General features: G+C 43.2%; 1 long non-coding RNA gene and 1 pseudogene across 2 annotated transcripts; both read left to right on the top strand.

Annotated features, from left to right (window-relative positions):
- Positions 1–26,837: 26,837 nt before the first annotated feature.
- Positions 26,838–97,856, top strand: LOC121832273 (uncharacterized). 2 transcript variants are annotated; one of them, XR_013042362.1, is made up of 9 exons: positions 26,838–27,292; positions 32,103–32,241; positions 35,559–35,684; positions 53,854–54,071; positions 67,949–68,022; positions 81,946–89,852; positions 93,797–93,897; positions 95,034–95,219; positions 97,614–97,856. It is a non-coding gene; the product is annotated as an uncharacterized LOC121832273 (long non-coding RNA). The 2 variants fall into 2 exon arrangements; XR_013042363.1 differs by lacking the exons at positions 26,838–27,292; positions 32,103–32,241; positions 35,559–35,684 and adding exons at positions 41,072–41,216; positions 43,221–44,660.
- Positions 97,857–110,868: 13,012 nt separating this feature from the next.
- LOC102918276 (uncharacterized) lies at positions 110,869–113,681 on the top strand (annotated as a pseudogene).
- Positions 113,682–144,179: the final 30,498 nt, after the last annotated feature.

Here is a 144,179-nt window from a genome sequence, read left to right as displayed (position 1 = left end):
GATGATGTGACCAGCCTGAGGTTACCCACTAGCTGGCCATCTGAGAGCTCAGGGTCTATGCCATCTCAATCCATCCCGACCGCAGTGATTTAGGTCAAGGTTCTATTGCTGTGAGGAAACCATGACCAAGACAACTCTTGTACAAGGAAGCATTTCACTGGGGGCTTCCTTGATTACAGTCTTAGAAGGCTAGTCCATGATCATTATCGTGGGGAGCAGACAGGCACGGTGCTTGAGCAGTAGCTGAGAGCTTTGCATCTTGATATACAGGCAGCAGACAGAGAGACGGGAGTAAGGAGACTGGGCCCAGCATGGGCTTTTGAAACCTCAAAGCCTACTAGCAATGACACACCTCCTCCAACAAGGCCACACTTCCTAAAGCATCCCAGACAATTCTACTAACTGGGGACCAAGCATTTGAATATATGAGCCTAAGGAGGTCATTCTCATTCAAACCACTATACCCTAGAAGGAATGAGAACATTCTAAATGGACACTTGTGTTCCTAACTCTGGCTATCTGGTCTGTTGAAATATGGCACCCCAGGTAACTAAAAATTCTCCCCAGCAATATCTTGCTGGGAGAAGACAATGGTTAAAGCCTCTCCCAACCAGAGGAGCAACTTGTCTACCAGCAAGGGTCATATGGTGCTGAAAACTTGCCACACCACCTTACAATGGAGAGTGGAGCCATGGTAGTGATGGCCAATGAGTGGGAACTCACCTTGAACATAACTAAATCGTGCATATCTCTTGCCTTGTATTTAAATCTTATTTTTATGTCAGGAACCTGAGGGTGGACTTGGGGTTCCCTAGATCTCTTTGCCCCTCTTTTCAACATGGTCATATCAAATAAATCTCATTTTTCTGCCTTTCACTATTAAGTGCGTGTGTGTGTGTGTGTGTGTGTGTGTGTGTGTGTGTGTGTGTGTACATGCATGTGTGAGTGCTATGGCACATGTGTGGAGGCCAGAGGGCCATTCCTGAGTTGGTTCTTATCTTCCACCTTGCTGAGAGTCAGGGTCTCTTTTGTAGTTCCTTTTATACTGTGTACTCTAAGCTGCCTGGACTCTGAGCTTCTGGTAGATTCTCTTATTCACACCTTCCATCTCACTGTAGAATGCTGGGATTATAAATGCATGCTATCATTCGCTTTTTGTAAGTGTTAGGCGATGGAAGTCAGGTTGTCAAACTTTCATGGCAAGTACTTTTCCACACTGAGACATCTTCTGACAGCTAATTTGGTTCTTTGCATTGGCTTATGGAGGATGAGTTACTGACTCCAGTAGCAAAAGTTTGTTAGCAACTGGTGGCAGGTGACCAGTCCAGACTGGCTTTCTGTAGAAGGATTCTGGGGCCTATCGTGGTGGTGGGTCCAGGAAGGATATGGTGGGTCCAGGAATCTCTCAATGATTGGCACTTTTTATCTCATGAGTCACAGTCCAGGAGCATTGGAATTGGGGCCAGCCTGTGTTTCCTGCTTTCTGATGGTGTCACCTGCATTGGTCCCCTCTCCAGGCCAAGCACATCCTCTTCACCAACTGCTGTCTTTGAGAACTACACTTGCAACCAGCCATTAGGGTTTATAATAAGCAAACTTGATTTTTAAAAACACTTTTAAAAATTTATAAACTTAGAGGGGAGACTAGGTATGGTGGTATATGCCTTTAATCTCAGCGCTCGGGAGGCAGATACAGGCAGATCTGTGTGAGTTCAAGGCCAGACTGGTCTAAATAGTGAGTTTCAGGACAGCCAGGGCTATGTATAGAGACTGTGTCTCAAACAAAACAAAAACCAAAAGAAAAACTAAAGAAAACATCAACAAACAAACAAAAACAAAGCTTGGTGAGGAATTGTTCAGTACAAATTGTAGCAGCAAAGCTTTCTTGAAAGATGACATACTTAGGCCTCAACAAAACTTTGAGATTTGATTGTTTCAAGGAATAGTGATGGCATTTCAGAAAAAACTCTATGATGCCAGCTCAAGACGATCCCTCTCCCTAGCTTTGCAGTTTCCCAGCAAACATGTACTTGGCTTGCTATCCGACCCAAGCAGGGTGTATCTGCAGAACTTCAGAATCTCTGTGGACGGCAGTAAGGGACCAGAATCTGTCCTCGTACCAGACAGTGTTTTCTCTGAGCTTGTTAATGGCCCTGAAGCATGGTGGAGGCCAAAGGGGGAAAGACTTCTTTTCTCAGGCAGATGTTTACTGGTCACTGTGTGTGACCATCAACTGTGCCATATTTAAAGGTGAAGATCAATGTGCATATGAAAGAGAGAGATAGAGACAGAGAGAGTACACACCTTAAATGCCTAAGAACTAACTTTCCTTGAATTTTCTCATTTAAAAAAATGGACTGGTCCCATATAAACACAGCAGCTTTGCCTGGAATTTTGATTTTAGTTAAGTCTCAATCAGGGAGCTACAGATATTCAAGGGATCAAGACAGGCAATCTAAGTTTATGATAATTGTTTAGCTCATTTTTAGCAGGGCTTACTTGCCTTCTGGTGCACTCTCTTGTTATTGCCTCTTCTCTTAGTGATTTTGATATTCTTCACTATAGCTAAAGCCTTGGTTCTTTTAATGTAGCCCATTTTAATCTTTAAAGTGCCATGTAGGCAAGAATTAATCTCTGGTGGAATTTTTCCATTTGGCTGATGGAAGAGATAGCAGAGGAGATATAGAGCACCTGAAATGCTATGAAGTAGCCAGAAAAAGAACCATTGCCATGAATCCCTGTATCTAAAGCTGTTGTATTCTAACATGGTCCTTTGGAATCACTGGGAAAGACTGAGAAAGACCTGGGATTTGGTGGGAGGCTCCAGTCCTAGAAATCCTGAACAGTACTCATATTTCTAATTGTTCCTGTAATATAGATCCTCTTGAACCAAGTTTCTGTGTGTTTATATGGTGATGGAGAAAGGGGATGAGAAATAAATAAGGGATAGAGTTAGAATAGTGTATTCTCACTTGATTCAATTAAAACTAATGAGACTGTAAGAACACCACTGACAACATCTGGCATGAAATAAAGAATGCTGGGAAATCACTTTGCCCCTTGGAGAGTGATAACCCCCATGGATACCAACAGAAACAAGATAGAACTGTGTACTGAGCTACTGCTATGATGCCAGGAGCTGAGGTAGGCATCTTCATAACAGTCACAAAATTTTCCCAGAGTCCAGCAACATAAAAATGAGATTAGAAGGGCCTGCAGGAGTTCCCCACTGTCCCATAAGAGACAGCTTGCTATAAGAGGTCCTGGTTTGCTGTGATGTCATATGACCTCATCATGTTTAAGAAAGGACAATTCAATGAATCCAAGTAGAAAATAGGGAATTGTTAAAATTTGGATCTTGGGACCAGCGAAATGACTCAGTGGGTCAAGGCACTTGCCACCAGGCCTGAAGACTTGAATTTGATCCCCAGGACCCACATGGTGGAAAGAGAGAACTGATTCCTGCAAATTGTCCTTTTGACTTCTGTGAATGACTCCCAAAATAAATAAATAAAATTATACACACACAGACACACACACAGACACACAGACACACAGACACACAGACACACACACACACACACAGACACACACACACACACACACACACACACACACACACACATTTTAATGCAGATCTTTGCAGGAATGCTACGTGGAGTAAAGACAGGATTTCTTAATTTTGATTCCACATCAGCATCTCCAGGGGGGAGTTTAAAAATGCCTTGATGCTTCAGTTCATCCCCAGACACAGTTAAGCAGAGAGAAAAGCCACCAGTCCAGCCTTTCTCAATATCTCCCAGTTATCCCAAAGGGCTAGAGTAGAATATAACGGCTCTAGATGCAGGAATTCATGCCAATGAACTTTTTTTTTTTTTTTTTTTTTGGAAGTGATCTCATACACCCAGCTTCCCATCTCCCCCATCTCTTCTGTTTTCACTCTTGCTAGCAAAGGGGAGGAGAGCCATAATGGGGCTCCCTTATCATTTACAACAGGGTGATTGCTACTGGGGTGGGGGAAAGGGACCATTAATAACAACAGGCATAAGCAGCAAACATTGGCAACAGGTTTGTTTCTGACAAAGACTTAGCGGTGCATGATCATGACATGCCAAAACATTAGGCAGGAGACTCCTCACACATGACTGGCTCAGATCACTTTGCCAGCAGATATCAGCAGGCTCTTGGGAGTAGCTCCTACAGAAAGCCGCTTCCCAAACAGAGCCTTGTGCTCTACTTTGGGGGGGAGAAACAAAAGTGATGTGCAATGTCAAAACATTCCCATGTTCTGAATGACCCAATGCCATATGGGATTCTATGAGCTAGAAAATAGTTGATTAAAATTTCAGTCACTTCAAAAAGCTTATCTCCAAATCTGGCATCCTTAAGCCGTGGCTGCTTCTAGAGTTGGACTATATCCTCATGAAAAATGACAAGGTCTTGCTCCGAGTCGGGGCCTCTGCTTTGGGATTTGATCTCACTCTCTCTGGAACATGAAGAAATGTGGAGCATCATAGAATTATAAGCAAATATCCAGACCATGTTATGTTTAAAATACAAATGCATTTTTCCATAGTAAAGTGAGACAACGGAGACTGGGTAATATTTTGTGCATCATTTCCAGGATTTCCCCATGATATATGTGCAAAGAGTCAGTCTTTTCTGGATGTTCTTAACTGAGTGAGAGAATTAGCAAGCATGAAAAGGCAAATTGAGATTTGATTGTCAACAAGCTGACTCCACAGTAGGAATGAATGCTTTCAATAATTTTTTAATGTGAAATAGATGCACATAACAGAAAAAAATCAAAATAAATAAAAGACTTGGCTCAATGGTCTGTCATAAAGAATATTTGCAGATCTACCTCTAGGGAAAGATAGGAAATGTTATCAACTTTTTGTGTGAGTCAGGTTTCTGCGGCTGTGAAAAAATACCTGAAAAAGTCACCTAGGAGGGGAGAGGTTTACTTGGGCCCATGGATTTACCATGGTCACTTGGTTCTGTTGCTTCTGGGCCTGCACCATGGTGGGAGGGTGGGGGGCGAAGTAAAGTGGTTTCCCTCATGCATAGGAGACAGAAGGGAGGAGCAGGAAGGGATGAGGGACAGAATGCACCCTTCGAAGGCACATCCCCAATGTCCCACTGCCTCCAGCCAGGCCCCATTCCCTAAAGAACTCAACAGTACCAGTAACTGGGGACCAGCCCTTCAGCACACAGCCTCGGAGGGACATTCCACTTCCAAAATGTAACATAGTCTTAGGGAAAGAAAACTCAGATTGAAAGAGGCTAGAAAGGCTGCCCTCTTGAAATTCTGCCTATCCACTAAGAAAAACATTTAAAACAAGTTCTGGCAGATTCCCAAGAAGAAGAACGGGAAATGCTGAGGGTGAAAGAGGCTTTTCTTAGCTGTCTTAGATGTTCCTGGCTGTCTGAACACATTTTTGTGTCCTCCTCCTCCTTCCTGTTCTCTGACTGGAGAACCCGGCCCTTTGCATCTTCAGGCGGAACTTGATACTGAGCATCCAACCAGACACTTGGATCATCATACAACCTAAAAACAAACTGAGGCCCCAGGAACCTTCTCTCTGTGTCATACTCCATTCTTACAAGACTGTTAGCTATGGCAGCGAAAGGAACTCCAGTTCTTCCCGGCTTCCCTCACAGGACATTTCAGGGACCTACTTCATATTCAGTGACAATCATCCGCACACCTCTTGCCTCTCCCAGGCTCTGCATCCAATCTCTGGGCCTGAGCTGTATAAAAAAGAGAGGGCCACCTGCCCAGGGAGGGCACTGCCCACCGTGGACTGGGCCCTTCCACATCAATCATCAATTAAGAAAACGTCTCACAGGCTTCCCTAGAGGCCGATCTCATGGGGATGTTTCCCCAACTGAGGCTCTCTCTTCTCAGATGATCTCACCTTGTGTCAAGCTGACACAAAACCAACCAGCATGCATGCATTCACACATATTTAATAAATTATTATATGTGTATATAATTTTTTTCTTTCTTTCTTTTCTTTTCTTTTTTTTTTTTTTAGCAAAATCACCAGTTGTATTGTTACAACCAAGATTCTTACATGATCTGTATTCTATTAACAACAGCAATTCAAAAGATTACAAAATAATATGTATGGTATTCAAGAAAGCAAATTGAACATATTTTTCAGCAAACAAGTAACTGGAAATAAAACAAAACATTGAAAAAAACTTTTTGTTTTGTTTTGTTTTTGAGACAGGATGTTATATAGCACAGGCTGACTTTCAAATTCTAATCCCCCTGCCTCCATGTCCTGAGAGCTGGCATTGCAGGCCTCCATCACTGCTCAGTGTTGGTGATTGAGTCCGGGCCTATGTGCACACAAGACAAACACTCAAACAATTAAGCTATGTCCCCAGCCCTTCAAAATTAAAAATTTTGATAAATATGAAAATTATACTCAATGTATCTTTAAAAATTCCCCTCTAAAATAATTAAATTTATATAACACGGTTAAAATACAGACAATATTGAATACCAACATTTCAAAGCAAAGTTACTTAGACAAACATCTTTTGAAATAAAACTTTGCATTTATTTATTTGTTTGTTTGTTTATTTGTGTAATGTATACATGTGTGTGCTATTGAACAACTGTGGAGGAGGTCAGAGGACAACATACAGAAGGAGAGTCTCTCTTTCTACCATGTAGGTTCCAGGGATCAAGCTAGGGGGTCAGGTTTGGTACTGTGTGCCCATCCTACCGAGCTACACGAACATTCCATTTTGATTAACTTTTCTAAGCACTCATTTGTTAAGCAGTTTTATTAAAATTAAACTGTATAAATATCTTTACTCCTTGGATATTGTATTTAGATCCTCAAATGCAAGAGCAAGGTTAATTGTTTAATATTGCAAAATTTTCCTCAGGTCCCACTAATTCATGAGACCCCTGGAACCATGAGTAGAAATACAAAAAGAAACAGGAAAATGGGTTTTCAAAATAGTTTTCACTGTCCAGGAAAATACTTTTTCTTGTTATGCCGGAATCACTTCTTTTATGCAGAGAGAAGGCTTTACTGGGTGTTAAGTGATAGTCAATATCGGCTGTGATTTTGGAACCTAGCCTCTGTGCTCACACCTGCCGGCACTCCAAAGCAGTCTCTCCTGCAGAAGCCACACTAACACAACAGCACTAACCACTCACCTTCATAGCTGATGCCCAACTGAGGCCTTAGGGAGGTAAAGGCAGGAGGATCGGGAGGTCAAGTCCAACCTTGACTCTACTACCAACTGGAAGTCAGCCTAGACTACATGAGATCCTGTCTCTAAAAACAAAATCAAACAAAAAAGCAAGCATAGGATAAAAAAAGGTGGAAATGTAGGGTTTTTTTTTAGGGCCTAAGGGGTGGATGTAGTGATGGGTTGCATTCTGAAATAACCCTAACCCTAACCCTAACATTGGACCTAGAGAGACACTCCAGTTTTTCACGAAATGCAACTGTTTTGAATTTTTGTGACATCTGAGGTCTCAAGCCTTCTTGCCAGTTTTTTTTTTTTTAAAAAAAAACACATTTTCCCCATTTATATATTCATTTATATTACCATGGACTCTGTTCTGATACAATCCTTCCTCTGCATTCTTCACATTTGACCTTTAGTCTTGGTTCTTATTTTGTACTTGACGTTGAGATAGTCCTAACTGTCTATGGGTATTTCACCTGTCATCCCATCTAAATTGCTTGAAGATGACTTTTTCCAATATTGTGTCCTACTGGGCTGCTTCTTGGCTTCTGAGTCTGCAGTGGTGATCTGCTGCTCTTTTCAGTTGTTTTCAGGAGAATGGGCCCAAGGCCCTCCACTCACTGACTGAACACTTCGTTGACTTACTCTCCTTTCCTGTTAAGGTGTTCCCTTTGCTGGATGGATCAGCTCTCTTTGGACCTCTCCAAACTCACAGCTCTCATTCTTCACTAAGTAACTTCAATCAAATATGCACCAACAGCTCTATGCACCTACTATTACCTAATGTAATTGCAAGCATCTGTGGACTTGCAAGCTCACTTTCTACTGGGTGTTTTGTGGATCTTCTTCTATCTTAGTTATATTTTATCTTCTTGTATAAAGATAACCTAATTTTATTTCTCAAAATGACATTAAAATGGTATTTTAATTACACACCTCTATCAAAAGTTACAAGTGTATAAAGTAAAATGTGAAATTCCCTGTATCATTTCAACCCTCATACCTGACCAAAAATTTGGTTAACTGGATTTGGCCCTTGCTTTCTATGTACACATGTTTGCAAAGGCTTTTGTAAACAGTTTTGTTTCTTCTTCTGAGGCAGGGTCTTCCTATGTAGCCTAGGCTGGTCTGAAACTCAGTGTGTAGCTCAGGTTGGCCTCAAACTTGAGATCCTCCTGCCTCTGCCTCCCAAATTCTAGAATTACAGCCTATGTGTCACCACATGTGGCTTAAAGCATTCTTTTTCCAATACTGGGCATTGTACAAGGCCTTGTACATGCTTGGTAAGTGCTTTACCAGTGAGCTCTATCCTGAACCTTAGTACTTTTCTGAACACACAAAAGAGTGACCTTTCTCAATGTCCTCTTTTATGGTTTTGCTTTGCTTGCGTTCCAATGTACTATGGGTACTGTTCCACATCAGCACATCAGAATACTTCACTCTTTAAATGCTGAATATAGAAATAAGCAAGATGTGAATACAACCAACAATTAAAGTAACACAAAATACTAAAACGCCAAATGCAACGAGCGTTTTGTGTATGCAACTGCTCAGCTGGAAACAGCATTATAACAGTCAGTTTGGGTTGTCAACATGACTGGACTGAGAGATGCCTAGAAATTAGCAAAGCACACTGTGTCTGTGAGGGTGTTTCCAGAGATCCCTGGTGGCTGGGTCAGCTAACTGAGTGGGGAATGCATGCTTTGACATTGCCATTTCTGCCATCTGTGGTCAAGGCAGAGGAAAGTGCAGAGGAAGGGGACGTTTGAGAGCAGGCACGCTCCACTTTTCTTGAGCACATGCCTTTTTCTCTTTTCTTCTGCCCTTGCCTGGGAACATAGATTCTAGGTTTCTTCAGCCTTTGAATGCAGACCTGCGGTGATGGCTCTCTAGAGAAGCTGCCTCATTACCTCATCTTGACCTCAGCAGCGCTTGGCTCTAGCTCTCCAGCCTGCAGTTGGCCAGGGTGGACAGCTCAGCATCTTGTCATCCAAGCAGATCTCACCAATCCCCTCACAGACGTGTTTGTTCTGTGGCCCTAGAGAGCCCTGAAACAATAAAGCTCCAAAGAGTTATGATAATGGTTGAAAAGTTACGAAGCTTGAAGTGCTCTGAAGTATATCTAAGAGATCTATAACAGCAGCAATAAGAATTGTTATTATATATGTGGTGGTATTGTGTTCCCCAAAATATTGTGCACCCTAATAAACTTATCTGGGGTCAGAGACAGAACAGCCACAATATTAAACATAAAAAGTTAGGCAGTGGTAGCACACGCCTTTAATCCTAGCATTCCAGAGGCAGAAACCCATCTGTTCAAGGATACGGCCAAGCATGGTGACTCACGCCTTTAATCCCAGAAAGTGAGCCTTTAATCCCAGGGAGTGGTGGTAGAAAGCAGAAAGGTATATAAGGCGTGAGAACCAGAAACTAGAAGCATTTGGCTGGTTAAGCTTTCGGGTTTCTAGCAGCAGTTCAGCTGAGATCCATTTGGATGAGGACTCAGAGGTTTCCAGTCTGAGGAAACAGGACCAGCTGAGGAACTGGCGAGGTGAGGTGGCTGTGTCTTGTTCTACTTCTCTGACCTTCCAGCATAACTTCCCCAATAACTGGCCACAGGTTTGATTTTTATTAATAAGACTCTTTAAGATTCCTGCTACAAATTTATATCATAATTGCTAATTTATCCATCTGCTCTCCTACTGATACTTATGTTTTTTTCTACATTTTTACTTTCTCTAAATAATATTATGATGAGGGTCCTGACATAGCCTGTATCTTTACTTACTAGATGATGCCTGCCACTGATGTATCTCTCCAACAACAGTGTAAGAGGATCTACATGACAATTTTAAAAGTGCCTTTGATTATGTAAGGCATATGTACAGAGAATTTGAAAAATGTCGGAAACTACCAAAATGTTTAACTTTGTCCTAACTTCACCATAATTCAGAAACAGAGCAATTGCTAATAATTCAATATATTGAATTAGGGATAATTTTACTGAAAACATTTATGTTCTCTTTTTTCCATGTGCTATTACAAGCAAAAACTTACCTGTGACATTAAATACATAATCACACGAACATTATCTCTTCCCTAAAGTTTCCAGTTATTGACCATTTATGCCATTTCCACTTCTTTTTTTTTAACCAGATATATACATCCTCAGTTAGCTTTTTTAGAGGATGTGATTTATTTTTATTTATGTGTATGTGTGTACAGGTGCCTGTGCAAGCCACAGGAGGGTGCCTGCATGTATGTCTGTGCACTACATGTGTGCAGGGGCAGAGGCCAGAAGAGGGCATAGGATCCCCTAGAACTGGAGTTACAGACAGCTGTGAGCCATCATGTGGGTGCTGGGAATGGAGCCTGGATCCTCTGGAAGAGCAGGAAGAGCTCTCGACTGCTGAGCCATCTCTCCAGTCCTACAGTTAGCTTTTGAATATAAGTTTTTGTCCAAATTTCTGTCTCACTTAAAACAGGAAAAACATAAGCTTCTGGTTGTCCTGGAGCTGTCAGAGACAGTTGTCAGCAATGTCATTGACACCCAGGTCAGGAGCAGTGCCCAGAGGTCAGCCTTCATCTTCATTTTCATTTCATCTCCAGCACAGAGCTCAGTCACCATTGTAGGACTCAATAATGTTTACACTGGAGCCTTGCTCTGTGTACCCAGCTGGTCAAATACTACCATTTCACACTTTTTACAGGTTTTTCCTTCCAAATTCTTTATGACAACTCTTGAACTTCATGTGCGTGTGTATGGGAGCATGAGTGTATATATGGGAGTGTGTGTGTGAATGTATGAGTGTGTGTATGTTTGTGAGTGTGAACATATGCATGTAGATGTGTGTGAGTGAATGTATATGAGTATGTATGAGTGTGTGTATATGTGTTGAGTGTGTGAGTTTGTATATATGAGTATGTGTATGTGAGTATGTATTTATGTGTGCATGAGAGAGTGTGCATAAATATGTGTGTGTGAATGTGTATGTGCATGAGTGTGTATCTACATGAGTGCTTGTGTGAGTATGTGTTTGTGTGTCTGAGAAAGAGAAAGAGAGCTCAGTGAACCATGTAAGACTGAAATGGCCATGAATCTGAATTCTGGTTTTTGTTTAGGCAGATGCTGTGTGGTTTGGGTAAGTGATGCATCCCCTCTGTGTCTCAGGATCCTAACCAAAAAACCAGAGGTGTGTATAACAGACCTCCTCGCAATGTGGTGTTTAGTAGTGACACACAGAATGAAATCACTATAAAATAATTCAGGCAATAGAAAATTCATCTGCAAGCATGCCTGGGATGACCATGTGTGGCTAGTTTAAAGAAGACTTGATTAAAGAAGAAATCTCCTTTGTTAATCACGCTGAAGTTAGCTTTCCTCCTACTCTGAGGGAGACGACAGCACTGATTTTATTCTGTAATGCAACCTCAGAATAAAAGGCAGTGATTGTGTGTGTGTGTGTGTGTGTGTGTGTGTGTGTGTGTGTGTGTGTGTGTAAAGGTGGGTGTGAGAGGCAACGACTAAGGAGCCAGAAGTACCTTCTACCTAAGGCCTGTCAATAGATTTGGTCAAGAATTCACATCAAGGAAGTCAGGCACAAAATACCACCATTTCTTTAGCCACAGGCAGAGAGTTTATGTCAGTTTCTTTTTCCTGCTTTCATCCATATGCAAGCAAGTGATAACATGTACTAAGTTAAATAATGCATGGTACTCCAACTATTCTTACTTTCTATCCTTTGGTTATTGTAATTACATGTAATTTTGTGATGGATTTTCTATTTTTTAAGAAATCGCACTTTTGTACTTGATCCAGCTAACAGGATTTTCTTACATTACTTCATAAAGAGACCATCTTTTAAACTTCTAATGTTATTTCCTATTCATTAGTACATTTGCCTGTGGGGTATGTTCATAAATGGGTTAAAGTTACAAAGTTATGCTTATAAAAGCTCATGGTAATTGGAGTATCAGGAGGATTTATTAATTTTGAAATCTTAAAAGAGCAAAAGCTAAAATGAGATTGGATTAAGTATATTCTTGCATGCAGTTATTCTAAACACCCTTAAGGACCAAAGACTAACTTACAGAGGACATTATGCAAATGTGGATATATCTCTAAGTGCCTTGTAGGCTTGCTGATGTAATATTTTACATGGTTAGTTAAGTACATCAAGAAAAAAGGTTGACCTTGATAGGGTATAAAGGTGCTTATTTCAAAACAACTGCTTTATTTTCCAGGCCACTGCCGTCCAATCAAGAAGGCAAATGGAATCAAGAAGCCCTCTCATTAGCATCGTAGACAGCCGAGCATCTGCAGCTCCGCGGGAAACCAAGCGTATTCTTTATAACACACCCGTGTCTCCCATTATTGTATTCGTCGTCTAAATATCACATGTGCATGGGTGATCCTCAGAGACCACACGGTTGCAATATGCAGAAATACTTCCTAGGCATGAATGATCCCAAGAATTCTCTGGGCAAGTTTTTTTGTTTTAAATACAGGTCACCGGGTCCCTTGGGGATTTATCTCAGCAGATTTTTTTTTTTTAATGATGGGCTTAAGAATTACAAGTTTAAAAACACGTATTTTAAAATTATGTCTATGTGTGTGTAGGGGGGCGTGTACAGAGGTGTGCAGGTGTCCTCAGAGGCCAGAAGTCTTGGACCTCCCTAGAGCAGTCTCTACAGTAGATGACTGAGTAGTCACCGTGGGTGCGGGGAAACGAACTCCGGTCCTCGGCGAGGCAGTGCATACCCTACCCTTGAGCCGTCTCACCAACCCACAGAACCATGAGTTTTTCCAAGTGTCTTCCTTATGTGCATCCTTGGATCTTTTCAGGACTCACAGAGGCTCCATTAACTGTGATCGACAGACTTCTGCCGTCTGTTGCATCTTTCCCGACAGCTCCGTGTTCGCCTGGCCAGGATGAGGAATAGACAGGGTGTCCTGGGATTTGCCGTTTCTCTGTTAAGACGCGTGAAGTAAAAGGGATGTTAGGACTCCCATTCTAGCAACTCAGAGCAGGCGGGCCCATCTGGTGCTCTTTGGCTCACTTGTTCTGCTTTTTTGTTTTTGAATTAATTTTTGTATGTGTCTTGTTAGCGTTTTTTTGTTTTTTGTTTTTTTTTTTTTAAAAACAGGAACTCAGTATGTAGCTCTGGCTCTCCCAGAACTCACTATGTAGATCAGGCTGTGTTCAAGCTCTATAAGAGATCTGCTTGCCTCTAAGGCATATGCCACCACGCCAGGCCCTAATTATTATTTTTTTAGTTAGCGTACAAAGTGATGGGTTTAAATACAACATGCTCACACGCACATCCTGTCACGTTTCCCTTCTTCGTCCCTCTCCGTCTGGCTGTCCCCCCTCCTTCCAAATAACCCGACCCCTCTGCTTTCACGTCACAGAAATCCATCACTGCCTCTTTTTCTCCCCCTCCCCTTCCTTAGGTTGTTTCCTCCTCAGAGACTGGAGAGACGGCCCCGTGGCTCAGAGCACTTGCTGTTCTTCCAAAGGACCCAGGTTTGTTTCCCAGCACCCACGTGGTAACTCACAACTGTCTGTGACTCCAGTGCCAAGGGATCCGGCATCCTTTTCTGACCTCTCCAGACAACAAGCACATACACTATGCACATATACTCATGCAGGTAAAACACACATAAAATAAAGTTTAAAAAAGAGTTCTTTTCTCTCATGGCTCCCCTTCTACATTCATGCATCTCACACACACACACACACACACACACACACACACACACACACACACACACACTTAAATCTAGAGTCTACATATGAAAAAAAAACCACACAGTGTTTATATAGCACTTAAAAAAATCCAATCATCTGCTAACAAATATCTGGACTAGTTTTTGTTCCTGGCTCTTGGAAACAGTGAAGTAGTAAAGATGAATGCACAGGTTTCTCTGTGACATGCTGACTGGGGGCAGTATATCTGGGTCATATGAAAGATCTATTCTTAGTTTTTTAGAAGTCCCCACATGGCCTTCCAGAGTGGCTGTAGCACTTTACCCTTCTACCGCTGCTCCCCTTTGCCCACATCATTACCTCCTTGCCAACGCCTGCTGCCTGGCCTCACTGCCATCCCCATCCAGAGACTGAATCAGGGCCTGTGCATTCACTCGACCATCAGTGGAGCCCCAGTCCTGCTGCCCCTGGTTTTCCTGATCAATGTCATTCTGACTCGGGGAGACAGATCTCAAGTTGGTTGTAATCTGCATTCCTCTATTTGCTAAGGGTGTTGAACATATTTTCAAATGTTTACATCATACTAAGTTTGTTGGCTCATTTATTAACTGGATGATTTGGGGGGTTTTGGTGTTTAATTTTTGCAGTTCTTTATTTATCCTATATATTAATCCCTTGTCTGACGTATAGTTGTCAAAAATTTGTCCTGATTCTGTTTGCTTATTCCTACATATTTTATAGTTTTGGAATTATTGTCCCTAAATAGTTTATATTTTTGGAATTATATATTAGGAAGCATGGATTTTCCTGATTTTTTTCCCTCAGGATGTTCGTTATTGGTATATAGAAAGGGTACTGATTTCTTTCATATATTGGTTTTATATCCTGCTACTTTCATTATCAGGTCTAAGGGCTTTCTGATGGAGTCTTTGGAGGTTTTTGAGTGTAGGATCATGTCATCTTTCAATAAAGATACTTTGACTTGCTTTTTCCATGTTTATGTCCCTCTTATTCAGTTCTCCTTATATACTGCTTCAACTAAGACTTTGAGCGTTATGTTGAGTAAGAGCGCTGAAAGTGGGTGCCCTTGTTCTTGGTTTTCCCCCATTAGCATAATTCTGGCTATAGGTTTGTCATATGTAGTCTTTATTTTGTTGAGGTATGTGCCTTCTATTCCTAGGTTCTTCAAGGCTTTCGTTCTGAAGAGATATTGAGCTTTGTCAGAAGTTTCTTCTATATCTACTGAGATGATCACGTGGGTTCTGTCTTTCAGTCTACTGAGTTGCACGTGTTAAACCAACCCATATACTTGAAATGAAATGAAACCAACTTTGTCTTGGTATACGACCTTAATGCATTCATGAATTTTATTTAATAGGGTTTTTTTGTTGTGTTTGTGTATGTCTGTGTGCATATGTGTGTTTGTGCATGCGTGCGTGCATGCACATGTGTGTGTATGCACAAAGGTGTACCACAACATGTGTGTGAAGGCCAGAGGACCACTTACAGGAGTTGGTTCTCTCCTTCCGCCATGTGGGTTCTAAAGACCAAACTCACGTCATCTGTCTTGGTAGCAAACACGTATTTGTTTATTTGTTATTTATTATTCATTTATCTGTTTGTGTGTCACAGCACAAACTTGGAAGTCATAGGACAGCTTGTAGGAGTCAATTTTCTCCTTCTATCAAGCAGATCAGTGGGATTTAATTTACCTGATAATGTATGTCACTGACCCCCATCTCTGATTTTTAAAGAATTTATTTTAGAGGCCTTGAGAGATGGTTCAGTAATTAAGAGCAGCTGCTGCTCTTGCAGAGGACCCAAGTTTGGGTCCCAGCACCCACATGGCAGCCCACAACTATCTATGGCTCCAGTTCCAGAGGATCCAAAATCTTCTTCTGGCTTCTGTAGGCAGCAGGCATGCACATGTTGCACAGACATACATGCAGGCAAAACACGCATACACATTAAATAAAAATAAATACATGCTTTAAAAAAGAATTAATCTTTGTTTTCATTATATGTATACTTTGGGTGAATATGTGCACATGTGAATGCAAATGCCCATGGAGTGTAGCAGAGGGTTTCAGATCTCCTGCAGCTGGAGTTACAGGGAGTTGTGAGCCGCCTGAGGTGAGGCAAGGAACTGAACTCAGATCCTCTGCAAAAGCCGTGTATGCTTATAATGCTGAGCCATCTCTGCAGCCCCTGATGGTTTTTAATGTGAGCACTTACAACTATTATCTTTCCCATAGAACTGTTGCCTTTGCATCCCGAAAGTTCTAGCAAGCAGTGCTTTCATTTTCTTCTAGAAATTTTTGAATATTCTTAATATAATATTCTTATGTAATATTTTGAATATCCTGATTTATTTAATGGTCTGCTAGTCATTCAGGAGTATATTGCTCAATCTCCCAGTATTTATGCTGTTATTCTTGTTATTTATTTCTAGTTTTATTACACTATGGTCTGACAATAAACTAAAAAGGCATTTTTGTGTTTTTGTATTTGTTAAGGTTTTGTGGCCTAGAATGTGGTCTAGTTTAGAAGGGTAAAAGCCCTGCATCTATTACATAGGATGTTCTGTAGATACCAGCCAGGTCCATTTGACCTACAGTGTAGTTGGACTTTGAGGTCCCTTGGTCAGTTTTTAGTTTGGATGACCTGTCCGAAGATTGAGTGTCTTCTTATTGAGCAGCTTACTCCCGAGGGCTCAATCCCCAACACCTGTCAAGGAGGAGAAAACCAACCGTTGTAACAGCAGCAGCAGCAAGCCACACGAGATACAGAAGATACATAAACTCAAGCAACGCCCACCAACGGATCAGCAACGGTCATCACGGAAAATGACAGAATGTTCTGTGGAGTTAAAAACTGTTCAGACTGAGTGTGGAGACTGAGAAAGGAGAAATAGAGAGGAGAAGCAAGGATGGATGAAAGTGAAGAGGCATGGAGGAGGGTGCTGTGGAAGAGAAGAGAAAAGAAAAAAGATCCCCTGATAATTAGAAAGTTTAAAAGAAAAATTAGACAAAGGTAAGGGGAATGAAAATAAAGATGGGAGTTTCTAAAATAAAATTCAGATGCAGTCAAATACCACATGAGTTATAACAGAGACAATCTCAGAGGATGCCAGTGCCTGCTGGGTCTGCAGTCTGTGGGTTGTGTTCAGTTGGTCTCTTGGTTCAGTTTACTAGTGGAGCAAAACCAATAGAATGGATGCATACTAAGGGGGATTTATTAGATTGGTTTCCATAATATGAATGGGTCGTCCAGTGGTGACAGGCTTCACACCGGAGAGTCTGAGAACCAGGTCACTGGTCAACTCCCGAGGCTGAACTCACTAGACCCAGTCTGGCACTTAAGGCCTAGAGAAGTCCTGGGAAGCCACTGGTCTTGGGTCCACATGGGGAGGCTGGAGAAGCTGGGCGTGGTCATCAGTGAAGAATGGTGGTGGTGGCAGCAGTAGCAGCAGTGGTATCAACTCACAGATGCACTCACTGGCAAGAGGTGAAGGCAAGCAGGTAAAAAGAAAAGCAGTAGCTTTTCTTTCAGACCTTCTTATATCTGGGGCCCCAGAAAGCACTATTCATTCCAGAAGATGATGTTTCCCCCTCAGTTCATCCCTCCAGGAAATATCTTTTCAGATCCATCCAGAGGCGTGTCTCTTAGCTGATTCCAACCAAAATCAACCATCAGAAGTCCACCCTTCACATCCCCTTCTGTCATGCTTGATTTCTAAATAAAAATCCTAAAGAGGCCACAATCCTACCTAAAATGAAGTTATCACCCCATGAACAACACAAACACACTGTTGTTCCCCACAAAGAGGTGGCAAAGTCCCTTGCAGATTGCTTAGTCTTGTAGTGTCCCATGACTTAACTGTGACAATATAGATTTACAATACTTAACTACTGGTATTACCTCAACTGATGTTACATTATATGGTAAAGACATAGAGGAAAGAAAAAGATGAATATCTGTTTAATGTGTGTGTATATATGCACAAATGTATTCTTAACAAAATAGGACAGAAACACTCAGGGCAATTATAATCTTCATTTCTGTAAACAGTAACATCGCTTAGCTGGTATTTATAATTGCTTTTTTCTACTACCCATTCTGCATTTTCTCCACTCTCAGCAAGCATCTCAGCAGGTCTTGGTAATTTAACTGGAGGGATAACTAACATCTTCATCCCTAAAGGGTCTGGGCCCTTTGTCATCCTTTGTAGAGAAGCAGTCCCATCTCCCCATCCCCATCTGGGTAGTGGGGATCAATTGTCCCTCCTAACCCTATAACTCCTTTCTTAGCTTGTTGACTTGGGGTGTCAGGAGACTGAAGTGGTCAGGCAGAAGTCTCCACTTTCAGTTCAATGTAATACTTATTGTGGCCCCTGGAAGAAACACCTACTTTACCTTCTGAAACCAAAACTTCTAGGCTAACAGAGCATAAGGTTATGGGATCAGGAAGTAAAAGTTTTGCTAAAGGGTCGATATGGATGATAGTGAGTTGTACCATTCTCATTTCAACCCCATGAATTCTGGACCCATGTATTCTAACAACAGGACAGACAGAACCATATATGCTCATTCAGAGAATATTCAGAATACCTCTATCCCAGCCCTCCAATCTAGTGCCACGGTGTTGGCTCTATAACTGGATCTTAAAAGGTCATTCCGTCTGTAGGATACCACCCCAAAGGCACCTGATCTCATCTGAGTGCTGTAGGAGAGAGAGAGAGAGAGAGAGAGAGAGAGAGAGAGAGAGAGAGAGAGAGAGAGAGAGAGAAGAAGGAAGAGAAAGGTCATTCCAGCGTGCTAGCAAGGTAGCTGCTTCAGGAAGGTGAAGGATGTGGTGAGACTAGTGAATTCCATGATCACAAGACCACGGCCGCCCTTCTTCGGGTATTAAGCGAGTTCCTTGGTCAGAAGCAATGCTGTGTGGAATCATGTGGCAGTGGATAAGGCACTCTGTAAGTCCATGAGTGATAGTTTTTGGGAAAGACTACCTGTCCACAGAACCATCCTACCTACTTGATTATTGTATTGCGTTGTAACCTGCTGAGGTTATTCTTTGACCAGCACGAAACACAAATATCTTCGTTTTCTTTGCCCGTTTGCAGGGATCTATCCACACACTTCTTCCTTGAGTATCTTTCTCCTCAATTTCCCAATCATGTTCCTTCAAAGTCCTTGACCTTCCAGCTAAACCATGGCCCACATCTGTAACACACATCTGGCCATTTCTCCTTCCAAGCAAAAGGCATGACCATATGTCCTGCCTGAAGTTCTGCCCACTGGGAAGAGTTCCTTTTAGAGTTGTCCCAGAAAGGGTTGTAACACTGCAGCTGTCCACTTCTGGCCAGTGCCTGCATGGCAAGTGAGGACTAATCTGTAAGCCAGGTCCTCATCTTTTCTTACTTCGGGAATGGCGGATAAGTGGCTGCAGAGGTTGATCCTCCTGCTGACCTCAGACTCTGGGCCATCTGACTCCGGTATTCACCTCAGCTGGTGAGATCTCCTGAACACCAATAGTGCTTAGGCCCAGCCTCCAGGGGCCTGGACTTCTCAGCCTGTACACATGGGGCCTTCCTGCACTATACAACTACCTCCTGGGACGGACGGTCTAGGAGGCAGCCTGTTGCCCTGGGCTGTGGTAGGTTAAGTTCAAGTTTCCTAACTTGTGGTCACTTCCTGTTCTCAGGGCCTCAGGTTAGCTCAGTTTTAAATGATAGACTCTCTCACCCAACCATTGCCCTCTGGGTCATACAGAGTAACAAACTGAGATTCCTCCCTATCACTGACCCGTGTGCCTCACCTCAAAATCCTGGTTTTGAGGTTTGTAAGAGCTGTGGACTTGTCCAGAGGGGAAGACTGCCACTGTATTGTTTTTTTTAAAAAACCAGGGCCATCTGGTTTACCTTTTGGGTGGCTTCTGCTTCAGGCACCAGTTCCACCATTGGGAGCCCTGTGGATGAAGCTGCTGTTCATCTAGGCTTCTTTTTGGTGACTTGCCAATCTTTTTCCGGCACTGGCTAGCTCTTCTGTCCCAGCCTTTTTCTCTTTGGAATGGGATGTTTTCTTTCTCCTTTTGATTCTTCTCCATAGCCAGGTGGCTTGGAAGCAGTTTCTCATCTTAGCTTACCCGTTATCAAGTAGCTTCTACTATACAAGTGTTTATATGGTTGACTCAAAGTAAGGGAGGGAGAGACCAGGAATGCTCCAGAGACAATGAGACATTCGTTACCATATCTCACCTCAAGGCATCCATTAATTGATCATGAATGACAAATTGATCACCAATTTATATAACTATTTACTTAAAAAAATCTACTCAACAAATATTTTACTGAACATTTACAGGGAACAGAGCTCTGTGTTTCCCCAGAGCAAGGTGATTCCCTGACTCTCTCTCTGCTAATTCCTGAGCACTGGGTCAGGAGAAAGTAGAACATAAGTCTAATAAGACATAAATCATGTTTTTAAATAAACTTTTCTGAATAGGGAGGATCAGGAAGAGGGTGCACATTATTTGGGGCCATTGCCTTCTTCCCTGTCCTAATAGGAGGTGTTGGTATTCTCTTCTGATCACTTTTAAGTACCACTAAAGCCCCAGCAGCTCTGAAATGGGGATGTTCGGTAGGTGGGGAAATGATTAGGAGAAGCAAAGTGTAATTTCCTCCACTATAACTCTCCACCAGCTGCACAGACTCTGCAGTTAAGTAAACACCTTTAAAGACAAAGATTTTGCATTTTCATTTAAACACTGCTGATAATGGCTGCTCACTTTCATTCTTTTGGAGGCTGCCCAAACAGCCAGTGATTTGCATTTTCTCAAATAATCTCAGCAGTGTGCATGCTTCTGAAGCACAGAGAGATGAAACCTCGCATTCTCCAAGTGCTGAGTAAAATCACACAAATATATACATATATATATATACACATCCAAGTAGCATCGTGGATGATTTGCAAATACAGCTAATATTTATTTTTAACGCTGTGTGTATGCATGTAAACATGCATATATGTATGCATTTGTGACCGTGGGTGCACATCTATCTGTCTGCCTGTGGAGACCAGAGGCCTTCATATCACCTTTGAGACAGGGTCTCTCACTGGTGCTCACCAATTTGCTAGACTGTCAGTGAGCTCTGAGGAACCAGCTGTCTCCATACCTTGTGCTAGGGTTACAGAGATGTGCAACAAAGCCTGGCTTTTTTACATAGATACTGGGGATCCCAACTCAGTTTGCACGGCAGAATTTTACTGACTGAAGCCGACTCCTCACCCCCTATTTTTGTTTATTAATGTATGTAGCAAACTTTCCAAATATTTGAATGTCACACTTTCAGGAAATATGACGTCATCACTGCCTTCTCAACTGAAGAGACCTTGAGTCGCTTCGATTCTTCATGATATGAACTTTAAATAGTACCTTTTTTTTTTTTTTTTTTGAGGCAGGATCTTATGTTGCCCAGGTTGGCCTCAAACTCACTATATAGCCAAAGGTGACCCTTTACGTCTGATCTTTCTGTTTCCCCCATGTTGGATTTGGATTCCTAAGAGTATCTAAAGAGACTGGTAGAGATATTTAGTTGCTAAAGAAAGATCCAACATGATGGAGATGTAAGAGAGAGATGGATTGTGAGTAATTATATGGATAATCTTCTCATCCCAACATGAGTGATGACCCTATGGATTCTAGTTATCCTCTGACAAGTCATTTAACATCTCTATACTCCATCTTCCCCCATTTAAAAATGAGGATGTGGCAGAGGGTGAAGCTCAGTGGTAGAGTGCTTGCCCAGCATGGGCAATCCCCCAGCATTGTGAAAACATAAATAAAATGGAGTGGTGTAGTATTTACTTCAAATTCACAGAGTGTCTGTGAACAGAATGTTGTGTATAGCCCTTAGAACAGAGGAGAGTACATTTAAAGGGTCCAGAAAGAGTTAGCATTCATTACAGTCAGAGAGCCTAGCTCCATAATCATGTTCAAGAACCCTCTCAAAGCCTCGCTAACGGCTTTGAGAAGCACATGGCTCCAGCCAACACTTTTCCTGAGCTTTTCCCTGCTGCGGACTTTTGGCACACCAGTGACCTCCCACAGATATTCTCTACAGCCCCCAGGAGCAAGCCCCCCAGCTCTGAACTTGCTGTATGGTGGACCTCAAGGTTTAGATGATGAGTTCTTTTTTCCTCTCTCAGTAAGTTATCTTCCTGGGTTTCCATGCAAACTGCCACCCTGTGGAGCTGTCTGCTCCTCTACCCTTCCTGTCTATGCCTTTCCTGCGTAGTTCCTCATTCCTGAGAGCCTCCATGGATGAGGTACTGGAGATACAGGGGAGCCTCATTCTATTAAAACTGACTAAACTGGTTTAATATGACTGAGGAAAAACAAGAGCAAGCCACCAGGTGAAATCTCCAGGGTGACCCTAATCCTGAAGCATCTGGAAGGACTGTTGGCTCCCAAGTCGCTCATAGTATCAGATTGTTTCTGTGTTCATGGCCTCCGAATTTCAAGTTGAATTTTAAAGGTACCTGCAAAGATCTCATTGGGAGTGTTAAGGGGAGCTCACCAGAGAGACCAATTGGACATAGTTTACAGTCAATTGAAGGTCTTTATTCCAACTCACTGGGATTTGGACCTACGTGTAACCCAGAGCATTTAAAGGGGCTTTTAAGGACAAAACCCACATCTTGTATCTCACTCAGCAGCTGCAGAGGGAGGTTTGCACAAGCAAGCAGTTTAGCAGAAGCTAACGTAAGTTAGCTGGGACATCTTGACTTCGGGTTCCTAGAATAGAGTTGAGTGATTTTCCACAGGATTCTCCATCAAGGAGATCAAATTCTAGTTAAACCTGAAATGGTCTCAGCAAGAATACAAGGAGGAGGAACCTTTGCATTGTCTTGCCCCCCATCACAGGAAGAGTCCTTTACTCAGTTCACAGCACATCCTGGTTCATGGGTTTTACACCTTGGCCTACATTTTTACTATGCCAGTAAGTTCTACTTATTTGTTTTTATTTTTTAATATTTTAGAGTTGCTATGTTTTAGTTTTAATTTTCATTTGTAGAAAAATAAACAAAACACATTTACCACTTTAACTACTTTTAAGTGTGGAGTTCTGTGGTATTAAGCACATCCATTTACTATGCAGCATTCCTTATTGGAGGATTCCACAGCATTTATGTAGTGGTTTGAATGTAATTGGCCCCCATAAGCTCATAGAGAGTAGCACTATTAAGGCATGTGGCTTTATAGGAGTAGGTATGGCCTTGTTGGAAGAAGTGAGTCACTGTGCAGTTGGGCTTTGAGGTCTCATATATACTCAAGACACCACCCAGTGTCTCAGTTCACTTTGTGTTGCCTGCAAGATGTAGGACTCTTAGCTCCAGCATCGTGTCTGCCTGCACACGGCCATGTCCCACTATAATAATAACGGGACTAACCTCTGAACTGTAAGCCACCCCATTAAATGTTTTCCTTTATAAGAGTTTCTGTGGTCATGGTATCTCTTCCCAGCAATAGGAACCCTAAGACATGTATTTAAATGCCATACTCACCTGTCCATTCACAGAAGTGTGCTTGGATGTCTCCTCTCCTTGGCTATTGCAAATAATGTTGCTAAAAACATGAACATAGAATTAATTATCTGAGACCCCGCTCTGTAGTTCTTTGGGTGTACATGCTTAGAAATGGAGTGAAAGGATCCTACATCAACTCTGTTGGTGGTGTTTTTCTGAGAAATTGTATGTCGGGAAGTTTTATGTCAGTGGCCCATGAAGAGTGATGAGATCATTGACTAAATCCCATACAAACCAGCATGAGCCTTCCAAGGCTTTCAGTGGCAGGCAGATTCAATGTACTATGAAGAAAAATTAAAAGTTTAAAAGTCAATTCAGGGGACTAGAAAGGTGGCTCTGTGGTTAGGAAAACCTCCTGCTCTTCCAGAGGACTCGGGTTCTGTTCCAAACACCTATAGTAAGTGACTCACAACTGCCTATAATTCTAGTTCGAAGGTGTGCCATACATTCTGGCTTCTGGGCGCACCCATGATTCACACACATTCACACAGGCACAAAGGCATACACAATAAAAATTTAAAAACAGTTCAGGAAAATTAGAGGGGCAGAGCTACACAATGGAGGATAAACAGCTCAACGTCAGAGTCACAGTCGGTGGCAGGATCCAGATTCTGGGTCCTGGAGAGTGGCTCTCCACCAACAGTAGAAAGCAATCCATATTCTTGTTTGTCATGGTAATTCCCTAGAAGGAAGTCAGGGCCAGATGTTCAAAGGAGCCAGGAATGGTATTTCTGGTATATGCCTTGATGGATGCTGACCCCTCCTGATATAAAAGGGGGTCTCTCCTGTGAGTACAGAATGCTAAAAATTCAATGTTATTGTGCAATTCAAATTGACATAATTTTGTGTTTCAACAAACATTAGGAACTGAAAATATGAAAATTAGTAACACATAATAACTATTTTCAAACCACTCACAGTCGAGCAAAGGAGAAACTGATGTGAACAAAGGACAGTGCCAGACACAGAAGGCTAAGTGCTTGGATTAGATTGCTGTGGACTGATGCTCGTGGTCCCCGCAGACTGGTATGCCGCCCCTAATCTGTGTGGCAGTGGCGCTAGGAGGCAGGATTTGGGAGGTGGCGCTCTAGTGACGAGATTCACATCCTTAAAGATAAAACATGCAAAACCTGGATTCCCACCCTCCATCCCCTGTGAGGATCCATGAGAAGATGGCCATCACAAACGAGAAGATGAGAAAGTGGGCACTCACCAGACGCAGGCTCTTTGACCCTGGACTCACCCACCTCCTTCCAAACATTAAGAAATAAACATCGGTTGTTTCAGCTGCATAGTCCATTTGGGTTTTGACAGTAGTCTGAGATGGTGAGGATAAGTACAGCCATACACAAGGCAACATGGTAGGCAGGGGAAGAGGTCACCAAAAGGGGAAGAGGTCACCAAGTCTGCTGTGCAGCCATGGGGTTGGCACATGGGCAGAAATGGCTGAGCAAAGTGCTGAAGGTTTTCACAGAGAACTAAAGATCTTCTGGTCCCCAGAGCATGGGACCCAGAGGAAGGAGATCAGCCTGTCTCAAGGTCTAGTTTCTGGTCGTTCTGGTAAAGCATTCAAATACAGTCTGACTGGCTTCTATGGCCCTGGTTGTGTGTTTTCTTGTACAACATCCTTAAAAGCACAAATGATATGATCCGGTTTAATCCCAGCACTCGGGAGGCAGAGGCAGGCAGATCTCTGAGTTCAAGGCTAGACTGGTCTACTGAGCAAGTTCCAGGACAGCCAGGGCTACACAGAAAACAAACAAACAAACAAACAAACAAACAAACAAACAAACAAGCAAGCACAGATCACGCGTTGCCTATTACACAGTTCCTAGAACACCCCAGCATACAGTTCATATTTAATTGAAGGACACCTGAGTTAATTTCTCAATGTTAGTATGTTGTTTTTTTTAAGTAAACCAGATGCTGAATATCCCTGACTGTGCTCTGGAGAAACATATTCATTGTTCAAATTTAATTTCTGCTCAAAATGATTTTCAGTAGAGGTTTGAGCTGGGTATACTAATGCATACCTGTAATCACAGTGGTCAGAGGCAGGAGGATTGCTGCAAGGTCAAGGACAGTCCAGCTTACACACACACACACACACACACACACACACACACACACACACACACACACGTATATATAAATGTATGTGTGCACATATGTGTATGGGGAGTTGGCTCAGTGGGTAAGAACATTTACTATGCAACATGAGGACCTGAGTTTGAATCCCAAGCACCTCCACAGAAAAGCCAGGCATAGTTGCTTATGCCTGTGGTCCTGATGTTGAAGGTAGGGGTGGAGATAGACAGATCTTGTTGGCCAATGAGTCTATCCAAAACAACAAGCTTCAGGTTCAGTGAGAAACCTTGAGGAAGAGTCCCAGCACCCCTTCTGGCCTCTGTAAGAATGCACATCTTCATACACCTGTGCATGTATATACATATACCATGCCTACCCATAACACACACACACACACACACACACACACACACACACACAAATACACCCACATACACATCAGACATAGCAGCTCTCAGATATTTACACTCTCACAGTTCAGGTGAGAGTTATACTCATTTATATTATATGCATATACAGCTGGTGTGAGTCAGATTTGTCTGCTCTTTGCAGTAGAGCTGGTTGAAGGTAATCTTGTTAATGAAAACGAAGAGTAAAAAAGATTAAATCTGTAAACACCACGGGACTCGTCCTGAGTCATAGCTAAACTTCACAGCCCGGCCTTCAAATTTGCCTATAGCAGACTCTCCTGTTCTAGGGCTCCGCAGCATGATGTTGGGTAGAGTCAGGGAGAGGGACTGATGTTTATACTTTGGTTGCAATCAACAGAAGTTCAACATGAATTACCTTAAACAAAGATGCAAATTCATTAGGTCACATTACCTAGAAATCAGGCCCTGCTGGGTCCAGGATCTCAAAAATCAGGCCAGTTTTCTCTGCCTTGCATGTTTGCCTCTTTCTTCTTCTTTGTGTATTGGTTCCCATGCTCTCTTACTGCAGAAATTCTTACTCTGTGGGAGGAAAGGAGTCTACCAACACCCTCAGTTCCACAATTTTGCATTTCCTGATCCAAACGGAAGAGAGGGGAGACCTCTTTTAGTCTTTGTGTAGCTTGAGTTCCTAGGGTGAGACTTCAACTGATCCAACTTGTGCTACCTGCTTCTCTCTCGGACCTGTTCATCTGGTTGTGGCACAGGAGAGCATAATTGGCTAAATCTGAGTCACATGTCAGCCTTGCAGCAAAAGAGGAGTGTTGGAAATCCACTAAAAGCCACACCGAATAACGAACAAAGGAGACAGAAAGGCCTTCCCAGGAGAAGAGAAGGCAACAGGGTGAGCAGGTTGAAATAGCGATTCCAGCAGCTGCTCAGGACATGCCTTGGCACACAGCTGGAGCCGGAGGCTAGGCTGAGTTGCCAGGCGTCACTAAAGGACGCTGGTTTAGGTATATCTCTGACTCAGAGACCCATGGCACACCTGGTGCTGGGCATCTGGTGGCACCGATTGCCTTCCTTCCTAACCCGGAACAACTCTGTTGACAGCTCCTGGTCACCTCCCAGGCCCCTCCTTCATACCTGCTGATGAATGTGGCTGTATGGGATACCGTCCTGCCCACACCTCAGTCCCTGAGTCTCCTGTCGTTGGGAGCAGAGGCAGCCCTAAGTGAATGTGTGCTGTGGACGCAGGCATGACCATGTCAAGGACCCTGGCCTCAGGCCGATGGGAGTGGCAAAGCCTTCCCTGGTGAGTCTCAAAGGGAAAGGGTAGAGTCTTCCTTGTGGGTCCGAGTGTGGATATTGACAGTGAGTACAGAAAATGTCCACTATAGTGTCACCCCTCACCCTGGATATTTACAGTCTGAACACTGCTCCCCTACAGAGAAAGCTCCCACTGAGGCTAGCTAAACCCGTGTCCTTGATCCAGCTGTGTACCGTAAACCCTGCCTCCTTGTTTATCTGTACATAATAACCCCAGCTCCCTGGTTCGGCTGTAATGCAATAACCCCGCCTCCCTGTTCAACTGTAAATAACAAATGCACTACGCTTCGGGGGTTCTGACGTGTCTCCTGCAAAGAGCCAGCTCCACACCCAACCCCAGCTTTGCTTCTGTCTGTCTGTCTGTCTGTCTGTCTGTCTTTTCTTTTTCTGTTCTCTCGTCACTCCAGTCAGGTCTGTCCCCAGAGCCACGTAAGGATGTGGCAGCTTGCTGTCCCTTTTTTAAATTCCCCTGAGAATAAATCCTTATTTAATTTGACCTTCCAGACCCTCAAGCCTCCAACTCCAGAGGACCTCATTGAACTCCTCGCCCACTCCAGCCCCCTCCCAGGCCTGGCCCCTTGAGCTTTTAGTTTGCACACATCAAGCTCCTTGCCAACCTCCTGTCGTCGTCAACCTAACTCAGATGTCACTTTAGGAGAGGGGCCCACATAAAGGAGCTTCCTGCCCTCTGTCACTTCCATAATTTCCCCCTTAACAGCACCTACCACACTCTGAAATGGCCTCTCTGTGTTTTCTTCTCTAATGTCAGCTTCTTTCCCAAAAGAATGAATGTGGGGACCATGTTGACTTTATCTAGGGCTTCAGAGGTCGTGTCAACTGGTGAGCTCTCAAGATGGAGAGAGAGGTGAATACTATAGCCCTGCTGCCTTCTCTGTGAGACCAGGTCTCCCTTGAGCAGAACTGGTGTCTGCCTCCACTGGGCAACCATGGTAGCTTACCTCATGTACCACACAGCTCTAGCCCTTGCTGTGCTGAGCAACAACTGCTTGCCTGGACCCTGTGCTCGTATGCAAGCCCTATGAGATGGGGCCAGTCAGACTTGCAGCTTATCTCTGTACACCCCAAGCCAAGTAAGTGGTGGTACCCAGGAGACAGCAGGGGCTCTAATGCTTATGAGTGGAATAAGACAGCCCCAAATCGGTCAGCAATCCGCAGCTAGGTTGATGTAGTCACAGGAAGGGGAGGGCTGAAGAACCCCAGAAAAGATGCTGGTCCCTTCAGCTGGATTTGTTACTCTGGCAAGAGGTGGCAGAGATGAAGGAAAAGCTTTCTGAGCAGAAGATGAGAGACAAACCGACAAAGACAGCATATTTCCAAGCATTTCAGACTCAATTAATAGCCTCCAGTGGGTTAAAAAAAAAAAAAAAAAAAAAAGACCATCTTGTTTTGGAGAAGCAAAAGACAGGTACTTGACAGCATCCTTTTAATGCTTCTCCGGTTCCTTGATGTATTGTCTTCTTGAGCAAGTATCAATATTGTGTGTGTGCAGGGCAGAAAGCACCATCTCCAGATTGTAATGAATCTAAAATGAAAACGAGCCACGCAGTTGGCCAATGCTGCTTTAAAATTGCGCATCAAGAACACTCCTAGTGACAAACACTTTCAAGGCAAACAAACCAAACAGAAATTAAAAAATCTCTGTGGGGTATAAATATGTAATTACACTCACACAGGGAGCATTTTATCAGGTAAACCATCCCACTTTGTTAATTGAAATGCTCCAGCACTGAGCTTTTTTGACAAAGCGTCTGAATATGTATGTGTACGATGTAGACACGCTGCTTCGCTGCGGCTCTTCCTAGCTGGGGTTAACCGCCTCAAAGCCATTTTCCCGTGCAGCTGGGAGGTGGCTTCTCTAAGCCTTCCTTTTGTTTGTTTGCTCTGGTTTCCATCAAGCTGAATTCATCGGGCTGCAAACTGGGTTGGAATGCTAAAGATCTGCCCCCAAACACAGTTATTTTTAAAATAGCTAATAACTTGATTTTTTTCCCCTGCATCTCATTTGAAACACATCCATCAGCCATTCTTCTTGATAATTTAGGAATGTTCCGACAGCCAGAATGAGATGCTCCAGCAGTGTACATTAGTGTGTTGTGGTGGGAGAAAGACCTGTGTTCTAGACGTGTGGCCTTAAGCCATCCAAATATCATTACTTCCATATAAATTGGTCTATGATTTCCATGAATAGGAGAAATTGTTTTTCTACTCCAATACCGCCACTGTATTTTCTGCGAGGTTTTGAGCAGTTGGATTAATAATTCAAGCCAAGTTTTATAAATGTTGAACAGGTTCTCCAAGAAGACCCATCTTCCTCCTCTGGTATGTTCGAGGCTCTGGCCTTTCTTCATGCCCTGATGTGACCTGCCCTGTGCTATAGCTCCAAAGTGTCCAGTGAAGATTTACTGGGTAGCCTCAATGCTCTACCTATGAACATATCACTGAGGTTATCTGCAAGGGAGAAATATGAAAGGGCCTGTGACTTGAGGCAGTTAAGTCCTGGGTCCCAATGTATGGCTTCTGCAATATGGGCAGAACCAGCCCTGTGGCCTTTCCTAACTCCCCAGAAATGGTCATGTCTACGTTTCCTAGGGCTGCTGAGGAAATGACAACAAACTAGGAAGTAGAGAAAGCGCGGACTTCCCCACACTTCCGGAGGCGGAGACTTGTTTCTGGAAAGGCTCTGTGGAGACTGGCTGTCTGCAGGCGGCTCCAGGCCTTCCGTGGCTTGCAGCTCTGTTGTTCTAATCTCCGTGGCCAGGGTCACCTTCCCTTCTGTTTCTTTGTGTCTTCTTGCCCGCCCCATCTAACGACACTTAGCATGGGAAGCTTATGAATGCAGCATGTGCATACTCGGAAGCTCTTCCTTCCTTCCTTCCTTCCTTCCTTCCTTCCTTCCTTCCTTCCTTCCTTCCTTCCTTCCTTCCTTCCTTCCTTCCTCCTCCCCCCTTTTCCTATTTTGGTGCCTCTGTGTGTGTGTGTATGTATGTGTACGTGTGTGTACGTGTGTGTGTGTGTGTGTGTGTGTGTGTGTGTGTGTGTGTGTGTACCTGTAGATGCTGAGTATCTTCCTTAATCACTGTGTGCCTTGTTTTTTCAGGCAGGATTGATTACTGGGACCTGAGGCTGGCCCATTCAATTAGACAGACTGACCAGCAAGCCCCAGGAATCCTTCTCCCCAGTGCTGGAATTATAGGCACATGCTACAGTGCTTGGCTTTTACATGGGTGTTAAGGACCAAACTCAGGTCCCTGTGTTTCACAGAAGGCATTGTACCAACTGAGCTATCTCCCCAGCCTCATAATCCCTCATATATATATAGAATATGTATATTATTCTATACATAGTCTATAGGTTCTGTTCCTCTAGAGAACCCTGACTAATACCATGAGTCACAAAGAGATCAAGTCAATTACTCCACATGGAAGACTTAGATGTTGCCTCGTGATGACTGCTGCTATTATTATCATCATCGGTTATTAGCGGATAGCTGTGGAAAGGTTCTAGGTGCAAGGAGATCAGCAAATTTACTTCTAAGCCGTAACTGTTATGTGATTACTGATTCTGATGAACCAATGCAGGTGCTGAGGAGATTCTGCTGTAGCTGCTTGGAGAAACGAAAAGCCACTGAAAGAGCAGCGTGAACACGGACATCCACAAGTGCGTATCTTAACAGTAACATACAAAGAAGTTGATTGACAGCAGATCTAGTGCATTAGTCTTATTAGGGCTGGCGTTTTAAAAGTCATAGTTTTGGTGATGTGAACAATAGACATTTATTATCTCAGCTCTGGAAGTCCAGCACCAAGCAGTTGGTTGGGAAGCTGGTGATGTTTCTCCTGTACAGTTCCTTCTTTGTTTCTGGTTTCCGCTGAGGTGACTAGTGAGATCTGTGGCTCACGCCCATACTAACATCCCAACTTGTTGCCCGGCCACACTCTTAATAGTCTCTTCAAAACACATTTTATTTTTCTTGTAGTAAGTGCAGCCAAAGAAATTTTCAAATCTTCACATTCTCTCCCTCCCTGTCTTTCTGTCTTTCTTATGATTCATTCACTCAGGGCTGGAGAGGTGGCTCAGTGGTTAAGGGCACTTGACACCCTTACAGAGGACCTGGGTTTGGTTCCCAGGACCCACACCTGGCACCTCACAACCACTTACGACTTCAAGGGGGTCCGATGCCCTCTTCTGGCCTCTGTGGGCACTGCACTCACATGCAAATACAGACATACAAATAAATAAAAGTAATTAAAAAAAAACCCCACCTCATTCTGTCTCTCCCCTCTTGCATTTTGCTCTAAGCAGCAAGGGGAACCCAAGCTGCCCCTCCTCGGCAAACACCGGCACCTGCTGCCTTCCCAAACACCAGAGCACAGCACGGCCACGGCCTGTCCACTCTCTAACAAAGGTCAACTTCCGTCCAGGTTCAGTCACACATTTTTGTGTTTCTGACAGAGGCCTTACCAGAATGGCCTTCTAACATCTGTATTCCTAGTGGCAATCGACCGTGCATAATGTGTGTCCACTAAGACAACAGAGGCGTTTTCTGACGGTAGACTCTCTCTTCTCCTCACTGCTCTCGGTGTTTGCCTAATGTGCACCTCACAACTTCCGGCCTGTGAAACGACCCAGTTCCCAACCACTTTGGCACCGTGTGGGGTTTGCTGCAGCAGCCCCGCCCTGTAACTGTACCACAATCCTCTACTGTTCTTTTGTAACAAAAACCACACGATGGATGACCTAGTCAACATAAATTTATTTTCTGACATTTCCTGAAGGCAGACGTCCATAACCATTGTGCCAGAAATGTTGATGTCTGCTGGAGTCTCCCTTCGTGACTTCCAGATGGCCACCTTCCTACTGAGTCCTCTGCATGTGTGGAGAGCGATCGAATGAGCCGCCTCTTTTCTTCCTCTGGTAAGGACACTAATCCTATTGATTAAATTCTTATTCTTATGACCCAACTTAACTTTAATTACCTTCTGACGGGCCCTACCTCCACATAAGTCACTTTGGGTTTTGGGGCTTCAGTGTAAGAGTTGAATTCATCAGCTATCATTGGTATTCCTGAAAAAAAAAACAAAAAAAAAAACACCAACTCACATTTAAGGCATTGACCCAACATTATCAGAATGATAATGCCCTATACTGCTTTGTCCCATTTGATTATGGGTGCCTCACTTTGAGGGAAAATAGACATGGATGGAGCATACACATGCGTAAGTTGATAACTAGGGTTTGAACCCAAAGAGAGTTATGGAAATAAGATGTCATTTAAAAAATAGTCCAAGAAAAGGGTGGAGGCATTCTGGATGATTATCACAGGAAAAGGGACTTCACTCACCATACTCAGAAGATAGCTCAAGGGATGGTGTACTAAAATTGCAGAAAAGAAGTCTTTGAATATATAGATATGCCTACATACACAGAGCCTAGGACACAATTCTCCAAAATAGTCTATTTTAGGGGGTAGACGATACTTCTTCCTGTTGAAGATGTCTGGAAGCTGGGAGCCTAGGGAGACCAGAAGTCACATTCAGACACTGAATGATTTTAATGGAGGATGTTATTAAATGTCCTCCACTCTTCCAAGTTTGGGGCTATTTTCTGTTATCATAGAAATAATTGGACAAGAGCAACGGTTGGTTCATGAAGTTCTGAACACTTTAACCTTTAGGCAAGAGAGTAGGGCAAGAGTCTGACTGAGCACAGAGTTGTTGCAAATGGCATTTAAATATTTTCCGATAGAACACAGTCAGTTCAGCAGGGATCTATTTGAATTAAGTTATAAGAAAAATTTAAAAACCCACGAGAGCTATTTCCATTTATGACAGCTGGAAGCCATCTCCCAAGTACACCCTAATAATTACACTTTGAGTTGCTTATCTAGGGCACATCAAAGAATTAGGTGCAAGTGGTCATCACACTAATGAAATGCTTATCTTCCTCTGCTTGTTCTAAAGAGCTTAGAGAAATGTCTGATACCGGACTCTTCTTCTACTATTAATTAATTGAATGGGCATCAGGGACTCTATGATCTATTAAACAAAGAGCGAAGCCCAGACAGAGTCATATGAATTTCTAATACAACACAGATGCTTGAAAGCTATTCTCACCCTAGTCATAGGTATAGGAGAGTGGATGCCCATAGACGGCAGCAGCCAGTCCTGCTACTCCACCTCTGCGGTCAAAATAAAATTAAATTCAAAGAAATTAAAAAGGGCTTGAGATTCTCTTTTCTTAGAGAGTCTGAATATAAGTTGAAGCATTGTCCTTTGCAGTGATAGCTCATGTACGTTTGTGACATATGGAGATGTTTTTACGGTTCTCCGCGTGAGCTTGCGCTCCATGGAGAACTTAGATGTGTTTGGCCAGACAGCTCTGTTGAAACCTTTCACGAATGCTTTTCCTGCTTGCTGGGTCCACCCTTTTCCACTCAAACGCTTCTGGCAAAGGATCTCAGCTGGGCAAAAGCTCAAATGCCCTAAGAGCTCCTGGCCCAGGAAACTTGTCAAAACTTTCTTTATCTTTACCCTCAAAATAAACACAGGCACCAGTAAGAAAGATTTACAGCAAGTTGGTCCAAATGGAGAACACTGGTGAGGACTATGAAATTCTCAGTGATGGAAGGTGATAGTTGGGCGACTAAAAGAACCACCTGAAGAAGCAGGGGGTGAAAATCGACTACTTAGAGGCACTTCCGCCTTCATATGGCTGTCGTTACGCGCAGGCCTCCAGACTGGCTTTTACTTGTCTTAGCTGTCTTTGGTCCTTTTCTTATTAATGAGATGTGAGTTAAAGGAAGAATGATTTCTTTTGGCTCACAGTCCAGGGATAGCCCGTTATGGCAGATAGGCATGGTGGTGGCATCGTGAGGTGTCTGGTTACATGGCCTTGGCAGCCAGGAAGCAGAGTGTTCTGGCTAGAATTAGGTTTGGACTATAACCCATAATTCCTGCCACTATAGCCCTCTTTCTACCGGTTGGTCCCCATGTCTGAAAGGTCTGGAAACCTCCCCCAAATAGTGCTACCGGCTGGTGATTAAGTGTTCAGACACATGAGTCTGTGGAAGACATTTCACATTCAGACACGTAATATTAGCCATGCTTCATAATATACCTGGGAATTCTAGCCTCCTTTCTTAATCTGCACACTTCCATTCTGACCACCATTCATTTCTTCATGTAAAAGAAAGCTTCCAAGGCTGGGGAGATGGGCTCAGTGGGTAAAGTGTTTGTCATGACTATGAGGACTGAAGTGTGTATCCCCAGCATCCATGTAAATGACGGATGGGCACGGTGACCTGCTGTGGATATTGCTCTATATAAATAAAATGCTGATTGGCAAGTAGCCAGGCAGGAAGTATAGGCGGGACAAACAGAGAAGAGAATTCCGGTAACAGGAGGGCTGAATCAGGAGACGCTGCCATGAGTACCAACATGTAAGATACTGGTAAGCCAAGAGCCATGTGGCAAGGTATAGATTTATATAAATGGGTTAATTTAAGATATAAGAACAGCTAGCTAGCAGCCTGAGCCATTAGGCCAAACAGTTTAAATAATACAAGCATCTGTGTGTTTATTTTATAAGTGGGCTGCGGGGGCTTGGTGGGACCCAGAGAGAAGCTCTCCAGCTACGGCAACCTGCCTGCAATCCCAGCATGTGCCTAGCTGAACTGGAGAGGTCTGGGTCAAGTCAGAGAACCTGCTTTGGTATACAAGGTGAGAATGTTTGAAGATTCCTGATGTCAACTCCAAGTCTTTACATACACCAGAACACACATATATGCCCCGCTCCCCCGCCCCATGCAAGCGTACCTGTACAAGTGCATATGCCACACACATACACATGCAGATAAACAAATAAACAACTAGTCAAGGCTAGCACTTGGCATGATTTTCTCTGCTCTGCATGGGTACTGATCATTCTAAAGTCACTTTTTGTTGTTTTGTTAGTTTTTAACCTGCTGGGTGAGCCTCACACTTCCTTTGCATGCTGCCACAGGCTAGTTTTTGCTGGGAAGCCAAACACATGTTGATCTCCCCACGACATGAAGACTTAGTGGGAGGGCGCCTTTGTTGGTTTTGTGTTACAACATTGCAAAACAAGCACGATGTCAGGTTTTGACAACCTGCTTTGAAGAAGTTAACCTCTGACTGAACTTAAAGGGGAAAAAAATGATCGTCAACGGAGTAACTTGATGCAGACTATAATGGTGAGAATGTCTTTGACAGGAGAAGGATCCAGGAGGTGCTGGAGGGCTCTGACTTCAGAAAGTCTCCGGCTGGGTCAAGTGTACAAGGTGATTACCCAGTCAGAGTCACACCTGCAAGTGGATAGGAAGACTCCAGGCACAATCTGTAAGCAACCTGCTTTTTAAAAACCTGTTGTATGCAATGACTTTTAACTACAGTGTGTGTGTGTGTGTGTGTGTGTGTGTGTGTGTGTGTGTGTGTGTGTGTGTGTGGTGAACAGTGTGTAAGTTCATAGTCACGGTGCTCTGTTTGGAAGGACTGTACAACAAGTCTGTTAAGTACCAGCTATATTGGGACTTCTGAGATCATCTGAAGCTTTATTCTCTTTTGGAGCTAGAGATACACACAGCTCAATACTAAGAGCACTGACTGCTTTTCCTGAGGACCCAAGTTCAGTTCCCAGGACCTACATCAGGTGACTCACAACCACCTGTGACCCCAGATCCAGAGGATCCAAGACCTTTAGCCTCCATGGTCACTTGCACACACATTCACATATCCATATACCAACATATAACTTAAAAAAAAAAAAAACTCTTAAACAAACAGAATTACTGCCTTGTTAACCCCGTGAGATCGAGAGACCTTTGGCCTCTGACTCTAAGGGATGGACGAAACCTCCAATGTCATTGTACGCCTACTTTGTTCTTCTCAGCAGAGGTATCTGTCCTACATTTTCACTCAGTTTCCTAAAATTCTGATGCCAAATCCAAAAGAGGAGTCACGCCTAAGGATGTCAAAGGTCCCAAATATTTGCCCACAGCAGACGTGATTGAATCTGCACCTCTCCCCACTTGGCTCAGATCTAAGGCCCTCCAGTGCTTTCTAGAGCAGCCAGCCCCCACCCACCACCTACTTCTCTAGTTCTGGGACAAAAAAAGATTTAGTTTGCACCCCTCTTTTAAGGTATCCAGTTCTTGCTGTGTGGCAATTTAATTGGCTGTGTGTCTGGTAGTTCTAGAGAAAAGCCTACAAGGATACAAATGCATTCCATCTGGTATTTATTTATCTCATTTCTTTTGTCTTTTCACAGTAGTATAGTCTTAGTTTTTATTTGTTTTAGGATATTTTGATTTATTCTTTGACAATGTATCTTGATCATATCTCCCCCAACTCCTGCCCTCATTCCTCTGCTCCCTCCCACCTTCATGTCCCCCCAATAACTAAATGAATCCAATCAATGCCTCCTGCACATACATGGCTACAGAACCACTACTGGAGGACAGGCAAACTATCAGTAGCTAGGACCCTGAAAAAAAGCGATTTCCCCTCGCCCAGCCATCCTCTGCCAGTGGTTCCTCCACTAGGGATGGAGCCTATGAGACCCTCCCCAATCAGCGTTGACATATTGACTGGCTTCATCTTGTGGCAGTAACTACAGCTGCTGTCAGTTCAAGAGGACATTGGCCATGTCACGTCCACAAGACAGCATGTCACAACACTCCTCCCCATCCTCCAGCTTACTTTCTTTTTTAATTTTTTTTTAGACAAAACTTTATTGGTAATAGTTTTCAAGTATGTTTGAGACAGCACATTTTTCATGAGGAAGTCTTACCTTTTACATCACACAGGTTAAATATCATACCCCACTGGCCCTACCTCAAGTCAGAGAGTTCCTCCAGGGTAGGGAGAATTTATGAGAAAGATGAAGATGAAGATAATGCTTCCTTAGAGGGTCTCCATTCTTCTATTAAGAGAAAACACACAACTAAGATGTGGTTGGGAGCAAGGTGGAAGATGGGAGACACAGAAGACATGATGGGCATCTGACAGCTAAGCCAGAAGAGAGGTACCAGGAGGGGAAGAGAGCCAACAAAGCTGCTATCCACCAAGAAGTCATCCTCACCGAAGTTTTTGTTTCTCCCTTAAGTAGTCAGGGTTGTAAATTAGGTGTCATTTTAATTCAACATTAAAATCATTTTCATCATTGGATATACACAATGCTAAATGCATGTAGGGTATTTCATATCATCGATAGTATTTACTTTTTCCTTAGGCTGAACATTTGATTTCCTTCAGATTATTCACAATATGCTATTAACAGAATGGAATGCATTTAACATTTAGAGATTTTTCCCATACTTGAGATTTTTCCTTAGGTTAGGTTTGTAGAAGTGTCTTTACTAGGATACAAACATTTTAAGAGATGATAGGTGACCCAACCACTTTTCAAGGCACTGCCAAGTTCATCTGTCGCAGTGGTCCTCAATTTTCCTAACGCTGTGACCCTTTAATACAGTTCCTCATGCTGTGCTGACCCCCAACCATAAAATTATTTTTGTTGCTACTTCATAACTGTCATGTTGCTACTGTTATGTTGGAGCCCACTAGCTTTCCCAGTGGCTGTACCCAGCAGGACTGCATAAGAGGTTGATTGGACCAAGGGCCTGGGTACCAGGTGTTGTAAGGGTCTACACTTGACTTGACTGTAACTAGCAAGGGGGATGTCTTTTACTCCACCCCTTGGCATTGTTATAAATAGACCTTTGGAATAAAGCTCTGGGCCGGTGGATAACGATCCAGGCCCACTGGAGTCTGTCCTGTGTTTCTCTCCCCTCTATTTCTTTTTTTTTTTTCTTTTTAATTTTTATTTATTTTCCGGAGCTGAGGACTGAACCCAGGGCCTTACACTTGCTAGGCAAGCACTCTACCACTGAGCTAAATCCCCAACCCCCTCCCCTCTATTTCTAAGTCTCTTATTCCCCATACCTCAAGAGTCCCAGGGGTAAAATAAATGTGGGGGCTGGTCTCCCACATTGTTATGAGTCATAATGTAAATATCTATTTTCTGGTGGTCTTAGGTGATCCCTGTGAAAGGGTCATTTGACCCCCCAATGGGGTCAGGACCCACAGGCTGAGAACCACTGATCCCTTGCAAAAATTTTATAGGTAACAGACGATAAATAGTCTCTCTGTCTCTCCTCCTCTCTCTCTCTTTCTCCTCCTCCCCCCCTGTGGTGTGCCTGTATACATGTTTGGAGTCCAGAGGTCAACCTCAGGTGTTCCTCAGGAGCTGTCTACCTTAGATTTTGAGACAGGGTCTCTCACTGGTCCTCTTTTCTCAGTGTTCTCTCTTCTTACCACTAAAGGTAAGGACATAACTGTTGCTACTGCTTTGACTATCACTTATTGAATACTAGTTCTGTGCTGGGCATAATTATAAATATCCTACATCGTGCACTCATTCAGGCCTCACTACAACCTGCAGACATGGACGCTGCCGTTCCCAGCTCACCAATTAGCATGAAACAGAGAAGCTCGGGAACTTCCTCATGAAGATTCAGCTTCTAGACAGAGGCAGTATTTATTACACTCTTCCATTTCTGAGCCTCTTGGGCCCTGGTCTGCCTGCCCTGGCCAGCAGGGCTTCAATGGGTTCTTGACCACCCTAAGGATGGAATGATAGGGATAGAAGATACAAAAGAAATACACCAAGACAATATTCTGATCAAGGTGCAACTTTATTTTTCTCCAGGAGGGTTTATATAGTTCCTGCAGGGTGGGGGGAGCAAGAAGCTGTTGTCTGCATAGGGTGGGGCAAGCTAACAGGATGTTTATGTAGGATGTTTACAGGGTGAAAGGGTCAAGGGCTCTGACTCAATGTCCTGTTGCTAGGCAACCTTACTGTGAGATGATCTAGTTCCCTGTCTTATCAGGGGTCTGTATTTTTGTACTAACTAGAAATTCTGTTCTTGTCCCTGACATCTGCCCACCTCTAGGCTTGGTCAATGTGATGGCTATTCTTAGTTGTCAGTTTGACTATATCTGGAATGAGCTATAATCCAGAAATGAAAGCTATACCAGATCTTGAGGCAGGGAGACAACAAGCCTTTGATCCAGATCTTGAGGCTGGAAGACACACACCTTTAATCCAGACCTTAAGCCTAGAAGGCACCCCTTTTTTCTGGGCCATACCTTCTGTTGGAAGCCTATATAAGAACAATGGAAGAAGGAAGGGTTTGTTCTTCATCTGCTTGCCCTCACCTTGTCAGCACATCCATTCCTTCTTTGGGATCCCAGCAGACCAGCTGAGACACCCAGCCTCATGGGACTGAGCAGCTGCTAGATTCCTGGACTTTCCATTCATAACTATCCGTTGTTGGACTGCAGCCTGTAAGTCACCCCAATAAATTCATATAGCTACAGATAGAGATAGAGAGAGTCATTCCATGAGTTCTGCGACTCTAGAGAACCCTGACTAATACAGTCAATCTGTTGATTGTGGAACCAATCCCATTCTGAGTTGGAGAAGATTAAGGTGCTCTAGCCTAGCATCAGAAGTCAGTCTGGCTACTGGACCAACTCTGGTCTTCTGCTCAGTTCACACTAAGTGGTAGTCAAAGCAGTGCAGCTAGGAAGACCTTGGGGAGACGTGCTATGGTGAGAACACTTGCGAAGACAAGAGGACATCCCATCTGGTAGGAACCTTCAGCAATTTCTTCTCCCAGTGGTTAGATCTGACTACCTGTCGACTTCTGTTTCTTCCTTTCTCTTACAACCAAATCTCCATCTTGTTCTAATTCCTATATCTATGCTTTTTCCTCAGTTTCCCACAACTGATTCTGGGTTAATTTTCCAATAGCTGTGTTTTTATAACTACAAAGCAAAATACAAGATTTATCATCATGTGCTGGCAAGAAAAGTAGGCACACCAGTAGAAAATGACCTTTAGGATTGTAGATTAGGGGCTGGCATTTAAGGCTATATTACGTGGCATGTAGATATTCACCCATGATTCCGAACTTGATATTTTGTCAACACCTGTGAAGCTGGCCTAAGAGTTTGCTGGGGTAAGTTTCTTAACATGCAGGTTTGAAAATGACTTCTGAAATAAGACAGAGACATCAAAATTTCCTTTCTATAGAGTAACAGGTCAATGGGCTCAAGTATATAAGAATGTTGGAAAAGATTTGTGATTGATAAACTCACACCCCAGCACCTGACTATCTTCCCTAGTAGAGCTGAGGATATTTTGTTTTCATCTTTGATCAATGTTTTTTTTTTTTGATAGACCTTTGATAGTGGTTATCTTGTATAAACTGATGTTCAGAGAATACTGCCTTGGAGCTGGGGTCTCCTAGGAAACGGGTGCTATGATTGAAGAATAGTCGTGACCACATCAAATGTCTGAAGTGTATAGTAGATGCTGTGGTGTCCTGCCCAAATCCCTCACCCATGGCCAAGCATCGGCCGCTTGTGAGTGCTTCCTGAGGGTTCCAGGAGGAATAGGATTGGGAGACTCCTAATCAGAAAGTCTAGGGAAAAGGCTCATGAAAACCCCGTGGAAGTGGCCAACAGTATGCATTCCTCCAGGCACAGATGAATGACGTACAGAGGACGCCTGCCAAAGAAGGGGTCTTAGACAGGAATAGAGCCCAATCCACCCAACCGACGTCAGGCATCCTTCTTCCCTAACTGTATCCATGGTTTCTCAGTAGGCCTGTTGGCATAGTAGCCACGGTAGAAGGCTACTACCATGAGGCTGAACCTGGCGCAGTAGTGTGGGTCCTCTCATCACATCTGACCTATCTCAAACCTGTAGGAGTAAAGATGGACACTGAACCCTCTGGCAGCCATCATTCCTCAGGGAAACCGGCCAGATACATGGGAGGAGAGCAATTACATCTGACCTTTCAGGTAACGATGGGATTTGCCCTTACTGGAATCACCATACACTTGACTAGGGTCTGCCTTACCTGCTTGTGGAATATGTGCCAGCATCACCATCTGGTCTACCAATAATCTTTCCTCCACAAATTACCCTTGGGCTAATCACATCTGCAAAAGGAATATGAAGACAATTCATAATGAAAGGTTCATCATAAGCTTCATTATTCAGAAACACATAAGTAGCTTATCAAATTAAATATTGGAACAGCCTATTGAAAGTCCATGTAAGATGTCATGGTGGAACATCTTACATGGTTGTGGCAAGTATCTTTTGGGAAATGACACATATACTAAATTAGTGGTATTTAGTTATTTTTCTTTTTAAAAGAGATTTAATTTTTAACTATGCATATGTGTGTGTACCTTTGTATGGATATGTGCAGGAGTAAAGGTGCCCTAAGAAGCTAGTGGTGTCAAATAACCCTGGATCTGGAGATATGGGTGGTTGTAAGCCATCTGACATGGATACAAGGAACCAAACTCTGGTCCTCTGCAAGAGCAATACACATTCTTAAACACTGAGCCATCTCTCCAGCCCAGCATAGTTCTTTATCCTCAATAGCTAGAATATAGAGGAAGCAAGACAAAGCCTGGGCATCTTCTAATGCATTCAATGACTGATTTGGGGGATTTATCCTTGTTACATAATAGATAACATGTGCATATATGTTGTATGTAATAATGTATATACATACATACTTGCACACACATGCATTAATCATGGATATCCTAGTTGTACTGTAAAGCATACATTAAAGATCCCAGAGGCTGAAACTATGCCTTCCATCTAAAGCAATGTTCTACATCTATGACATTTAGTTATTAACATTAGTAAGAGGCTGATTATACTGTTCAAGAGTAAGACGTTTTACTTGAAAACGACAAAAAAAAAGACACATGCAGTCATTACAATGTGAGCTACCATCATATGGGATATGCAATAATCCCTCTAGCAAGCTTAAGATTTACATATTAATGGCCATATTGGAGAGCAGGAAGATGCCTTCATAGTGTCGGTGAGGTTTTTACAGCTCAGAAGTGCCTCCACTACTTGGTCCAGTTACTTGTGTGTGTGCTGGGGAGGACAACTCTGGTCTGTGGGCTCTCCTAGACTCTGTTCTTTTTGTTGTGAGCAGGAACATACAGAGATTAATAACTGAGGAAGAGAATGTTTGCTCAGCTGTTTGGCAGCATCTTTGTGACTCTCTGTGTGGGTCTCCTGTGGAGTAGATATGCCCCGCAGGGAAACACTGCTGAGGCTTTATGCTTGAGCATGTGACTAGCCAGCTGTCAGAGACAATGGTAACCTTAAAATTCCTACTCAGTGAGGACCGAGTTGCCATCTGTAGTCTCAGGCTACAAAGGGGATGTAGTTCAGTCACGAAAGTGCTTGCCTAGCGTGCACAGACCCTGGGTCCCAGGCCCTGCTCTCCATAAACCAGGCACAGGAACACACACTTGCAATTTTAATACTCAGGAGACAGAGGTAGAAGGATCAGAAGTTCAAGGTCATTCTTGACTATACAGTGGGTTAGAGGCCAACCTGGGTTACATGAGTGAGATCTTACCAGATAGATAGATGGATAGATGGATGGATGGACAGATGGACGGACGGACAGACAGACAGACGGACAGACACATAGATAGATAAATAATAAAAAGAAACAAAATCTGTACTCTAAAATTATAGCTTTTACATTGTGCAAGACATAGATAATGCATATTTCTTGAAGTGTTAGTGTGGGGAGGGCTTCCTTGACAGTTAGTCTACAACTCTTCACTATGGAAAGCTAAGCAAAGAAAAGCAACTGTGGACTAAGGGAGACTACAGGGAAGTCAAGGGAATGGAGATTCTGGAGGATGGCGTCTTTCTTGCCTCATCCTTTCTGGAGGATGAACTGGGCACCTACTGAAAGGTATTTGCTTGGTGATATGCTGTATGAAGCACCTGCCTTTTTTTCCCCTCTGAAGATTCAAAACTACAGAGAAAACAGCTTCAGTATCGATGATAATGAAAGATAACAAGAAAACCCACTCCTTAATGAACACTAAGAGGGAGCCACACAGACGGTTACATGGACGTCGCAGAGCCAAGGAGAGGCAGGAAACTGAGCCCACATAAGCCTGCATCTTATGATTCAGAAACCGGGACAAGTGGACTATCTTGTCTAAATGGAGGTCCAAGTAGATGCATTACAGGGACTCAAAGGCTCCGGGTGTCACAGAACTTGGGGTGGAGCTTGCCTCTGGAGAAGGGCCAGAAAGAGATTCTGATTGAAAGAGTTGATACAGTGTCCAGTCATATTGTGCCTGGCTGGCCTCTGCTGACCAGTGTGCTCACTTCTCAGCTCCACAAAACCCTCTCGTCTCCTCAGCTTCTGCTCCAGGGAGACTTCTGGTTCCAGCAAGCTTTCAAGGCCATTTTCTGTGCTTGTGATCTGAAAGAGACCTGCTCTTTCATGGTCCTGTTTCAAAAACAGCTAATAAAAAATGAAGGGCAAGAAGAACGGCTTAACAGTTCACTTCAGAGGTCATGCATTTGTTCATGAGCGTGGCATAGCCATAGCACAGTGTATGCACATTTGAAAACATTATACAGTTTCTACCATAAAAGTGCATAATCTGTGTGTGTCCACTGAAATAAACATCGTTGTACTTTAGTACCCCCTCTCCTGTAAGAACATAGATGCAACTCTCCTGGAGCAGACATGTCGCCAGTAGATAATGATAATGGGTACTAATGTGAAACTGTATCCGACAAAATGAACCCTTCCCCGCATCCCAATAAAATAAAACCTTAAAATCAACTGACCTCAGAAAGAGGAATAAGAAATGATGGCTGAATCAACTCAGAAGAGCTGCAGCTTGTAGCAGTAGAAGGCACGGCAGGGCTGTGGCCCAGCAGGATCTCTCTCCAGATGACCTCGGGCCTTCCACACTGCCCTTACCCTAACTGCATTTTGCAACGGTCCAAATGGTGCTGGGCTTTTGGAGAGGGGTGTGGAGGGGGAGAAGTGGGGTGGGAGAACGGAGCAGGATCTGCTACAGAGATGATTATTGAAAGTTGACAGCTGCCAAACACACTGTGTCCCTGGCAGCACCTGTTGAGTGTCCGTGGTGGCAGCGAGAGTCAGATGAAGAAAGACAGCTGTATACATGCCAACAGCAGCAGGATGCGGCGCTGGACTCGTGCTCTGCCAGCCCAAGATGTGCCAAATTCGCTGGCCCAGATTCAGATGGCTGGGTGTCCACTTGGTGTGCCAGCAAGTAAGCCCGGGAACACATTTGCATTAACACCGCTTGGCCACCTCCCCCTGTTCCTGCCTCCCGCGCTGCATACAACATCGGTCTTCGTCCCAGAATGTCATCTTGAGGCTGCTTTTCAGAACCAGTGTTTCAGCGAAACATGAGGTAAGCCTGATGCTGTGCCGAATTGCCTCGAAGGAAGCCAGCATCAGCTGAGAGCAAAACAGAAAGGTCCAGCTCAGGTTCTTGGCAGCTGGTTAGAAAAATACGCTGGGTGGTTTCATTGTGTGTGTGTGTGTGTGTGTGTGTGTGTGTGTGTAAGAAAGAACAGATGAGGTTTTGCATTTTATCTCACGCAAACAATGCTCTTACCCAGACACTTTTATTCAAATTCCTTGAAATTTGGGAGGATTTTCAAGTTGACTGGGAGAGTTTCACAAAGACAGTGGATATTATAGGGAAAGTTTAGTTCTGCCTGCAAAATTGCTTCCTAAGACGGAGAAGTGTCCGGCACAACTGTCTAATTTCTTGTCTTTTTTCAAGGCTGTGGGGTGAGTGTTAAGCAATAAGAGACTTCAGATCTAAATGGGGATGCTTTTCTTTGCACAGACTACTGTTTGTAAGTAAGGAGATATATATATATATATATATATATATATATATATATATATATATATATATCTTCTTAGCCCTTTTGTGGCAGCATGTAGGTGGTGACAGAGATGAAGCCTGGGGAGTAAAGAGGCCCATAAATCATAGCTTTTCAGAGATCTCTCTGCAACTTTTTAATCTTTATTTATTTGTTCATTTTTACTCTTTTGAGATTATAATGACATTTCTCCCTTCCCTTTCCTTCCTCCAGCACTCCTGTATACCTCTCCTTGCTCTCTTTCAAATTCATGGTCTCTTTTTTCATTAATTGTTATTGCATTCATGTATGTGCATGTATATACATATATATTCCTAAGTATAACCTGCTCAGAAGGGACATTGTCCATCATGGTAGAGAAAGCATTGTGGCAGAAGTGGGTGGTGGAGGTCTGCTTGCCTCATGGTGACGGGGGGGGGGGGGGGTGGGGGTGGTGCCAATACACACTTCAAAGGCACACACCCAGTGACCTACCTTCTTCTACTAGGTCTCATTTCCTAAAGGCTCCACTTGCCTGCCAACAGCATCATCACCTGGGGAACAAAGCCTTTAATACTTGCACCTTTGAAGACATGTGAGATCTAAAGCTTAACTTATAAATTTTGTGGGTCATGATATGTACATTTTACTTATTGGTCATAAATCATTCAACTTTTCTTACTTTGCATAGTAGTGTGTGTGTGTGTGTGTGTGTGTGTGTGTGTGTGTGTTCACACTATTCAAAAAAATATAAGTGTGGCCAGGTGTGGTGGCCCAAGCCTTTAATTCCAGTACTTGGGAAGCAGAGACAGGCTGATCTCAGAGTTCCAGGCCAGTCGGAGCTCCATAGTGAGAACTTGTTATAAAACAAACAAACAAACAAAAAAGTGCAAGTGTGTATGGAATGTAAGGCAATTGGCACAAGATGCCCTTAACCTCAGTTATCTAGTGAGAACAGTGAAACTTTGACTTCATGAAGAGAAACCAAGAACCATTAACACGTTGTTCCTGCTTGATAAAAAGGAAAGCAGTGAATTGGGTAGCGACCCATAAAGGACCATGTTTCTTAACATACTTGACATGAAAACATATCAACCACCAATCTCTACTTAGTAGTCTAGGTTTTAGGAATTATCTTTCATAAGCTTTTCATCTCAGAACTTGACATAAAGTTTACTAAAAAAATTTTAGCTTACCAGTTGCATTTTTATAATAAGAATGTTGTGTTTCCTTAAAATTTTGTATCTAATTGTATTTTGCATCTTGTCTTTTTGCTTTTGTTAATGTGCTGTTTTAAAATGTAAGGTATTGGGGCTGGGGAGACAGTTTGATGTTTAAAACACTTGCCATGCAAGTTTAAGGACCAGAGTCTGGATTCCCAGGACACACATAAAAGATGGGTGGGCCTGGCAGTTCACCTGTAAGGCCAGTGCTCATGAGGAGAGACAGGATCCCTAGGGCTAGCTGCCTAACTAGACTCGCCAGATCATTGAGTTTGAAGTTCAGCAAGAGATTCTGCTCAATAAATACAGCATCAAGCAATCAGTGAAGTCACCTGACATCAAACTCTGACCTACACACACACACACACACACACACACACACACACACACACACACACACACACACACACCTGCATACATCTGTCTGCACATACACACATATGCACATACATACACAGACATAAAATGTAAGGTATCTTATGTGTGCATGTCTCATATCCATGCTCTCAGAGACCATGATGATGGGAACTTCTTCAGCATCCTAGAAGAGTACGAAGCTCAGGAGAGCACCAAGCTTAGCAAAGCACCAAAGTTCAGTGGGCTGCACCTGGTAGTCAGTGTGGGAAATGTGGGTTGATTGCCACTCGGCACACTGTTTTCCTTTGTAAATACCCAACAGCTTTACTCCCAATGACTTTACTCATCTAGATAAGCAACATTCAATACAAAAGTGGATCTGTTGCCCCCCACAAAAAAGGGACAAAATGTGCATTCAAGCAAACTGTACACATTATGAAGGTGCAGTACTTCTAAACAGTTCCCAATCACTCAACTTTAAAACTCCTCAATAGTCCTGTCCTGCAAAGAACTTCATATATTTTGTGGACTTTTTTATAAGTGTGGTGGTTGTTCTCTTCTTTTGTAGCAAATCCAGAAAGCATTAGTGTCTAGATATGGATTTATCACAGGTATTATCTTTTGTTGTTATTATTTTCATTCTGTATTTCACATTAATTTATTTGGCTTTAATAGATAAAGGAAGCTGTTCTGGTGTTTGAAACCAGGAAAAGGTCTGCCTTCCTTTCTGAAGTTTATGAACTCTGTGGCCCCTCACTAGTTTTGAATATCCCCCTTCCCAGTAGCAAGCTATCCCAAAGGATGTACAATGTATGAGACAGTCACCCCTAGGCTTGGATTTCTTCCTATCCAGATATATGGCCATGTGACTGGGGGTGGGTTTCTTGACTTCTGTAATCCTCAATTTCTTCATCTATAAAATGAAGATAATAGAGATTGTAAGGATTAAGTGAGATAATGAATGTCAAATATTTAGCACAGTTCCAGGTGCACATTAAGTACCCAATAAATGTTAGCTGTTCTGATTAGCAGATATTCTTCCAAGCCATGGTTGGATTCCCAGAAAGGGTGCCCTGCTCTGCAGATCCAGCCCGTGTTGACTTGGATGCAGGTCATGGAAGGTATACCTCACAGTCACATTGGCTATCTTCAGCCACACCTTGATTCTCTCTATGTATATTTAAGTGAGAGAAGCCATGAAGATCTACAAATGAACGATGGCCAGTGTAAAGGCCAGGGACTTGTGGAAGTATTTGCAAGAAGCAAATCTCACTGGAGGTTGTATGTGAGTAGCATCAGTATTGACCAAGCCACTCTTTGAAGTAGAAGGCTCCAAGGGTTCCAAGCAGTTTAGACCTGGGGCCTCTAAGAAGATGCCTGCTTCTCTTACGTGTAATCTGTCCTAGTTAGAGTTACTATTGCTGTGATGAAAGACCAGGGACAAAATCAAGTTGAGGAGGAAAACATTTATCTGGCTTACACTTCCATATCACTGTTCATCACTGAAGGAAGTCAGGACAGGAACTCAAAAACGGCAGGAACCTGGAGGCAGGAGCTGATGCAGAAGCAATGGAGGGGTGCTGCTTGCTTACTGGCTTGCTTCCAATGGCTTGCTCAGTCTGCTTATTTATAGAACCCAGGACCATCAGCCCAGGGATTGCCCCACCCACAGTGGGCTGGACCCTTGCCCATCCATCACTAACTAAAAAAAAAAAAAAAAAAGTGCCCTACAGACTTGACTACAGCCTGATCTTAGGGAGGCATTTTCTCAGTTGAGGTTCCCTTCTCTCAGATGTCTTCAGCTTGTGTCAAGTTAACATAAAACTGGCCAGCATCATATCTGAAGGGATTTATCTGGGTCTTGACCTTACTTTCTAATCAGATTTCTTCACCAAGATCCTTATGATAGCTTTAGCTTGTCCCACACTTTCTTACTTATTTCCCGACCTTGGGACACTTCTACTTGAGTGGGAGATCTCTCTAGTGTTTTCCTGGGATATCAAATGATGCCAGGTGCTATAGTTAGATCTAGAACATCCCACAAAATTCTACTAAGTTGAGGGCTTGTCCTCAGCTTGGTTCTTTGGGAAGCTTCCTGAACATCTAATGGATGGAGCCTAGTAGGAGGTCTTCTGTCAATAAGGGTGGTCCCTTAAGAGGGATAACGGAATACCAGTCTCTTCTCTGTTCACATCTTTCACCAAATGAATAGCTTCCTTCTCCACACACTCCAGCCATGATCTACTCTACCACATCAGGCCCAAATGTGACAGGACCAAGAAGCCATAGACTAAGACCTCTGAAGCTGGCAGCCAGAATAGAACTTCTAAGCTGATTCTTCCGGGTACCTTGTCACAGTAGGGATTGCTGGCTAGTAGACCATGTGACCTGAAGTGCTCACTGATATCCCTTTCCATAAACAAGGTTGAGAAGTGGCTCCCACCACATCCTTTGTTAAAAATCTTGATCTTTAGGCCAGGTGTGGTGGAGCATGCTTTAATTTCAGCACTCAGAAGGTAGAGGAAGTGGATTTCTGTGAGTTTGAGGATAACCTGATCTACATAGTGGTTTCCAGGTCAGCCAGGCTACATACTAAGACTGTCTTAAAAGGAAAGAAAGAGGGGGAGGAGGAAAGGGGAGAGGGAAGGAGAGAATGAGAAAAAAAGGAAAGAAGGGAGGAAGGAAGAGAGAGAAGGAAGAGAAAGAAGAAAACAATTTCTGACCTTGAGAAGGCGATAGTGAGGTCAATCTCCTAGCATACAAGCTGACTGCTAAGCAATTAGAGCAGTGCAGAGGTGGGTAGGAGGATCTGACATGGGTTCCCGCATTTCTTCTTTTTGTCCTGGGTTATCTGTTGCTCCCGACCCAGCCCTGAATACATCATGAGATTTCAGACACCGAAAGTCTGCCTTCACTGTCAGCCTGGTCTTTCATGTTATTAAAAACAGATACTGTATGTATTTTATTTCTGAGAGTAACAAATAGATATTGAAGTATAAAGAAGCAGGGTAGAGAGACAGCTCAGCCATTAAAAGCACTTGTTGCTTCCACGGGTTCTGGGTTCCATTCAGTTCTCAGAACCCACAGGATGGCTCACAACCATCTGTAACTCTAGTTCCGAGGAATCCAGTGCCCTCTTCTGATCTCTGACGGTACTACACACACATAATACACATCCACAATGCACATACATACATGCAAGCAAAACACTGTATACATAAAATAAAATAAACAAATAAAAATAAAACCAAAAGAATTTAAGCCTACTACCTAGTAACAGTAACATCTGCAAGCTTAGTGGAATATTTGCTGTTACTATTTTTAACACAGAGAAACCTATGTTTTTGTTTTTATAAGAAATGAAATGTATGCATCAGAAGGAACTAAACTTTGGTGGCAATCACTTCAAATTCTACCACCAAACATAGTTTAAGGAGATATTAGACAAAACATGTTGGATGCATTTTTGTGGAGAAAGCAGCTTGGGGAAGGAGGAAGGGAGAAAGGGGGTAAGGGAGAGAGATTGGAGGAAGAGAAGGGAGGGAGAGAGACATTTATCAAATGTACTTACTGTATTTCAAGAGGTAATATTTGGGAGCTAAGGGAAGAAGATTACTTGAACTAGAAGTTCCAGGCTACCTTGGGCAACTCAATAAGACTTTAGTTCTGAGACAATATGAGAGCTGAAAACTGAGACCATAATCTAGAACTATTTGTTTTTAAGTCAGAGTTACCCGTTCACTCAAACAACCCCCCTCACACAAAAACAGTAATATCTATATTTTAAGCTTCTCCCTAAAGATCACTGTTTTTGTCTTTGACATTTTTTAGTTCAAGTTTATAACAAGCTTCACATCATATAGATATGGGTTTGGGACCTGCTGCTGACCATCTTTCAAGTGTTTCAGAATATATTATATCCAAAGCTACAGCTGACTTAGCATGCTCCACGTGTGTTTTGGCTTTGGAATTCCTGTGTCAGTTCTGTTGGGACACTCTGGGATAAGGAGGCAGAGTCAGAGCCGTGCACACGCTGGCTCTCGGAGGATGGCGCAGCATCTCTGTGGACCCTACACCCCGAGTGTCTCAGTCTTTAGTTCCTGCCTTGATACGCGAGTCTCTCTTCAAACAACTGTGGGGCTCACTGCTGCTATTAATCTGTCTCTGTTGCCAGATCCGTAGCTTCAGAGTGAGGAAATATTATCTGAGCAAATATTTAAGCAGAATTCTCTACACTGCACTGGTTCATTAAAGAAGAGTTTTCCCTCAGTTTGTTCTGGAGTAAAGTGAAATGCCCCAAACAAACACACTCTCTAGCTCCCCCAGGACTTTTTTTTTTTTTGCCATAGTAGGAAGACAGCATGTCTCAAGAAGAAAGGCTTGATGATGGTGACTCCCTTCTCCTCTTGGACACAGTGTGCTGGGGAAAGCCCAGTGAATAGAAAGTGATAGGACAAAGTGGGGTCTGTGCGTGTTAGTATTTCTAGAGTACTGGATGGAAAACAAACTACCTGTCTCACTTATTTCATATTTGCATAGCTGATTTTAGGAAGTTTTCTAGTTTCTTTCTTAGAAAATATTTATTTTGTGTGTGCGCACAAGCGCGCGTGCATGCGCATGCACGTGCAGCTCAGAGGATGACTTCCGAGAGTCTGTTCGCACCTTCCCCCCAGCTGAGGCAAGGTCCCTGTTCTTTGTGCGCTGTGCTGCCTGCTCTGGGCTAGCTGGCTCTCTGGTCTCTACCTTTCTTCTGGGAGCAGATGTAGTGAGATTACAGATGTGCGTCACTGCGCTGGGCTTTCGATGTGGGTGGGTTCCAGGAATGAAACCTGGGTGGCTAGAGCTTTTACCCATGAGCCATCTCCCCAGCCTGACTGTGCTTTTCTTAAAAGCATTTGTGTTGGGAGCAATGACTTTGAGCTGGCTCTACTCCTGTCAACAACCACCCCCTAATGTTTTGTCAACACTAACCTCAGGAGCGCAAGGCACAACAATCCATTCATGAAGAGTTCCAGCACAGCAGATCTTCAGCTTCTGACCTGACCCAATTAGTAGAGGACATTTGGCTCCAGCAGGCCAGACTGCTCCTGAGAATATTCCCCATTACACTTTATATCTACATCTACCAAGAAAATGACTGCTACTTGCTCCTACCACACTTACGTTTTTGTCGAATAAAAGCCATGGATCTCTATTCTCTACTTCCAGAAAGCCTACACTCTCGGTATCTCCAAGCAGATATATCAATTCTATTATTAAGACCTGCAGTGAAGGTTGTGGTGTGTGTGTGTGTGTGTGTGTGTGTGTGTGTGTGTGTGTGTGTAGTGGTTTGCTTGAGGATCTGTTGAAGTTGGGTTATATAGATTTGGGTTTTTTTTTTCTTTCTTTCTTCAAATGCTTATTTAAAAGAAAGCGACTGTTTATTATTTGGGACCACAAAATTGTATTTGGAATCAGAGATAAAAATATCAAACTCTCATCTTATATTTAAAAATAGACATTTTATTATATTGAGGGAAGAACCCATCTAGCTCTATCTTGTTATTTTTTTATCACAAAGGAGAGAGAAGTGAAATCCGACTTTAAAAGGCTGTGGAACATTGCGCATTTAAAGTACTCAGCAAGTTACTCCCTAAAGCACTCCATATGATATGTAAATCTTTTGATCTTTCACAAAATGCATGAATACTATAAAGAATAATGAGGACAAGCTTGGAAAATACAATATTGACTGTCAGTGCAGCACTTAGCCACAATTATTATTTGCATGGCTTTTGCAACTTAACCAGGGGGGATATCTCTGTGAGTGTGTGAAAACCGTGCCAGTCCCTGCAGAAGACGATCGGATTTTCTGAGGAAGATTTCTTTTGCCCTTCCCCATCCTTTAGTTATTCTTTCGTTCCAAAAACCCTTTTCTGAAAACAGAGGGAAATCTTTGGAAAGGATAAAATTGACGGGAAGTTAAAGAGAAGCTTCGCTCCCCCATTGTCATTAATTATCATATGATGGATAACCTAAGTTGGCTTTGGGAAGTATCACTCCATGACACCCTGCAGAAAGAATATTTAAAACCTGCTAAGCTGCTCTTTGTAAAAAAATCTTTATTTGAAACTTAGGTTAGCAATCTGAATAACATGTTTTCCTCAAGCTTAGTGTGAGAATAGTTCAGCTGACATTTCTGAATGTTTTATGAATTACAAACTCTGAACTGTAGCATTTATTTGTAATGGGCAAGTAACAATGATTGTATATGTCAGTGAAGATTTTGATGGTTGAAGCCACTTTGTTATAGTCAAAATAGGTAATGGGCTGTGTTGTTGTGTCTGGTTGAAGTTATAGGACAGGTCCTGCCGGCTTCATCCCATCCGAAGAGCACAGAACTGCTCTCTAGGGACAAACGGCTTATGGGTGGAGGCAATGTACCACAGCTTTTGGGAGTAGTTATACAAATGAGAAGAAAGGTAGATTTCCAGGCTGAGATAGGTGAGCCCAAGATGTCAACACCAGGATTCCATCCAACATGGTCCAGGTACCTAGAGCATAACTTGGATGCATGACTATAGATATTTTATTTGTTTGTTTGTGTGTGTGTGTGTGTGTGTGTGTGTGTGTGTGTGTGTGTGTGTGTGTGTGCTATCTTCCTGGAGCTGGAGTTACAGGCAGTTGTGAATAGCTGTGCTGGGAACCAAACTCAGGTTCTCTGTAACCACTGAGCCATCTCTCCAGCACTGATATAAGAATAGATTTTGATTTTAAAACTTGTACAACTACTGCAAAGAGCCTAGAAAATCTAAAAGGATTTTGAAGAGGAAAAATTTAGAGGACTTTGTTATCTGATTTAATAACTTACGATAAAGCTACGGTAATGAGGACAGATGGTATTTGACATAGAGGTAAACAGACAATAAAATAAAATGGAGAGTCTATATTATAACTCTGTGTGTGTGTGTGTGTGTGTGTGTGTGTGTGTGTGTGTGTGTGTGTGTCCACATGCATGTGCTCATGTGGCACTCAGGAGAACTTGCATTGGTTCTCTCCCGCCATGTTGAGGCGGGGTCTTGCTTGTTTCTGCGCATGCCCGCTCCTTTCCCGTATCGCTGTCTATCTTGCCACAGGAGTGCCGGGTTTACAGATGCGTACTTTCTTCCAGCATTCCAGGTATTGAACTCAGACCCTTGGGCTTCCACATCAAGCACTTTTACGATCTGAGCTTGTTTCCTACTCCCATGTGACTTTGGATAGAGGATCCACGACAGTCTATCTAATCCAGCAAAAAGTTTTCTGCTGAGTCATGTTGAAACATGACATCCACATAGGGAAAGAACTCACCTCAGTCTGCCATCACACCATCCACAGCAAACAGTCAAGGTAGGTCACAGGCTAAGAATCGTAGAACTTTGAGATGTATTTTAAAACGCTTTATTTATTATTGCTAATGTATGTATGTGTGCTCATGTACACATGGTGTATACAGGGCACTAGTGCCAGAATGTGCATGGAGCATCCATCCAGAGGACCATTCCGTGGGTTTCTTTTCTCCCTCCTCCTCCACATGGGCCCCAGGCATCAAGTGCAAGTGGCCAGGACTTGAGGGCAAACATCTTTACTCACTGAGCCATCCTGCTGACTCAAGCTTTAAAATATTTTAGGAAGTATAGTAAAATGTTTCTGAAAACTGAATATAGACAAAAGTTTCTCAGGGGATGCAGAAATCATAAACAATAAGATAGAAAAAATATGATAAATTAGATTTCATCAAAATTTAAAATTCCTACTCCTGAAAAGACATCATGAAGAAAATAAAAGAGCTGAAAATATTTATAAAGTATTTATCTGGTGAAGAATATGTGTTCAAAGTGTGTATATATATGGAAGAGTGGGTGCATATGTCCAAAATACACTGTATGAAATTCTCAAAGAATTTAAAATATTTTAAAAGTATGTATAGAATGTATGTAACTCAAAACATAAATAACTCAATTTAAAAGCTAAAAAACTATTTGAGCAGTAACTTTATGAAAGAAAATGTGTAAGTGATCAAATGTGCTCAAATAAAAAGCCTTCAAGTCATTTTTATAAAAGACATGCAAATTTGAACCACAGTGAACTATGAGTTCACATGCATCAGAACAGCAGAGATGCAAGACTGCCGTCAGCCGTGAGGATATGGAGCTGCTGGCATTTCCACAGTGTTGGTGAGTGGGCAGAACTCTCTTACATAATGAATATATCAAAACCCACATTCTCACTCAACAATTCCATTCCCTGGTGTTTACCCATGGGAAAATAAAGTATTTAAAACATTGTTGGGAAGACTTTACTCATAACAGCCAAACTCCAGAAACAACTCTGGTGTCCATCTACAAGGACTGAATAAACTGTGGCAAATACATCCATTGTTTTGCTACTTAGCAGCAAAAAAAAAAAAAAAAAAAAAAAAAAAAAAAAAGATGAATTACTGAAACACGCAACATGTGTAAGTTTCAAAAGCATTATGCCAAGTGAAAGAAGACAGGCACTAATTATACGATTCCATTACAGGAAATTCTGGAGTAAGCAAGACTGATCTAGAGTGCTTCTGGGGTACCACTGCCAGGCCTGACCTGAGTCCACAACTGAGACCCACATGGTGTTAGGAGGGATCCAACTCACAAAGTTGACCTCTGGTCTTCACACACTACACCCCAGCACACACACACACACACACACACACACGCACACACGCACACGCATGCACATTCACATACAACTGGTGTCCTTTATAAAAAACAAATAGATGGAGAGTTGGCTCAGTGGTTAAGAACATGTACCGCTCTTCCCGAGGACCCGAGTTCGGTTCTGAGCACCAACATCAGGTGGTTTACAACCTCCTGTAGGTCCACCTTTGGGCATTTGATGTCCCTTTCTGCCCTTCACAGGAACTGCATTCATGGTCACAAACATAATTTTAAGTAAATAATAAGTTATGAAAGGTAAATTATTTATGAAAAGTATAAATAGTTTTCATTATTGTAGATTATGCTTTATTGTCTACTCATTTAATATTTAGGGGAAATTGGGCAAGTTGAGGTTTTCCTTCATTTGACTTACTTAGCTGATGGATGTTCAAAGTATACTGGCTGTCTTTAATAAAAATATGATGCAGTAATTTTAAATATATGAATGGGATTAGTACCTCCCCTTTTTTTGGTTTTTTGTTTGTTTGTTTGTTTTGAGACAGGGTTTCTCTGTGTAACGGCTCTGGCTGTCCTGGAACTCACTTTGTAGCCCAGGCTGACCTCAAACTCACAGAGATCTGCCTGCCTCTGCCTCCCGAGTGCTGGGATCAAAGGTGTGCACCATCACTGCCCAGCTTGGATAACCATTTTTATTCACAATTTTAAACTTGACCAATTACCAGGATTGCAAGAGAAAAATATAAAAATAGAGGCTCCGTGGCCATATTCAGACTTGCGAGTACCTAAGAGCAGGGTTGAAACTCTGCTGTTCTAACACACCAGGGATTGCCCTGCAATATCTGTCTGGGCAACTGTGGGCAGTAGCTCAAACAATGGCACGTGTTTTTCACAGGATTTCTGAAGCCAGAATTCTGTAGAGGGCTGGAGATTTGAGCAGTAACATGTCTGCTTTCCAGCCTGGGATCAGATCCCCTGGAGCTGAAATTACAGATATGAGCTGCCCAACATGGGTGCTGGGAACTGAACTCAGGTCCTCTGTGAGGGTAGCAAGTAGTCTTAACCACTGAGTGATTTCTCCAACCCCTTCTGGGAATTTTTGAGATAGAGTTTCACCATTTATCATTGGCTAGTCTCAATTCATAATCCTCCTGCCTCAACCTCCCCAGTGCTTGGATTACAGTCACCCACTTTATAAATGATTCCTTCAGAAAAAGAATTCACATGGGTTTCTCTTGCATTGCGTTACACCCTTTGAGACTCTTTTCTTCATTCTGTGTTTTATACATTGGTTAACTATTCTCTAGTAATTTACTGTAGCAGACTACATTTTATACACCTTCAGCCCCTCCCCCCAACATTTCATAATTGGCTTAGCAGCTTCATTTTCTCCCTTTGGAGAAGACAGGCCAGTCTAGTAAAGGAGTCTGAAGCAATTTTTTTCAGGGGAAAAAAAAAAAAAGAAAGAACTATTCTGAGGATTAGAAATAAAGTTTTATTTATCCATGGCTAGTGATTATTTTTTCTTGCTTATCAAGAGCAAAATGCCAACAGATAATGTGGATCAATATAAACAGGATCTTTAGGCAGTTTCAAATTTCATTGGTTTATCCTTCCAGAGCCAAAAGAGCCACTTTTAAGATCAAATCATGCAGATGTAGGGCCTCTGAAAATCCTTTTTCTGTATCAAGGACAGGAGACAAGCCCGTACATGCACTTTGTTGTTTACAAATGTCTTGGCAATCTTTCTTTCATTTGATGGTGCGTGTGAGAAGAGTGTGAGGAAAGCACAATGCTGTGCTAGACTTCTAACATGACACTCAGTTTACCTCTTAAATTACCCCCTGAGAGAGACTTTTTTAATGTCAAGATTAGCAAAACTCCCCCTCGAGTCTTTAAAGTCAGAACTCCTAAGTGTTCTGCCAAGACTTTATCTATAATGCCATCAAACCTGTTCTCAGCGTCATTTCCTTGAGCAAACTTGTTTGTGGAGTCACTCAAAATCTAGAAGCCTGAAGAACAATTGAAATCTCTGAGCAAACTTCTGGTTAGGATTCTCTTGTTCAGCTGTAGCTGATCCGTGGCCTTGATTTGAACTACTGACATGTGTTTGACAATTACCTCGGCAGGGGAGTGGACATGCTAGCTGAGAAGGCGTGTGAACGGCTGCTGGCGTCAGCATTCTCTTCCTCACGTGGCAACAAAACCATCAAGAGTCTTGTGAGACAGGACCTTCGGGCTTTAATTAATGAATTATTTTTAATCTATTTACTTTGCAACGGACTCATTTAGACTCTTCGGGATCATTTTTGAAAAAATAAAATGGTTCTCTAAATAGAAATCAGAAAAAAAATCTGGACTCATGAACTTCTCTCACCATGGCTCTGAAGCAGATTGAAGGCTCCAACCCCAGGGGTCACTCTGAGTTACTTGTTTTTGGAAAACATGCTTCTTCCTTCACTTATTCACTCAATAAACATGCATTATGCCAGCTATCTGCCAAGTTCTGGAGCAGACCTGAGATATGAAAATGATTAACAAGTAATCCCAACCTTGAAGGAATTCAGTTAGGAGAAACAGACGGACAAACCATTCTTACGCTGCAGACAGGTCGGGAGGACTTGAAGCCCCATCCCTGGGTCTCTGGCTGCATGAACAAGGAAATGGGCGCTAAGACGACAAGTTGAGGGGAGAGCACTTCACAAAGCCGTTTATTGAGACCACATTTCGGCCGGTTTGAGATTTTTTATGAGAATCCTTCCCCCCGCCGCCCCCCCCCTCCCCCGAAATAACCGGAAGACTGGCCAGCCTGAAGCATGAACGGTGGCCTCCAGAGGACAGCATGCATCCGCAGAGGCTAAAACTCTGAACCTAGAAACAGCAGCTCTTGAGAACAGGCCCCTCAGGGAGATGTAGAAACAGCACTAGCAAAAGGCGCAGAGGAAACCTGGTCTGAAGAAGCATGGATAGAACAGGACCAGAGAAGAGGGGCCCTGGGCGATACGGCTGCCATGGATACCCTGTAGCCGTAGCTCCAAACCCTTCTTCCCCTGGCTGCATCATTGAACATACAGGCCACAGAAACTTAAATACTAAGTTAAATACTTCAAGGCAAAGTCAGCCCACGGGGAATTCATCTCCTTTCTTGATTGTCACACTGATGGAATTTCTATTTTTTAAAAAAAAAATGTCGTGTAACAAGACGCTGAGGGTGGATCTCGGGATGTGACGCGCAGGATCAGCAGCATATGCTCCTACTCCCCACCCCCACCTCAGGCCCCACTGCCATGGAGCATTTGCATGTTTCCATTAGTGGTCAGAGGGATCCATTTGCGTGGGCTTTGCACCTGGTATCCCTAAATATGAAAGGCAAAAGGACTATTTCAAGATGATTTCTGCCCAAGTACCTGATTACTTAAATAAAAACGCATTTATTGCCGCTGCAACCCGGCGGCCTTGAGAAACTCTTCACACTGATTTGTTCTGACTGTATGCCACATCCTAAGTTCTTTCTAGCATTAACAAGCTACAAAGGGCGTTCTCCAAAGTGTACCAGGAAATTGTAGGCATGTCTGTATATCAAAATCTTCCTTTAGAGTCAACTTTTTTGGTGTTTGGTGTGTGTGTGTGTGTGTGTGTGTGTGTAAGTTTTCTTATTTTGATTGACAGCTCATAATTACACCAACAAACACTCCTGGTCACACAAACAGATGATTCTCAGATGAACCTGCTGGAAAATCTAAAATGACCAAGACCTACATTTTTGGTGGGGGCTGGTTTATTTCATTTACCCTTATTACTTTTTTTTTTTTTTGGTGTTGACTACTCTTGTGCCATTTGTACCCCAAATTTGAAATCATCAAAAATTCATTTTATTAAAAATTAAGTCATTTTTTTAAAAAAAAAAAAAGCAAAGCACTATTCATTACTGACAATCTTACTTTAATTTAAACTACAGTTGCAGTGTTGCTTAGCAATAATCATTTTATTCAGATTCCAGTCTGAATAAACTATCTTTGATAAAAGATTAGAGGCTGGAAAGTTGAGAGCAGGTTGAAAATCAGACTTTGGGGTCACGGCTGAAAGAACATCTTTGTATGGTCACTGAAACAGAGGATTTAAAAAGAAACGTGACATCATGCATGATGTCAAATCCACAAAGAATCGATAAAAGTTTTTTGTTAAAAAAAAAAGTAGCTATACTTTGTTTTAATCTTTCTGGTGTATCTGCAAAGTCCAGTCCATTTGATAACTATGTTAGCTCGTGTTAACATTAACAAAGGAACCTTACTTACTACAGTGGCTTAGAGAAGATGGTCCTGCGTCCAACGGCATGCACTGATGGGATGGTTCTTTTCTGCACAACCTTTTAGGAATCCATCTCCTTCTGCGATGTCCTTTCCTGACTTGTGGTTGTGTCCACGCTCCACCTTAGCGGGAAAGAGAGGATGTGTCAGAGTAGGTGACTTGTCTATGAAATCAATGTCCCAGAAGTTGGGACACTGGTCCCTAGGTAGTCACATGGCCACACATAGATTCAAGGAATTCTGACATGCAGACTCTAATTGGGGTCATATCTTCCATTAAAACAGCAGGACCAGGGAAGAAAAAGAGAACAGATTCTCACCAACCAGGGGCTTTGATCTGTGTGGTGCATTCTAGCAGATATGTTATAGTTCTGAGTTTGGACTTAGCACATAGATAATTAAAATGCATTGAAGATAATATTATAGAAAATGGGAACTAGAATGCAGTCTGTTCCCAATGGATATTTTTAAAAGACACCTTAACACAGAAAGACAGCCAAAGGCCCAGAGTTTACATAAACACATTTGAATAGGAGATGATGGTGTTGCAAGACAAGTGAAAGTCGTTGATTTACCATGCCTCTCTCCAAATGAAAATAAGGTCACCCTGATTCTGAGAGGCCCTATAGGAAAGGGAACGGATTCTAATTAGGATTAAGAACATTATCTCTCTCCAAATGTCTGCAAGCATACAATGCTGGTTCTGTCTATGGCTATACCTATAATTTTGCAATATGACTTTTTAAAAAAAGAGGATACAATTTGGTAAACTGATAACTAATTTAGATAATGCTAATTGTATTGGGTAAAAAGTGATTAGGGAAGTCATCAAAGAAACCTCAAGTGTGCTGTGCACTGAAAACATGAATATTGTGTGAAGCTTTGATCCCTTCCACAGAGTAGAGGTGATTCCTAGAGGTTCCTGTGTTAGACAGCGTCGAGAAGAGGTGCTGCTGGAGGCAGAGGAAGGGAGCAGCCTGACCACACTGACTCGGGACACACCAGACTCGCTTTTAAATTTCCTTCTGTAAGTGGAGTGTGTGCATTTGCGCACACGGGAGCTAACAGTGCAGCAGCATCTTCTGCCTTCATAATTACAAGTCACCCCCTGCATGAGCATTTCTAGCAGAGACTTCCCACTTCCTTCCCAGGCAAAACCAAATAGCTCAGATATTAAGTTAACTCTCTTGATTTTATCCAGTTACCAATTTTTAGAGGATTTGTTAACAATTTGTTTCCTATTTGAGGTGAACGTACCATTGTGATGGCTTCTTTTTGGTATCAACTTGACTGGCTTAGGGGATATCAAGCTAGCTAGCAAAGCATTTGTTGGGTACCAGAACTCCAGGATTTCTGGACTCCTCCAGCCCTGCCCTAGCTCTTATGCTTCTAGCCATAGAACAAGGGCTATGCCGTCTGCTTTCTTCCTCTGGGTTCTTTTGGCCTTGGACCAATCCCTCTGTTTCTCTAGCCTCTAGCCTACAAGTAATCTATTATAGGTCTTGTCAACCTCTGAAATTGTGTGGACCAATTATTTTTTTTTAAAAAAATCCCTATCTATCTATCTATCTATCTATCTATCTATCTATCTATCTATCTATCACCTATATACATATTTGTCTGCTTATTTAAGGATAAACCCCACTGTCTCTTCTTTCACAGTGTGCAAGATATAAATTCATATATATGTATGCATGGTGTGTATGCATCTTATTGATTCTGTTTCTCTGGAAAACCTAACACGGTGTGTGAATCTCCACAAGTATGTATTATTCTAGTTCCGGTTCTGTTGCTGTGATAAAATACTCTGACAAAATCAACTTAGGGATGAAAGGGACTTGTTCCGGCTTAAAAATTCCAGGGTAACAGTTCATCATTGTGGGGAAGTCAAGCCAGGAATTTCAAGCAGCTACTCATATCACAGCCACAGTCGAGGGCAGTGAGAAATGAATACATATATGCTTACTTGCTTGTGTTCAGCTTGATTTCTCTGCTTCTCCATCATTCAGGAATCCCTGCCTAGGAAATGGTGCCTCCTGAGGTAGGCTAGTTCATCCCACAGCATTAATTTAATTAAGACAACCCCCCAAAGACACACCCACAGACTAACCTACATGTAATCTACTCTACCCAGGTGATTCTAGAGTATGTCAAGTTCTGTACAGAACGTTTCCAGTGTCTTTTTTAAAAATAAACTTTCTATATCATGCAATGGTCAAAGGGATATGTGTGAACTGGCCCAGGTGTTGAATAAACAAAAGGTATGTCCTTTTAAGATCCAACAAACACCCTTAGACTTCTGAAACTCAAGTCAAGCAACCCCTCTCAGCTAATTATTTCTGCCCTTCCTTCTCCACATTGTTTTTTGGCTTTGCTTGAAAATATTTCTTTGGACCACATCTCTAAATCTTCCTTGCCTGTGGCCTTCCAGTTAGACTTGGCCACTTTAGACGAAGAAGATGAGAGGAAAGCCTTCTGGCTCTTCCTTTCCAGGCTCTGTCTCAGGCAACAGCTGGCTCTCTCTGTAACCTGACTGTGTAATGCTTTTCTATTGTTTCATGTCTTGGTATGCCTACTAGCCTGAGTTCTTCTCTTTGACTCTTCATGTCAGTGTGGTAATCACTTTGCACAGTACCTCATGTTTGGGTACCACATCTGCTGCTTAATCCCTTAGACTAGCTAGCTCATGCCTGTATAAAACAGACTTTCCTGAAAATTCCTTCCTCTTGCTCATCTGGGGTGAATTCTGTTTCCTCTCATGACTGTGACAGGGGAGCTAGTTGACAAAGAAAGAGTTGTCTGTAAACACCAGTTCTTCATCTTTATTTCTTGTGAACTCACTCTAAGTCATTGGAGTGACTCCCGAATCACTCCATCACTTTGGTGTCAAAGGCACCAAAGACATTAATTTCTGATAATGGTCAACTGTCATCTCACTCAAGCTTTCAGCTTTGTTGGGCACTTGTCCCTGAAATCTTCCCATTCCTTGATTTCCTGGACATCACACCTGGACTCCAGACTTTTCTGATACCTTGGTAACCAAACCCTCCCATTGTCCCTGGCTGTATCCTCCCTGTTTCAGAACCCAGATGGCTCTTATCCGAACCTGGTTGCTGTTTCTCATAAGCACTTAGCTGGGCTTCATTGTGAATTTCCACTCTCATTTAGAGGAGTCACAGGTGCAAATTCTAGGCCCGCCTCTCAAGGTCTTACCGTGTACCACCATCCATGTTCTTTCTCTCCACATGATACAGATGCTCATGGCGACCTTAAAAACCAAAGCGAGGAGGTATGGAGTAGCTGCAAAGTGAGAGGAGAGTCACTCACCAGACACACATTTGGATTTGATAGAAGTAAGAAATCAGCTACAGTTGAGATTTTGTGGTTTGTTACAGCAGATGGTATCAACTCAACAAATTCACTCCACAGCTTTGGGTCCCTTTAGCAGCAAGTCACCAAGGCTTAGTCCTTAGGTTTCTTCTTCTGTACTCTTTGTGACCTCACCTAGTCACAAACCCAGATGATTTCAATCCAAATAGTTCAACATCATCTCTGCTTTTGTAAATCAAATTCTTCTATTTGCTCAGTATAAAAATTACCCTTGGGCATCGCAACTCATCTGCTGTTGAATTCCATGAGCTCAGCCTTCTCAATAACAAATAGCTTTCCCTTTGTAGAACTCACAATTGTCATCCTGGTCTTACATCTGCACCTGGGATTCTGGGATACCCTCCCACTGTTTTCTGGCTTCTGTCCTGGCCCTTTCCACTTGGTTTGTAGCACAGTCAACAAAATCAGAGTGTGCCACTCTTCTGCTCCATCCCCTTATAGCCTTGTGTCCCACTCTGAAGGGACATGGGAGCTCTAGAAGGATCAGACACAGCTCTTGATACCTCTCAGACCTCATTACCACCACTCTCGGTCTCGGGGCTTGTCACACAGGCCTGCTGGATGCTCCTCTGTTCATGCCCATCTCAAGACCTCTTTCCTTTCTCCCCTTTCCCACTATAGTCTCAGAACCTTCATGCCTCGGTGCATATACAACCTTAGCAGTAGATTTCCCTGGCCATCCATTTAAATTGCAACCACTCTCCAAATACCCACCTCTCTTCTTTCCTTCATTCACCTTCCAGGTATAACCATCATCCATGATTTATTTGGTTAAATTGTCTTCTTTCTTGTCTTGCTGGAATTTAGCTCAATGTAGGCAGATATTTTTGCTTATTTTATTTATTGATACATTTCAGCACCATGAACAAGGCTTGACCTACTGAGGTCTCAAGAAAGTGGATTTTGGCCCTGGTGTGGTAGCCTATGCCTATAATACAGCACTCAGGAAGCAGAGGCTGGCAGATCTCTTTGAGTTTGAAGCCAACCTGATCTACATAGTGAATCCTAGGATAGCCAGAGGGGCCATCTCAGAGGAGCTAGGGTATGTGTGGATTGAATGACTGAATGAGCTTTCTCTGCTCTTTTTTCTAACCAGGAAATTTTAGATTTTAAAGTCCCGTATATGAAGCAAGCCCTAGAAGCATTACAGAGGAGACTCGGCTATTACTGTGAGCCCCCTGAAGAAATCCAAGGGTGAAAAAACCCAGAGGAGGGACAGCAGTCTACAGTTGTCCATGTTCCCTCGATCCTCGCTGGGTCAGTCAAAAGCAGCACCACTCAGCATTTGTTAGCTGATAACATCAAGAAGCCCTTCACCAGGCACCACAATGTGGTGCTTAAGCATTGGAAGAGATGTAGATCTAAAGCCCCAAGAGCTGCAGTCCAAAGCGTCCCACAAAGATCTGGGCTTCGTCAGGCTGTCCCTTGCATTGGGACTTGGCCATTCTGGTCCTTCAGAATGTGCTCATTCTTTCTCCTGGCAGTCAGAACTTGCTCTAGTATCCTGCAAAGACCTGCCCTTTGAATCACAGATGCATGCACATTCACAACCACACCGTTACCAACCAGCCCCACACTCCTCAAACTGAACCTGTCCCATTAGTGACGCTAACAGAGCCACTGATTGGCTTCCTCTGACCAGCATCCAAGACCAATCAGCCAGCACTTGAAGCTAATGTTGCTAGGCTTAACGTGTTAAAGCAAATATCTTGTCTTGTATAATATTATTAAATGGCTATATTTTTTGAGACAGGGTCTTGTTTCCCAGGCTAGCCTCAAACTACCTATGTGGTTGAGAATAGCTCTGAACTTCTTATCCCCCTGTCTCTTCTTCCCAAGCCCTGAAATTATAGGAATGTGCCACCACAAACCATTTATAGAGTGCTGGGGACTGAACCCAGAACTTCAGTCATGTTAGGCAAGCACTCTATCAACTGAGCTACATTCCCAGTGCCCAGACAACTATAAATTTAATAAATGTATATATGTATGCACTTTCCTGTATAAAAATACTATAAAGTCAGTGTACATAATTTGCAAAATCCAAGAAAAGGTTAAAGAAAAAAAAAGAATGAGAGAGGAATAAAAAGATAGAAAGCATAGAAGGACGGGATATATGCGGTTTCAAATGTGTAAATGGTTAAGAGATAGGTACATGACTGACAATTGTTTTTCCTTGTGTAAAGAGCCATTGTAAGCTGAATACATGAACAGAAACCTCAGTACACACAGCACTCGTCGCTTACCTGATTCGGAATCAGAGCAGCTCCTGTTTCTCAGTGAACTTGGAAATCAGTCTGCATCTCCCTAATTACCCTGTCATCATCAGCATTTTGTGACAGACAGAACCATTTAGACATTATAAACAGCCCCAAGTGCAGATTTCACTCACCCGTGTCCTCCGTGTGAAATAACAACTCCAGCTATGAGGTACAACGCAACATCTCGTACTGAAAAACCATGAGAGATTAAGCACAAGATTTGGCTTGGCCTATGAAGGATGATGTCAAGTGATGTTGTGGGGGGTAATTATTGTGAGGACTTAATTCCTGTGTCATCAGGTATTTGTAGATATACAAAGCATTCTCCTGATTAAACAGCATTCAAGGTGACTACATATTCCCCGTGATTGACAGTTTACAGCTCAGACAGACTAAAAAGATTAAAAACATTAGAAAGTGGCGGTGACTTCTTCCCCTCAGGACACTTCCGCCCTGCGAGGAAACTGATTGAGAGTTCTAATAATATTGCTAACAGGTAAATTCTCAAGTGTTGGCTTGCGGCGGTCCTTCTCCGGTAAGGAATGCAAATCCTGTTATGCATCTTTTTCATCTTGGTGAGCTTCCAGGGGCTCGGAGAGTCAGATAGAAGGTGAAGGCAAAATATAACTTCCTTGAGACTTAACATACCCTGAAACATGTCCAACTTCTCGGAGCAGATAATGTTTCAAAGCTGTTAGCCAAGATCAATTTGTTTTATATCTGATACATTCGCTCTCAGGAACGGAGCCAAGGTTATCCAAAATTCGGTTATTCATAATTTCAGGTAACCAACATTGCTTCTCTGTAAAATTTCCCCTGTAGCTAGCTGGTCCTTTACTGATTTACATGATTTCTAATTATATTCCTAGGTATGCCTTGCCTCGGCCCCTCTTTTTTTTTTTTTTTCTAGAAGATTCAGAAAGTTCTTAAAGTAATCTCTGCTTTAAGTTAATATTACTGTTTCCTACAAAGATATAATCATAAAACCTTATAGTTCTTTGAGCTATATAAAAAATATTTCTTTCTGTCCCCTCTTTTATCTCAAAGCAGCAGTAGTGCCAGGGCGTGAGGTCATTGGAGTGCTAGATGAAGAAACTCAAAGCACAGACCTACACCATTTGCCGAATATTTGTGAGGCGCTTTAATTAACTACTGTATGAAAACCTTGTAACAGTCTCACAGAGTGGATGAGACAAGCAGGATTGCTTTTGTGTCATAGTTGAAGCATCCAAGGCACATTTAGGTACCTTTCCTAAATCTCAAGATTTTGTTCAAACCTGCAGTTTCCCAGTCTAAATGTCCTACCAAGAGTCTCCTAGAACCCGCTGCCCTGGTGAGGGACACCCATGACTTCTGCATGTTTTGTCCCTTGAGGCCAGTCAACCATCACTAAGGCCCCCAGCTGAGTTTTCACTGAGTAGGAAGACTGTATTTTGTGCTAATTAGGAGCACAAGCTTCATCCCCTGACATAGCCAGGCAAATCTTGGAGGATGCTTACTAATTGTATATGAAATGGACATAGGGTTCTCACGAGAAGAAAGGGAAGTGAGACACTGCCCATGTTGTATCTGGCTCATGGTACGCTCTCCATGTTGGAATTCCTGGCCACTCACCCAGCTACACAGCAGCACATGAGCAGTTCAGTAGCCAAGCAAGGGGGCCTTATGTCCTATGTAATCTGGGCGCTGCATGATTGCATAATTTGCGTGCAGTGTGATCATGCAATCTATGTGCATGCGTGGCGTAGCTCCGTAAGCCCATATGCTCATGTGCAGGGGAATCCATAAGAAGCCGGACAGACTCCTCTCCCTTCTTCTCCTTCTCCTCCCCTTCTTCTCCCTCTGCACATGTCTTCCATTGGCCTGGTCATGCTCTCTTCTGTCCCTCTCTTCTCCTAATAAGCCTCTGATAGTGAGTTTTGTTGTGCCTCGTGGCTTTTCTCGCACGGTAACAGCGCCGCCGCATTAAAACCAACACTCCATGAATTATTGTCATTGCTATTATTATTCCTAGACAAACTCCAGAGCTGTGCTGCTGTACCTGCCGGCATGTCCACGTCTCCACACCAGCTGTCTCCTTGGGCTCCAGCCAACCTGGCTCATGGCCTCAATACTCGGCTGAAGCTAATGGTCTCCTGTCAATGGATTCCTCCTTCCCCCCAGTCCAGGACTCTCTCTACTGAACGTTCTTCAGGCTTGGCATCAGTACAGCTGACCCCAGTGGCTTTCTTTTCTGAGAGTAGCTCTTCCCATCCCACTCTTTTGAGTTTTGCCCGTCCCTGCAAACGAGTCTTATTATTCAACAGTGCATAACAAAGATGGAGGTCTTATTTACTCATCTGTGTTTCTCCCCGCTATCTGCTACCCCTTCCACCAGAGCAGTGAATTGGTTTAGTCCTACCCATTGTCTCTTGAGTCTTGTGGGGAGCCGTAGGTTGGTAGGAAACAAACCACAAAGCAAAATGTCTAAACATTTCTTTGCCTCTGCAAGCCCCCAGGGGTGCAGCGGCAGAATCCCCAGGGATCCATTTCTCTCAGGTAGGCATCTGAGGGCGATATAAGCAAATAGCAGCTCATCTCCTTCTGACTCTTAACCATCTCTCTCTCTGCAGGGCAGAATGGGTGAATACCTCAGCACCGAGCCCCATCTACAGTCTCACTGAAACAGCAATAACCTCAAACTCAGGTAACTGGGCCAGCCCCCTCAGGCACTCCAGAAAAAATGAGACTTGGGTGTCCTGCTTGAGTCACCCTCTGCATATGGCCACAGATACAGCCGCAGCTGTTATAATTTGTTCTATGAGCTCCTAGGGGTCTGAGAAGCCCTCTAAAAGCTCAGAAAGCACCCTCCCCCACCCCAGCCCCATTCTTCCCAGACAGATGCCATGGTGAGTCTTACAGCATCTTTACTGCTGTTCAATGGAGTTTCATAGAGAAGGGGTACAGCTGTGCTCCCCCAATCCAGGGCATCTTGGATACCTTGCTACATTAATGTGGATATAGAAAAAAAAATTTTGTGGCCATTGATGCAAAGTGATTCTAACAAGGAAGAAATTCGGGGTCAAAGGGTGGGAACTCTAGAGTCTCTTTCTGCTTCTCCAGTCTGTGCCTGGAGAGACCCTAAGTGTGGTATAGACATGCATGTCAGTGCCCTTTCGCAGAGAAAATAGGAAATGAATTCCAAACAATACTGGAAACAGCTGACCCTTTTAGCACAAAGCTTAAATATGCTAGTGCTCAGCCAAGGCAGCATGTGCAGAGTAAATATTTTAATCCCTAATTAATCACTTTGGTTAGATTGGTAAAACAGAAGTCTAATGAAAATAATTTGAAATTTCCTTCATGAATAATTGCCTTGTTCAGGGAATTGTGGGAAGAGTCAACTGACTGACCTTCCCTCCTCACTCGGCCGCACTGCTCCGAGACTTAATTTGTGTCCTTCAGCCCCGCTCAGTCCCCGGTATGAGATTAGAAATACCTTCTGTGCAGTTTAGCAGCAACGATGCGGTGTGACAGTTAAGTCAGCAGAGAGGTAAAGGACGCAGTGACTCCTGGCGCGCTCGCCCGCCCGCCGTGGAGCCTGGTGGTGGTTGGTGTTGGTGTGGGGGGGGAGCATCTTCGAGACCCTGCAATCTTTCATTAGGCTGTGAACATGATGAATTGCTGTAGGTGATTGAACTGCTCCTGTTCCCCCCCTCTTTTTCTTTTTCCTTTTTTTTTTTTTTTTTTAATTAGAAACTTGAATAATAAGGTGCCCAGGGTTTAGGCATTTACAAAGGGGAGAGAAAGAATTTTCCAGCTCTGAGTGCTGAATGCTACCTTGATTAGCAGTATGCCACCAGATTTAATTACTTCTTTGAGTAAATCAAATCTTTCTCGGAGGGCAATGTTTCCTAGTGTGTGGAGACCAAAGGTTAAGCCACCTTACTAGTTACCTATTCAGACATGTTAGAACCTGTTAGATCTGAGTGTGCTCCACTCCATACCACTTGCCTGTTGTCCCGACCTTCCTCCCACGGCCCCCCAGTCCTCTTCAGCAATGAATGCATTGCTTATCTGGTTGGAATGTCACTGGGAGTGATGGCTGGCACTGGGCCATGTGGCTGGTGCACACTGGCTCACACTGCCATCATTGCTAAAAATTGCCTGGTCCACCAGTCGCTTTGGCCAGTTCTGTGGACTGTCAAAGTCCACCTGGTAGACCATCTGCCACCTCCCCCTAGAGGTTCCTTCTCTCTTTTGTTTTCCAGTCTGGTCTTCTTTCTCAATCTTGTTCTTTTATTTGGGAGATTCGAATATTTGGGGGAATTTTGCTTTTGCTTCTTAGCAATCAGGAGGGCAGGATGTTCTTGGGTTGCTGGAATGCATTTGGATAATTGTACCTTAACTCTTTGCTATCCTGAATTTATCTTGTACAGTGGCCAGTAATTTGCTTTAAAAGCTTGCTTATAGGGCAGAAATACTTCTCAAATAGAAAGCATAAAGATAAACAATGTGTAACCCAGGTGCTAATTGAATGAAAATCTGGATCAGATTTGGTGTCTCTATTCACAAATGGAATTAACTACATTCCATGCCAAAAGAGCTATGGAAGTCCTCCATCTCACAGGATCAGAGGCATGCAGAATTGGAAGTCAAAGCAATAGTTTTTGATCCATTTTGACTGTTATGAATGTGTGGAAGGGTACTGTGGATCCAACAGTATAATATGTAGGCAAATATGAGTAACTGAATGTATTATTGTTCTAATGATCATTTTTTTTTTTTTTTTTTTTTGGTTTTTCGAGACAGGGTTTCTCTGTGTAGCTTTGCGCCTTTCCTGGAGCTCACTTGGTAGCCCAGGCTGGCCTCGAACTCACAGAGATCCACCTGGCTCTGCCTCCCAAGTGCTGGGATTAAAGGCGTGCGCCACCAACGCCCGGCTCTCTAATGATCATTTTTAATGGTAACTATTTTATGAGAATGTAAATTAGTATATTCAGTAGAGAAAATAGTATGGAAGTTTCTCAAAAAATTAAAAGTAGAACTATTCAATGATGCAGCAATTCTACTTATGAATATATATGTATATATATACATATATATGTAGAGACAGAGAGTTAATAGATTTATACAGAGGAAATGATATCAGACTATATTAGAAATATCTGCATGCCCACGTTCAATGCAGCACTACTCACAATAACCAAGAAATGCAAACAACCTTCGAGCCTTTGAACTGATGAGTAGATGAAGAAAATGTAATTCCACCACAAAGAGAATGAAATCTTGTCATTTCCTGTAGCATGAATGAGACTGGAGATCGTTACGTTAAGTGTAACAAGCACTGCATTTGCTCATTCACGGTGGAGTCTGAAAACGTGGAACTCACAGAGGTTTAGAGCAGAGTGGCAGTGACCACAGGTGGGAGAGCGTGGAGGAGGAGGGGCGTGGAAAGGAATTGATTAATGGGACTCAGTTACACTTGGGGGCTACTCATGGCAAGGAAGGTGTGCTATAGGGGGTCTCTGCAAACACTAAGGCCAGCAGAGTAACTATCTGCCTGAGGTAAGAAGAAAATCTGATTCAACAAGACTCAGTAGCCAGTATTGGCTGACACTGGGCAGTTTATTTTAGGCAAATGTAAGTACAGTATAATTTGGAAAAAAAAAAAGTTTCTTGGTGTAACACAACCCCATGCACAAAAGGAGACATCATTACATCAAAACTCTTCTCAAAGTACATGTAACCTAGGTGAGGGGGAGTCTGGTGTGGTCTCAATCATACAGATACCACAGAGGTCATCAGAGCTATTAGCCTCACTTCCTAGCTTCTGATTTTTCTCAATGACACTAGCAAAGTAGGAATCTATCAATGGGTTAATCCATTCATGGAATCAGATCCTCCCTGATCCAATCAGGGGCAACCAGGACTTGATCACATGAGCCTTCATGTGAGACTTTTCAGACTCAAGTCAAATGGGCCGAACCCATTTGACACATGGAGAAATGCCAATCAATGGGTTCCACAAACAGTCTCGACATTGAATGTGCTGCTTGATCATTTTTCCCAGGCTGGGTCCTGCTGATGACAGCATGTTCTGTCCTTTACTTGAAAGTGTTCATTTTTATGTTTGCATTCATTCAGAAATGTTTATTGAACACCTACTTGATACTAAGGGTTGTGCCGAGCACCACCCTAATTAAACTTAACCCCTAACCCTATTTCATTCTTCCTTGATACTACAGTTTAATTGCTTTCTGCAGCTTGTTCAGTTGTCTTGATACCTACCATTCAGTTGAAATTCTGTTTGGCCGTTCATGTCTTTCTCTTTTCTACGCTTTGCTTGTGAGACAGTCTTGTGTGTCTTGGGCTGGGCTCAGACTCACCGTGTAGCTAAGGCCAGCTTTGAATTTGTGATTTCCCTGCCTTCATCTCAACTGGAAAAAGTCTGATAGGCCCTGTAGCCATCTCATACATGTTTATACAGGCTCATGAGCTTAAGTGACTTGCTGAAGGGCACAGCTAATTGTACAGGAGTCGAGGCTAGACAACCGGCTTCTGGTGCTAGACATTGCTTCCTCCAACACGTTATGACCTTGTGTTGTGACATTATAGTCTGAACCACTCAAGGGTGTTTTGTACTGATCACTTCTGCTATCCCGAGGGAAAAAAATAAATTATTAAATTAAAAAGCTGAATCAAGTCCATTTTAAGCAGTGGGTAAAATATCAGGAAGATTAAAACTATCTAACAATAATAAAACATGCACAAAGCTTTTTGATCTCATCTTCCCACCACATACATGTCGATACAGTCATGCAATGTGGAAGTTTTCAATGTTGTCTTCCTGGGGTTAACTAGTCTAGGCAACAACCCAGAATCTGGCCATCATGAGCACTGGAGAGCATCCAGCCCACCCCATCTCTTCCCTTACCCTGTTTTAATTACTTTTTGGTGCTTCTTCATCAGCAGAGCTTGCACATAAAGGCTGAATACCTGGCTCAGGGCCAGGGCTGCCTCTCAGACGAGGTGAAACTCTGAATCTGGCTGTGGAGGCCAAGAGGTGAGTCCTTCTGTTGCCGCATCAACCTTTCTCAATGACAAGTCCCTGAAGAATATAGGCCTTCATCCTTCATCATAGCTGCCTAGCTTCTAGGAGCCAACTGGTTAAGCCTGAAGTAAGCTGGATTACTTTTTTTGGGCAGGCATCTCATTCACAGAATATTGTGTTTCTTTATTCAAATCTTCCAGCAGCTTCTTACTGATTTGCTTGTCTTGAGCAGAGTAGCCAATGGGTTTTTTTGTTTTAAATAGGTAACCATAAAGTCTTAAACATGTAAAAGCTCGAACAGTTTAGATCTATGAAATTGGGTCACAGCTATTACAATGCATGTAGCCCAGTACTTAGTGCAAGCACCCTGCTTTGCTTTGTGAATCATTGATAGAAGCCAAGACTGGAGAGATGGAAGAAACAAGCTGTCAAGGTGAGGGGCGTGAGGACTAGGTGGAACATCGGTTGTTTGGAGGCACTGAAAGACTGCTTCCTGGAATGAAGACTCCTCACCATACAATCATTCCTGAAAATGTTAGAATTGAACTGTTTATCCATGGGTGCTGGCTTCAGCCTTTGGAAAATCCTCCAATCCTGGGCTGATTTGTAACCCCACTGATCTGACAGTGCTCCTAAGAGAATCAGTTCACTCGGGCATGTCTAAGGAGACAGAGAAAAGTGAGTCCCATGTGCTTGTCTCACCCTGCGTGCACACTGGGCTCACAGAACAGGTGGGTCAGCACTCACCATGAATGAGAACAGAAAAACAAGCCCAAGCTTAGGGGAGCACAGAGTTCACCAGCCCCTGGAGTGAGAAGCTAAGATATTGTCGTCAACAATGCACAGGGTCCCTGCTTCAGGTAGACAGTTGGATCAGATGACTTTGAAGATTCATAGAAGCAGAAGGTTTAATTCCCTAAACGTCATTGCTCTTCTTATCATCACTGCACTGGCTCATTGGCTTACATGAAGGCTGTGGCAAAGCCCAGAGCAGGCGACAGCTTCTACAACTTGCAGTCAGAGACACAGGGAAGGCTACACAGGTTAGAAACACACAAATACAGCCTTACTCTTTTGTTGAGGCTCCATCCCCTGGTCAGAAACAGTTAATGTACGAGGGAGACCCCGCTAAGTGTTAGCAGTTAACTGGTATGGATACACTGAAGCAAACTGAGGATGCTGAGTGATTAGGGAACTCTGTGCTAAGACTTCCTCGGATGGATGGAATCTCAGTGTGACTTTCAGAGAAGCCTAGTCTAGAATCCAAAGCAAGAAGAATAATGCCTACCTCATAACAATCCTGAGAAGCAAATAGCATTATGTGCAAAGTGCTTAGACCAGTGGCTAGTAGATAGCAAGAGATCAGTGAATTATTACTGCTATTTATTCCATGGGTTCAATAGTTTGGTCCCACTCGTTCTTGAGAGGAAGTCTGGTGGTACACAGACGATGGGCAAGGGAATATGTCTGCCTTGGGGAAGGGGAGGGGTTCTTTGAAGGTCAGGATTGGGAGGCACTGAAGAAGAATGAAGAGTAGAGACAGAGAGCACCGGAAGTTCACACTCCCAACTGTAGCCCTGCCTAGTCCCCGACTGTCCACTACTATTAGTAAAACCTAGACAGAAATTTCTGAGGACTCATCTGCCTAGCCACTCATGACACTCAAGTGCTCAGGAAGCCACCACCTCGGCAGACTCCAGGTTCTTCCTTTCCCAAACAGAAACCCGGAGAGATTCCTCACGGCTGCTGGGACTGCAAAGGCTTAATGTACTGCCTGGAAAATCGACTATGTACTTTAATTCAGTTCCTCCAAAGAGTGGGGACCCTGGAGGGCTACAAACAAAGGAGGTGACGTGAGCAGCCACCTGGCATACTCCCTGGTACCTTCCTCCAGGTCTTCATGGGTAAGTTAGGGTAGGCGTCTCTGTTTTTGTCTTCCCCATATCTGAACCTAGCTTCATCTCAGCATAAAGAAAACTGGTTACCTGGTGTAAGGGCAGCCTTTGATGACCCCTTCACCAGTGGTTCTGATAGCCCAGGAACAGGAGCTTACTTTTAGCCTAACCCCACCCTATCCCACTCACCCCACTCTCTGCTTCTGTGTGCTTTAAAAATTAATTTGGAGCACAGCAAGATCAGAGAAACAAGGGCATTAGATAGTGTCCCCTGAAATGGACTTCTTGTACTCCAAAAAACGTTCTTAGAAACACACGTGAATTTCTTTGCACTCAAATTAAGGAGGATTAAGGCAGCTAGACAGTTGCTGCCCAGTTCCCTTGGATCATGTGGCCAAGGCTGAAAAGCCTTAAGTTGCTGGCATGAGCCTAAGTCAGCAGCCTGATCTCCAAATTAATTTTTGAATTAGATGATTGTCCCCTCCCCCTTTTCCTTCTAATTGAGACTTCCATTGAAAAGTGCTTAGCAAACAGATGGAAGGACCCAGAACAAAAGGCTGTTGTGAAATCATAAAATAGAGGTCATTGGAAACAGTTTTAGGTTAGGACTGGAGGGCCAATTAAACCTTTCTTTTAATTACATTTTTAATAACTATAAAAATGGTTTAGAGGGGAAACAGCATAGTTAGAAGCTAGAGAGTGGTTGGAAACCACTTAGATCATCTCAGAGTTCATTTTTGTGAGCTTCATATCTCTCTAGGAACTCAGAACAAAGGCTCCAAGCAGAACACTGTCAGGTTTCATCTCACAACAATTAAGATGGCATCTCCTGGGCCTTAAACAATATTCTGACTGTCTGTTCACTCACAGAAAGTTTCTATAAGGTTAAATAAAATGATCATTTTAAAATGTGAAAAAAAAAAAAAAGGAACCATTCACACATTTTCTCAAGACAGACTCAGGCAAGTGTTATTCTCAGGCCACATTCTGAAAGGAGAGACATGTTGACTGTGAGCCAAGCAAAAACACTGGCGCACAGGACATGTAAGAGCTGTGTGTAGAAACATGCTTCGGTCCTGCACCCGGGAGGCAGAGCAAGAGTCTGGTTATCCGGCGGCCTAGCTGTCTTGCAAGACTTTCTCTCAATGACAACAGAGGAGTGCTAATGGCTTAGAATAAAAAGAAAAAGTTCTACATGGGAAAGAAATCAACATTGAAAACATATGAATGGTTTGGATATTTCAAAATATTAAAATGCTAACTTGGTCAGGAAAATAGTCTCAAAGCCAATGGTATTGATTGACAGTGAACTAAACACTTGCCGGTCAAATTGACTTAACCTCGCTATTTCATCAGGCCAGTAGCGAGACTCTCCAGCATAGAAAGAATTTGGACTTTTGTCCCTTCAAAAACCTCTTTATGGACTTGGAATAGGAGAAGAAATAGGCACAAATAAATAGTAATTTTTTTTCAAAGTCAGATGTCCTACTTTGTTGTTTACTCTGCGCAGGAAGTGATGAAACCCACAAGGAAAAAAAGCACTGCGCAAATCGCAATTCCTGCACACTTCTAGCTTCAGTTCTAGGAGAGAAAAAAACATATGGAAACATCATAGTGACTGTCACAGGGCGTGCCTTGGAGGAGACGATGGGGGAGGGGCTGGAGAGATTGCTCCGTGGTTAAGAGCACTTGTGTCCTTACAGCACCCATGTTGAATGGTTCACAGCCCCCTGTAATTCCAGCTCCAGGGGATCCCACCCCTCTCTGGAGTTCATGGGCACCAGCAGTCACATGTAAACCAATTACCCCACGAATATACACATAATTAAAAATAAAATCAATCCTCAAAAAGAAAAAAAAGAAAAGGAAAGGAAAAGAAGAGATCGTCTATGCCAGTCTTCTGGTGTGGGGAAGTCCATCTAGAGGGCGCAGTGAGGACCCTGAGGTTTAAGAATGAGAAATCTCCGGACACACAGAAAGAAGCAAGAGTGTTGTAGAAAAAGTGAGCAACCAAATGACCTGTGACAGGTTTCAGATACAATGTCCCCAAACCATAGCATTCTCTCGGGCGTCAACTGTTTTTTAAGCGTCTTTTGTCACTTTGAGATATTTTCTAGTATTTCTAAAGTAGGTGTTGGGAGGGCTTCCTGTGGCTCCTTGAGTCATAAAAGCACATCTCAGAGCTCCTTAGATACGCTTGTCATACCCACACGGGCTTAAATTATACATCACAGACATTTTATTAAAGAAAAGTCGCTGATGAAATGTGCTGAGGAGAAGTCTTCGGAACCAACAATTAAAGGTTAGAGTTGTTACCCACAACACCCAGGCTGGTTCTCTTGAGGCTCTTTAAAACAAAGCAGAAGAAACTTCAAATTACTTTTAGTTAAGTGTGTGTGTGTGTGTGAGGGGTTCCACAAGCCGTGTATGCATATGGAAGTCAATTCTCTCCTTCAACCAAGTGGGTCCTGGGAATGAAACTCCGGCCATCAGTTTGACAGCCAGCAAGCTTTTACCTACTGAGGCACCATACCAGGCCCCTGTCACAGTTACTTAATGCTGGAGAGGAGGGGTGTTGTTTTGCTTTTGGTTTTTTGTTTGTTGGTTTTGTTTTTTGAGACAGGGTTTCTCTGTGTAACCCTGTGTCCTGGAACTTGCTCTGTAGACCAGGCTGGCCTCGAACTAAGAGAGATCTGCCTGCCTCTGTTTCCTGAGCACTAGGATTAAAGGCATGTGCCACCACTGGCCCGGCTTAATGTTGGTTTTTAAAATGTTGACTACAAACTCCTTGATGATTAACTTGTGCTCAAGTTCCAAGAGAACCTTACTGATGAACAATATTTTAGAAACATTGAAATTCTCTTTGTTGATCCAGCTATAGGAATGATAGGAAAGTAGACACAGACTCTAAATGAGTTACTTCCTGTTTGGAAATTCCTTCATTCTAAAAAACACTCACTGTAGGCCTAAACATGTGTAGGAACTCATTTGGTAGAGTACTTGCCTAGCATGCACAAGCCCTAGGTTTGATGCCCAGGATCTCATAAACCAGGTGTGGTGAACGCCACTAATCCAAGCACCTAGGAAGTAGAAGCAGGATGATCAGAAATTCAAAGTTATCTTTAGCTACATAGCAAGTTCAGGGCCAGGCTGGGATATGTAAAAAGAGAAAATAAAAATGAAAATATTTCATACCTATTATTTCCCTGACGTTACCTCAGGCACTAGGGATACATTAGTGAACAAGCAATACAAAATCCTGCCCTTGGGGGCTAGGGAAATAACAAACCCAAAGCAAATCATTGCGTCACAGGATGACAATACTTTGGCAGAAAGCAAAGCATAGAAGGGCAATGAGGACATTGTGCAGAGAGAAGAAAGCTGTCACAGTTCTGATTGGAAACGTCAGAAAAAGGCCCCATGAGACTTGATCCTTCAGCAAAGGAGCCCCCCGGTTGATACCTGGGACAAGAGCTGTCCAGGCTAATGGAACAGCCAAGGCAAAGACCTTCTGTGCCGTGTGCCTTCTATGGCTTCAGAGTTCACCAGAAAATAGAAGAACCTGCAAATACCTCAGTGGGCTGGTTCCAGCAAGGCAGAATCAAACAGGATTGACTGGGGGTAGACATGTAATAATGTTAAGGAAATAATGAGGGATCCTTTTATGTAAGCATTCGTGGACCACTGTGGGAACATTTCACGTTCCCCCAAGAAGAGACAGGGCAGTGACATTGGTCAGCTACTATCTTAGTCAGTTCAGGCTCCTGTGACAGGTTCCTGGGCAGTTTAAATAACAGAACTTTATTTTCCATGGTTCTTGGAGGCTGGAGGGGTGGGCTTGCCTCAGTGATGAGGCTTATGATAAAAGCACACTTCCTGGCTTTCTGTAGGGCATCTTTGTATTGTGTTGTCCCAGTGGGGAATGAAGGAGGTCCCTCAGGTCTCCTCTTCTGAGGGCACCAGACCCACTTCTGAGGGTTCCCACTCTCATGACCTAATGCCATCATATGGGACATTAGGATTTCAAGGCATGTGTTCTACAAGCACACAAACACATACCCCTTGTGAGGAATAAAAGGACAGAGGGACAGGAGCAAGATGAGATGAGATGGACAGAGTCTGCTATTTCGAAGCTATAGTTGAAGTCTGAAAATTCTAAAGCAGGGTTACTTCTTTCTTCCTTTTCTTTTTCTGTAAAGATCAGAAAATAAACATTTTACACTTCAGAGACCATCCGGTTGCCTTCACAACAGCTCAGCTCACCGCTGCCTTTCTGGTTTCAAGTGTAAGTGAGTAGGGGTAGCCTACATGTTCAGTGAGCAGGCCAGAAGATATATACTGGGCTTGCCCTTAGCCTGTAGCTTGTGAGGTTGTGGGTGGGCAAGTGAAAGTAATCAAGACTTAGTTAGTGCATAGTAATTTGATTTCTTCACTTGGTAGAATATTAGTCTACAAAGATAAGTCCTCTAGGTTGGTAGTTTTCATGGGAACACATCGACTTCTTCCCTTGTTTTCTTGTGAACAAAACAGAAAAATGGTCTTGGATTCAGAAATAATCCATCAGTAACTGGCTAAACAAGCCTATCCAAAGAGATAATGAATATCACCCAGTTTGAAGAGATAAAATGCTAAGTGGGAGAGCAACTGAGTGGAGATGGCAAAGATAGTCCTGGATGTCTGACTTCAAATCTATTCCCCTTCTGATCTAAATCACAGCAGTTGATCTAACCAAGCTACTGTTGCCAAGACCCTGCCTCAGCCAGCTCCCAGCCGGTGGACTTAACAGAAGGGAAGCTAAGGGCCTTTGGTGGCAGCTTCCACCATGGCTAAAACTTCTCAGCTTTACCAAATCCTCCCCCCTTTTATTAAAAATAGATTCTTTTCTCATAGAATACAACCTGATTACAGTTTCTGTTTTCTCCGCTCCTCCCAGTTCCTCCATTTTCCCTACCCTCTGGATCCACTCCCCTTCTATCTCTCATTAGAGAAGAACAGGCTTCTAGGAGATAATAACCAAACATAACAAAATACAATATAATAAAATAAAACAAAAAACATCACACTGAAGTTGGACAAGACGAGACAATAGAGAAATAAAAGAGCCCTGAGAGAACACACAAGAATCAGAGACTCACACGTTCACACACCCAGAAGTCCTATGAAAACACTAAGCTAATAGCAACAATATATACACAGAGGTCGTATGCAGACCCATGTCTGCTCAAAGCTTGCTGCTTCAGTTTCTGTGAGTTCACATGAGCCTTGCTCAGTTGATTTAGAGGACCTTGTTCTCCTGGTGTCCCCGATCCCCTTTGACCCTTCCATTCTTTCTGCTTCCTCTTCCTCTTCTGTGGGGTTCCCTGAGCTCTGAGGGCAAGGGTTTGATGGAGACACACCTTTAGATCAGCTTTACCTTTAAAAAATGTATATATTATTATTGTGAGCTCACATGTGACGGTGCAGATGTGCAAACGCCTGGCATGTATATGGTCAGATGAATGGCTTCAGGAGTCAGTTTTGTCCTTCTGTTACAGATTCTGAGGATCAAACTCAGGCTGTTGGACATGCCTGCTGGTCCTTGGCTCTATCTTCTGCCGATGGAATCCACCAACACAGTCCACATGGTGACTCCAGCCTCTGAATGACAGCAGCTTCCTGCTCTTGCAGTCTCTAGTGGGGTTGTGTTATTCTTCAGATCATCTGTGGGTTTTGAAACAACTGCCCTCCATTAAACCCTTCCTGTTTTGAATGCTGCGGTGGTTTCTGTTTTTGTGTTTGGATCTTGACTGTGCAGGAGTCCCCTTGTGAATGTCACTCTGGAGAGAGGGTTAGACACTGGTGTTTACCAGGCCCGCACGTCTGCTCTCACCATTTTCATTAACAACCTGGATAACGATGTACCAGATATGGAAGCTAATCACACTTGCAAATGCCCCGGAGCTTATTGGAAAAGCTGTTTGCTATGTGACAGAATCAGAATCTAAAAATATCTTAATAGACCAAATCTAACAAGAAGGAATTTAATAAGAAAAATGTAAACTCTTTCACTTGGGCCCCCAAATAAGCACAGGATGGTGAGAAACCAGGACATTGTGGTATAGTGTGCACTTTCATTTCATGCATGCTTCTTTTGGGGCAAATTTTTCCAAAAAAAAATCCAAAGGATGCACTTGTGGCGTTAAGGACTGTGGCATCAACTGAGACTTTTCTACTCTTTCTGGATCAGCCCACTCTTTGTGCTCATCATACTGGGGGCACAGTTTTTGGAAGTAACAGTATCATTCTTGAGAACAATAATCAAGGGAAGGAAAGCATGAGCCATTGAAGGAAACTCGAATTTTCTACCCAGTTTCCTCTGTGCCGTCAAGAATTCTACAGATGTGCTATTTCCAGAAACATCATGGCAGCTCTTGCGATTTTTCTTTATTACACATTCAGCAAATTATGGTGTACAGGCTTAGGTGAAGACAACGATGTCTCAGCTGCCACCTGTGAGGCAGATTTCAAATACAGCCTCTTATCAAAGATGTTAAATACTGAAAAAAAATGAAAGGAGAAAGAAAAGAAAGGGGGAAAGAAATGGAGGGGGAGGGGGAAAAGGGAGGGAGGGAGGGAGGGAGAGAGGGAGGGAGGATGGAAGGAAGGAAGGAAGGAAGGAAGGAAGGAAGGAAGGAAGGAAGGAAGGAAGGAAGGAAGGTCATGTTGTCCCTGAGAGGGACTCCAGCAGAGGGCTGTGCCCATCCCGTGGTGGTGGAAGGTCACAGACGACTGGAGAGAAGGAGGGATAATGTGGTATCATAAGATGAAGATACCAGGGCCATTGACAATGAGACTGAGGTCCTAGCAACAGCACCTGGGTCTAGGGTTGATGCTGTTCTGGGACTGAGGAAGGTGTCTTCACTGGACCCTAAGCCATCACGGAGCTGTGTCAGTCGGGGAAAGGAGGAGGGATTTACAGTTTGGAGGCAGTGATGCTGTGTCTTGAAGCGCACACCTCCATTTTTTGCAAACCTTTTTATGTATCTAGATTATTTGCTATTGTAGACAATCCTGGCTGCTAAGAACATTCCAAAGACCTGCCTCTCTGCCCCTTCCAGGGAAATCTTGCTCAAAGCTCACCTTTCAGTCCAGCCTCTCCTTCCTTCAGTCAACATGATCTGTTCAGAACCTTTAACTTCTTATTCTATGATGAGAAACATCAGAAACTTGGTACTGGAATGATAGATGCACTGAACTACAGTCGACAGAGGTTCAAATCCCATGGTGACTAAGTGGCCCCGGGCACCTGACATAACTTCTCAGTCTGCCATGTGCAAATGGGACCCTATTGTCTGTTTGCCTGGGGTTGCATATCAATTGTCCATCCTTGTGCTGGGCACCACCCAGGTGCTAAGTGATTATCTCCCCCTCCCAAATTCCTCCAAACCCCAGGTCATCACCCACCAGTTAACGACTACTTAGCAGTAGTTTTCATTTAGCTAGAATTCACTTAGAAAGAATGAAACACAGTAATTCTAAACAACTGATCCTTTAAGAATAATTTTTTAATCCATTAAACCTATCGGCAGTCCTGCTTCAAATTCCATTCCTGTGGTTATTTTGAATAATGTAAAGAGTTAATGTTTAGATCTCACTTGACAGCAGAAAATGAACTCTTTTGTCTGTTTTTTATATTTTTTAGTGGTAAAACGTCACTGACTGTGTCTCATCATGACAAAGGGCCATCTGGCTGCTTTAGAGTGAAGGCTTCCAAGAAAATGGGGACAGTACCGGATTTCTACGCTATTCTGCATACACAGGAGTAACAGTACAGGCCGTGAGTAGTCGTGGTCAGTATGTGATTTTTAGAAAATTAAAGGGAGGAATCAAAAGGGATTTTGTAGCATTACTCACAAATGGACAATGAAGACTCTTTGGGCACACGGTGACCTGCTTCCGCCTATACGATCTGGGTCCTGTATTTCTTGGTGTTGAGGACAGGTGGTCTCCGTTAGTGCTCCATACTGACTGACATCTGTGTCACCCTGGTACCCTTAAGATTGGGACGATCATGGGCCTCCTGGAAAACTGCTCGGTTCATTTTTTTCAGGATCTTGTCTGAGAGTTGAGGAGAGAAAGAAAGGACATTGAAATAGTTGGGGAGCAAGAGCCTTCCCCAGATGTTGGGAAAAGGGAAGCCAGTTCCCAGATGAGGAATTGTTCAGTGAACTCAGAGTACCTGACCACAGGCTGCATTAACCAAAGGCGCGCCAAAATGATAATGGACAACTGGCGGCCGTTGCAGCTTCAAGAGTCCTGGGCTTTCGCCCTCATCATCCACAACAGTTCCTTTCCCTCTGAACACAGTTCCTTCCCTCTCCCCTCGAGAATGCTTTCAGAGGAAGAGGGTGCCTGGAAGGTGTACAGTCCCACATGCTGTCAAAGAGAAGAAGCTGGGGTCCCTTCTAGTGGGTGGTAGGTAAGAATTACTAATCCAATCTGCTTGAGTTAACTCAAAACAAGGATTAGCGCAGAGTTCCAGAGTACGTTAATCTCCCTTTATGGGAGTAGACTTCGGCACTGCTACCAAGCCCACGGGTTATAGTTCTTGGGAACAATGAGCCAATTAAACTTGAGAGGGAAAAAGAATCTCACCCAAGTTTACTGATTGTTACCTAATACTTTGAGTTGCTTTGACTCTTGATGATTTGGCTTTGTGTCTCAGACACAGGAAATAAAACATTTCTTATTCATTAGAACGCTCCTAAGTACAGTGTGCCTCCTAAGTAAATACATACTGTTGCATGCTGGTTATTTTTCATCTCCTGTCTTATTAAAGAGGCTGTTTGGAATAGCTTTTATATACAGCTGATAGTGCTTTGCCAAATATGTCCATCAATATTAACATACCCTTTTTTTTCAAAAACACATATTTAAAGCTCACATGAGTTATGAGTGGAACAAATTGCTAGCTATTTAGATTCAATCCACTTGGTAAAGACTTTCAAATGAAAAATAGATACTTTTTAAAGGGTAAATACTACATCTCAAGAAATGCTGGAAAAAATATTTCCTTTCTTTCCACCAATTTGACACGGTTGCTCTGGGGAAAAGTTTTATACCCATAATTGCTGATGTTAACTTAATTTCAAGATTTGGGTATCTGAATTATTTTAAAATTGTTCTTATTTGCTTTTTGATTTGCATAAACTGTGGTTGGCCTATTTTACTGATGTACTGAATCAGGAGTAGAAGTCATAGAATATTAATTGCTTTGATCATTAGGAGCCGGGCATTTGTCTAAAATGCCATGGACTAAATGACTATTAACATGGCGACTTACTGGACACAGAGGAAGTCTCATGTACCTTTCCTCATGGAAGTGATTTTAGTCAGTCTTAAGGTTCAGAATTATTTGGTGATTTGCACAGCATAAAACTGTCAGGAAAAGACTTGTATAACATTTCCAGAGACTTGAATTAGGGTATGTGTCCCAACTTTTCCTTTTAAGGGAAGTTTAATGATAAAACAGTAATTTTAATTAATCAAGCTTGCAATTAAACAAATACATTTTTATATTCTGTACCTTCCAAAGAGATATCTTCACTTTTCCACTGAAATTAGTGTCGTCAGAATCATTTTAGAACAGCTAAACTTATTTATACTCGTTAAGTAATGACTTGATCTTTTTATCTGTGTTTCATTTCCTAGTGCAAGGTTTTTTGTTTGTTTCTCAGCATCAGAAAATTTAACAAATGATAGCTGGAAAAGGCACTAAACATGATTTTTAAAAAATCTTAGTTCTTTCTTCCAGTCAGTGCCCATGTGTAAACTCCACCTACATCAGCGGCAGCCAAGTCACCATGGGCAGGCTGTGGGAACCCATTTCAGGAAGTTGATATTTGCTGCGCAGATGGCCCTACAATGTTCTCAAAGAAGTGAAAACTGTTTCTGTTTTAAGTTTGTGAAACTTGGTGTGTGTATGTGTATGTGTGTATTTTTCAATTTTATTTGTAGTATCAATATGCAAATTTATTTATTATAAGTTGAATCTCATTGAAATGAAAATGAAAAGGCAATACTGTTCCTTTAATATGGTTCACTAACCTTGTTCACACTGAGTTACTGATGCTCAGTAGGAGCTGGCCAAGACCAGTTCTACTCAACCCTTGATGATTATGGAGGATTTAATTATAATTGAAAATGAAAAAAAAAAACTCACTAAAATCTAATCCAAAAATCAATTTTGCATAGAATTTAATAACAGATGGAAGCTTAAAGTTCTGTAAGTATCAAATGAAAAACACTAACACGAAGACCTGAGACTTCAGTCTCCAGAGTCAGTCCCACTACCTGTGTGGATGCATCCTGACCTCTCCTCTTTCATCAGCTTCATGACAAAGGAATTGGCCTCATGCTGAGGCATGGTAAATACATTATGAAATAAAAGCGGACGTCGTAAACAATACTGGCCGTGTGAAGCAAAGGCGAACCAGAGGCTGTGGACAATTCCTCCCTCTCTTGTATGTAGGCAAAGGGTTCAGCAACCCTAGTTGCTAGTTTTTGCATTCTTCCTCTGAGCTCGCTGCGGAGTGGACTTGAGTGATCGCCCATGAAGCTAGAAAAGCTTAAAAATGTTTTCTCCTCTGCTGAGTTTTCCTGACTTGCCGGGTACATCAGCAGAAGAACCACCGAAGGGAGGAAGGGAAGAAGAGGAGATGCCTGCGTTTCCTGTTCATCTGCCATGCTTGCGGGAGGGCTCAGGAGTGTGGTCCTGTTCTGTTTCAAACATAATAAAAACCTCTTCTAGATAGCAATAAAAAGCTAGCAAATACTATTTTTTGCTTTCCTGATACAAGAATCCAAGCACTTTAGAGAGTTGACTTCTTGGTTATTGTTTTTTTGTTTTTAACATAGACTGTGATAAAATAGGGAGGTTTGTACAGTGTCTATGCACTTTAAAGAAAAAAGCCCTGACTCCGATAGTCAGGGTGGATGTGAGGCTATAGATGTATTCCACATACAGAAACATGTTTTTCCAATGAAAAGCAGGGTCTTGCTATTCATAGCAATGAAAGGCTCCTCAGCTAGAACCCTTAACTTAGTTCTTCTCTTGCAAATAAATAAATACCAGCTCTTAGAGTCCTGGCTGCCCCAGGAAAGCCCATGGTGGCTGATCCTGGCCATCAGTCTCACAAGCCAGTGACACCAGTGATAATGGGACTGAATCACAGTCCCATGCCGAAGGGAGCAGCGGACCTTTGCTTGCAAACCCGACCTTTTAATTTAGACAAAAGGCTTGAAAAAAAAATAAAAGTAGTTCTTAAATACAGTTTAATCAATCAGGCGAGAGAAGGCTAATGAAGCCGCCAGACAGATCTGTGGCCAGACTGTCTCTCCAGCCATCATGCCGCGGGAAGACACAAACTCCAGAGAAATTTCCTGGCTTAGGGACGGCTGTACTTTTGACAATCTGACAAATCATTTTGCTGCCAGGGTTGTGCTTCTGAAGGCCTGGTGTGTAAAAATTTAGTTTTCTGGTGTGAACCACCACTCTCACAAATGGTCTCAACCAAACCCCAAACTGGTAAATTCACCTTCATCTTTTCTTCTTGTATTATCTGATATAGGAAAACTGGCCTTTTTACTCAAACTTTCCTAAGAGTTTTTTGTTTTTGTTTTTGTTTTTCCCAAAAGCTTTCTTTTCCAGATCCAGGACCATTTGCCCACACACCAGTGTGACAATGCCTATCAGGTATTAAACAGTCTCTATACAATTCATATGTCTACCACATTGTCCCTTTTGTCTTCAGAGAAAATTTGAGCAGAAATTTTAGAAACTCCGCTTCTGTGAAATGTTGAACTGCTGGAGTTTGGGTGAGCTTGGGTGCTAGCATCCTGACTTAGCACCATTGGACACACCAAATCCTAATTCCCTTCTGATACAGGTGATCATTGACTGTTTAGTTCAAGACTTTCAGTTGAACTTGATTCTTCAAGAAATTTAAACATATTTATCATTTTTCAATATTTTTAAAAACTGAAAAATTTAAAAAAGAGAATTAGTGTTGCCCTGGGGGAGAGCCAGGGGCTGGCCCTCTTCCTCTCTTGCCTTTCTTTTTCCTTCCTCCCTCCCTCCCTTCCTTTTCTCCTTCCTTCTGTCCGTCTTTCCTTTCTCTGCCCGTATTTATTTGCTGAAAATGGCCTGCAGTTGGGCATAAACAATAATATCCACTTTGCTTCCTCTTATTAATCCAGGGATGCCCGGTCTAATCTCCCACTCATTTCATGCCTGAAGCACAAATGTATTGCTTTGTTTTACGACATGTTTCCTTCCATCTGTTGGAAGCCGGGTAAGTCAATATTTATCACATTTATAGATTCTGCATCCCAAGCGAGCCCAGCACAACAGGGAAACAGGCCCATCATTCTTTCTTCCTGATTTTGAAGTTTAAAAGTCTTATCTCTGTGATGTTAATTTCACCACTTTCTGCTAAAATACTGAAGTCTGTCTCATGTTTAAGTAAATCATGAAAACACTACATTTTTCAAAGTTTTCCATTCCCAACCCTCTGTAATTACCGTGTCGTGATTACCATTTCCCTTTCACTGCGGCTCTCTGTGCAAGCCCCGGGAAAGAGTTACTAAAAATTAAATTTCATGCTTGCGTGTGTTTCTGTGATCTGCTGCGTGTATGATCTCGGAGTGCAAACTTCTCTCAAAATAAATGGATTACCCTTTTACTACACTGTCTGAAGTCTCCTCCACTGATAGCACGGCTTCCCTGTGATCTCCAACCCACCACAATCAGAAAGACAGGCGTTGAAATGGGGGCCTCACGGTGGCGCCCTCTGCCTTCGCCGGCCCCTTCTGCAGATTTTGAGCGGCTCCGGCTGCAGGGCGTTCTCAGTACCTCCTGGACCTCTCTCTCTGCAAAAGCCCCCAGGAATCCTAACTCCCACCAGTGGAGCCCACTTTAGGAAACGCTGGCCTAAAAACCAGAGTCTTGAGTTCTCAATGCCTTGAGATGGACAATTTTTTTGCTGGGAAAAAAGTTCCGTCCTCATTCCTGCTAGAAGACTGATTGGGTGACTCTGTTATTAAAATGAATTTCATATATCTTACATATCTTAAAACTGCGAAAAATCTTGAAAGTTTCCATGGACACACCCCCGTGGAAAACCTGTTGGAGGAGCAGGTTTCCCAAAAGCAAGTGCATGGTTTGTGGGCAGATAGCCTCTGATCTTTACTAAAGTGTTCTGTAAATATCATCATTGCTGAGTTTGTGAAAAACTAATGTGTTCCCACTAACAAAACTGTCTCAGGGTGGCTGCTCTCTAGAATAATGCCTGTTTTCTACTGGGCTTTCTATTGCTTGATTTTTTTTTAAAGGCAATTAAATTTGTCTAAGGGATTGTACTTTGAGGCTATCCAAGGAATTTTAATCAAGAATCAAGGAGAGAGCCAGTTTTTGAGTAGGTGTTGGAGTAGGGACAAAGTAGAGGACCTCAAAAATATTAATCAGGTACATTTTCTAATATTACCTTCTGACTAGAGGCAGACTGTTTTCTTTCTTTAAAAAAAAAATCTTAAAGTAAATGTTATAAATAAACAAGTTGTCCCGGAATACCAGCTCCTCTATGCACAAGGTGACATTCACACTACAGGGAAGTCCTGTAGCTGCTGTTAACACAACAATGGCGTCGCTTCTCTTCACAGAGCACCCAACCACCAGGGATGTTCCTTTAAAGGAAACACCAGAACCTGTCTACACGGCAAATTCCAGGTCAGCCAAGGCTGCATAGAAAGACTGCCTCAAAACAAAACCAGGGAAGAAAGAAAAAGGGAGCGGCTCTGAAGAGATGGCTCAGTGGTTAAGAGCACTGGCTGCTCTTGCAAAGGACCTGGGTTCAACTCCCAGCAATCACATGGCACTTGCAACCATCCATGACTAGTCTCAGGGTATCCAACTCCCTCTTCTGAGTTCCATGGGCTCCTGCATGTATGTGGTGCACAGTCATACATGAAGGCATGACATCCATATGCCAAACACACATAAATGTTTCTAATTAAAAAAAAAATAAGTAGAAGTAAAGAAACACCAGAATGAATGATGCCCTTAAAAGATGAATTCTTTAAAAAGTTAATAAATTGATGATGTAGAAACTAAGTTTATAATGCTGGTGTTGCCATAACATGGCACAACTCACTTGTTCCTGTAACAGAGCAAAGAAACCAGCCAGTTGGCAGCAAGGGAAATCGGCCTGTAAAGCCCAAAGGTCCTAGGTATCAACACTGTGTTCTTAGGATTCTAAAAAGCTCCCAATCACAGGTGAGGCTGGCCCAGCTGTCTATCTTGCACCAACTCACACACCTAGAAAACAAATATATATAGTTAGTCATGTGCCACCGTGAAAATGTACCGTGAAACCAACAGAAAGAAATATAATAAACATGTCCTGCAAGAAGTAGACGTACAGCTCTGGATCCTCAACAATGCAGCTTTGTTATAACAACCACAACACGGACAGGTAACACACAGAACAATGTCAACACATGGGCCAGCAGGAGCCACCAGTCAAACACCCCGCTTTGCTAAGCTTGGCTCTCCAGCCTGAGGAGATGTAGGCTGCACTAGAAAGTAGCCTTGTTCATCCCAGTAGTTCATAGAGCTAAGGCAATCTTCGAGCATGAACTGATGCTCACTTCCGATAAGTCACAGCATATCTGAAATCAGACTCTTTGTTATTAATTTCAGCTAAGGGCTGTTTTGGTCAATCTGATGATACGTTGTATGTTTTAGAAGGCTTCCAACAGCCTATAATAAAAGCCTAAATATTAGGAAAATGTACATTTTTCTAAGAGGCTTAGTATGTCACATGTTAAGAGTTAGGTCACTTTATGTCACTGTATTTTATGTAATCATTGTTTGGTAGGCTTAAAATATTGCACTAAGAAAATATGTTTAGAGTTTGATATAAGATATGTAGGGTGTGATGGTTGCACACCTGTTATCCCAGCCTTCAGAAGGCTGAGGCAGGAGGACTGCTGTGAGTTAAAGGCCAGCCTGGGCTGGAGGGTATTTGAGGAAAGTCTGGGCTCCATGGTGAAACCCTGTCTCACAAAACCAAATATATGTGTGTTTGTACAAATCATAAACCATGCCTTTAATTTCATTCATCAATTTAAAAAAAGAAAGAAAAATGAAAGAAGCGAAGAACTCCTCATTAATGACTTTAGGACTTTAGTTTGTTAGTCGGAATGAGGCAGCTGGGCTGGGAGTTGTGTTTTCTCTTCTCCAGCCCCTTAGTACCTGAGTCGGGCGCTGACACACAGCAAGTGCTCAGTACACATTAGCTGAGTGAACGGCTGTGTGGGGGTAGTATTAAGTTGATAAAAAGGTACTCATTTGAGTCTTCTCAGCTGTGTGAAAACTGATTGCGGTTCTCACGGTTTGATCAGATTGGTTTTGATGTTTGCCTTTCTTTACGTGTTGACTGCACCTGGCCTTGTTCATTCTGTGTGTCTTGGAAAGCTTCTCCTTCCCAAAGGGCTGTGCCTGAGACGTCCTCTTGAGGGAAGCTATTGGTGGTCGATCATAAGGAGCCTGTGAGTTCATAGTTACAGTTTTGCTTTTAGGCCTTCCTCCTCATATACTTATTTATTTATTTTTTTTCTGGAAGCAGGGAGTGTGTTTTCCTCTGCTATCTACAGAATTAAAGTGCAATGTGTGTGTGCACCAGGTAAGTGTGACACACCATTTATAAAGCCTGAGCTGGACCTGAAGTTTGCTAGCAGAAGTGTCTTCTAGAATTCTAGGGAAGAATGAAGGATACGGTTCTCTTGGAACACCATTCTTTTATGAAATCTCAGTTTCAGATCTCTCTCTTTCTTCTTTTTCTTTCTTTCTTCCTGTCTTTTTTTTGTTCCTTTGTTTTTCTCTCTCTCTTCTTTCTGTGAAATAGAAAAGGATATAGACTGGGAGTTAGGGTATTATTGGAATAATGATCCAAATATTTAAAGATATAGCCCAGAAAGAAGAGAAAGACTACATCAACAAGCACTTTTAAGTATGACTGCATCCAGACTTGCATGGGAATTCAAAACCAAGGAACACAGGGCTTCTGACCTAGAAGACTCACAGTGACTCGAGGGAGGGAAGCCTGTGCACATTCGCAAGCACACACTCTCTCGCACACACAACCACAATTAATAAGGCAGCGATTAAAAACAACACATGAATAATAATAATTGCAAGATGGTGAGATTAAAAGCTTACACAGAAATCCACAAGTACAGCACCTCCCAAGAGTGGGATTCATCAGGAGAAGCCCTCTGAAGGAGTGGGATTTGAGCAGAGCCCGTTAAGTGCAGTATTTTATGTTGCCTTTCATTCAACAAACATTGACTTAAGTGCCTGTGTGGGCTGCGTCCCGGCTGAGCCACAGCCTGAGGTGTCAAGATGAACAAAACAAGGTCATGTTCCTGTCTTTATTCTTTTAAAAATATTTTTTCTTTACTTTCCTTTTTTTCTTTTCTTCCTTTCTGCAAGTGTGTGTGGCATGCATGGCATTCAGATGTGCATGGGTGCATGTATGTGTTGCACATAGGTATGTGTGCAGGCACACGCATGCCCAAGTGTGTATGTGAATGTAGATGCCTGAAGTTGACCTCAGGTGTCTTCTTCCATTGAGCTCCATTCTATTTAGTAAAGTCAGGTCTTTTGCTGACCCCGGAGTTTGCCATTTTAAGCAATCTGGCTAGTCCGAGTACCTTAGGGTTTATCCAGCTCTACTCCCCCTGCCCCAAACCAGGTATGAGGACTACTGGCAGTTTCCTTGTCTGCTTGGTTGGCATTTACATGGATGCTGAGAATCCAAACTCCAGTCCTCACCCTTGTGAGGCAAGTACTTTATTTACTAAGCCATCTCTCCAATTTTGTGTTCCTTCTGATGCCAGAAGATACTGTCCTCTGAAGTGCACTGGAACTCGTGGTCAAGCATTTCTAGATCCAGCGACCACTGGCTCCGGAGACCATTAAGAGCAAGGACAGTAGGAAAGAGCCAAAGCTAATGAGGGAAGGCAGTTCACAAACACAAAATTACAGGCTGGCCTGTAACTTCTTTTGTAGCTGGGGACAGCTGTGAACTTCTGATCCTCCTGCCTCCACCTCCCAAGTGCTGGGATTGCAGGAGTGTACGACTAAACCAGGCTGACACACATTCTGAACCAGAAGGGACAGTCCTAAGACTTCACTCAGCACATGCGGGCTTTTAGCAGCTAGTAGCTCATCTTATTGTGTTAAAAACAAAAACAAAACCAAAACAAAACAAAAAACAACTAGGCTTTTGACTTATTATTTTACTTCCAAATAGTAACTCTGACCTTTGCAGTTTCTGGGATGCAGATGTAAATGTTCACTTGAAATTGTCATGAATGTTTTCATTTTCTTTCTTTTCATTCATTCATTCATTCATTCATTTTTAAGAAAGGGTCTCACTAGGTAGCACTGGCTGTCCTGGAACTCTCTATGTAGACCAGGCCGGCCTCGAACTCAGAGATCCGCCTGCCTCTGCCTCAGGAGCACTGGGATCAAAGGCATGCGCCACCACGCCCAGCTTTCACGGATATTTTCAATCTCTAGTTCTTACGGGTATTGCTTTAAGATGCTTTCAAATATTTCTAAGATTCACAATTTGGGTTCATAGATTCTGTTTGCTGTTTCCTTTTTCCAACTGCCACATTTCAAAAACAAAAGGTGGCTGACATCAACTAGGAAACCGACCCCCTCCCCAGCTCGTACAAATCCCTGCGTTTCCAGCTGCCACCCGTCACTGCGCACCCTCTGTGTGTATCTTCTGATTCTGCTTCTCCAGTTGCAACCTAGGTGTTGCACTCTAACCTCTCTGGTCCCTTGTGACAGCATCTACATACTGCTGTCTCTCAAAGGTCTTTGTCTAGCTCAGCTGTGACATCTACAGTGGAAGTTCAAACACTACGTGATTGTCCTCCCCAACATGCTTCCTCCTCCCTCTTCTTCCCCCTCCTCCTCCCCCTTCTCCTCTCCCTCCTCCCGCCTTTTGCAGTACTCCTCTTTTGCGGTACCATGGCTTCCCAACCCACCATGTGTGAATGCACTTCCCTGCTCTTCTTCCTGCTTCCCTATCGTTCATTCTGTCGTTTCCTTTGTAGATTCTCTTTTACCCCTCACTCCCTCACCGTGGGCTGGCCAGACTTCTGTCCTGTCTTCTGTTTTGTTATTCCACATGGTCCCTTCATGGTAAGCCCTCTCAAATGTGTATCTCCAGCCTAGATCCTCAGCTCAGTGTGTCCCACACTGTAGACACCATTGTCCTGTGTCATCACCCCCTCCTCACGCCTTCATGCTCCTTCTGCATGTGGATGAAACACAGCCACCCTGCCGGCCCACACAGAAACCTGCGCATGCTCCTTCTGCATGTGGATGGAACACAGCCGCCCTGCCGTCCCACGCAGAAACCTGCGCATGCTCCTTCTGCATGTGGATGGAACATAGCCGCCCTGCCATCCCACACAGAAACCTGTGAGCTGCTGTTGTGCCCTTCCTCACTCCCCACACTTGATCATTCCTGGAGAGGGGACCTGCTAATGTCTCTGGAGTGCTAGTGTCTGCTGTACTTCAGGCCCTCATCAGTTCTTTAGATTTCCAATGCACCATCCTGGCAAATACTCATAATAACCCTGTTTCCCAGAAGGAAAAAAAAACTGGATGCTTAGTTATAGATGGATGACACTTGTTGATGCCAGGATTTGAAAGTAGGAAGTTCAGCTCCAGGACCCTCCCCACCACCTCAGTACTGGGCATGGAAGCCAGGGCCTTGTGCATGCTAGGAGACAGCTGTACCTTGAGCTACATCCTTAGTTTTCATTTGGCTTTTGATTCAGGGGTACTGGGCTGGATGGTTTTATGTCAATTTGACATAAGCTAATGCCATTTGAGAGGAGTGAACCTCAATTAAGAAAATACCTTCATAAGACCAAGCTGTATGAAAGCCTGTAGGGCATTTTCTCTATTAGTAACTAATGTGGAGGGCCCAGCCCATTGTGGGTGATGTCATCCCAAGGCAGGGGAACCTGGGCTCTATAAGAAAGTGGGCTGAGCAAGCCAAGGGGAGCAAGCCAGTAAGCAACACTCCTCCATGGCCTCTGCATCAGCTCCTACCTCCAGGTTCCTGCCCTGTCTGAGTTCCTGTCCTGACTTCCTTTGATAATGAACTGTGATATGGAAGCATAAGCCAAATAAACCCTTTCCTCCCTAAGTTAACTTTGGTCATGGTGTTTCATCACAGCAACAGAAACCCTGATTAAGACAGACAGGGTCTAACTGAATTACCCAGGCTTGCCTTGAACCTGCCATCTTCCTGCCTCAGCCTCGCCAGAGACTAGGATCATAGGCCTGCCCTGGAAGCCCCAGCTTAGGATCCTCAGGCTTACGCACAAATTCTATTGCTCATGCGCTTTGGAAGAAGAAAGTGGACAACTAGCTGGTATACTCCTTTTCTTTGCTATTCCAGAGTATGGTCCGAAGACCGCCGCACCACGCCACCTGTGGCCCTGCTGGGAACGCTGACTCTCAAGGCCACCCAGGCCTATCCACCACAATTTGCATTTCACTGTGAGTCCAGGGGATCCTTGTGTCCCGCTGCTGATGGGAGGTGTAAGTGTGTATGATCAAAGTGTCTGCCTTCCTGCCCCCATTCTTTCCTTGAATAGCTTTATCTGTGGTTCACAGTGAGACTTTTTCATAGAAGACAGAAGCACTTCTAACTAATAGCAACATATCTTCCCAACCCAGATCAAGAAAGCTTTAGGGACACATGAGAAGTGGGGAGCTGGGGGTCACAGCTGTGTGACCTGAAGAATATCTGTTCCCTCTAGGGTGCCTGGCCACGGACTACTGTGTCTTCCATCAGTGATAACAGGAAAATACAAATAAAGACACTTCTAAAGGGATGGGTAGCCTAGAGGGACACAGTCCCTCTTCAGTTTTATGACACCATTTGCCAGCTGAGCCATACTCATTTACAGTCATACAAAACAGAGGTGGAGTGTAACTAAGGCTTGGGTGCCTGGTGCTCTGGCAAAAGATGAAGCACAAAACCCAAGAATCCCTAGGTCTCATGGCCTGCCTCTCTCGCAATGGGACCACACACGTGAAATCATCTTTTGTGCTGATTATTGAGTTCCCCTTTACAAAGATTGTGTCCTGGGAACCCTTGTCTCCAGCTCTGAGGCCATGCATGTAGAGGGAACTGTGAATGCCACCTCATCTGCATGTGCAGGGGGGAAGATTTGCTTTCTGCATTTGCACAGATACACATCTACAGTCTGTAGGACTCTTCTTTGAAGCACTGTATCCAAAGACACTATTGTCTTACAGCTTATATAAGAAAATCCTTGCCTTGCCTTTACAATTAACACTGAAATGCTAAGTGGTAATATTGATGAGTTCGGGGAGGGAAGCAGAAGTCTGGAGAAAATGTGAATGAATCTCTCTCTCTCTCTCTCTCTCTCTCTCTCTCTCTCTCTCTCTCTCTCTCTCTCTCTCCCTCTCTCAAGGCAGGCTTAGTGGAATCTGTACCAGTGAATCCAATCCCATTAAAATGAGTTGTAAAAAAGTGAAGTTTGCATGCTGTTAAGCCGCTTCTACATGGCAGCAGCATCTCTGCATGCAGCATGTATGCACGGGATGTTTCCGTTCCAAATCGAATCTGTGCAAAGATGGTCCTCAGATCTGCCGTCTTCTCTTAGGGTTCTTCCAAAAGAAACCCCCGCCAACTCAATCTCTCCCTGACGAGGAGACACTGGAACCTTGGGAGGCGGCGGGAGGAAAAGCTGAATTGAGCCTAGTTTCATAAACACCTGTGACTGGGGAATTCCATGCTGCGGCACACCGTCCACAGAAACAGGAGGCAGACTTCCCTCACCAGAACAAAGGTAAGATTTACTTTTTGATGACTGTGAATTTTTCCCCTCTCATAAGAAAGGAATTTAGTGAACCTCACATCTTAAGGAAGTTAGAGGCAGATAACTGAAAGTGGACTGGGCTCGTCCTTATCTTCCCAGCTCACCTCAGCCACACACCAGGCCTCGGCCAAAACCTTCCAAACCCTCATCCGCCCACTGAAGTCTCAGACTTCTTTCAGCTTTGACCCAAATGGTGTTTGAACTTTCATCTCAAGGAGGCAGTTTTGGACATTAAGCCACTTGGAGACACGAAAAGCCCCTGGATATGTGAACTGCTCTTAGGCAAGAAACCCAACACCCTGGTCTTGGACCAGTCTGTGAAGTAGACACTGTGTGTCCCAATCCCAGAGGTGTTATGCTCGATGTGGCTATTCACCAGCAGGAGGCATTTCTGTCTGACCCATTTTAATCGATAAATAAATAGATAGTTGTCTGAGAAAAAGGTAAGGGGCAGATTCCTTTAATTTTTTTAAGACTTTTTTATATAGGAGAAAATAAGAATATAGCTTAAGAAGGCTTAAGTGAAATTGGGGAAACAACAACAACAAAAACAGAGCATTTTTTTTTTAGTGTAAGTCATGCTCATGTTTAGGGGTGCAATTGTAGAAAGTTAAAAATCATACCTTAGGTTGTCAGGGTGGCTTTGCAAGTAAAGGTACTTGCCACAAAGTCTGAAGACCTGAGTTCAATCCCCAGGGCTCCCATGCTGAAAGGAGAGAACAATTGTTCTCTGACCTACACACGCACACCATGGAAAGCATACGCGCACCCCCACGTAAATAAAAGTAAGAAAAAAATCATAATATCTCACAATGTCTTTAGGAAACATGGCATTACAAACAATGGCTATTTGAATAGGCAACCCCCTCTATTCCTGACTAAATTTATGGAGGATTTGCCTTTAGCCACAAGCAGACCCAGATGAGGATATGCCTCAAAGAGACCATCTGAGGGGCAGAGTGAGGCTGAGGGGATTAACGGCAGAATAAAACCCAGATTAAATCAAATAACCAAAGAGAAATTAGTAGCGCTAGGAAGGTTTTCATGTCTGTCCCAGAGAAACGCCTACCTCAGTGCACTCAGGGAGGAGGGGGCACCTGGCAGCTGTCACTCAAAGTCCCAAACTAACTTTGATTTCTGCTCAGAGCACTCGTGGCTTGCTCCTTTAAAAAAGTAATTTATACTAGCTTCATTTTTTCCTGTCAGTTAAAGTAATGGAGGCTGCCAAAACCCTGCCACTTCTTATAAGTGATCGGTGCCCCCTCCTCCCCAGGGCTGTCATAAGTGTCTCAAGTGCATTTGTCTTTGGAATGCTGCTCCGTTATTGCCTTTTGTGGGTCCTGTCTTACTCTGGCATTTTTACTGCGGTAGACACATTGCTATATTACAGCAGGCCAAAGGTCATTCACAGAGCCATCAATTCGAAGAATGATTTTTTTTTTTTTTTTGGTTAATAAAACTAACTTTCTCAGCTGAGGGCTGCTTGCTGTGAGAAGGGCATATATTTGCCAGATCAGAGTTTTCTAGAAAGTGATGGGATGTCAACCATCAAATTATAATGACTTGTCATCCACCAAAGTTCCCGGGGCTGGAGAGATGGCTCAGCAGTTAAGAACTTACACTGCTATCCCAGAGGCTCCAAGTTTGGTTGGTTCCCAGCGTCCATGTCAGGTGGCTCACTGCCATTTGTAATGCCAACCCCAGGAGCTCTGATGCATCTAGCCTCTGAAGGCACCTGCGCTCAGAGGTACAAACCCACCCACGGACAGACACACATACACACACTTAAAAATAAAGCTTTAAAAACAAAGCCGAAAACCCCACTAAATCTTCCTTCTGAATGACACTGATTTTGAGGATGAGAAGAAGGTCCCACTCTTGAAGTGACAAGATGAGGCAAACACAAGCTTGCAGGCCTTCGTGGCGAGTGTGACTTTCCTCTGGCCTCACAGAGCACCCGAGCCAGGGGAACAGGGGTACATGCCGATTGAGGCCAGGGTTTCCAGGGTGGGAGGTGGGGGAGGCGATATTGCCAGCCGTCCACAGTGCCTCTTTGACAAGTTAATTCATTTTTCTCCGCTGGGGTTTTTTCAACAAAAAGATGGGCATGACAACAGTACACACCTCCTTGGTTTACGTGGAGGAAGAAAAGGCACACGCAACATCAGGCCCTCTAACTGTGTCCTAGCCAGGGAGGCTGCTCTGCTGCATTAACAGACAGCCCTGTCCCCATGGACTCGCAGCAGCCCGACCACTCTTGCTGAGGCTTTCGCCCACTGTAGGCTCCTGGGGTGAGCGGCGGTCAGCTCAGGTGGTCACTCAGGAACCCAGGTGGTAATGCGGTCACCTTCTTGGACTTTGCAGGTCACATACAGAGGGGAAAGGAGCTCTGAGGGTTTCCTGAAGGCAAGTAAAAGCTCAACTCTGAGGTGATCCATAGGACTTCCCAGCAAACTCATTGGCCAAAAGGAGACAAATGACCCTACTTACCTACAAAGGGTCATGATGGTGCGTGCTGGAAACATTTGGTGATCACCACCTATGGTGCCCACAAATTATTTTACATACACATCTGTGGGTGTACAAGGGAATATGGAGGGGCAGAGAAGGGAGAGAGGGGAGGAGAGGGGGGGATCAGAGAGAGATTTCATCTCTCTTTTTGTTAGATAGATCAGAGAGACTTGTTCCAGGTTAGTCTCCACATAAAGCAGGACCATCATTTCCATGGCAACCAGAAACTTCATGGGGACTCCATGTCACCCAATGCCCGGGCAATTTAAGCAAAGGGAGGAGACCTAACCTACAGGGAGAAGAAAGCTTCTACTGTTTCTCTCAGTGAGTTTCAGAGGACGTTTTCTCTCAGTGAGTTTATGTCATGCACACGAAATAATTGACAAGAAAGAGAAGAGTCTGTATGGGGTGACAAGATCTGTCAGCCAAATGCCACCTAGGGAGTAGCTTTTGAGTAATTAGGGCACTCTTGCAATCAGGGCTGGGGCAGAATATGCACTAATGTGACGCTGGGCCAGGACTCATTTTAACTCTCGGATACTCATGTGTAGAGATAAGCTTAAGCTTGGTGGGGGTTTGAGTCGCAAAGAACAGATTACATTATAACTCTGCCTCCAGAAGGACATTGCAAAGCCCCTGTCTAGCACAGACAGGCTCAAGGATGATTCCAGTTCATTATTTCCTGCAACCAGTCCATCAGGGAACACAGATCCTCCCTGCCCTCTGTAGAAAACACAACATTCCTTTCGGTTCCATTAATAAAGTAAAGCTCAGCCATGGAATTTCCAAGGTGAACTCTGCCCTGGTCATGTGGTGAGCTACACAGTGCAGGAAAAATACCAAAGGGTCTAGGGCACCTGCCTCACCAGCGGACCCAGAAGCTCTGAGCTTTCCAAGCATCCCTGGACTCAGGATCATGGGTCAAAGTTGCATTCCTGACCCAGCTGGTGGGTTGGAACCAGTTAGGGGAGGACCCTGCTGATTGGCAATGGCGCCAGCTAACAACCTGGTCCTGCTGTGGTCTGAACCAGTGAGCATCTCCCAGCTCAAACATTTCCCCAGCGGGACTGCGAGGGCCTCCTGAAACTAGACATTCAGCAGGAAGCCTTGGACTAGGAGTTAGCAAGACCCAGGTTCTGATCCTAATTCTGCTGCTGACTGCCTCATTCCACCAATGTACTCTTTCTGGCCGTTTCCCTTCACATGAAATGTTGCCTCTGAATTAGCTGGTGCTTTTCAAATTTGTTTTCCCATCTTCATTACTAAATAACACCCGGCTATCCTGAGTTGGCAGAGGGGTTGTGAGACATAAGCCCCAGGGGCTTCCGCATTTCTGCAGCTCCTACGTTTCTCCTTGAGACCTCTGGTGCCTTGAACACTTAGGAAGATTCATTACTTCACGTAGTATTCATGCACCTTTATGATATGAGAGGGTGAGCACATGGGTCCATTGTGCCCGACATTGTGAGAGACAGCCCACTGGCTTCTTCTCCACCTTGCAAAATTCCAGGGAGCAGGCTGGAGAGTACAGCCTCTCTGCCACCCTCAGAGACCTCCGGGGCAGGACAGGTTGAGAACAAGGTGTCTTACCTTAAAAAGATCTGGGAGTAGGGAATGTGTGGTGGCCCATGCCTTTAATTCCAGTACTTGGGACGCAGAAGCAGGAGGGTCTCTGTGAGTTTGAGACCACCCTGGTCTACATAGTGAGCTCCAGGCCAGCCAGGACTATGAAGTAACACTGGAGTGGGAGGGGATGATAGTCTGGGGACCCAGAGTCTTGAGCAGAAACCCCTAGTGGGGCCCACACCCACGACAGTGGACACCAGAAGTCCTACAGTTATATGGGGTGCCGATTTCAGGTAGGGGGAAGTAGAAAGAATTCTGGGTTATTAGCATCCGGCACCAGCAATTTGTGCTGAGGAGGTATAACTATTGCCTCCATTTTAGGTCTTGACCACCCCCACAACCCCACCCCTGCTTTGCTTCCCTTCTGGAAGTAGCCTTATACGCAGATGGGGTCAGGTACACACAGCTCCGTTTTTCTTGGCTGGGGTTGGTTCCTTTTTAACACGCTGCAGAAGTGCCGCAATCTGCGATGTGAGCACATTATTTAAAGTTCTCAGGAGGGCCAGGACTCTGCCTGGCCCTAACCGTTCTGGATAAGGAAACCATTTTCTTGGTGAAAAACGAACAAAGGTCCCACAGAGCCAAACCCCGTGCCTCCCACGTGTCTGAGTGGCGTGCATACTGGCGTACGTACGTACGTATGTTTCGCTGCCTCCTCTGGACCTTTTTTCTTCTCTCTGTCGTCCCAAGTTAATCACCATGGGAGGAAAAGCAGCTCAAGGAAAAGAGAGAAAAAACATGGAGTTTCTTTTTCATCAGTGTTCCGGTGTCTTCTGCGCTCAGCTCTCTCTCTCTGAGTGTAAGCAGGTCCCGGGTGAAACAGAGGAAAGCTTTAGTTCCTCAAGAAAAACGCCCTTCTTCTCTGTTTTTGGAATTACATGGCCTTATTGAGTTGTCTCTCTTTTTCCTAGTAAAATATTTTTATTACATCTATTTGGTATGTGTGTGGGGGAAGGGGCCAGGGAATTGCCACAGTGTGCACGCTAGTTTGAGATAAAGGAACAACTTTCAGGAGTTTGTGGGTTGGGAGGATTGAACCCAGGCTTGGTGGCAGTTGCCTGCCCATATGAGTCAATCATCTTGCCAGCCTGGTCGACAGCCATTTGAGTAGACATGGTAAGTATGTAAAGAGTGTGCTTTCCTCCTAGGTATATGACTCGATTCTTTTGTGAACCACAGAATGGGGTAGGGATTGGGGTGGGAGTTGGGGTAACCTGTGGTGAATGGACCCCATGTAACTAGAGTGGCCTCCCCTCCCTCAAGCTGGGCAGGCCAAATCTAGACCTTGGGCTTTTTCTAAGAAATAGAGAATTTTAATACAAAAGTCAATTGATTTTAGATTTTGGCAAAAATATAGCAAGAAAAATTAAGAAAAATAACAACCACCTTGGGATTGCCAGATCAGCCGGTAGGCATGACACCTTGTAAAATTTGAATTTCAAGTAAAGAGTGGGTCTATCTCAACTATTTAGCATATAGTGTATCTCAACCATTGTGTGAGGCACACGTTAAAACATGATTTGTTGTTCATCTGTGTGGTGGTTTGAAGGAAAATGGTCCCCATTGGCTCGTAGAGAGTGGCACTATTAGGAGGTATAGCCTTGTTGGGGTAGGTGTGGCCTTGTCGAAGGCCATGTGTCACTAGGGGCAGACTTAGAGGCTTCAGATGCTCCAGCCAGGCCCAGTGGCTCTCTCTCTTCCTGCTGCCTGCTGATCCAGATGTAGAACTCTCAGCTCCTTCTCCAACACCACATCTGCCTGCATGCCACCATGTCCCATCATGAAAATAATGGACTAAACCTCTGACCTGTAAGCCCCAATTAAATGTTTTCATTTATAAGAGTTGCTGTGGTTGTAGTGTCTACTCACAGCAATAGAACCTTGACTAAGACAATCTGAAATCTGAACTTAACTGACAACCATAGGTGAAAGGAACCATGCATATGGATCACACCGGTACGTGAGGCACCCACTGACAACTTCCCCTTTCAATAAGCATCTCTACAGCATATCTGAAAAGCGCAGTGTGGTTCGCTTTCCATGGTATATTTGTGGAATACGGTATAAGTGGGTGATTCCTCACTGTGTGTAGTGCTTCCACAATGTATTTGAGAGTGTGGTAGAGGTGTGGGTGTTTCCTCACTATCTACACTAGAGTGTCGATTAGTGTGCTCTCCAATTTTATGTCAGTTTCACAGCAGCTAGAGTCATCCAAGAGGAGGGACCCCCAATTGAGAAAATGCCCCATAAGACCAGGCCATAGGCAAGCTTATATTTTCTTAATAAGTGATTCATGTAGGAGGGCTCAACTCACTGTGGGCAGTGTCATCCCTGGGCTGGTGGTCCTGGGTTCTATATATATAAAAAAAAAAGCAAACAAGCTGAGCAAGCCCAGTGAGAATTGTTCCTCCATGGCCTCTGCATCAGCTCCGGCCTCCAGGTTCCTGCCTTGTTTGAGTTCCTGCCCTGACATCTTGCGTGATGAAACAGTGATGTGGAAATGTAAGCAAAATAAATCCTTTCTTCCCCAACCTGCTTTTGGACATGGTGTTTCATCGTAAACCTAAGACAACTAGTGTTGCCACACTGTATCCGAGAAATGCTGCCTTTCTGCGAGCAATAGTTTGGGTCATTTTTATTGCGCTGAAATGAAATTCATACATATCATAGTTCAACTATCCTAATAACTTTAAAAATCAACTTAAGGCCCCAATTATAAGAAATAAAAATGTCAAAGATTTGCTTTATTTTTAATTATGTGTATGTGTCTCTATGTAGGTATGTGGGTGTGAATAGAACGTGGGTGCTTACAGAGACCCGAAGAAGGCTTGGGATCCCATGGAGCTGGAGTCACAGGTGATTGTGAGCCGCGTGACATGGGTGCTGGGAACCAAACTCAGGTCCTCTGGGAGAGCAGCAAGTCCTCTTCACTGCTAAGCCGTCTCTCCAGCCCAAGAAATTAAAAAACAAAACAAAAAACAGAACAAACAAACAATGTGCAGTACTTGGTAGTGCTACATCAGTGTCTATAAGACATCTGACAGCTGATGGGCTGTGTGGAGCCACAGACATCATGGAACACCTCACTTCCATGGACTCATACTGTCCCCCAGTCTTTGTGATGACCCAAAATAATAGCCCCATACATATGTTCAGAATGACCTCTGGAGGAGGTGCTGGCAAGCCTAGGGTTGTTAATGAAAGGGTGGGAGGAGCAGTCGGGGACAGGGAAAGTCCGAGGGCGGTGGCTGAAGTTGGGAACCCAGGTAGGCATCAACTGCTTTTTTCTAAGGAAAAATGGATGGGAACTAGCTGAGACCGAAGGAAAAGACAAGAAGAGGAATTACATGGGAGAATGAGATAAGCAGAAATTGATTCTGGAATGAACGGATTCTGTTCATCTTAGACTTCTGCAGGAGTTCCAAGAGGAGCCGCATGGAGTGGGCAGGTGGTGTGGTCAGAGCTGGAAGACTGGAAGACAAGGAAGCATCATCCACGTTGATGGGAGTCACTCAAATGGGGGCCCTCTAAGAGGGGCTGGGGTCCATGGACACAACTCTGAAAACAGTCTCTGTGCAAAGATTCATTCTTCTATCAGGAATGAAGGAAGCAATTTGCAGAAGGAAAGTGGATCATACAAAAGAAAGTGGTGTGGTGGAAGGCATGAGGGAGAGGAGAAGGGGGCTAATACTGCCCTCTTTTCTGCAATGTTCCTTAAACCTTAGAGGTGATGGTATCCGCATTGTTTTTAAGGCGGAGGCCTTAGTGGTCATTTATTCTCAACATCTTGGATCTGAACGTCTCCAGGGTTCTCTGTAGAGAAGCTTCTCTGATTAAGGCTGAGAGTAACTCTGTCCATGAGTATAATCAGGAGATAGTCAGAAGGCAGTTTGGTGCCATGTCGGCTCAGCTGTACAACAGTCATAGGTTGCTCCCTTGGGCTACTTCTCTCTAAACATGGATTGTCAAGTGGAGTTGCATGGCTAGGCATGAGCGCCCTCTTTTGATGCAGGTCTTAAACCCAATGAGAAGTCAGTGGTTGCCCCACAGCAGCTGTGCCACCACTGCTTTGGCAGGCACATCTTGGCTGGCAGGTTGAGGGGCTTTGTTTGTTTGTTTTGTTTCTTTCGTGGTGTACACAGCTAGGTGAGACCATTGGTGCTTTCTCACCTCCAGCAGCCTATCCAGCACCTTCTGGAACATTGAAAGTCACCTGGCAAGGAAGATGTTTCCAGCTTAGTCTCAGAGTGCTTCCTCTGGATCTTGCAACTGAGGTGTATGGTGTCTCCAGCCATCGGATCTTAGTCTCTAATTATGGTGAACACCAAAAGGACTGACAAGTGCCTGTGTTGTTTGGGGGCCTCTGAGACCTCCCTGCCCAGATCCTACAGAGGTATCTCATGCCTAGGAATAGGAACTCCTGCAGAAATATTCCATACCCAGGAGTAGAAACTTCATTTAATAACTCCTGCTTTGGGGGGCAGCATGATCTAGCTGTGCAGGGTAACTCCTTCATTTTCTCTTTTGTTTTTATTTGTTTGTTAGTTTGTTTGTTTGATTGATTGATTGATTTTTTCTTTTTAGTTATAAGATAATAGGTTGCTACATGGATTTTTCATATATCCTTTGTTCTGGTTAATTCTCCCTGTTTCCATGTACCTTGTGTCTCTAATATCATACCTTTCCACACCCAGGAAATTTATTCAAAATATTTACTGATAACTACTGTATGTGAGGCACTGTTCTAGGCCCTTGGCAAAAAACAGATGGAGACTGTTTTATGGAGCACACACTCAAATGAGGGATGGCACATCATGTATATGTAATCATTTAGTCCACTGGCTGAGGATAAAGTTTAAAGAAACACAGAAATAGCACATATGAGGAGGATTAGTAACATGTGAAGGGTGAGTTGTCATTAGCCAGAGGCTTCCCTAAGCAAGTGACACAGGACGACGGCTGGAGTAGACAAGGGAATGAAACAGAGAGAGTTTGGGAAGGCAGAGCCAACAACCAACACAAGAGCACCAGGAGAGGCACTCCAGTCAGCATGCCTTGCAGAACAGGGAGGCCAGAGCAGCCTGGGGAGATCAAACCCGGAGGTAGCAAAAGTCATGCACGTTTGAAGGGCTTTCCATCAACAGAGCTTTGAGTTGAAGAGAATCCAGAGCTCTCTCTGGCTCGTGTGCTGAGTGTGGACTGTAGGGGGAGTGGGCGTCATCGGGGCCCACTTGGGAAGTTTTCCCCACAGTCCTGGAAAGAGAACAAGGCTAGGGCAGCTAAATAGAATGAAAGTGATGAGACGTGGCAGCGTTCTGGAGAAAGTTTGAGCTTAGGGGTTGACAAAACCATTAAGAGCGTCCCTAGGAGTCAGACATGCTTGTACACACTTTTAATCCTAGTACTTAGCAGGCAGAGACAAGAAAAGCATGGGTTTAAGGCCAGCCTGGGCTAGAAAATGAGTCTAGACCAGCTGAAGCTAGGTAGCAAAACACTGTCTCAAACAAACAAATAAGCAAAATTGAAACAAGAGCGACTCCGGGATTTTCAGCCTCAGTAGTGAGGTGTAAAGGGAAAAGCTGTTTTTAGAAGCAGGCTGAGTGAGAACGATCCAGACTTCTACACATGCTGCGATTTAGAAATCTATTAGCTATCCAGGTTGTAAACACCAGGGCAATAGAGAGCTAAATGATCCGTATTTTGGAGGAAAATCTAGATTGGCCATAAATGCTTGTGAAGTATCTAAAACCACAAGACTGGGTAAAATGCTAGGAAGACAGGCGTGGGTACAGAAGAGAAGTCAATCAAAGATGGAGCTATGGCCTCAAACACCAAACAGTCCATGGAAAATGGGGGAGCCAGGGGAACAGACTAAGGAACTCATGGTAGAGAGAAAATGAGAACAGAAACCTAAGTTTCCCTCTGTCTGGACCAATTCAGGATCTTTGAACCTGTTCCTCTGTCAATAAAAAATAATAGCCAAAATCTATTTCTGAGTACCTTGGAAGGGTACTCGGTTTGTGGCCAGTGCGTTATAGTCAGAAGACTCACTCTTGGGACCCTGGTAGTGGTCAGTCCCCTACCATCCTACCCAGAGGGAAAACTAAATATTGGGAAGCAGCCAATAACATTGTTATTGTTCCTTTCTCATAGCTGTGACCTGAATGCCTGACTAAACAACTGAACCACAGTGAAACTGGGCATATTGACACATGCCATTGATGCCAATGCTAGGAAGGTGGAGACAGGAGGATCAGCAGTTGACTATTTGAGACCCTGTATTAAAAACAAAACTACCACCACCACCACCACCACCACCACCACCAAAACAAGATTAAAAACAAAAAACAAAAACAAACAAAAAAGTCAAACCTGGAAAGATTTATTTTGCTTATAGGTTCAGAGGCATCAATCTATCATATCAAGGAAGGCATATCAGAGCAGAAAATTGCAACATTGTGACTGGCTGGCTTTCTATTTTCCCCTCTTTTGTAGGCCCCACAGAATGGCCTTTCCTCTTCAATTAATTCCTCTCTAGAAACACCTTCCCAGACACATTCAGAAGTCTGCCTTACCAATCTCCCAGGTGACTCTAAGTCCAGTCAAGTTGACAGTGAGGATTAGACCATTAGAAGCATGGATCCACTCTGCAGGTACATACCCCTCCAGGGAGGAGCCTCTGTATTCACGTTCTTCTGGAGCCTGTTATTCTTGTTGATTTTCATGCTTCTTACTGTGTTGTACAGTTGGCTCCCTATTTACAGGTTTATCCTCAGGTTGTTAGCCATTGGATGGGAGCTATGTCTTTACCTTTGAACCACTGGACATAGCCCCAGAGAATATTTTTTGAAATGAGGTACATGTGAACATGTGAAAGCATAGGCTGTGTTTTTTTGTGGGGCCTCCTGGGTAATTCAAAGTCTTAAAGAGAAAAATAATAAATAAATAAATAAATAAATAAATAAATAAATAAATAAATAAATAAATAAATAAATGCCTTGGAATAATTTCTGATCTACTTGATAGAAATGTCCCCTAGTAAAATTGTCTGATGAAACCATGTCTTAATAACTATGGTACAAGAGCCATCAGGTCTCAACTAGCTGTGAGACAGAGAAATCTGAAAGTCTCTATGATATAATCCTACACTCAGATATGCCTTGTGGTTGAGACGTCATGTAGGTTCCCAACAAGTCTATAAGGATCTGTGTGAGTTAATTGCATATGCTGTTCAAATACACAAATTCATATGCCCCAAATATGATGGCATTTGGGAGTAGGTCTTTCAGAGATGACTAGGGTTAGATGAGATCATTAGGATGAGTTCCTTATGATAGGACAAACGCCTTATATAAAGAGGAAGGGACCAGAGTCCTCTTACCCTGTGTGTGTGTGCACCAAGGGAGGAAGTGATGATGACTGTCTTAGCTAAGGTTTTTATTGCTGTGAAGAGACACCATGACCACGACAATTCTTTCAAAGTAAACATTTAATTGAGGTGGTGGCTTACAGTTTCAGTCCATTATCATCATGATGGGAGAGCATGCAGGCAGACACAGTGCTGGCTACATCTTGACCAGAAGACAGCAGGAAGTCGACTGTCACACTGAGTGAAGCTTGAGAAAAGAGACATCAAAGCCCACCCCCGACAGTGACACACTTTCTCCAACAAGATCACACCTCCTAATAGTGCCACTCCCTTTGGAGGCCATTTTCTTTTGGACCACCACAATGACATAGTGTCTTAGTGTCATTTCTTGTTGCTGTGTTAAAATATCCATCCAACAAAAGCAACTTAGGAGATAAAGGGCTTCTTTTAGCTCACAATGCCAGGGTGTAGGCATTCATCTCAGGGAAGTTAAAGTAGCAAGAACTTAAAGCATCAGTCAAAATGCATCCATAGCCAAGAGCGAAGCATCATCAATTAATATGTATGTGATGTTGTTCATCTCACCTACTGTTTATACAGGAACCAAACCCAGGGGATGGTGCCACCCGCTTTTGCATCAACTAATATAATCAAGACAATCCCCCACAGACACTCCCACAGGCAAGTCTGACCTGGGCAGTGTCTCAGTGAGACTCTGTTCTAGACTATCAATGTGACAATTTAAGCTATTACACATGTCCTCTCCAGAACCCCTTAATATTAGCATCCTGACCATCGACTTCCTGCCTCCAAAACTGTGAGAAATGAATGTGTGTTTTTGAAGCCTACACATTTTGGTTACATCAGCTTGTGCTGACTGAGATCGTGATGAAGCTTATGAATGCTGATGACTAGAATTCAGATGGTAATGCAGTTGGCCAAGAGAAGAACTACACACAGAAAAACGAAATCTTCAGAGAAAGAGGAATACATTCTCCTCTAAACATTGTTTGGGGAAGAAAATAATTCTGCATATCATCAGCTGTTGTGGGCCTTCCCCTCGTGGCTATGCTCTTTCTGAGCATGAGTTATCTCCTGATTTGTGGTTATTTTACAGTTAGTTCTGTGCGTGGCCAAAGTAAAGCTGCCTGGACTTTGTTAGAAGGGAACAGAAAAGCCTAGCATTTGCAGGAAAATAAGGTAATACATAAAATATAAACACCCTCAAATACTACACAGCATGTTATGTTCTTCCCATGTACTGTTGACACAATTTGGGAAATGCCTCCCATTGTTAATCCTTCCTCCCGTGGGATTATCGGCCTGCTTTATTCATGTCTGTGGGTTGTTGCGGTTAATCTAGGCACTAACACAAGTTCTCTAAATCTCAGACGGTTCCAAGGGTTTGTTCCTTTGCTTGTTTGTTTTTAGAACACAATGGGAAAGGACACGGATACAGCCTTGAGGGTTGCTGAATAACTGAAGTCATTCAATAGAACGAGAAGTTTAATTCTTGTCAAGTAAATGATGACAGTGTTCCTTCAGAGCGTCGATGGTGACGGATCACTGCTGCGGTACCTCTGAGCTCAACCCGTACAGTGATGGTGGTAGACCAGACTCTCTTTTCTGGTGCCACGAAGAACACATCTGAAAAACTAGATAATACAACGAATAAGACATTTGGTAAATAAAAGCAATTAAAACTCAAAATCGGCAGGCATGTGAAAAAACAGATAATAGAGCAAGTAAGACATTTAGTAAATATGACCAAATACTGATGGCATAAAGCTTGACCCGAATCGGGCGTCAGGATGCAATTCTCCATCCCGTGACTGTTCTGTCTCCCTAGGCAAGCTTCAAAGGCCACAGAAACGTTTCCTTGGCATGTTCGCTGAGGTAGGAAAAAGTTAGACGTGCTATGATGAGCGTACATGTACGTTAGGGAGTGGAATTTGTAAACAAGAGCAGGAGGGCCTTTTGGCAACACAGCCCCTCCCCCATTTCCCAGGCGGAGAAGAAACAGGCCAAGCAGAGGGCTTCGATGGGGAGAGGGTAAGGCAGAGGCAATGGCTGCCCACTACACAGTCTTCCCTCTATCCCAGTGGTTCTCAACCTGGGGGTCTTGACTCCTTTGGGAGTCAAACGACCTTTTCACAGGGATCGCATACCAGATGTTTACATTACCATTCACCACGTAGCAAAGTTGCAGTTGTGAAGTAACATCGCAAAATAATTTTAATAATGGTTCGGGGTCACCACAACATGAGGTACTGTATTAAAGAGTGGCAGCATTAGGAAGGTTGAGAACCACGGCTGTAGAGACAGCCTGCAGCTATTATATGTGGGACATAAAAGACCTTTGTTGATGCGAATGGAGAGCAGTTGTGATTTCTCTCTGTTCCTCTGCAGAGCGATCAGGTCTCTCTCCTTTACCCTTGAAAATGTCATTAAAGGATTCTGTTTCCATCTGAGGAGTCCATGCACAGCCCTATTAATCCTTAGAGAAACTTCAACATGAAAATGATCCGGGCCTGGCCGACGACTGCATTGGTCTGCTTGCGAGAGATTCCCAGAGGTCCACGCAAGTCATCCCACTTAAGCGATCTGCCTTCTGTGTTCACCCACACCTCCTCTGCCCACAGTTCTGAGCCTCCCTGGGGCTCATTGTTGCCATCTTTCTGAGGCAAGGGTCAGTTCAGAGGGCAATTGTTGCCTCCTCTCTCTCCAGGGAGCAAGCTCTCCTCATAAGGATTCTTTTTCCCAGCAAGCCAAGATGACCTGGAAATTTGACAGTACCAGAGTTACAGACGACTCTTTCTCAAGAGAGAAATATTACCTTATAGAAACCAGCTTTTATCCTGCTGGGAAACTGTACTGTGTTCTGCGGATTGTCTCTGATTAGAGCCGAGTGAGCCGGGGGATGCATGGAGGGCTGACTTCTGCACACCTCCAAGGCAGCTGGAATCGTACGTGACCCTGAAAAGAAGCCGCAGTGTTTCTTAAGGGGAGGTGGGAAAAGACGAGGATGTCAACATGAGCCAGCGCATCCCTGGCTCAGAGCGCACGCGGATGCTCTTAAACACACACCAGGAGAAAAATCCCGAAGGTCTCAAAACTCCCAGTGATGGTAAAGTTCTTGGCTAACTTCCTGGAGCATTATCAGGTATTATAAATGTCCTTTGAATTCACGTGGTCCCTAAGGACAAAAGAATTGTTTGGGGGATTTTAGTGTTTAATCTTCAGGGAGTCTGAAGGCTCTATTTCTAATTTCTCAATAAAAATCAAATCACGTCAAAAAGGGTGGAAAAGATGACGAAATGTTTTTAAGACACAAATGGGCATTTTATCAGTTACTCAGGTAATAATAATTGAGCACTGGGTGCACCAGGCAACACAGCAGGGGTAGAGCTCGGGTGGTGGCCCAGACGAGCCTGGTCCCTGCCTTCCTTATGCAGGCTCTGGTGGGCGGGATAGGCTTGAGGTAAGTCGTGTCTAAGGAAAATGCAAGTGACCACAGGGTCCCACTTCAGAGATCATTAAGAACATCGTGTAGGATTTAGACGAGCATTGTCCCATAAAAAACGAGGAGACCTTGAAAATGCTCAGGGCACAACTCAGGGCCTTACATGCCTTAAGCCCAGAGTTTCGTCTCCAGCCACCGGGAAACCCATTATTTGGATTGGTGTCTAACAGATAAAGATATTTGAAACATAACCTGTGTTTTCTTGATTGATGATTGATGTGGGCGGCGGCGGGGAGGGCCCAGTGCATTGTGGGTGATGTTACTTTTAGATAGGTGGTCCTGGGGTATATAAGACAACAAACTGAGCAAGCTGGGAGGAACAAACCAGTGAGCAGCTCTCCTCCGTGGCCTCTGCTTCAGCTCCTGCCTCCAGGTTCCCCTCTTGAGTTCCTGCCCTGACTTCCCCCAGTGATGGAGTGTGACCTGAGAGTTATAAGGTGAAATAAACCCATTCCTCTTTAAGTTGCTTTTGGTCGTGATGGGTATCACAACAACAGAAACTTTAACTGACACACTAACATCCATTACTTTTATTTATTTTTAAATACATTTGATTTATTCTTGGACAATTTCATACATGTTTACAGAGTATGGTCAACATACCCACCACCAATTCCCCTCCCCCACTCCCCTTGGCTACCCACCAACATGTCCTCGTCCTTACCCCGTGTTCTCCCTTTCCCATTTTTGCGGATAACCGTAACTGCTGGGAGTTCCTTGTACGGGGGCTGTGTTACGTGCAGAAGTATTTCACAGCCCTCCTCCCACCCTCCAGGTCGGGTCTTCTTTCTGCCTCCTCTTCCATGTTTTCTGAGCCTTGTAAGGGGTTGAGACGTGCACACAAGGCTCAGAAAACACGGAAGAGGAGGCAGAAAGAGTCACTTCGTCTCAGCCCTTCGACCAGCTCTGGCTCTGCAGGAGAAGCCCCTCCGGCTGCAGCTGAAAGCAGCGATACGGCTTTAACGCAGGGTTGGCGGAACTGGAAAGGTGCTGCTGCGTTCCTGCTTCCTCTGGACGTCTGCGCTCATAGAGGCACCTTCCGGGTTTCTGTTCCTTGTGTCTCCAATGCTGTAGATGTGAATCACTGTGTAACTGAATGGTGACCCCCCCAGGAAACTGTAACCACCGAGGAAACTGTGACCCCCCAGGAAACAACTGTCAGGTGCACGTGTAAGATTTATGTTACCCACGGCACCCAGTTTCTCCTATATTCTTTCCCTTTGTTTGTTTGTTTGTTTTTAGAGACGGAGTTTCTCTGTGTAGCTCTGACTATCCTGGAACTCACTCTGTAGCCTAGGCTGGCCTCAACCTCACAGAGATCCTCCTGCCTCTGCCTCCTGAGTGCTGGGGTTACAGGCGTGTGCCACCACCGCCTGGCTTCTCCCATTCCCTTTCTTATGTCCCCTATAAATTTTCATCTTAGTAAGAACAGTATGTGGCTATACTTGGTTTGTTAAAAATCTATAGATAATATTATATTAAAAGACACTTGATTAACGAGAAGAAGGAGAAGAAAGTAGCACTAAGTCATGGGTATAAACACAAATATTTAGAAGATATTTATAAGTTGACTTGATAACATATCCATTTAGCAGTACAAGAGGAGTAGGGTCCCCCCCCCCCCTCACCAATACACGCACACACACACACACACTGAACGTGCCCAGGGCTTCTGACTTCCTGAACCACAGGGTTTTGTTGTTGTTGTTGTTTTGTTTACCAGGATTACATATCAGACATGGATTCCCTCCTATAGCGCGGGCCTCAGCTTCACTCAGAAAGGGGTTGGTTGGTCCCACATGACGTTTATTCCACTACTGCACCAGTGAGCACAATTTGCACGACAGGCTGGCGTTGTAACATTCCGTTTTCATCACTGAAACTATTGATGACTCCTTTGGGTGCCTCTGGGGCCGCTCTCACCAACAGCACATAGGGAGTTATCCCAGGCCCGACACTGAGAGTTTTATTACTAGCTCAGACCTCACGGGGAAGCACGCGGGATGGACGCTATAGTCAGTCTTTTTTTTTTTTTTTTTTTTTTTTTTTTTTTTTTTTAAGTTTATAGAAGCAAAGATGGTGGCGACCAAGAAGAGTGGCACGGGGCATAGACGTTCAGCCAGAGAAGCCAGAAAGACGCTGAGCCGCCGGCTAAGCAGGCTGCTGTGGCAGCAGCGGTTGAGGGAGGAGACAGACTGCATTCCGGGTCCTGTTTGCAATGGCGGATGAGAAAGTAAAAAAAGGATTCTCATCTTCTCTTCCAAGGAATAAATAACAGATCAAGACATGCAGTGCAAGACTTGAGAATGTTGATGCCTCATTCTAAAGCTGAAACTGAGATAAAGTACTTAAGATTCACAAGGTTTGTGAAAGGAAAACAAAAACTGAAATAAATGCATCTATTTTGAAACTAAGCAAAACAGGATCTCTATATGTGGCTTTCAAATTCACCTCATGGGCTACCTACCAAGAAATTCTTATTGCGAAACATTAATATTCACACCCTGGCCGAACTGAAGATGACCGGAAACTGTCTGAGAAGTCTGTGCCCCCATTTGTCCTTTAACCCTGCTTTTGATGAATTGCCACATTGTGATTTGTTGAAAGGATCTCAATTCAGATCCTTAGGAACCATGGAATCATGCTTACTTTCACCATTTTGGATTACAGAATATGGTTTTAGAGCTTCCAGATTATAGAAGGTGTGGTTCCTGTGAAAATGAGACCCCATTCTGTCTTAAATTTCACAAAGATTTTTCAGGGAAGACCGTCCAGCTTCATAAGAGAAACCTTATTATCAGTATCCAGTCATGTATCGGCATGTCATAAGGCCATCACAGCGCAGAGTGACGAGAAAAACCGTAGGTCCAAGGTGTTCATAAACTAGGCTGGCTGAGATGGTTCTCACCTGTGATCCCAGCACTGGGGAGACAGTGGCACGCACATCTCTGTAAGTTTGAGGCCAGCCTGGTGTAAATATAAAGTTCGAGAACAGCCAGGATTGCATGGAGAGAGCCTGTCTTGAAAAGAAAATGTTCATAAGCTAAGGGAGAAAGAGCCAAAGACTACTGCTCTTCATGAACCCACTGAAGACGCCTCTGTTAGCCTGGCAGAGGAAAAGCCAGTAGGATACAGTGGGTAACAACAGAGCCAAGAGCAGATCTGAAATCAAGAAAGGGAAAGGTTTACAAAAGGCATCAAGACATACAGCAGAAGATGAAGAGGGGAAATACAAAACCAATCAGTGGACAACTAAATTTTCCCAGTTATTGTATATTTATTTTGTAGTCCATGTGGAAATACTTTTAATATTCAGGACTACCTTATGGACATAAGTTAGGGTGCTATTTAAAAAAAAATTAAAATCTTAAAATCATAGGTCTTTTTCTAAATAAAACATCTCCAGAACTCAAATAGATAGATGATAGATAGATAGATAGATAGATAGATAGATAGATAGATAGATAGATGATAGATAGATAAAAAGATAGATAGATAGATAACAAAAAAAAGTTGAACCTTACAAAGTAATAGGTTTCCATAAGGTTTTTGTTCTTGCTTTTATATATATATATTTTGAGACAGAGTTTATCCGTGAAACAGCTCTGGCTGTCCTGGAACTCACTCTATAGACCAGGCTGGCCTTGAACTCACAGAGATCTGCCTGCCTGCCTCTACTTCCCAAGTACTGGGACTAAAGGCATGTGCCAACACTGCCCGGCTTGATTTTTTTTTTTTTTAAATACGTTCTTTGTTTGGTTAACCTACCCCACACCCCAGAATCTATTACTTTTAATGGGACATTTAATAATGTGCCCATTTCTTTGGTAACATTGAGTATTATTTTTTAAATGTTTGCTAATTTGACATGGAAAATGGTTTTCTATACATCTATTTTTCCTTGAGTAAATAGCAGAGATATTGAAATTGCTCATCTGTTTATTTTTTGTATTTTCTTCCTGAATTTTCTACTCATTTCTTCTGTCAATTCCGTTAGCATGCTTATGCTTTTCTTAATAAATTATAACAATGCCCTGTTAATCATCTTGCCTATAACATTCTGAAACACATTTTGCTAGTTTACCATTCTTTTTTTTCTTGATTTTTAATACTTTGAAATTTACATTTTATATATTGCCTCCTGAAAAATGTATCTATTGTTTTCCTTTGGATTTCCCCCCATGAATTAACATATTATAGGTGCTTCCTCATCTCACGAACAGTTTAAATACTTCCCCCATATTTCCTTCAACAGTCGTTGTTAGGTGCTTATATTCTCACTTTCGATTCATAATCTCCTCTTCAATTTTCTTTTAATCTATAATGCAATGTAGGAATCAAACTGAGGGGCTAGAGAGGCGGCTCAGACACTTGTGCAGCATCCACATGGCAGCTCACCACTGCCTGCAATCCCAGGTCCAGGGGATCTGACACTGTCTTCTAGCCTCCACATGATCTCAGACAGTTATCCACATGGAAATAATTAACAAGCAAAAGTATTTTTTAAGAATCATGTATAACCGTCCTGCTGTGTTCCAGATTCTTAACCATTTTGTTCAACCCCATCATTTGTTTGAATAATCTATTCCTTATTTGTGTACTCTCGATGCCTTAATTTGTGATTCTGGACTATCTTTTCTGTAACATGGATCTGTAAGGCAGTTCTTGGTCTAGTAACAGGCTTAAATGTAGCAGTGGCATGTGCTGAGTTACTTAACATGGTAGCCATTGACTAAACGTGGTAGCCAAATAGGGCTGATGTGACTAAGAAACTGGGTTTTTAAATTTCATTAACTTCCATCTAAATTTTAAAAACGGATACTGAATTAGTAATCAGAAAATCATAATTTTGGAATAGCATGTGTTTATAAATATATTTTTCCTCCTATAAATTTTATGAGTTTAAATATAGATCAAGCATTTGCAAATAAAAGTTGGTGTTTAGGAGCTGGGGAGATGGCCCAGGGAGTAAATGTGCTCGCTGAGTTCATGTTCCAGAACTCCACCTGCAGGCAAGCGCTCCTACAGCAAGGTGGGAGGCAGCAACACCCAAGCTTCCACACAGTGCGGCAGCAGCAGCTGAAACCAGAGAGACCCTGACTCAAATGCAATGGAAGGAGGGAACTGACTCCCGAACACTTGACCTCGGACCCACACACACATGCTGTGGTACAGGTCTACCTGCGTGCATGCACACACACACACACACACACACACACACACACACACACACACACACTAAATCTTTTCTAAGTTTTTTTAAAATTAGCATCTAAATTGAGATTTTTCTGTAAGCATAAAAATAATGTAAAATATCTCAGTAAGTTTCATATTGCTAACATGTTAAAATGAATGTATTTTTATATACTTAGGTTAAGTAAAAGACTCCATTAAAATCTCCTCCAGCTGTTCCTTTTACATTGTAAAGTGCAGCCACTATTACAGTTTAAATTACATATTTAGCTTACATTTTATTTCTACTGGAAATGGAGTTTTAGTTTTTCTGTATTCTTATTTTATTTTTTTTTGTATTTATTTGTGTGTGTGTGCACCAGATAAAATATTTAACTCCAAGCTAAGTTTAACTTTAGATAAAAGATAAGCAAATGGACAAGCCCATCTTTGTCAGTGGGTGCCTGCTCAATAGGTGGCATGTGACCCAGGCTTGACTAATCATGGTCACCCTCTTCCCCTGTCCTAGTTAGGGTTTCTATTGCTGTGATGAAACACCATGACCAAAAACAAGTTGGGGCAGAAAGAATTTACTTGGCTTACACTTCCACATCCATAATCCATCACCGAAGGAAGTCAGGACAGGAACTCAAACAGGGCAAGAACCTGGAGGCAGGAGCTGCTGCAGAGGCCATGGAGGGTGCTGCTTACTGGCTTGTTCATCATGGCTTGCTCAGCCTGCTTTCTTATAGAACCCAGGACCACCAGCCCAGAGATGGCCCCACCCACAATGGACTGGGCCCTCCAACACTGATCACTAATTAAGAAAATGGCCTACAGACTTGCCTACAGCCTGATCTTATGGAGGCATTTTCTCAATCGAGGCTCCCTCCTCTCAGATGACTTTAGCTTGTGCCAAGTTGACATAAAACTAGCCAGTACTTCTCCTGTCTGTACGGATTGGGCTAATTTGTCTCAAGCCAGCCAGTTTGAGCCCTCCTACAGGATTGAATATAGGGATGCTCTTACTTTGTGGACTGTGAGTTGCAGGATGTAGGCCTTGGGGTCACGGCAGCCATTTTTCCTGACCTTGGCCAAGTCCAAAGGATGGAGGTGAAGACAAAGGGAGAGAGCTCTGGGAGCTCTTTGGCCGTGTTTCTGGTGCACTGGGTCAAGGTTTGATGGAGATGATCATCCTCCAGGCACGAAATGAACCAGCAGGAGGGTCTTCCTCTAAGAGACCCACAGAAGTGAGCCGGGACCTTAGTCACAGCACCACTGTGAACACTTACTCTCTACCCTTTTTGATGTTATTTTTCTAGACTTCACCTGAAGAAGGCAGTGCTGTGCAGATGTGATGTCTCTGGGCATCTATGCTTCAACAGTAAATCCACGGTACCATTGCTGTGAGCATTGGTAATGCAGAAAATTTTCGTTATCTCTTTTCTTCTCACATGTGTGTGCCTGTGGTGATCATGCATGTGTGGGCACACGTATGTGGGCGAATGCTCATGCAAGTGTGGGTGGAGGGGAACGGGGTCTTTTTCCATCACTTTCCTCCCTATTCACTGAGACGTGGCCTCAGTGGAACCCAGAGTTCCCTCACTCAGCTTGTCTGGCTATCTAGCTTGCTTTGGGGATCAACCTCCCTGTCTGTGCCTTCCAAGTGCTAGAATGACAGTATGCCACCATTCCCACCCCGCATTTACAGGGACCATGACGATCTGGATTCCATTCCTCACATTTACACAGGAAGTTCACTAACCACTGAGCCATCTACCCACCCCCAAGTTGTCCTGCTTTTATCGAATACTTAATGAGAAAAGGGTATGGTGGTTCCTACCTACCTGTAAGGAGACTGGCAGGAAGATCACTACAAATTGGCCAGCCTAGGTGACAGGATGAGACCTCATTTCAAAAAACTAAAATATTAAAGTCAAAAAAAAAAAAAAAGACTGTGTGGATGCCCAGGCCCTTCTATTTCCTACTCTACGACTGTCACTATTGAAATCATTTTCTAAGACTGCCCTTTCACTAGGCTGTATCTGCAAACTCTCATTCCTAGGACCCTGAAGGTCTGATGTTCTTAACGCTGCCCTCAGAGAAAGACGTGACCCCCTTACCCCAGCTTTAATCCCACAATCCTCAGAGGTACGATGCTGCCGCAAAAAGCTTTAGGGCAGGACTGAGTCTTCTATCGGCAGGGTACAATGCACAAGTTCAAACACACGCACAAGCTCACACACTCACACATACACACTATATGAGTCTCTTTCAAAGATGCTTTAAATTTCAAGGCAGCAATAGCAAAGATTGGCAAGCAGAGAGCTCACCCAAACAAGGGGTCCAGGAAGTCATCTCTGCCTAATGGCCAAATGTGATCTCGTAATGTCTTAATTTCCTCATCTGTAGAATGGGAAACACAGCTGACCTTGTAGTGTGACGAGTATTAAGTGAGCTGCTCATGGTGTTTCGGGAATACTGAGATCTCAGGCTCTAGAGTCTGTGCTCTTAATAGTGGTTATCGTCTTCAGCTGCATTGCCTCTCCCCGCCCCCACCCACGCCCCCATTTTCAACCCCTTCCTGCCTGTCTGCTTTCCTGGAGCTCAGAGCACAGGCTATTGCGCGCGCGTGCGCGCACACACACACACACACACACACACACACACACACACACAAAGAAGCATCAAGGCAGTAGTGTGCTGTAACGGCACTCGGTTTCCTCCCTGCACACCTATCTTATGAGAAGCAGAGAAGTAGAACTACTCTCTTTCCTGGTGTCTGTCTGTCTGTCTGACTTCCACTGACTAAGAAGTAAAGGAGACACGCCCTCACAAAGGCACTGCTGACAAAGATCTGATGAGCCCTGGACACTTGGAAGGAGCTCAAGAGTAAGGCAGGCATGCCGTCCCATGTCGTTAATCTTGGAGCTTGGGAGATGGAGAGAGGAGGATCAGGAGTTCAAGGTCACCCTCTGCTAGAGTGAGTACAAGGCCAGCGTGAGCAACAAGAAACCCTGGAGGGAGAGAGGCCAGTGAGGAGGCATGATGGGAGGGGGAGAGAAGAGGATTAGAAGTCAAGGCCATCCTCTCTGCTACACAGTGTGATAAAGGCCAGCTCAGAGTCCGTGAGACCCTGTCCCAAAAAATAAAAAAGTATTACAGAACAACATTTAAGCATTTTCCCCTTATCTTAAAAGGACTTTGTTTCTTTATTCATAAGAAAGTAGCATTTGGGGAATATACAAAGTAGTATATTTGAGAATATATCACAAGAATGATTATTCTTTTAAATAAGACATAGGCTTCATAGAATTAGCAATTATTACTCTTAAAGGCCCAGCCCCACTCTGGCCCAGATTCAGAGCTTGTTTGGAGTAATTTTTTTGTTTTTGTTTGTTTGTGTTCTTTTGTTTTGGTTTTTGTACTAGGGATGAACTCCAGGGGCTCACACAAGTTAGGTAAGCAAGCATCTTGTATTCGTGTGTGGGAGAGAGGTATGCGTGTGTGTGTGTGTGTGTGTGTGTGTGTGTGTGTGTGTGTGTGTGTACGATGTTAGACGTCTTCCTCAATAGCTCTCCACCACTTAAAAGGAAAAAATGGTTTTTTACATTTATTTATTTATTTACTTATTTATTTATGTATTTTGCAGGTGTATATGTATGAGCATGTGTGTGGACATGCATGTGTTAGGGTACACACGCAGAGGTCAGAGTACAACTTGTACAAGTCAGCTCTCTCTTTCTGCTATGTGGGCTCAAGGAACTGAACTCAGATTGTCAAGCTTGGTGACCAGAGCCTTTGGCTAAGCTCTTTTAACGAATTTATTTATTTGTTATTTGTATGTGTACATATGTGTCCCTGTATGGATTTATGTGCACTAGATATGTGCAGGAGCCTATGGAGACCAGAAGATGGTTTGTCATTTAAGAGAGCATGGTGCTCCTATGGTGGGCCCGCATTCGCTTCCCAGTACCTACATTGTTTGACTCACAGTGACCTGTTACTCCAGCTCTAAAGGACTCTGCGGGTGCTGACGCTCACATGCACATTCCCACACAGAAACACACAGATGCATAATTTTAAAAGTAAATCTGTTTTTAAAATGGTGAGACCAAACACCTGTCCAATGTTGTCCCTCTCAAAAGACAACATTCACTTCCTCGCCATGAAGCACACCAGCGGTAGGATTCCCACAGGTGATTCACAGTGGTTTTTAAGTTTTTAATTAATCCTGTCTGGGCTTTTTCTCCACACACCACTATTAACAAACAAGCAAAAAAACAACAGCAACAATATATTAAAAAAGCAGAGGCAGAGGTAAGATTCTCTTGCTGGTTGTATCTTTGCTCTTCAGTCCTTGGTGTACCCCCGGGGACTGGATGAAGAGGACAGACCCCCAGGGACTGGATGAAGAGGATGTACCCTCCGGGACTAGATGAAGAGGATGTACTCACAGGGACTGGAGGAAGAGGACTGTAGAAACTGGGGAAGACATTGCTTCTGTTTTTTTCAGGAGGACATATTCTTCTTACCAGCTTTACTTAAAATGGACTTATTGATACCTTCCTCCACTGAGGAAGAGTACGTCCTACTCAGCAGTAAGGGAGTTGATGAACTAAGAGAACAAAGTCTAGAATTTGTACAGTGCATGTGTGTCAAAAAAAAAACAACCCAAGAACAAGGAAGTCTAGAACAAAAAGACGGCTTTTGTTGTTGTTGTTAGGGCGATATCGTGGATTGTATTTTGTCAACTTGACCCAAGTTAAACTTAACTTGAGAAGGACAATCCATCAGATTGCCTATAGACAAGTCTGTAGGGCATTTTCTTGGTTAATGTTTGATGTGGGAGGGCCCAGAACACTGTTGTGCAGACATCCCTGGACTGGTGGTTCTGGGTTGTATAAGAAAGTAGCCTGACGAAACTATAAGAGCAAGGCAGTAGGTAGCAGTCCTCATGGCTTCTGCTTGAGTTCCTGCCTTTATGTTCCTGTCTTGAGTTCCTGCCTCTTTGTTCCTGTCCTGAGTTCCTGCCTCTTTGTTCCTGTCTTGAGTTCCTGCCTCTATGTTCCTGTCTTGAGTTCCTGCCTCTATGTTCCTGTCTTGAGTTCCTGCCTCTTTGTTCCTGTCCTGAGTTTCTGCCTCTGTGTTCCTGTCTTGAGTTCCTGCCTCTATGTTCCTGTCTTGAGTTCCTGCTTCTTTGTTCCTGTCCTGAGTTTCTACTCTGGCTTCCCTCCCTGATGGAGTGTGACCTGGGACGCGAAGGCTGAAATAACACTTTCCTCCCCGAGCTGCTTTTTGTCATGATGTTTTTCATAGCAATAGAAAACCTGGACATGGAACAAGTCACAGAAGATGGTAGGAAAGCCCTGTGCTCTCAAGAGGACTGCAGGAAGTTCCCCCAAGTACACTCCAAGAGCTCATCTTCACATGAGTGGTAAGAGGAGGGCCTTCGTCAGGACTGAGGAATGGAGGCGATGAGAACTCAAAGTCTGTTGGAGCAGGTCCCAGTTGTGTGTGACTACAAGTCCACAGCAGTTCTTTGTGGAGGAGAATTCCATTTGAGAGAGACAGCTGGGCAGCTAGGTCACTGTAGTCCCATGTAGAAAGTCCCCCAATGTGTTATTCAGATGTTTTCTATGAGCTGACTTGGAAAAGAATTCAGATTCCAATGCTGTAGGCCATCTGGACTGAAACAGATCTTTACTGAGCCCACTCAGAGGCAGCTTTAAAGGAGCATCACACCAGACATGAAATTATAATGCAAATCTCCATCCTGGCTAGAACCTCGGTGTGAATGGGTAGGACCGGCTGTCCTATGACAAGAGCACACCTGATTTAAAAGGCAAAGTATGTCTCATTCCGAGGACCCAGACAGGATGCATGAGAACTAAACGCTATGTGTAACACTCCCATTGTAAATAAACATTTTTTAATATTTCCCAGATATCAAATTTTAAAAAATGTCTTTGAAACAAGGTCTCACTCCATAACCAAGTCTAGCCTAAAACTCCCTATGCAGTCCAGGCTGGCCTCAAACTCAAGAATCCTCCTGCCTCCGATTTCCAAGTGCTAAGATTACTGGCATGAATCCCCACCATACAAAGCTATTACCTATTTCTTACAACAACACATGAAAGTGAGTGCTGTTTTTGTTCTTATTTTTATAGATTAAAAGAAAAATCTTGGGCAAAATCCTGAGTCCAATTTTTCTAAGATTGCGCCGTAGACATCGGAGAATTCAAACCTAGGCAGCTCGCCTCTGGAGTTCACACTCTTTCCTGGTCTCCCTGGAGCTGGAAAGTCAGCCCTGGGTTCCCTTCTAAAGGTCTTTGTCCACATTTTACATGTTGGAAGAAATCAATCAGAATCCATCCTAAAGAGTGGCCACCAGTTGAGAAAAGGGTGGGCTTGGGATGTAGCTGAGTGGTAGAGAACTTGTTCACGATGCATAAGGTCCTGGGTTTGTTCCCAAGGACATCAGGGGTGACGGGGAGAAAAACGCAGTGGGGAAAAAATTGCCTATGGAGTAGAGAAACCATAAGCAAATCAACAAGCGAACATAGAGTATGCTGGAAGTGACGCACGCTATGAAGGAAAAGAAAAAGCAGTGAGAAACTAAGACGGATGGGCAGACTCTGTGGCACCAGGGGAATGGCCACCGTCAGCACTAAGCTGGAAAGATGGCTCAGTGGTTAAGAGCACTTAAATGTTCTTGCAGAAGACCCAGGTTTAGTTCCCAGCACCCACATTGGGCAGCTAGCAGCCTGTAACCCTAATTCCAGAGGATCCAATGCCATCTTCTCGCCTCCTCTGGTACCTTCATGCATACAGTACCCATAAACTCATAGGCACACACATGCAAATAAATAAATAAATAAATAAATAAATAAATAAATAAATAAATAAATCTTTTTAAAGAAATGGGTAGAGTCCTATGGTACACCCTCTGAACAGTTTATCCCACAGGAACCATTTCTTTAAGAGGCCACACAGACGGCTGTGCAGATGGGGCCACTTGCTCTCAAGCTGACAGCCGGAGTTCCATGCCTTGTCCACGGCACAAGGAAAGAGACAATTCCTGGAAGTCATCCTCCGACTTCTGTGTACAAGCACATGCACAGACACAACATGAAAAATAAGTAAATGTAGAAACCAAAGGAGAGACTGTGTCTTCTACAGTTTTTATTACAAACTTAAGCACCCGTGGGGTCCATGGCAGATGTGGAGACTAACTAGACAGATAAACACATAGTTGTACATCTATGCTATTCCTAGTCTCCCAGACCAACAAAGACTGGATTTTAAAAGGCATATTAAATGTCAATGTTGCCGGGCAGTGGTGGTACAGGCCTTTAATCCCAACCCTAGGGAGACAAGGGCAGGAGGATCTCTGAGTTTGAGGCCAGCCTGATCTACACAGCAAGTTCCAAGACAGCCAGGGTTACACAGAGAAACCCTGTCTCAAAACACAAAGACAAAAAAAGCAAACAAACAAACAAAAAAAATCAATGTCCCTCATAATATGGTCAAATTTTTAAAACAAAATCTTAGTAAATGGTACTCAATATATTTTAAAAACTATGGCCTTAGTACATTATGACCAGGTAAAATTTGTCACAGGAATATAAGGTAACTTAAATGCATAAAACCAGTCATTTAAGCCCAGTCACCAGAGTACTACAATAAAGGAGAAAAAATACAATACTCTCCATACAGTTATTAAAAAGCTTTTGAAATGACTAAATATCAGTTTATGATTTTGAAACGTCACAACTTGCTGCCAATTCAGCAAACTTCGTTCTGGCGAAGTCCGCCGGGGAGCACACACAGCCGTTCTTAACAGTGAGGACTTGACCGACTGCCCCAGGACTGAGGGCGCTGTGCCATGCTCACTCCATCACTTCCATTTGCCACCTTTGAATTGATTGGAGCCATCACCACGAGGTCAGACCCATACAAGTCAGAAACGGCAGATAGGAAAAATCCAATTCCTTATTTGCTGGAGAAATTCTAAGGCTCCAAAACATAACTACTAAATATAAAACAGTAAATACATTTGGTAAGATCCTTAGACACAACAAAATCAATTCATGTTTCTACATGCTGGCCACAAGCAACTGCAAAACTACATCTAAAAAGCAAATTCTCTTTAAAATAGAGTCAAAAAATATATAGCACTTATGAATAAAATCATCAGAAGTTGTATAGACTTTTATACTAAGAGCTTCAGAACGTTTCCACGAGAATATTTTAAAGTCATAAAAATGAAGAGATACACTAAATATTAGAGTGTAAATTTCCCTCAAATTAATTTATAGACTCAAAACAGTTTAGATCTAGATCCCAGTGGATTTTAGAGAAATTGGCAAGGTGATCTAAAAGTGCATAAAAAAGTTCAAGGGGCAGGAGAGACAGCTCAACAGTTAAGAGCACTTGTGGAGTATCCGAGTTCATGTCTCACACTCACATCGGGCAGCTCACAACACCTGAATTCCAGTGCCAGGGTTTCTGATGCCCTCTTCTGACCTCCTCTGGTACCTGCACACACATGGGGCCCATACAGACAAACACACATATGTTTTTAAAAATTCAAGTGAAATCAAAACAATAATGAAAACAACCTTTTGTCCTGGCATGGTGATAGACACCTTTAATCCCTGTGTTCAGAAGCCAAAGGAAGGTGGATCTCTGAGTTCGAGGCCAGCCTGGTCTACAGAGTGAGTTCCGGGACAGCCCTGTATGTCTCTGTAGAGAGACATTGGAAGTTGCTACTACCACTGTCTACTAATAAACTTACAAAACATAATCTAAGAAAGGTAGACACACAGGTCAATAGAACAGGACAGAGAATCAGGAGCAGACTCACATGTATATGGTTAACTGATGTTTCAAAGGTACAAGAAAATCCAACTAGTAAAGAAAGATTTCTCTTAGCAAAGGTTGCTAGAAGTGTTGGTTTTCTCTAAGCAAAGAGACATTTATCTTACATTGCATGATAAAATTAACCCAATGTAAAGGGTTAAAAAGCATAAAACAGTTTACATGAAATTGAAGAGAAAATCATCTTTGCAAACATAAAATACATAAATATTTCTTTTATAAGTTACAAAAAGAATACAAACTGTAAAACAGAACTTGTTACCAGACTTTATCGAAATTTAAAGTTTTGTTTTTCAAAATATACTGTTAAATAGTTATAATGAAGATAATCTATACAGCAAGTTATTTGTATCCATGATTTTTTAAATGCTTACAGATGATTAAAATAACAAAAAATGTTAATGGATAAGAAATTTGAACAAATAATTCACAGAATAAGATATAAGAATAGTTAATAAACATATTAGTCATTGTGAGGAAATGTAAAAAAAACCTAATGAGATTCTATAGCATACTCATTAAAATGGCTGACATTAAGATTGACAGTTTTGAGTGTTGCAGAGGACACAGGGCAACTGGAAGCTCCTATACTTTTGGTGAGAATAGAAAATAGTAAGTCACCTTGGAAAATGTCTGGTGCCCTTAATTAATGAAGACATACTCCCATATAAAGACTTCTGCCTGGCTGTTCACTACATCTTTATTCACAAAACGCGAAACTGGAAACAATCCAAATGTCCACTAAGTAAGGAATAGATAAACAGTAGTTGAGAGAGCCAAACAGCAGACTCTTACTTAGTATTAGACAGAAATGAACTACTGATATTTGATAAATCAAGCTAACCTCAAAATCACCATGCGACATCAAGGATGCCAGGTCCCAAAAATGTGTAGAATATATGACTCCATTTATAGAAAATACTAAAAATAGAAAATTTCAGAAAAAGCAAAGGGTATTGCAGTAACACAAACCAAACCCATGGTCACGTAGGTCCATTGGTAGAGGGAGGAATTATCTGCCATAGAACATGAGGTAACATTCTAGGTTAGGGGAATATTCTACAATGTTAGAACTCATTGAATTGAGCATTCAAGATGGGTGCAACATATTGGATGTAAGTTGTTGCCCAACCAATTTGAGAAAAAAAAATAAAAACATTACTTTGCTCTTTTCCAAGTCTATCCTCTCTCTCTCTTTAAATTTTATTTGCTTATTTATTTGCTTATTTATTTACTTATTTATTTATTATTTTATGTGTATTGGTGTTTTGTCTGCATGCATGCCTCTGTGTACCACTTTCCTTCCTGGTGCCCTTGGAGGCCAGAAAAGGGTGTTGGATCCCCTGGAATCAGAGTTACAGGTGGTTGTGAGTAGCCATGTGGGTGCTGGGAATTGAACCCCGGTCCTCTGGAAGAGCAACCAGTGCTTTTAACCACCTCCCCAACACTTTGTCTCTTCTTTGAGATAAGATTTCATGAAGCCAATGCTACATGAACTCACTTATGCCATCAAGGATGACTTTGAACTTCCAATCCTCCTGCCTCTCCCTCCCAAGTGCTGGATCATAGACTCTGCACCACCACCATGCCATGCTGTCTTGTCATTGTAATGGTCTTTCATTGTTGATATATTTTAATGAATGCTGTTGGTAAAAGTTTCTACTCTGCCAGCCAGCTCCCAAATAACCATGTAGAGATTTATTATTAGTTATAAATGTTCTGCCAATAGCTTAGGCTTGTTATTAACCAGTTCTTACAACTTAAATTAATCCATATTTATTCATTTACGTGTTGCCACATGGCTCATGGCTTGTTACCTCATCTTCTACACATCCCCCTTCCTCTCCATCTGGTTGGCAACTCCATCCTTCTTCTTCAGAGCACTCAGTATGGCTCTCCTACCTAACCTCTTCCTGCTGAGCTATTGACCAGTTAGCTCTTTATTAAACCAATGAGAACAACACATCTTCACAGTGTACAAAAGGATTATTCTGTAGCAAAATGCTTTTTTTTTTTTTTTAATTTTTTTACTTCTGAAGACAGGTTCTCAAGTATCCCAGGCTGGTCATGAACTCACTGCATACCTGAAGAAGACTTTGCCTCCTTCCTACTGAAAGCTGGGATTACAGGCATTCACCACCACTTCCAGTTTGTGTGGCGCTGAGGATCAGAGGGCTTCCTGTATGCTATGTTAGCACTCTTACCAATCTTAGCCATGCACAGTTAACTTGCAAAAATGTATTCTTTTGTGCTCTATTTCTGATAAGTGCAGGAAGTTTTGCCCAAAGAGATTTGAGTATGTTGTTTCCTTTTTTCTCCGACTCTCCCTTTAAGATCTTGGGTAACTGGTGAGCTTTGACCATGAGTCTAGATATCATTCATCTTAACTCCTGACATCTTGGGCTCCAACCTGGTGAGGTTTGAGTTTGCTTCTGTCAGGAGCCATAGGTACTGTTGGGTAGAGAGCACAAGGTTTCCTCCCAGGTTTTTCTGGATTTTTGATGGGTATCAGGTGCAGGCACCTCACCTTCTCTGCAGCCAGGATCTGGGCCTATCTAAGTCTTGCCATGAACCTCACAGGCTCCTGCGCAAATATTCAACTTCCTACTCTACATGTCTCCCTTCCTGAGAGTGGAAGGCTTCCGGCTTACTTCCTGTAAGCTCAGTTACTCTGTGTCAAGCATGATCTACGCAGAATCAGTTTTGACAGTCAAAGGAACCCGGGATGAATCTGGCATACCGCTGGAAAGGGCATGTTTACACTTATCTCAGAGAAAAAGAGAAATAAGCTCTAAAAAGTTAAATGATAGCCCTGCCTTTGAAAGATTTTTGAACTAAAAATAGATATGGAAATACCCATCACATCCTCCACCCAGGATCAGTCTCTGTATCTGATAGCGTGCAGTGAAGCTCAGTGCTAGCAGCATACAGCCATCCATTGAGAGCTAAGTTTGAGGACAGATGTGATATAGGGCGGGGATAACAAGATAACTCCACAGATTATATCACAGAGAAGGACTGAAGCGCAGAACAACCCAGACCCTCCTATTTATCCCAACAAAAATATCTTCGAAGGACACGGGCCTGTCACAGTTATCAATCTGTCTTTTTTTAATCCCCTTGGAGATTTTACCCAGGTTATACTTTATTGATCCTTAGAAATTAGTTTGTAGTCATTTTAATATTTGAATATTGACCATCCATCTTACTTGGAACGCAATTGCCTCCTTCCGCTGACAGGCTGCACCGATTTCTGAGGCTGACCCCGGTTCCCAGCTCCTACCTCCCTTTACAAAAAAAAAGTGCAAAAGTTCATTGAATCTTCTCATTTACATGCGAACTCGGTCTCAGATCCAAAAGAGGACAGAATTCTACTTTGGTTATCATTTAATACCAGGTGTTAAAAGAATAAATTTGGGAATTGTACTGGGTAAATAAAACATTGCCATTTGTAAATAATGATCGAATCATGTATGACGTAGTCCACATAGCGGGACTTGAAAGAACACTGTGTTCTTCTGATGAGCGCATTGCCATGGTGGGAGATGGGCACCATTCATTGTTCTGATCTGGGTCTGAATTCAGAGAAGGAAGCCCAATGCCAGCTTCCAATCCTCACATACTTTTCCTGTAACCCAACTGCAGAACAGAGAAATCGCTCTTTGGGAGGAGTGGGCAGTGGCTGCAGCTTCTTCTCCTTCCTCCTCCTCCTCCTCCTCCTCTGAAGTGTGTATCCAACCTGCTGGAAAACGCTGCTTTAGTCAGCCAATCAGGAAACAGAAATTAAAGGCAGCGCTTTCCCCTGCACTATTTCCTGAATGGACTTGACTGCATCTTTGGGGGACCCAGTTCTTTCTGGTTACAGTCTGCATCACATTCAAATAGCTGCTGGGTTTCCCTGTCTGGACAGCTAGTGGTGGCTAATGACGAGAGATATAGCCAAATCCCAGCTAGTCTCCTCGGGTTCTGAACTCAACTTTGGGACTTGACAGGACCTGGCCAAAAAAAAAAAAAAAAAAAAAAAATGGAAATACCTTCCCTGCCATTTTTTGCTCATGTTTTCTAAAATCACTTTCAGATAAGGGCAGCAAGTCTGCTAGAGTGAGAAGTGCTGACCGACAAAGTGTAGTCTACTACAAAATTCTTCCTGGCACTCTAATTATCCTTTCGTTCTCTACTTCAGTATCACATGTAGCCATGTGTAGAATCATAAAATAATTATGCAGTGTACAAGCTTTCTGGGAGCATGTACCACTGTTTTCCTAATTCTTTATCTCTCCCATTGATCGTGGCGTGTGTGCATTGATCCAAGTCGGCCATCTGGTTAGGCAAGATAAGCGTGCTAGTGTCTTTGCATTGCACTGTCACGCGGGGAGGGGGCACATTTTGGCTGTAGGGAATTACGGGGGCAGGATTAGCCCTCTTCCTATGAGAAAAAGGAATTTTAAATGCAGTGCTGCAGCTGCATGGACCATGTTGCTAACTTCTGTTTTTGCCATGAACTGGGTAGATTTTTCTTCTTGCTTGTATTGTCTCCAAAGGTATAAAGATGCCTGCTATGAAACAGGGGGAGGAAGAGGAGGGTCTGAGAAAAGATTCCTCTTTAGCGCACGTTAGACTTGTAAGTGACTGATACACTACAGGATTTCTAAATGACAAATGGCTTTCAGATGATGACAAAAGGCTGCTGGATTCAAGAGGCGGTGGGGGGAGCACTTTACACTGAGACTCCTGCCCCCTGCCCAAACAAAATCGTTTCTGAGAGGGAAGAAGTATGTATATTAGTCTATGAAAAAGAGGGAAAGAAAGAAAGAGAAGGGGGGAGAGGAAGGAAGGAAGGAAGGAAGGAAGAGAGAGAAAGAGAGAAAGAGAGAGAGAGAAAGAAAGAAAGAAAGAAAGAAAGAAAGAAAGAAAGAAAGAAAGAAAGAAAGAAAGAAAGAAAGAAAGAAAGAAAGAAAGAAAGAAAGAAAGAAAGAAAGAAAGGTGAAGAAGAAGGAGCCGTGTATCCCAGCGGAAGGAATCCTCGCAGAAGCCGGGCTCAGGCCCGAGGACGCCTCTCCATTTGTTTATCTCTTTCATGTACTGAAATGAATGTTTGTCCCAAGTTTATGGCCACTGGGGCTGAGTGAGTATGCTATTTAATTCAAAGAGACTTTCTTCCCCCAGCCCTATTGGCCACTGTTGTTTTCAAATTTGACTGTGGCCATTGTTGTCTCATATTCGGCAAATGTGTGGAAGACTCAAAAGCTTTTCCTCAAAATTGAACAATTCTGTCAAAAAAGATTAGTTCTATTTTGTCTGCTGGGTGCTGACTATTCATGAAGGTAAAGAGAGAGGGCTTGGGTGTCGTTCTGAGCTGCTAAGGTGGCTGGGCCTGGGCTATTGACTTGAGGGTACCAAACCGGAATCTACAAAAGAGCAGCCAGAAGCAGCGGCAGCGGCGGCCTGCCATGTGCTTGGCTGTACCTTCTTTAGCTGCCCGTTTATTTCTTTTGTTGCCAGAACTTTTATTGTCGTACAGTTGAAAAAAAAAAAATGTTAGACACAGGCTTCAGGCAGCACAAGCAGAAAAAGGGATTTAGCATATCAGTGGGATCATCTTACAGCGGACCAAATTCTTTTCAGGATGTATAATTAGCGAATGCAGTCTTTTTCTTTTTCTTTCTTTTTTTTTTTTTTAGCCTATGGACGGGGTGGGGGGTGGGGTGGGGGGAGGACGCTCAGATCTCTGGTCAGGCTATAAGAGGAAATAAAACACATTTGCCAACCTCGGAGAGATATACACACATTAACTCTTTCTACGCAGTCTTCGCAATTCCCTCAAGAAATCTCCGGTTGAATGGGGGAAACGCACTATGAATTCCTGTCATTGTCTCAGGTTTCCTGAGAGGGAAACGACTCTGTCGTTGGACATATTCAAAATTTTAGACGGATGAAATCGGATTCAGAAGGAAATGAATGTAGAAGGCCCTTCAGAACAGGGGGAACTAAAAGGAAGCGTGTGGGTTTCACACGATGCCTTTGTGGTCTAAAGGAGTAATTAAAAATGTGACTGGGAAAGCGGAGACAGGCAAATGTCCGCTTGCATCTATTAGTGAACGAGTCTGACTGGTAGCCCTGAGCGGCCCTTGTGATTGGGAGATGTTAAATCTTATCTGAAGTGAGAACATTAGAGTCTGGGGTCACTTTCCTTCTTTCCCTTCTCTCTTCTCTCTCCTCAGTTGAGCATGTAAGTGCTTTTATATACACAAAAGCATGTGTCTAAAACCAGAGTTGTTGTTTTTTGTTTTTTTTTTCCAGATTAATTCACAATTCACTGAGAGGGTGTCCACTTCTATTTCAAAATACACAAACTTTAAAAGAAAGTCTGCAGAGTATGGGGAAGGAGGATCTTTTCTTCTTCCAAAAAGTGTATTTTTGTGATTAATAGTCACTAAATGTAAAAGCACTTATCTCTGTGTGTCGGTATATAATTCTGAAGGCAGCTGAGTCGCTTAGCAGAGGACGTGTTTTATCAGTTTGTGTTCTCGGGGCCTTTTTACTGGGGAGCTGCTAGTTTGTCTTTATTTCTTTTCTGCTTACTGTGGAAAGCATTAGCTGCCCACTGCAGGCTTCCTGGTAAGACAGAACCCAAACACAGTGCTGTTTCCTTTCCCGTGTGCTAGGGACTCTCGGCCTGGATTTGTATCAGTGATTTCATCATTATCTCGCTGTTAGCTCTTAATGAGGGCGATGGAAACTGGGGTTCATAGGAAGTGGCCATTTTAACCTCCAAAGCCCTTGTGGCCCCAGGGGGAAGTATCCACCAAGCTTTTCCCTGGAGTCAATCAGTCTAGCCTTGACTCTTTATTTTCTCAATGCTTCTGGCTTAGAATTTGGGGATCCCAAAACAAAATGGTTTGGTGAGAAACTGTCAGTGTAGGTTGTAAAGACTTGACTGTTTCTTCATTTAGGGCAAATTCACTTTAGCTTGCATGGGTTATGTCTCCATGTAAGTTGATACATGAAATCAGAAAGAAGGCAAAAAGGAAAATTTTCAGTAAAATTACTGTAAAAATAGGACCATTAGGGTATCATTGTTGAATTATTTTCCTTCAATATCTCAGGAATACTTGTACAAAAAAAATCACTGTTATTTTAGTACTTGTACTTTGTAACACCTGTATTTTTCTCTGACGTTTATTTGGAAACAGAAATAAGAATGCCTGAAAGGAACTCACTGTATGTACACTCACTCCTGATCTAAGAGTCACACCACTAATCCTTACCCTGACTTTCTTATGTTTTCTTTCTAAGGATACATTTTAATCAAACTTGTGATTTGCGGTCCTCAAAGCATGGGATCTTTAACTATTTGCATGTTTCCTGGTCTTCCACCAGTTCAGTTCAGGCCACCTGATTCCTCTCATGAACAGGCATTCTTGCAGTCATACAGTGCAGAAGCCTGGATGTGCCTCAGGGGGACTGCCCTCAGAAGCATGACTCTGAATGGTCCAGGCAGTAAGAGATTCCCCGTAAGTCTAGGGTTAAAGGCCTGAGCTGAAGAAAAGCAATGGTAAGACCACACAGAGTACCCAATCCCAAGAGCAGGTTCAGGAGGTTTGGGGCAGGTGCTTTTTGGTTTAGACTTAATAGCCATGGCATCAATGTGTGTGATGCATCCTATGAAGCAGCATGTGGATTATTCTGGCCCCTGGTGAGGCATGATACCAGGAGCGGCCAGAGAGAGGAAGAGCGTGACCAGAGGTAAGAATTCAGCAAAACACAGATAATCAAGAGTGCTAAGAGTGATGAGAAAGCCTGGAACTAGGGCGAAGGATAAACTTTCTATTTTAGTTTTTTATGAAGATGAAAAACGTTGAAACAGCTTAAAAAATTTTTTTTCTGAATAGTAAGTCTGAACTTTGAAAAAATAAGGGGGAGCTGGGCGGTGGTGGCGTACACCTTTAATCCCAACACTTGGAAAGCAGAGGCAGGAGGATCTCTTTGAGTTAAAGTCCAGACTGATCTACAGAGCTAGTTCCAGAACAGCTAGGGCTACACAAAGAAATCCTGTCTCAAAAACCCTAAATAAATAAATACATACATACATAAACAATAAATAAAAGAGGAGGAGATTTAAGATTAAATACATGGTTTGTTAACTTCAATATAGTCTATATCAGTGATTCTCAGCCTTCCTAATGCTGTGACCCTTTAATACAGTTCTTCATGTTGTGGTGACCCCCAACCATAAAAGTATTTCATTGTTACTTCAAACTGTAATTTTGCTACCACTGGAATTGTACTGTAAATATCTGATATGCAGCATGTCTGACATGACCCCCTCACAATGGGGTCATAACCCACAGGTTGAGAACCGCTGGTATATATATATATATATATATATATATATATATATATATATATATATATATATATATATATATATATATATATACACACATACATACATACATACATATTTTTTAAGCTCATCAATGTATCAGTGGGTGATATTCCCCCACTGTGTGTGTGTGTGTGTGTGTGTGTGTGAATTCAAGCAGATGCACATGAGTGTGCAGGTATACAGAATGTGCAAGTGCATATATAGAGAGGCCATTAGTCACTCTTGGATGTCCTTCCTCAGGAACACTGTGTTTTAAGACAGTCTCTCATTGGCTTGATGCTCACATAGTAGACTAGGCTGTGTCTGGTAGCCTCGCTGTGTCTCTGACTCCTCAAGGCTAGGATTGCCACCATGACTGGCCTTTTCTGGGTTCTGGACTTTGGATGCAGGCTCTCATGTTCACATAGCAAACACTTCACTGGCTGCTTCCCAGGCCCAAGTGTGATGGCTTCCATGCAGAATATTCTTTTTTTTTTTTTTTTTTTTTTTTTGATTTTTCGAGACAGGGTTTCTCTGTGTAGCTTTGCGCCTTTCCTGGATCTCGCTCTGTAGACCAGGCTGGCCTCGAACTCACAGAGATCCACCTGGCTCTGCCTCCCAAGTGCTGGGATTAAAGGCGTGCGCCACCACCGCCCGGCAAATATTCTTTATACTTTCTACATCGTAGACATAGTACGTGATCTAGAAGAACACACTTCTCTTTCCTTTTCTTTTTTGAGACAGGGTGTCTCTGTATAGCCCAAGCTAGTCTCAAACTTACTATATAATCAAAGATGGCTTCAAACTCAAATTCATGATCTTCCTGCCTCTGCCTCTTCTGAGTGCTGGTACTGGAGGTGTGTGCCATCAAGCCATGAAGGTATCAATGGCTGAGAACCTTTGTTGTTTTCCTGTTTCAGGACCTGGGGATCAAACCCAGGGCTTTGCACATATTATGGTAAGGGCTGTATCCATGAGCTATACCTCCAGTACTTATGTGACATCTCCATGACAGAGTCATATCAACCCTCATTAACTTTAATCTCCAGGGCGACAGGAGCTACATGATGTGATGGATTTCAACCCCACACACCTGTTAAACATCATTAGCTAACTAGTGTTAGCATGGCAGAGTTAGGTATGCATTCAAAGACGAAAGGTTCTGCAGAATGTGTGTTGTGTTAATTACAACTCAGTTCCAACAGGCTGCAGACCTCCTCTTCGAGAAGAAAAAGAAACAACATCTTAAATGGATAATAATAACATTTTCAAACCACCAATTTAATTTAATTTAGGGCATACAATGAGGATTTTCAAAAACTCTTTGTTTTGAAAAAGAAAAAAAAACTATTGTTTTGCAGATAGACCACATTTTTTATTCTTACAAATGTTACTTACTCCATCTGACTAAATCCACTGGCTCTTTTGGCACTGTATGTGTATGCAGCTATTAAGAAAGAGGGAGTGCTCTATTCTGAGAAGTACATTGGTGTGATAAAGACAAGATAAGCATGTGTCCATCTTATGACACACTAAAAGCACAGGTTCCCATCAGGCATAACTATCTAGGCAGGTGTTAGAGTTAATGGTATTTTTAAAAAGCTAGTGTGTGCCTTTAATCCCAGCACTCGGGAGGCAGAGGCAGGTAGATCTCTGTGAGTACGAGGCCAGCCTGGGCTACCAAGTGAGTTCCAGGAAAGGCGCAAAGCTACACAGAGAAACCCTGTCTTGAAAAACAAAAACAAAAACAAAGCTAGTGTGGTGAGTTTTCTTCTTTCTTTCTTTTCTTTTTCTTTCTTTCTTTCTTTTTTTTTTTTTTTGTTTGTTTGTCTGTTTTTTTGAGACAGGGTTTCTCTGTGTAGATCTGGAGCCTGTCCTGGAACTCATTCTGCAGCCCAGGCTGGCCTTGAACTCATAGACATCTCTACCTCCCGAGTGCTGGGATTAAAGGCTTGTGCCACCACCACCCAGCTAGTTTTTTGTTGTTGTTTGTTTGTTTATTGTTTTTTAAAGGACTATGTATTTTTAAAAGGCTCATGCATGTCTAATATGTTCATGTATATTTTATTTATTAATCAGTCTATAACAGGAAAGCAAGAAGCTATTCCATTTTAGTGGCTAGTCTAAATGAACCCAATTCAAGCCCTGAGCTTCTCTTTGAAGAGTTTACCAATGAGCATCTCACATAGTTCTGGTAGCCTAGGGCACAAATGTTGTTAGTACTACTGTGTCCTTTTACAGAAGAGGAAACAGATCCACTGACTAGAAGTTGCTTGCCCAAGCCCATGCCTCTGGTAACTGGTAAAGCTGGGCTCAAAACCAGATACCCTGACTTGAATATTCTTCAAGCATAGCAAACAGTAGTCTTTCTCATACTAAAGAGAATTGAAAACAAGTGGCAAGCATGTGCCCTGGGAAACAGAAGTAAACTGTAGTTAAAAAAAAAAAAGAAAGAAAAAAAGAAAGGAAAGGAAAAAGAGGAAGAAAGAAAGAAAGAAAGAACTAGCTAGACAGAAATTGTCACCAGACTGCACAATCCTGGTTAGGAATTGAATGATGGCCTCTAGACACATAGGATGTGAGTGCCAGGAAGGGATAACTATTTGATACTTAAGCTTTTCATTTTCCAAATGAAAAAACTGAAACCCAGGGAAGAAGGCATGACCTTCATTGTCAATAGAAGAACTAACTCAAAATGGGAATTCCCACAAATGCTAAGCTCTCCCTAGTATTTGAAGTCGACAGACCAGTCCAGGAGAGTCTGGGGGAAGCTAAGGGCACAGCCGTGTGTATGAGGATGCCATCCACTCCCTCAGGAGGAATAGAAGTTGCCACCGTGTCTGCAGGCTCCCAAGCGACTTGTCATTGAGAGTGCATGAGTAACACTAACACAAACAAGAAGGAATAGAAAAACTTCACCTTCAAGTTTAAGACAGTAGTAAAATTAAGAAAAAAGACAAGGCAGGATGGTGGTGGGGCACGCCTTTAATCCCAGCACTCAAGAGACAGAGGCAGGGAAATCTCTGTGAGTTCGAGGCTAACCTTGTCTACAGAGCTAGTTCCAGGACAGCCAGAGCTATGACACAAAGAAACCTGGTATCGAAAAACCAGAAAAAAGAAAGAAAAGAAAAAAAGACCAGGACAGAAAAGGAATTCCTTAATTTCAGCTTACTTGCTTTTAAATTTGGAAACTGGTTCTCCATGAAGAGATACCTCTTGCCTTGAAGAAGTTGGAAGTGCAAAGAGAGGAGATATGTAGGCCGGTCATGTAGATTTGAGAGTCAACAGAGCCCTAAGAATTGGCATCAGGAGGTCTAGTGTATATATGCACACACATACACATGCTCACACACACGTGCGTGCATGCACGTACACACATGGGCACACACCCATATTTTCACTTCTCTTCTTTTGTATTCTTGCTACCAAAACATTGTCTAGAAATGAGAAAATCAGGCCGGGAGGTGGTGGCGCACGCCTTTAGTCCCAGCACTCGGGAGGCAGAGGCAGGCGGATCTTTGTGAGTTAGAGGCCAGCCTGGTCTACAGAGCGAGATCCAGGAAAGGTACAAGGCTACACAGAGAAACCCTGTCTCGAAAAACCAAACAACAACAAAAAAAAGAAATGAGAAAATCTCACTTGTTCACCCAGGCTCATACTCAGAGCAGTCTGCTTGATGTGAAAAACTCTTCCCCAGGTCTTTGACTAGAATAGACAAAGAAACAGCCAAGCTTGGGCAAAGAGCAATGTTTTATTCTTCCATTTCATAATGTCTCATCACCAGTCTCCAAGGTCATAATTTTTGCTGGATGAGTGTGATGGGATACAAATGTAAGCAACATTCTGAACTTGCATTCACAAAACTTCTGTCTTTGAAACTACTGCTGAATTAGTTCTTGTTCAAAGAAGGTTAATTACAGTAGTCACCGCCCCTCCCTCCATGCTATCTCTTTGAATTATAGTAAAATTCACTAATTTTACCAACTCTGCGGCATTTTTGGCGAAAGAGACACCAAAATAACAAAATGATGGGTGTTGGTACACATACTTGTGTGTCTGGCTCCGTATCTCAGCTGCTCCCATGATAGTTTGGTGTCAAAAGTTAGCATTTGCAAAGGGCGAAAATGGGTCCCCACAGAAGGGAGTGCTGTCCTTACTGCTGAGAGAATGCAGTCTTAATTAGGTAAACAAAGAGGTTTTTCATTACATTGTAAACACATTTCACAAAGAGACCCCCTTTAAGTTTCGTTTTAAAGAAACTGGAAATATTGAGAAAGTTAATTGGAGGTCGCTCAAATGACAATTAATGAGCAGACACAATTATCTCCTAGCTAGTATGTGGCTTGAGGATGTTTTCTTTTTTTTTTTTATCTTTCACTTGTGGCCTTATTTTAAAACGTTGCGAATGCCAACCCAAGTAGGAGCAGACACGATATTAAATGACAGATTTCTCTATTTATATTTAAATAACCATCTGCATGAAATTATGCACAAATCATGGAATAATTCCTAGCAGAAATTACTGTTTATGAAATAAAAAAGTGTCTGAGAGATGGGGCGCTTGTCATATTAAATTGCCCATTTCCAGGACATCATGTGCGTTCGCATAATGCAGAGACCAATACAAATCGCTCACAATGTTAATGAAGATGGATGGGGAGGATCGAAAAGCACTCATCTACAAGCACCAGGGGAAGAGTGGCCATGTTCCCAATCTCTACCTACTTTATTTATTTATTTTGTTTCAATAATAGCCAATTGTACAATGGCAACTTTAATAGGACAGCTCTTGGTAAGGCTTTGCCATGGGTTTTCATTTTGAGTTTTAAGTATGGCCATCCCCCCCCCCCCACGCTGCCCCATTTGGGTTGAAAACAGTACATGTGAAGTTGGGAGGTTTAGAGATAAAGCTAAGGAAAAGGAACCTTAGTCCACGAAAGACTATACGTGCAATAGACTATTTCAATTTAAAAACAGTAAAATAGTTCTTTGTCCTGTAAAGACTCTCTTGCCAAGTTAAGGCAGACCACCTTTTCTCCCCACCTCCAACAGACCATCTGCCCTTGGGAGCTCAGCCAAGCAGCAGCTGTAGTTGGATCCATAATGAATAGGATGTGCTCTGAGGACAGATACATTTAGAACAGAATTACAGGATGGAGACTTCTCACAGTCCATCATAGCACGTCATTCTGCCTAAACTCCAAGTGCCAGTCAACACTTGGGAGGCAGTGAGGAAGAACCTTGTACCCATGAGTAAAAAAGCAGGTGAGCTGGGGATCTGAGGTCCCCACATCACGGATCCATTTGTACCATTCCACCAGACCCTCAGTCATCCAGACTCGGTGACATCACTGCACCCTTACTGATGTCCTTTCGAACTGATGTTCGAGTCTACATTTCCCACATTCCTCAGAAGAGTAACATACATACAGACACAAAGCCGCCACAACCATATCTTCAAAGGCTAGCCTTCCTCGAGTCCCGTTACACCTCCTTCTCCTGGAGTTCCCCTCAATCTACAACCTGTGTTTGCTCACTGTTAAGTTCATTTGTCCAGCAAATGTTTATTGTGGATAAATATTTATATGCTAGATACTGGGACACCGCTGTGAACAGGATAAACATTATCCATACTGTCCCAAACCTGACAGACTCATGAGTCAACACACAAGGACGCTTAAGGAAATCAGAGGGAGTCCCTGGAAAAACAAATATCCAAACCAAGGTCTGAACTGATTGAGCATCTACTTTGTGCAAGACAGAGCACCTCTAGGGGTGGGTGGTAAAAACACCTGCCAGTCAGTGTCCTTAGCTATCAGTGAGGTGCAAACAGTGGGTAGATATGATTGATGCTGGCAAGTGAGAGCAATCAGCTCCCAGGAGGATGGACCTCCTGAGTATGCATCTCTGGAGGGGGACACAGGACTTTACAAACACAATGACTTAGAGGTAATTTTCAAGAGTGATGAACAGAATCAAAAGTCAGGCAGCCCAATGAACAGGAACAGGTAGCGGGGGTAAGAAACTGCAGTGTGTCTGAGGAGCAGAAATGGGCACACTTGCACTTGCCTGGAGTCAGGGAGTACAGGGAACAATTGTCTTCCCTTGTGCAAGATCCATTGCCTTCTGGCTTCTCTGGGAGTAAGGTATATGTACTCAGGAAGCCCATGAGACTTAGGTGTTCTATTTCTCACACATCACCCCACGGTGCCAGATCACTTCAGTTACTCCCAAGTCCCCTGCCCAAGAACTCAGGTTCTTTAAATAATTGCTACTATTATTATTATTATTTACACTTTATGTATTTGCACATCTGGATATGAGTGTGTACATCCAGGAGTGTGTGTGAATGTGAGAGAAGTTACCTGCAAAAACCAAAAAAGGGCATCAAATTCCCTGGAGATGGAGTCACAGGCAGTTAGTTATGAGTTGCCCATTGTGGGTGCTGGGAACAAAACTCCAGAACTCTGCAAGAGCAGGACGTATTCTTTGCCACTGTGCAGTCTCACCAGCTCCCAAAGTTAGGTCCTTTTAAATTTTTTTTTTTCGAGACAGGATTTCTCTGTGTAGCTTTGGAGCCTGTCCTGGAACTTAATCTGTAGCCCAGGCTGGCTTCAACTCACAGAGATCCACCTGCCCCTGCCTCCCGAGTGCTGGGATTAAAGGCGTGCACCACCACTGCCCGGCTAAAAAGTTAGGTTCTTTATGAAGCCCTGGGGCACAGACTACACAGCCTTGCAGAAGAGCTTGACTGATGCACTGGGCACCCACTCTGTTCCAGTCTGTGTTCAGAGATGGAGTTGCACAGAACCCATATTCATGCAGCCAGTGCCTGAACAGAAGGAATCTTTAAGAATTGTTCACAGCACAATATATAAGTTGTTTAATTCTGTTTTTTTTGTTGTTTTGTTTTGTTTTGTTTAACAAGGTACACAGGGAATATAGAAGAAGGTGCCTATAAATAGAGTCAGGAACAAGGGGGTAATAAAAATATTCAGATATAAAGTGTAGAAGAAAGTACTTTATATCTTCCAAGGCATTCCTTGAAACTGCATATCATCTCACCAGATACATACATACATACATATATGTGTGTGCATGTATGTGCATGTATACATATATATACATACACACATTATATATGTACATATATATGGAAGGGAGGGAAAGAGGGATGGGGCAGGACAAAGAGAGAGGAAGACAGAAGAGAGAGGCAGGGAGGAGGGGGATTGGCAGGAGAGAGAGAGAAAGAGAGAAGCACATTGTCTTCAAAAGGTTCGTAATTTAGAGATGCCTAGAAACTGTTATAAAAAAGAAAGTCAGTAGCCAATATGTGTTCAGACACTGAGATCGTAGAAAAGACCCACTGAAAGCACTTCCATGATGTGATAGAATGGGGACAGAGGCAAGTAGGTGAGCCACATGGGAATTCATCACTGATTTCTCAATGGACCTTGCCTTGTCTAACCCAACTTGTCTACTTTATACCCAGCACACAGTACCCATTCAATGAACAGTTGATAAGTCAAGATGAAGAGATCAAGGGGGGAAATCAACCATTACTAGCAAGTGTGCTATGGACTTGGAGAGCAAATGAAGAAACTCACAGGAGAGAGGAACCTAGGTCACCTGAGATCCGAGACACAGTGGGTAGGGGAAGGCTATCCAAAGATGTTTCATGGGTGTTGAAGCGCAAACAGCAACCACAGAAACAAATAAGTCAGGAGGATGCAAGGGTTCGTGGATGGGATGAAGAGGGCATTCTAGGGTAACAAAGAACCAGCTGCAAAGGCTGAGACAGAGTGGGTTTAGAAACTATAGGACTCATGTACAGGTAGAATTTATCTCCTTGATTATAAGTTGGTAAATATAGCCCACCATGCTGCCATGCTCGGAGCCTTGGCTCCCAGTCCACATAATCCACAAGATCTTGCCTCCAGCCAGCATTTATTAAACACCACCTGCCTTCACCTTCCCTGCACTCCTTCTTCCTTAGAGTGGGTAAGCTCTTTTATTTTAATAGAGGCCGGGGATGGAATTTCAAAACTCATTTCCGACTACGTCAACTTCTCCACTTACAGCCTTTCTCTGGTCTCCTTTGTCTGAAAGTCCAACCTTAGGCTGCCGAGCATCACACTCAACGCAACTCCTTTCTGTTCTGCCACACTGGACAGCACACATGAGTCTGACCAGCATGTGTGTTCTATTTCAGAGAGAAGGGGGGGGGGGGGCTCAGGGGATGGGTGGCTGCTGACTGTTGGCCACCTAGGAGACTTGTATGCCCATGAAAATTATCACCCAGAGAAAAAGTTCCCAACGAGGAGCTCGGCATCCTTGCAGGAAATCTCTTCCATCCTGCAGTCATAGGGAGAGCCCAGGACGATGAACACTGTCCTCCGTGGGCGCATGTGTGATAGGAAAGAGTGAAGGGCTCGGTAGAGGCAAAAGACAGGAAGCAAGAGCCACACTATAGGCTACAGCCTGACAAAAGGAAGCTTTAGTTGGGGGAGATGACAGGAAAGGATGCCTGCCCTGACAGAAACATCCTAAAGGGATTCAAAAGGGAAGCTAGATGTTTAAAGAATGGGTGTCTGGATACTATGCCTAGACCCAAAGAGGTCTGTTTCCACTTTTTAATTTCGTTCTCTGCTCTCAGGCACACTGTAACAGGTCAGCTCTCACCCAGAGGAACTCGTCTCTTGGGATATGCAGAAGTGTTTGAACCAACCAAAATCCAGTTTGTTTGTTTGTTTGTTTGTTTGTTTTTATCAAAATTTGTTCCAAAAGTGAGAAAAAGTGACTTTACCGGGCACCTGGGTCCACGTAGCCAATCAGAGGAGAGCAATGTGAGTGACACAAATCTAGTCAGCTAATAACAAGCCTGTGGCAGGAGGTACATTCTATGTAAGAGTGGGGCTGCGGGGGGGGGGGGGGGGGGGGGGGGGGGGAGAGGCAGCTCTGGTGTGGACAAGTCTTCTGGCGTCTGACGACGACAAAATGGCTTGAGGCTCCGTCATTGTTTAAAAGCCATTCCTCACATTCCTTGTTTACTGTCAGCACGGGGAGCTGTGGACTGTCACTTTAGCTGTTAATGGGACTAAACACTTATGCCAACAGATTAAGCCTTGCCGAAACATTAAGAAAATTGGCCCAAACAGAATTTGGATGGATGCTGGTTTAACAGCTGTTTCTTCAGGGGAGGGTGGGGGAGAGGTGATTGTCCTAAGACAATTAAAAAGACTGTGTGTGTGTGTGTGTGTGTGTGTGTGTGTGTGTGTGTGTGTGTGTGTGTGTGTGTGTGTAATAAAGACAACAGTGTGAGAGTCATTGGGTAGATTGGCTGTAAAGGAAAGAGACTGTTTAAAAAGGGAAGGACAACATTTAATCTGTACCATTTTCCTGATCACACAGAGCATAGCTAAGATTCTCTGAAATTAAAAGTAGTGGAAGTACTAACTGAGGCACACCACGCACATTTAAAAGTTCCGATAAGTTTCTGGGAGAAATGAAAAATTGCTGGGTCTGTCATTGCAGAGGATCGTCCAGAAGCCTGGGTGGTATGGGAGGCAGACACGTTTTTCTTTGTTTCTTTAGTGATTTCTAAGACATGCCAAACCTATTTCTGGTACAGAAAAGGAACTATGCTTTTACTGTGGATACATTTAATTTCAGAATCAGTTTTTTGGCTCCTTTCACGTAAATCTATGTGTCTTTACCTGATGTGTCTTCTGGAGCGAGGATTGTTTTGTTTCTGGAGACAGGGTTTCTCTGTGTAGCTCTGAGGGTTCTGGAACTTGCTATGTAGACCAGGCTAGCCTAGAACTTACAGGGAGCCATCTGCCTCTGCCAACCAAGTACTGCGATCAAAGGCATGTGCCACTACCGCCAGCTTCGAGCAAGGATTTTTAAGATGGCCTTTTATGACTCATTTCCTAAAGTGAATCGAGAACAATTAAATGTTCCACTTCACTTCCAAGCCTCAGGCTTGGGAAAGGGATTCACATTAAGAATTCTAGAGCACACCTTTGATCCCAGCAGAGGCAGAGACAGGTGGATCTCTATGAGTTCAAGGCCAGCCTGGGCTACAGAGTAAGTTCCAGGACAGCCAGGGCTACGTACTGAGATCCTGTCTTGAAAAACAAACACAAAGAAAAAAATAGAAAGAGAAAAAGAATTCTGGAAGACTAATTCATTCCTGCTGCTGTAATAATTATATACATATTAAACATTTCCTAGTAATACTACTCAGCTGGGTCAAAATTGAGAGGAAAGTTCATTCTGAATTTAGAAATTAAAATTTTGAAAGTCGTTCTCTGGGCATATGTGGCATTCATTTGCTAGAAAGCAGTAGAAGGAATGAGGAGTTGCTGTTACCATATCACTAAACCTCCCCAGGCTTTCTTCTGCAACCAAGAGCTTATTCCATGCGTTGTATCACAGACTTCAAAACTCCTTTTTGTTGGAATCTGTAGCACAAGTTCTGGAAAGAGAGCAAAGAACAGAACATGGTGGCGGCGGCGGGTATGTCATCCCAGATGCTTCAGAGATGGAAGCATAAGGATCACTACAGGTCATGACATGAGTTCAAGGCCAACCAGAACAACATAGCAAGACCCCAGGGTATGTCAAAGAAGCGGGCGGGAGGAAAGAAAATGAGAGAGCAAGAGAGTGAGAGTTCTTTAAATGCTAATATTCAGAGAGGTGCTGATTTCTGTGATTCTAATATCTCCAGGAACTTCCAACTGGACTTTGATTAACCATGGGAATAACTAGGGGGTTTCCTTTTAGCTTTTCTTCTAATGTCATGTTACCAGAACTAGACAGACATGCTCATAACATTTGCTTTTCATCTAAATCAAGAAGGCAATGCTAAGAAAAAAAAAGTATTTGGTGTGTATAGGATTGAAGCGATGATAATCAGAGACCCCGGTAATTGAAGCTTTTGGGGAGGGAGAGACCCTTTCTTCTGGACCCTTCAGTCTGTTTAATAGGATAAAATTAGCTTGAGTGGCTTGGCGTTTGAAGAGGATGTGATGTAATTGGGAGTGCCTCCCGGGTTTGCTGCTGGACAAAGCAATCAGGTGGAGGCACGGGACGGCATGGGAAGCTCTGAAGTACGAATCGGCTTCCGCCGTCCTAATTAGCCTAAATTAGCTATGCCAGTTTTCTGCTTGCTTTTGAATTTCTCTGCTAATGCTACTTTCAGGGCTGAAAGGAGACAAAATATGAAATGCCCACCAAGTTCCTATGGAATAGATGAACAGTGAAGCCTACAATGGGAGACCAGCTTTTATTGCAGAACCCTTAAAACGTGAGAGGCTCCCTGGGGATGCAATGGCGGAGGACCCTGCGAAGGTGGATGCCACTGCTTCTGTGGTGAAGAAAGTTGGCAAAGCATCCTGCAGAAGTGAATTATCCTGAGGATTTCCCACACATCCCTTCCAAGCCTCACCTAAGGGGACCGCAGTGGGCCATGAC

The sequence above is a fragment of the Peromyscus maniculatus genome, chromosome 9 (assembly GCF_049852395.1).
Source record: "Peromyscus maniculatus bairdii isolate BWxNUB_F1_BW_parent chromosome 9, HU_Pman_BW_mat_3.1, whole genome shotgun sequence".
Lineage (NCBI taxonomy): Eukaryota > Metazoa > Chordata > Mammalia > Rodentia > Cricetidae > Peromyscus > Peromyscus maniculatus.
The sequence above is the reverse complement of the archived record's forward strand: the minus strand, read 5'-3'. Positions and strand labels throughout refer to the sequence as shown.